Raw genomic sequence first — 144,179 nt, 5'->3', positions numbered from 1 at the left:
GATGACATTCTGATCTTCTCGAAGGAACCTTCCGACCACGTCCAGCATGTCCGGCAGGTTCTGCAGCGATTGTTGGAGAATCGCCTGTTCGTGAAGGCCGAGAAGTGCGAGTTTCACGCCCACACGACATCCTTTCTCGGGTACATCATCTCCAGGGAGAGATTAGGATGGACCAGGAGAAGGTTAAAGCGGTTCTGGAATGGGCCCAGCCCGATGCAGATTGCAGCTCCAGAGAGTTTTTGGGGGTTTGCGAATTTCTACCGCAGATTCATCCGGGATTACAGCCGTGTGGCCGCTCCGTTAACTGCCTTGACTTCCAGTATCAGGACCTTCAAGTGGAATCCGGAGGCGGATCGAGCGTTTCTGGATTTGAAGAGGCGATTCACCAACGCACCGATTCTCTCTCAACCGGACACGGCCCGTCAGTTCGTCGTTGAAGTGGAACGCGTCTGATGTGGGAGTTGGCGCCATCCTGTCGCAGCGATGCTCCACGGACAGTAAACTCCATCCCTGCGCCTACTACTCTCGTCGCCTTTCGCCTGCGGAGAGGAATTACGATGTGGGTAACCGGGAGCTTCTCGCGGTGAAACTTGCCTTGGAGGAGTGGCGCCACTGGTTGGAGGGCGGAGCAACCGTTTATTGTCTGGACTGACCACAAGAATCTTGCTTACGTGCAATCGGCTAGACGTCTCAACTCCCGTCAGGCCAGGTGGGCGTTGTTTTTCGGACGATTCAATTTTTCCCTGGCGTTCCGACCTGGATCTAAGAACGGCAAGGCGGACGCCTTGTCCCGGATGTTCTCCAAGACGGAAGAGAGTGGGTCCAAGACCGAGACAATTCTCCCCCGGAACTGCGTCGTGGGAGCAGTTATGTGGAAGATTGAGGAGGAGGTGATGGCGGCCCTTCGGACGCAGCCCGGTCCCGGTAACGGTCCACCCGGTCGGTTGTTTGTGCCTGAGTCGGTTCGTCCTGCTGTCCTCAAATGGTCCCACGCCAGCAAGATGGCTTGTCACCCTGGCGTGGCTCGGACGATGGCGTTTCTTCGCAGACGTTTTTGGTGGCCTGCCATGGCCGAGGATACTCGGGGTTTTGTTGCTGCCTGTCCAGTGTGTGCGCAGAATAAGAGTACCAATCGGCCCAGCTCTGGACTACTTCACCCCCCTTCCTATTCCCCGCGACCATGGTCGCATCTGGCCCCTGGACTTTGTCACTGGGTTGCCCGCTTCTGAGGGGAACACGGTCGTTCTGACTATCGTGGACAGATTCAGCAAGTTCGCCCACTTTGTGCCAATTGCCAAGCTTCCCTCTGCCTCGGAGACGTCCGAGATCCTGGTTAGGGAGGTTTTCAGGGTCCACGGTTTGCCCAGTGATATCGTTTCCGACCGTGGCCCTCAGTTTACCTCTGCTGTCTGGAAGTCCTTCTGTTTGGCCATTGGAGCTACAGTCAGTCTCACATCTGGTTTTCACCCCCCAATCTAATGGTCAGGCGGAGAGAGCCAACCAGAAGATGGAATCCACGCTACGCTGCCTTGTCTCTTCCAACCCCACCTCCTGGGTCTCTCAGTTGCCTTGGGTTGAGTATGCCCACAATACTCTCCCCTACATCTGCCACTGGGATGTCTCCCTTCCAGTGCCTGTATGGCTACCAACCTCCCTTGTTCCCTTCTCAGGAGAAGGAGCTCTCAGTGCCCTCTGTTCAGGCCCATGATTCGTCGTTGCCACCGGACCTGGCATCGGGCCAGAAAGGCACTCCTTAGAGTTTCGGACCGGTATCAGCTCCAGGCGAATCGTCGCCGGATCCCGCTCCCACCTATACCATCGGAGATAGGGTCTGGTTGGCCACACGGGATCTTCCTTCTACGGACTGAGTCTAGGAAGTTGTTACCGAAGTTCATTGGTCCGTTTGTGGTGGAGAAGGTGATCAATCCGGTGGCAGTTCGACTCAAACTACCGAGGACGCTCAGAGTCCATCCCACCTTTCATGTCTCCTGCCTCAAGCCTGTTTTCCTCAGTCCTCTGTTGCCTCCTCCGCCTCCTCCTCCTCCTCCTCGGATGATCGGAGGTGGTCCTGCCTACACGGTGCGACGCATCATGGATTCCAGACGGCGGGGCCGGGGTTTCCAGTATCTCGTGGACTGGGAGGGGGTATGGTCCTGAAGAGAGGAGTTGGATTCCGCGGCGACAGATCCTAGATGCTGACCTCATTCGTGACTTCTACCGCCTCCATCCTGGCGCTCCGGGGAGTCCGCCCGGTGGCGTTCGTCGGAGGGGGTACTGTAACGATTCCGGCAGTCTGAGTCGGTTCCTGTCTGTGTATTAGTTTTTCTGCTCGGGATCTCCAGTTTCCCGAGGGTTCTGGAACGCTCCCTGCCTGGTTGCCGGGCTCGTTGCTAGGCGGGAGCTCTCCTGATTTCCACACCTGCATTCCATCAGCAATCTGCACACCTGGCCCTGATCATCACCTTCATAAGCTCTGACCTGACATCCATTCCCTGCCGGATGCGTTAGCCATGAACAGTATGTTTATCAGTGGATCAGCCTTAGAGCATGTAGCGTTAGTTTTGTTGTTTTGCACCTTGTTTGCTTGTTTTGTACTTACCTCCGTTTTGTTCCATCTGCAGTCACTCATCCGGAACCTTCACCCAACCTCTGCCTGATGGTCGGCGGCTGCCGAGCCATTACTGGACCTACCACTGCACCCTCAACAACCCATCCACGCCACCCGCTCTGTTCCCTGGATTATTCAGCCTCACTCGTGGATCTATTAAATAAACACTCACCTTTGTTTCAACCTACCTTGTCCTGGTCTGCTTCTGGGTTCTGGCTTAGTAAACCGTGACAAAGACTGCATAATAACTTTGCAGAAACTAACTCTGTTGCACTGACTATGCACAAACACTGGACTCTACCCACACACTCACACATACTCACACTGACACCCCAACACAAACACACACACACACACACACACACACACACACACACACACACTCATCACGTACGCTGCTGCAACTATTATCTAGCCTGTTGCCTAGTCACTTTACCCCTACCTATATGTACAGTACATAGCTACCTCAATGACCTCATACCCCTGCACATCGACTCGGTACTGGTACTCCCTGTATATAGCCATGTGATTTTCTACTCCCTATATACAGTGCATTCTGAAAATATTGAGACCACTTCCCCTTTTCCACATTTTGTTACCTTACAGCCTTATTCTAATAAATGTTTTTCCTCATCAATCTACACACAATACCCCATAATGACAAAGTGAAAACAGGTTTTTAGAAATGTTTGCAAATGTATTAAAAATAAAAAACAGCAATATCTTATTTACATAAGTATTCAGACCCTTTGCTTTGAGACTCGAAATTTAGCTCAGGTGCATCCTGTTTCCATTGATCATCCTAGAGATGTTTCTACAACTTGATTGGAGTCCACCTGTGGTAAATTCAATTGATTGGACATGATTTGGAAAGGCACACACCTGTCTATATAAGGTCCCACAGTTGACAGTGCATGTCAGAGCAAAAACCAAGCCATGAGGTCGAAGGAATTGTCCGTAGAGCTCAGAGACAGGATTGTGTCGAGGCACAGATCTGAGGAAGGGTACCAAAAAATGTCTGCAGTGTTGAAGTACCCCAAGAACACAGTGGCCTCCATCATTCTAAAATGGAAGAAGTTTGGAACCACCAAGACACTTCCTAGAGTTGGCTGCCCGGCCAAACTGAGCAATCGGGGGAGAAGGGCCTTGGTCAGGGAGGTGACCAAGAACCCGATGGTCACTCTGACAGAGCTCCAGAGTTCCTCTGTGGAGATGGGAGAACCTTCCAGAAGGAGAACCATCTCTGCAGCACTCCACCAATCAGGCCTTTATGGTAGAGTGGCCAGACGGATGCCACTCCTCAGTAAAAGGCACGACAGCCCGCTTGGAATTTGCCAAAAGGCACCTAAAGGACTCTCAGACCATGAGAAACAAGATTCTCTGGTCTGATGAAACCAACATTGAACTCTTTGGCCTGAATGCCAAGCGTCACGTCTGGAGGAAACCTGGCACCATCCCTAAGGTGAAGCATGGTGGTGGCAGCATCATGCTGTGGGGATGTTTTTCAGCGGCAAGGACTGGGAGACTAGTCAGGATCAAGGGAAAGATGAATGGAGCAAAGTACAGAGAGATATTTGATGAAAACCTGCTCCAGAGCGCTCAGGACCTCAGACTGGGGCGAAGGTTCACCTTCCAACAGGACAACAACCCTAATCACACAGCCAAAACAACGCAGGAGTGGCTTCGGGACAAGTCTGTGAATGTCCTTAAGTGGCCCAGCCAGTGCCCAGACTTGAACCCCATCGAACATCTCTGGACAGAGCTGAAAATTGCAATGCATCAACGCTCCCCATCCAACCTGGCAGAGCTTGCGAGGATCTGCAGAGAAGAATGGGAGAAACTCCCCAAATACAGGTGTGCCAAGCTTGTAGCGTCATACCCAAGAAGACTCAAGTCTGTAATCGCTGCCAAAGGTGCTTCAACAAAGTACTGAGTAAAGGGTCTGAATACTTATGTAGGCTCAATGTGGCACCATTGACTGGACCTACCACCAGGGCATCACGTACTCCTACACCTGCGAGCTGAGGGACTCCGGTCGCTATGGTTTCATCCTACCAGCCAATCAGATCCTCCCTACCGCCAAGGAGACTTGGCTGGCTCTGATGATCAAAATACTGTATACTATATATAGTGTCCACAGATTTAACATTTTAATATTTTATATACAGTCCGGTCCATAATTATTGGCACCCTTGATAAACATGAGCAAAAAATACTGTATAAAATAAATATATTGTATGCTCCACAAAAAAAAGGGAAATTATGTTATTTTATACTACAGTTTTTTCTGAATGCTTAAGCGCTAATCGTGATTCTTGTAGCACAATTTCTAAAACTATTAATACGTATAGCAAAACCACTCACTGAGTTTGCAAAACTAAAAGCACAAACACTGCTTTGCACTCAGTTTACAATTTTGTAACACACACTTTGCAAAACTGTAGGCACAATTCACTGCACAACACTCTTTTGGCAGAACTTTAAACACAACTCACTGCTTACACTCAATTACCAAATTTCCAACACACTCCTAGCAAAATTATACACATGTATGGCTATCATTAACACTATTTTGCCAACTGTCTGGCACACTTGCACATGTGAAAACTGTTGTAGATAATTAGTTCACTTTGCAATCAGCCTAAGCACTATAAATAAGCCACAGGTAAGCTGTCTGTGTGGAGTACAATGGAAGGAGCAGTAAGAGGGAGAAGAGTGAGAATCAGGGGAGGCCGAGGAGGCCGAGGACGTGGAGTTGAAGAAGTTGGAGGAAGAGGACGTGGAGTTGAAGAAGCGAGAGGGTTAGAGGAAGTTAGAGGAAGAGGACAAGGAGGAGCAAGAAGAGGACAAGGAGGGGAACGAGGAAGGGTAAGAAGAGTAAGAAATAGAATAACTGATGACATCAGAGCTACAATAGTGGACCATGTCATCAACCATGGGATGACCCTGAGGGAAGCTGGCCAACGGGTTCAGCCTAATTTGAGCCGCTACACTGTGGCAAGCATCATTAGGACATTTCGAAATGAGAATCGGTAACTACTTTGTAGCACTGCCATACTCTAATGAGAAACACAACAGTACCATACATGCAAAAATACTGAAATTGTTACTTTACAGAATTGCTAGACGTCCAGATGTTGGGGGCAGAGGAAGAATGTTCACTCCAGAGCAAGAGACCCATATAGTGAACATGGTGATTGCCAATAATGCAATAAGACTGCACGAAATACAGCAGCGCATAATTGATAATGACACCATCTTTCAAAATATACACAGTGTAAGTATTTCTGCACTAAGTCGTGTACTTGCGCGCCACAGAATAAGAATGAAGCAAATTTACAGAGTTCCTTTTGAGAGAAACACAGAACGTGTAAAGCAACTGCGATATGACTATGTGCTGGTAAGCTATAGTGTCATTGGTTCTGAATTTGGAAGTGCATACTGTAGTGCTGTGCATGGGCCTGATGTGTTGCATTTGTTTTGTCTTGTCCAGAGAGTGATGGAACTAGAAGCAGATGCCATGGGACATGAGCTACTTTTTTGTAGATGAGGCCGGTTTTAACCTCAGTAAAACCAGGAGACGTGGCAGGAACATTATTGGACACCGTGCCATCATCAATGTCCCAGGACAACGTGGTGGTAACATAACCATGTGTGCAGCTATAAGCCAAAATGGTGTTGTTCACCATCATGCAACCTTAGGCCCATACAACACTTCACACATTATTGCATTCCTGGACACCTTACATGACATGCTCACTGTTCAGAGACCAGAGCATACCCGATATGTCATCATATGGGACAATGTTAATTTCCATAGGGCTGCTTTGGTCCGCAACTGGTTTACAGACCACCCATTCTTCATGGCACTCAACCTCCCTCCATACTCTCCATTCTTAAATCCCATCGAGGAGTTCTTCTCTGCCTGGCGCTGGAAAGTGTACGACCATCATCCTCATCAACAGGTAGCCCTTTTACAGGCAATGGAGGAGGCATGTGGAGATATTGACCAGGCATCATGTCAGGCCTGGATACGGCATTCAAGGAGATATTTTCCCGGTGCCTTGGACTGGAGGATATCGCATGCGATGTGGACGAAATTTTGTGGCCGGACCCAGAAAGACGACATGATGTAGGCTGATTGTTTTTCTTTTTTTTGTGAAACTACTATTTTGTGTTCTGACTTTGTCTTGGTTTTGATGAGTGTGAATAAACACCAATACTTGAAGTTTGGATCCTTGCATGTTTACATGACACTATGACAAAAGTATGACCTCAAATTGACATCTGTACACAGAGAAAGCAAAAGCCAGATGTGTTTTGTATTCATACCATCAGTGTGTAGTTGGCACATTGTGTGCTTAGTAGATGATGGCTTGTGTTTACTGTTTGATACGAAAACACCATTTTTAAGAAGGTGTGAAGAGTTAATCTAGCTGTGTTCGCTTTTGCAAGAGAACTACAATGTTTTGATAATTGGGTGAAAGGTTTTCTTATTTGTGTGTAGAGTTTTGCAAAAATAGCCAATAGTTACAAAAAATGTGCTTAACCAATCCGAAAAAACTGTAATACAATTGCTCAGAGAAGGAGATAGTAATTTAGAAAATCTCAAAAAGATAGGGGTCAAAATGTCAATACTCTAGCACCCTCCCCTTGCAAAGATAAAGACGCTGAGCCTTTCTCTAAAATGTTTTATGAGATTGGAGAACACATTGGGAGGGATCTTAGACCATTCCTTTATACAGAATTGTTCCAGATTGTTGATATCCTTCATCTGCACTTCTGGACTGCCTTCTTCAATTCAAACCACAGGTTTTCAATGGGGTTCAAGTCCGGAGATTTAGATGGCCATTGCAAAATGTTGATTTTGTGGTCAATTAATAATTTATTTGTGGCATTTGATTAGGGTTATTATCCTGCTAGAAGATTCACTTGCGGCCAAGTGTCAGCCTCCTGGCAGAGGCAACCAGGTTTTTAGCAAAAATGTCCTGGTACTTGGTCAAGTTCACATGAAATCTTTTTCAACCGGTGATTGTCAAGCAAATAACTGCAGGTCTCACGGTAATTTACCGTTAATTTACATAAACACATTTAGCATCTCCTGGCTTCCAGGCATAGCCTACAAGCCACTGATGCAGACCTTTGGAACATCTACATTTTAAAAAGTCTAATAAATCCATGTAATATAGTCTACACCATCACAATACATCCATTATTTATTTTAGACAGGTCTAAAGAAACATGATATGAAGAAAATGTAGTCTATTTCAGAAGAACAGAATAACATACTCTGAGTTTTCCTTATGTTAGGCCCTGATCTGGCTATGCCATATGGCTGTGTGCTACACTAGTTCATTTAGTAGACAAGATTTGCTTAGAATTCCATGGCATTATTTTATATTATACAACGGGTGGGTCTAATCCTGAATTCCAGCCGGTGTCTATTCCACAAGTTATCAAACTAGCTGCACTAAATGTTAGTCTAAAAGAGATGTGAAATAATGTCTGAATGCTTTTTATAGTGGAGATGAAGTTTATAAATTGCCTGGTTGGGCTGATGAGACAGTGGATTGTGCAGTCAGATGGAACAGAGTAAATAGTCATTTTAATGTCATAGATTTAGCCAGTGGTAACTTGTGGAATAGACACCGGGTGGAATGTGGTTTTAACCAATCAGCATTCAGGATTAGACCCACCTGTTTTATAATAGTAGGAAAACACCATTCTCAAAAGTGACCGCAAATGTGATTATGCATGTAATGCTTTTATTATAAAGGTGCATTTTATGAAAATGATCTTCCCAAACTTGAAACTCACGTGCTGCATATGTATGCCAGTTAGGCTCTACACCCATTGTAAAGTGGATTAATGTGCTTCATTTTAAGAAGTTATTTGGCCACTTTAGTGTTTTGACACAAACCTTATGAAAACATATAGGCCTATGGGCTAGGCTACATGAGGTGTGCGACTATGATTGGAAAAGGTGCACAAAAAAAGGCATGCCCTGTTTCTTGCCTTAAACTGGGCATCATTCACAAGTGAAATATATCATTCACAAGTGATAGGCTAATATTGTCACCCATCAGACTATTCTTGAATTTAATCTTGTCTTTACATGTACTAAATAATATATGTGCGAACTTTGTTTTGATTTAGAATGGACCACTATCATGCACCTGTCTCGAAATAGGGGCAGGGGAAAAAAATACATGTCATCTATGCACTTAAACACTTTTCCCGAGGTTAATTGTCATGCCAGGCAGGTAGGCTATACTCATGTTGTAAAGAGAAGCAATGTGCTTAATATTAGGAAAGTTGAGAAATTAATATAGTAGGCCTAGCCTATATATTAATTAATAATAGTAAGCTGATGGGATCCTCCTATTTTTAATAGAGGCCATCACTCTGTTTTCTCATGCAATTGCATAGCCTATAGAAATGTTGTGCAATATGAGCTCATGGGCTCTAATTAAGTGTTTGATTAGATTTTCGATTACATTTGCATTGATATCAGAGTGATTTGAGGGACAATAGAGTGCTAAGTACTAGGCAGTTAGCAAGTTTGGTAGGCTACTAATGGCCATCAGCAGAATCAGAGCTTGGAGAAGCCTAGTTACCGTGACTTAACGGTCACATGGAATTTGACTGCCGGTATTGCAGTAATATGGTAACCAAAACAGCCCTATTCATGATGCCATTGTCCTTAACAAGGGCCCCTGGGCCAGTGGAAACAAAATAGCCCCATAACATCAAAGATCCACCACCATATTTTACCGTAGGTATGAGTTACTTTTTTGCATATGCTTCCGTTTTTCAACGCCAAACCCACCACTGGTGTACGTGGCTAAAGAGCTCTATTTTCATGTCATGTGACCATAGCACCGGATCCAATCCAAGTGCAAATGCCGTTTATCAAACTCCAGGCGGTGCTATACTGCCCCACCAAGCAAAAAAGCAGTAACTGCTCATAGCGTGGAACTGAGAAAAATTGCTTTTATTTACCTTGGTTTCACAGTAACCTTGTGCAGTTACTACTAACATGACACCCATTTTCTCCAAAACACAATACAATAGAAGCAGGATACTTGTCCACATGATTAAGCATGTATTTAATGTAGCAGAAATGACATGAACTCATTTTCGACCAAATGAGCAGTTACTGCCTTTTTGCTTGGTAGGGCAGTATGGTCAGATGACATGCAAATAGAGCTCTTTGGCCGTAAGATGCTGTATGGAGGAAAGGTCTAAGATCCCTCCCAATGTGTTCTCCAATCTCATACAACATTTTAGAAAAAGGCTCAGTGTCGTTATCCTTGCAAAGGGTAGTGTGCTGGAGTACTGAAAACAGGGGTATCAATATTTTTGACCCGTATCTTTTTTTATTACTTGTTAAACAAAATCTCTTTATCTGAGAAACTATTTTGAGCATGCAATATAGCTCAGTATTTGTATTATTTATTATATACAGTATTTTTTGCTCATCTTCATCAAGGGTGCCAATAATTATGGACCTGACTGTATCTCTATGACACTGGCATGTGAACATCTGTTAAACAAAGTTGTACTGTATGTCTGTCTGTCTGTTAAAGATATACAGTATCTAGCTCAAGCAAGTGATGATACCTATGTACGAGTCCACAAGAGTTCACAAAAATCCCCTCTGTAAAACTGACTAATGAATGAATGAGACCTTATTTGGTCATCTGTTGTGTAGTTCAATTAACTTTTTCAAGCCTTTCACTGGCCCAAAGGCAATGGACAAGGGTGAACAACTCCGGTCCTGGAGGGCCGAATTAGACCTGGGAGACTAGGTATGTGCACTGGGGTACTAAGGACATTGTGATGATGATCAATCAATCAATCAATGAGCAGGATGAGGGCCCTTGAGGACAGGAGTTGGGTATCCCTGGCATTAGGGGGTAGGTGGGTCCCCCTTTCACAAAGCGGCACAGGGGCCGTGGTAGTGAAATAAGTAGACTTTATTGGAGTTGGGGGGGTGAGTTATTTCCACGGTCGGCTGTTCTGGGATCTGGCACTTTCAGAGCCGGCCAGGGAGGATGCCTGTTGACTCATCCGAGCACTGGACGCTTTGGAGTGGGCACTGCTGGTAGACATGCGGCTGCTGAACCGGCCTGGGAAAGAGAAAAACACACACAATCTCACATCAATGATAAGTAACTTGTTATTGCCATCTACTGGTAGGTTGTTAGTTACTACACAATGCAACAGAAGGGCTCATTCACCAAAGTTTTATCAACTTTTCTATATCCATCTACTCAGAGCTTGCCAATCTACTATTTGCTGTTAGCCTGTTAGCATAGCCTTACTGTTGGAGTCTAAATGGTATGTGCTGTTAGCCTGTTAGTTGTTAGCCTGTTAAATGTGCCTTACCGTTGGTGTCTGAGGGAACGAGCACCTCCTCCAGGTGTGTCTGGATGTTGGCCAGGTCGTCTGAGGTGAACCTCCACCTCCTGTCGGCTGGCAGGAACAACTGTCTGGGGGTGGAGCGCTTCCTGCCTGCTGTCGGGAGGCATGACGCCGGGATGGAGCCTGTTGTCATCCCCTCAGGAAACGTCTGAGCTATCACCTTCAGGCCTATGGGAGGGAGGGAGGGTGAGAAAGAGGTAGGAGGGATAGTCAGCGAGTTTAACATAACATTCAATGTGAGTGTGACAGTGCAGTGATTCCAAAGCTTCCACTTGAGCACAGTACATCCTGAACTGACCTCCAGATAGCATGAACAGGTTCTTGAAGCCCCGCTCACACATGGTGGTGGCTGCCTGCCATCCTCTCTTCCTCATCATAGACGATGATGATCTTACCCGAGACATTTTTCTGCACACGATTAGGGTTAAGGGGATCCCATTCATTACATTACAGTGAGGCAAACAAATGGATGATCAAACATGTCTGTGGATATTTTACTAGTGTATAGAATTCTGATTTAATGTGAGTTAGGCAATAATAATATGGTGTTAGTTGTTTCAGTGGAAGGATACATAATCCAGCACTTCCTTGGTGTAGGGATTCATTGTTTGTGACAGGGTTGTGATTGGGTAATTGTATGCTGAGGAGAAAATAGAGATATTAGAAAATTACATAGAAAAAAAAACAAACAAAATACCATCAGGGGCAAACAGGTCCTATACACTGAGTATACCAAACATTAGGAACACCTTCCTGATATTGAATTGCACCCCCCCTTTTGCCCTCAGAACAACCTCAATTTCATCGGTGCATGGACTCTACAGGGTGTCGAAAGTGTTCCACAGGGATGCTGGCCCATGTTGACCCCAAGTGACATCGATAAGGGATCATAGCATTAACCTGGATTGACCTGGTCAGTCTATGTCATGGAAAGAGCATCTGTTCCTAATGTTTTGTACACTCTGTTTAGTACACTCCATAACTACCGCTATAATTTGCTGGTCTGGTCACGTAGTCCTGGTCCAATATTATTTCAATTCTAAAGATGACATTACGAAATCACAATAATTTGCAATTCTGATGATTGGATACCATTTCCATGTGATCAAGTATAAACTGCATCGACAAAGCCCTTCGTGGGGTCAAAATCAGAATTAATTATATTTCTAGGGTCATAATTCCATTTTATGTCTAGAATTCTATTTCTATGGTCATAATTATATTTATTGTACTTCTATGGTCCCCCTACCGCTGATGATGTGACACTGGTCGTACTGCTCCCTGTCCCTGATGTCCAGCAGCAGGTCGGGGCAGTCTGGGTAGGGTCTCCCTGGAAGCCGAGGGCTGGACACAGGCATCAGGGTCACTGTCTTCTGACCGTTCTTATCCAAGTCTAGCTCTCCTACCCCCTTTATTACACTGTGGAGGGGTCAAAGGTTAGTCAAGGACACCTTTTCTGTTACCAGTTATTACTCAAAATATTGTTAGCGAGAACTCAGTAAACATTGCAAAAATGCATCGCATGTGTTATAAACGTCAGTTACAGTATTTCAAATGGAACTGAGCTCAACACTGTGGTATCACAACTCTGTCACTTTCCCCCTGTGGAGGTTTAGCCTAGCGCATTGTACTGCCCTACCCCATCTGTCCCCCAGTGAAGGTGATCTAATGCCTGACCATTATAGAGGCCCTGGCTTTGGCCCCGACTGAGGTGATAGAGTTACAGTCTTCAGTCCTAGTGAGGGGTAAAGGGAGCTTGGGCCCCAGGGGAAAGGCTGCTATCGAATGGAGGGGTTATAGTGCGTACACAATGGGGGGAACTCTGCTGGGATGTTCAGATAGATATGTGGAATGAATGCTGAGAGGGATAGGGTTACAGCTGTGCCTGGGGATATGGGTTGCGGTTATGGATGTGGTTTTATAGTTGTGCAGGTGTGAGAGAGAGTATGTATCAGTGGAGGTCATATTGAGAACAGGTCTGTGTGTCGTTGTTAGTGAGGGTGTGTGTGAAAGAAAGACACCGTTCAAAGTGGGGCACTGAGTGTTACCTTTGAAGCAGGGACCTGGGCAACATCGTTGTTGTTGTTGACGAACTGAACCAATGTGGGGATGAGCAGTGGGGAACCATTGGTCTGCTCAGACAGACGTGCCCCGTCTGCTTCAGACAACTGACTTATTATCTGCGGTGGAAATAGAGCATAGAGATGCTGTTGTTCAGTTAGAGTACTGCCTCAATGTTAATTAAAACTAACGTTAGTTGACTGACAGTACAGGTTTGGTTGACTCAGTGCAGATGGGCATTCTCAGTTAATTTAAATGTAAACTGGGGCTGCAGATCAAATTGATAATGGTGCAAAACATAAATAGTGCCTTATTTGTCAAAAAACTAATATTTTTCTTACCTTCCAGCCTTGGTGTTTCATCATAACTCACACTTTTGTTCAGGTCCGATACCGATGTTACCTGAATTACCTGATGAAAAAAGAATAAGAAAAACTAGTGATTGAATATAACATGTAGGCTACTTCCACGCAAACAAAAATAGCAGATGCAACTCTGAGAATAAAGAACATACAAGTATGTCTTTGCCATCACTGAACTAATAATACGTTTAACTCACCAACTGTGCAAATGTTGTCAATTTAAGCCATTTTCAGTTTCTCTCAAAATAGTTAGAGAACAGTCAAGAGTACAAATTGGAAAATGTTCAACAAAGACATGGAGAAACCCTAAGGATTTTCTCTTATAACTATCCCAAAAGTCAATCTCTACAGACACTAGTCAATCTCAAGCCCCTCACCAGTAAATCTAAGACCCCCTCACTACAGTGTTTCCCCTATATTCACAGACACTGCTATGGCACAGCCACCGCTTGCTATTCATCATCTCACTTACAGTGGAACGTCCTTTTAAAATGTCACCATAAGTGACCTTCTCACAGTCATTCTACAAACAGGGTTTTTTCTGCATAGAAAAGTAATGGGGGGGTCGCCTAAATCCAAACATAAAAAAACACACATTGTAAACTTAAACGACTAAAACCAGATATAAAGTATTCTCTCAGCTCCATGGCAAAATGTGTAGAATTGCAGGAAAATGTGCTTTAAAACAGCAAAATTGTGCCTGTGGCCAAGAGGGCCTGTAAAAATAAAAGTGTCGGGCGGCGAGTGCACTAGACCATAACTGTTCTTCATGACAGAAAATGCTTAGTTGGCCCATCACAACTCAAGTAGCCCAAGACTGTCCACTGCTCCTTGTTTTAGTAATAGGGACAAAATGCAGGTAGTTGTGTCACAATGACAACAACCCTACCAATCGTTATTGACAACAACAACCCTACCAATCATTGTCGGTTGAACAACTACACATTTGTAGATTGAGGGCAAACATATCCCCTTATCTTTTTACAACACCTGTTTGGATATGTTGAACTGGAGTTATAGATTTCAGGCTAATGAGCCTCCCTAGGCCCTGACCCAATTTCAGAAGTCTGTAATTAAATCTATCTTACTTTTCTTAATCTCCTCCAGCCTCTCCACATACTTCGTCAGGCTGCATCCTATCAAATGACAACAGGTTTCACAACACTGACGATAACAAGCAAAGATTTGATTAATCAATATGATCTACTGATTTTCTCAATAAATACGAATGCATCGGAGTTAGGGCCCAGTCGATACCAGTATCGCAATATTTTTTTATTGCCAAAAATGAAAACACGAAGCAGACCAAATTTAAAAACCTGCTGTATGTAAAATATTGTGTGCTATAGCTTGGAAAATAAATAAATGTGACTCTGGATGAAAACATAATGATGTTTGTGTCCAACATTAGGGCTGTTTTCCTAAATAAGTTAAATCCACTTTGTGTTTTGTTTCCTTGCCACGATACTGACGAGTATCGCGATACTGGTATCGTCCCGGCCATAATTGGAGTCCTTTGGCACTGGTAACCAAGCCTATAACACTTGAATAACACGAGTTGTGGAATATGTTGATATTTGGGGTTCTGGGGAATTCTCTTTTTCATGTACTGTGAGATTTGCTCTGTTGTCATGGCACCCTTTACCAAGCTGTACAAAATATTATGCATTGTGGAGAAAGAAGAACTGCTGGATATGTACGGCAGAGTTCCCCTCCAAAACTACACATATTTGGTTAGTAGAGACCCTATAGAGTATTTTCCACTCCACTTTAGCTGAGACAGGTAGAAAAGATCTCTCTACAGCCCAACATTCTCAACATACCAGTGTCAACATAGTATTTTTTCATTATTGGTCTTCAATGTTTTTAAAACCAGATATATATATATTTTTAAATCATTAATTCCATATTGCCTTTTCTTGTTGGCACAATAAAAATGGGAATTGATTAAAATTCCAGATCTTTTGAATGAGTAATCCACATTGGAATGTTTTGAAATGCAGGCTTTTATTTAGAAGGGTTCCTCATTACCATACAAACTTCACATCATCATTTGTGCCGCTAGCAGAATACTAGTAGGCATATTACATTTTACATTTTAGCAGATGCTCTTATCCAGAGCGACTTACAGTTAGTGAGTGCATACATTTTCATACTGGCCGCCCGTGGGAATCAAACCCACAACCCTGGCGTTGCAAATGCCATGCTCTACCAACTGAGCTACACAGGACCTATTTGAGAGTCTTCAAATAGCCACCTTTATTACCCATGAAGGTCATGATAGGCCACAGAGTCCCTAAACCCAGAGGCGCAACATTGTGAGATTCCCGGGAACACTTGCAAAACAGACCAAACAGGCCAGGCTGGGGTTTGAGAAGTCAATGAGAGAAGAGAAACATTCTTCCTTAGTTGTTAATTTTCTCAAAATCTAAAGGGACAACCTAGATTCAAGCCAATGTCTTAAGTAGACGAACATGTTATTGCTCCAACCTCGGGAAAGTGACAAATGTACATGTTTTCATTTGTCAAAAACAACTTTATATCAAAAGAAAGGCTTTGATTTGATGGCCTGCACATGCACAGATCGGTGCGAGACGACAGTTAGACCCGATAACGTATTTCTACGCATGAGCTTAGCTAGCCAACGTCACCCTGACATTGCCTACAAGTGTGATCTGGGTTTTCTATTGGAGAAGCAGTTTAAGCCTATCTTCATACTGTACTGTCTTTTTGGTTAAGCTCACTGGAAAAATCCTGTATTTAACATTAGGCCTAACTCTAGCTAGCAATGTCTGACCCTGGACAAAGCAGTCATGCACTACAGAAGCTGAATTGTTTGTTAATAGTCATACCCTTCCATTACATGTTTATGAAATGTTTCAGTGCCTGTCAAGTCAACCCAGCAAACTTGCTAACGTTAAGCTAGCTAGCTAATTAAAATGTGTTTTGGCAGGCTAACATGCTAGCCTGCTAGCTACATTTAATTTGATGATTGAAGATCTAGCTAGCTAGCTAGCTAGCTATGATAGCAAAACTAGCTACTTTTCCACATCAACTAGCTAGCCAGCCCTTGATCATGACTCGTAGTTCCATTACATCACACATAAGAGTCATTAGAAGAAGGCGTCTTCTGTACTGGGGAGTTATGTTAAGAGCCCTGACGCTTGGTCTGAACATTAACACGCATCGCTTGCGGTACGGTTTTGGAAGTATAAGGACCTTATCTTTCATATTGTTGGGTTCTATTTTTCTCATAATTGGATCTGTATGTGATGAATAACTTAGAAGGAATGCATTAATGAGGAGCATAGGTTTGTACTATACTGATATAAATTGTTTCACATAACAGGCTGTGATTCATGTAAGGAACGTTAGGGGGAAGGATAGATAAGACTTGTATTTCTCACAGATACGAACACTGCTTCTTTGTGATCTGTGAACCTTCCAAGGACATGGGTACTGCAAAAAAAGTGCTAACTCCACAGGTTGTTATGATAAACTTATGCCTGGCAACAGTGTGCAACAAATGGAGCGCCGAGGGGTTGGGACCAACCCGTGCGCCAACGGATTGGCTGAGTAAAGTCTAAACCACACTCAGTCCTTTACTCTGATTGGCCAACAGAAGAGGTGGGAACTCTCTGTTAGAGTATTTGAGAAAGAACCTGTAAACAATGGTTTAGTTCTCCGTCTGCCCTGCGTGGTATTTCAGTGAACCCGTATACGAACCTTCATACTTATCATACATACATTTTGCATATAATAAATTTAGCTTGGATTGAATATCTCTTGATTATGTTTTCTCTTATTCCAATACCAGATTTGAATTACGCAATTTCTAACAATATCAGCAAAAAAACAACAACAAAAAACGAAAGGTTAAATTGATACACACCCTTAGGGTTCCCACACTGCCATATCTCCATGTTACAGCGCGTGTTTACTAAAGACAGACGGAAGACAGAGGGACCACCTATGCTAATTAAACTGAACAAAAATATAAAACGTAACATGCAACAATTTCTAAGATTTTACTTAGTTACAGTTCATATAAGGAAATCAGTAAATTGAAATAAATTCATTAGGCCCTAATCTATGGATTTCACATGATTGGGAATACAGATATGCATCTGTTGGTCACAGATACCACACAAAAAATGGTAGGGGTGTGGATTAGAAAATCAGTCAGTATCTGGTGTGACCACCATTTGCCTCATGCAGCGCGACATCTCCTTCGCATAGAGTTGATCAGGCTGTTGATTGTGGCCTATGGAATGTTGTCCCACTCCTCTTCAATGGCTGTGCGAAGTTGCTGGATATTGGCGGGAACTGGAACACGCTGTCATACATGTTGATCCAGAGCATCCCAAACATGCTCAATGGGTGACATGTCTGGTGAGTATGCAGGCCATGGAAGAACTGTGACAGTTTCAGCTTCCAGGAAGTGTGTACAGATCCTTGCGACATGGGGCCGTACATTATCATGCTGAAACATGAGGTGATGGTGGCGGATGAATGGCACAACAATGGGCCTCAGGATCTCGTCACGGTATCTCTGTGCATTCAAATTGCCAATGATAAAATGCAATTTTGTTCGTTGTCCGTAGCTTATGCCTGCACATAACAAAACCCCACCGCCACCATGGGGCACTCTGTTCACAACGTTGACATCAGCAAACCGCTCGCTCACACGGCACCATACACGCCATCTGTCCGGTACAGTTGAAACCATGATTCATCCACGAAGAGCACTTCTCCAGCGTGCCAGTGGCCATCGAAGGTGAGCATTTGCCCACTCAAGTCGGTTACGACGCTGACCTGAAGTCAGGTCAAGACCCTGGTGAAGACGACGAGCACACAGATGAGCTTCCCTGACACGGTTTCTGAAAGTTTGTGCAGAAATGCTTTGGCTGTGCAAACCCAGAGTTTCATCAGCTGTCCGGGTGGCCGGTCTCATACGATCCCGCAGGTGAAGAATACGGATGTGGAGGTCCTGTGATGGCGTGGTTGCACGTGGTCTGCGGTTGTGAGGCCGGTTGGACGTATTGCCAAATTCTTTAAAACGACATTGGAGGTGGCTTATGAAATTAACATTCAATTATCTGGCAACAGCTCTGGTAGACATTCCTGCAGTCAGTATGCCAATTGCACGCTCCCTCAAAATTTGAGACATCTGTGGCATTGTGTTGTGTGACAAAACTGCACATTTTAGAGTGGCCTTTTATTGTTCCCAGCACAAGATGCACCTGTGTAAAGATCATGATGTTTATTCAGCTTCTTTATATGCCACACCTGTCAGGTGGATGGACTTTCTTGGCAATGTAGAAATGCTCAATAACAGGGATGTCAACAAATGTGTACACAACATTTTTGAGAAATAAGCTTTTTGTGGGTATGGCAAATTTCGGGGATGCTTTATTTCAGCTTATGAAGCATGGGACCAACACTTTACATGTTGCATTTATATTTTTGTTTATGCTTCGAACACACCGACTGTGTCTTTTGCGTTTTGGTACACCAGAAGTACAGTCGTGGTCAAAAGTTTTGAGAATGACACAAATACTAATTTTCACAAAGTCTGCTGCTTCAGTTTTGATGATGGCAATTTGCATATACTCCAGAATGTCATGAAGAGTGATCAGATGAATTGCAATTAATTGCAAAGTCCCTCTTTGCCATGAAAATAAACTTAATCCCCAAAAAACATTTCCACTGCATTTCAGCCCTGCCACAAAAGGACCAGCTGCCATCATGTCAGTGATTCTCTCGTTAACACAGGTGAGAGTGTTGACGAGGACAAGGCTGGAGATCACTCTGTCATGCTGATTGAGTTAGAATAAAAGAATGGAAGCTTTAAAAGGAGGGTGGTGCTTGAAATCATTGTTCTTCCTCTGTTAACCATGGTTACCTGCAAGGAAACACGTGCCGTCATCATTGCTTTGCACAAAAAGGGCTTCACAGACAAGGATATTGCTGCTAGTAAGATTGCACCTAAATCAACCATTTACCGGATCATCAAGAACTTCAAGGAGAGAGGTTCAATTGTTGTGAAGAAGGCGTCAGGGCGCCCAAGAAAGTCCAGCAAGCGCCAGGACCGTCTCCTAAAGTTGATTCAGCTGCGGGATCGGGGAACCCCCAGTTCAGAGCTTGCTCAGGAATGGCAGCAGGCAGGTGTGAGTGCATCTGCATGCACAGTGAGGCAAAGACTTTTGGAGGATGGCCTGGTGTCAAGAAGGGCAGCAAAGAAGCCACTTCTCTCCAGGAAAAACATCAGGGACTGACTGATATTCTGCAAAAGGTACAGGGATTGGACTGCTGAGAACTGGGGTAAAGTCATTTTCTCTGATGAATCCCCTTTCCAATTGTTTGGGGCATCCGGAAAACACCTTGTCCGGAAAAGACAAGGTGAGCGCTACCATCAGTCCTGTGTCATGCCAACAGTAAAGCATCCTGAGACCATTCATGTGTGGGGTTGCTTCTCAGCCAAGGGAGTGGGCCTAAGAACACAGCCATGAATAAAGAATGGTACCAACACATTCTCCGAGAGCAACTTCTCCCAACCTTCCAGCATGATGGAGCACCTTGCCATAAGGCAAAAGTGATAACTAAGTAGCTCGGAGAACAAAACATTGAAATGTTGGGTCCATGGCCAGGAAACTCCCCAGACCTTAATCCCATTGAGAACTTGTGGTTGATCCTCAAGAGGCGGGTGGACAAACAAAAACCCACAAATTCTGACAAACTCCAAGCATTGATTATGCAGGAATGGGCTGCCATCAGTCTGGATGTGGCCCAGAAGTTAATTGACAGCCTGCCAGGGCGGATTGCAGAGGTCTTGAAAAAGAAGGGTCAACACTGCAAATATTGACTCTTTGCATAAACTTAATGGAATTGTCAATAAAAGCCTTTGACACTTATGGAATGCTTGTAATTATGCTTCAGTATACCATAGTAACATCTGACAAAAATATCTCATAACACTGAAGCAGCGAACTTTGTGAAGACCAATACTTGTGTCATTCTCAAAACTTTTGACCACGTTCCATTTCCAATGGAATGCTTTGTTTGCCTTGCAGCATTGCTTGCAGAGGCAGTTGCAGTGCCTTCTGTGTTGTGCATATGTTGGATTTATCGAACCTATGCATCAAACTGTATGTGTCAACGGGTTGACAGAAATGTTAGCAGAAGGTGAATGTTGAACTTTTGTTGCACACATATCTAGATAATGCTGCATACTATGTTGCGCAAAAACACAGTAGGTGTGTTCAAATCGTTAGTGTTGCTATGTAGCATGCTCCGAACACCTGTGTGTAATGGAAGAAGGCCGCCAGAAACACAAAAATATTTTCCGCTGCAACTGTGATAAAGCCGGTGTGTGTACAAGTGTATATTTTGCATTTGTCAAATTATTTTGATACGATATGAAAGTAAAGGGCTTTATGTTTCTAGAACCGTATCGCAATTGAGAATCGATTCATGTTTAGATGGAGTATTTGGCTGTTTTGGCTGCCAGAGCCAATTTACCTCTGAAAATAACATAAGGTCCTTGGACCGGCTTAAGGAGTAACAGTAGGCTTCTTAAGAGTACATCTTGGGCTAGCCAGCTAAATACAATATCTTATTTAGATAGATAGCTAGCTAGCATAGCTAACTGGTGCAACATCTGCAGCCAGCACAGCAAGAACGAAATCCCAGGCATGGTTAACGTTATACTCTCAGCAGAGGGGTTTTTACTCGTTAACGTTAGTGCTCAACAGAAACACGACTGACTTGGCAATGTGATACCTAGTTTTAATGGGCTGTTAGGTAATTATATGTGTGATACCTGGGCTGTTAGCTTGCTACATTTAAAACTCGATACATTGAAGTAGCTAATCGTGTTATATTTACCTCCGTGTTGCCGATACTCCTCTTGGTCCACATCTTTTCAAACGGAATACAGAACCAGAAGTATAACAAACTTGGCGCTATTGATCCGAGAGCGATCATTGCAAAATCAATGAAGCTGTTTTAACAATGTCGGATTCTACCGTTCCACAGTTTGATGAAGTTGCTTAGCAGCAGAAAACGCTTCACGCTTATCTCCTCCCTGGTTCTTTCTTTTTCTTGCCACTGTTGTGTTGTTCTTGCAGCTGTGCGGCATTTCTCTTCTAGAGTTGCTGGTAGCAATTCAATAACAACAACGACCACTTCTGTCTTATTTAACCCAGGTATCTGTGGTATGAGCTAAACTAGTATCCATATTTTAATACAAGTTAGCGGATCAGCGGATCGGCGCTCTACTAGCAAAATCTGAAGAAGTGGTCGCTTATGGAACGCCGTTTGGGTCTTTGCGTGTTAAAAAAGATACACGTCAAATAACACTATTTGACGTATAAAATAAGCTTTTAATTTGACACGTCAAATAACACAATTATATTATAGAATGTTGTGTGTGCTGAATTTGCATGTGCAAGCCAAGTGCCACCATTACCATCACTGTCAAAACTGTACAATACCCGGTTGGTAATAAGCCATTATTTGTTAGACCGAATGGGAAAACGTCTGTGTGAGCATTTGAAATAAGATCAGGATCAAAAATGTTTGCAAATATCTTTGATACAGATGTTATTAGCAATTTCTGGGGTAGCTAGCTTTAGCTTGGTACCTAGCTAGTACCCAGTGGTGGAAAAAGTACCCAATTTTCATACTTGAGTAAAAGTAAAGATACCTTAATAGAAAATGACTCAAGTAAAACAGAAAGTCATACATTAAAATACTACTTGAGTAAAAGTCTAAAAGTATTTCTTTTTAAATATACTTAAGTATCAAAAGTAAAAGTATAAATAATTTTAAATTCCTTATATTAAGCAAACCAGATGGCATCATTTAATTAAATTTTTTATTGAGGGGATAACCAGGGGCACACTCCCAACACTCAGACATAATTTACTAATGAAGCAGATTAGAGGCAGTAGAGATGACCAGAGATGTTCTCTTGATAAGTGTATGAAATTGACAATTTTCCTGTCCTGCTAAGCATAAAAAATGTAACGAGTACTTTTGGGTGTCAGGAAAAATGTATGGAGTAAAAAGTACATTATTTAAGTAGAGGTAAAAGTTGTCAAGTACACATACCCCCAAAAACTACTTAAGTAGTACTTTAAAGTATTTTTACTTAAGTACTTTATACCACTGCTAGCGCCAATGCAACCAGCCTGAAGACTATGACCAGGCAGTAGAAATTGCAGTCATGTTCAATATTCTTAGCAATGATTTAGGAATCCATGTGAGTAAATATTAGCTAGGTAGCCACTTGTTGTTCTTTTGTTGAAATAACTAGCTAGCCAGCTACTTAACCCTGTTGCCCAAAACTAACGTTATAAGCAGCCAGCTAGTTTCATCTGTTTAGTATGGCTTGACCGGACCGGGTTATGTGTTGTGAAGCTAGCCACAATAAGGATTAGCCACAATAATGAATTTGCATTTGGACTTCAAAATACAAGTCCCTCTTTGAAAGTGACGCAGAAGGTTACAATTGGTGGAATCATGCCACATTTAGACTAGATAATGTTAAACAAGATTGGAGTGTTGGAATGTGGAATGCAATTGGGTATCAGTCTACTCGGTGACACCCACAGTACACAACTGTGAAGAGTTTACACAAATATTAGCGTCGTAGCTCTTATTGCGGGACGTTTACTGTGGGAAATTACCTCCCCTGTCAGCCTATTGTGCTTATTGACATTCATATTCCACATTCATACAAGTGATAGTGTAATCAATGTGTAATAACTACGTAAAAAATTAATGAACATGTTTAATTATTATGTCAAGTGAGGTCATATTCAGGTCCTGATTGGTCAACAAGTTTATTTGACGTGTCAAATAGTGTTATTTGATGTGTATCTATTTTGACAAGCAAAGACCCAAAAGGTGTTATATAGGGCGCGCTCTCTGTTTTGTATTTGAAAGACAGATGGAAGTCTTGAGTTGGGGACCCCAACTTTCTCCGCTAATCTTTCAAAAAAGCTAATGCATTGCAAATGTAAGGATTATCGAAGTCAACACATTAAATTAATTTGTTATGGTAAGTGTGCTGTTTACTTAGGGATTATATCGGTGACGTGAACTAGCTAAAGCTTGACTGCCCTCCCATAAGCATGCTTGCTAACGTTAGCTAGCTAGATAAATTAGCTGAACTCTAGCTAACTTAATAGTATTTAACTAACCAGCTAGCTAGCTTTTATATTAGATAGCCAATATTGTCATGTCATCAACGGACAGCCTAGCTCATCCAAAGCTTTACTATATTTCAAGAAAGTTACTTGGAATAGTTAAGTAATTTGGCAAACAGTTAGTAACAGAACAACACTGATTGATTCGCTGTAGTGTGCCACATTCAAAAGTAGTTTCCCAACAGCATGCAAAACAGGACCCTAAAAAACGAATGGCTAACACAACTTAGTGGTATGGCATGCAATGTTTTCGCACACTTGGCAACTTTGGCATAACAGCCATACCTGACCCTTTGGTGAACTGTTATTGTAGGAGGACCCCACACTTGAGCAATACTTCAAGGGCCACAAAGATGCTGTCACCTGTGCAGACTTCAATCCCAACCACAAACAGCTGGGTATAGATCTACAACACACCACACATTCAAATTGCATCATGTCTTCACTTAGCCCAGTCTGTTTCTGCTCCCTTGCCCATATCCAATTGTCATGTTCGGCTTGACAATGAAAGCAATGAGTTGGCAAGAGCACAAACAGATCTGTGATCAGGCTAGTCTTTACTATCTGGAAATGTATAATTCCCATCTCATTATGTTTATTGTGTGTCCGTCCATGTTTCTGTCAGCCTCAGGGTCTGCAGATAAGACCCTGATTATCTGGAATCTGAACCCCAAAGCCAGGGCATTCTGGTTTGTTGGACACAAAGATGTCAGACCCTTACACCCCTAACCCAGACCCTTACACCCCTATCCCAGACCCTTACACCCCTAACCCGGACCCTTACACCCCTAACCCAGACCATTGCAACCCAGACCACACCTCGAATCCAAACCCAGACCACAATGCCTCCTACACCTCAGCCCCTCATGCCCTCACCTTGGACTCCCACACTCTAGACCCCAATCACTCTACCACAGACCCCCACTCCCTCCTACTCCCCTACCCAGACCTAGACCTCCTCCTGTCCCCAGTGGTCCCTCCAGGAGGTCCCTTCACCCCCAGTGACCCGGGCTGTCTGGATCCCCTGGAGCCCTCAGCTGGAGCCCTGCTCCTGGACAACATCATGGCCTGGATCCAACACACACACCCCCAGGACCATCCCCAGAACATTACCCTCATCCCCTCCGCTAGCTCCGAGACTGACTCACCCCCAGATAAATACTCACCCCCAGATGCAGAGACAGACTCACTCACTGTTTCACCCCAAGACGGTGGGGACCCAAAGAGTCATTCCCCTCCTGACTCCCATGTCAGTTCCAGCGTGGAGGCCACAGATGAACTACGGCCGGCCCAGGAGGGAGAGGGCGAGGCGGGGAGGGGACAGGCTGGCTCCCCCTGCCCTGTGGGCAGCCTAGAGGTTAAAAGACCCAGCACTCTGGATCTGGAGTGTTGTGAGGGCGAGGAGTGTGTGAACACGGGGTGTGTGTCGGACCTGTCGCAGGACGCAGTGGACACACTCACACACTCACACTGTGGAGATGACAACCTCACTCCCACTGAGATGGACTCAAGCCTCACCCCCCAGCTAGTGGACGACCAATCACCCGCAGAGTGGGAGGAGCAAGTTCACCTGGTGTGACAACAGACGGACAGATGACAGAGACAGGGAGGAAGAGAGGAGGAGAGAGGGAGGTAATGATAATCAACAGTGACAGAGATGGAGAGAGAGAAAAGAGAGAGAAGAGAATATAATAAAAAGAGAGAGAATGACTAACAGCATTATCAGAGAGAGTAGAGAAGATTAAGGGATGAAAAGCATTTGGAGGAAAGAGTAGGAGAAACGTCTGACATTAAACATGGAGTGTCCACTTGATTTAGCTTGCTGGGCACAGAGCGCAAATACAGTATATGTGACCCAGGTCTGATCAGGTCATGTGACCCGAGTTGATCAGAGCAGCTGAGAGGTGTGTGTTTAAATACAATCATGTATGAGTGGTTTTAGTGATTGTATCTTTCATATCCATTCCACTACTGATGGACTGACTGTATGTGGAATGCCTCAGACTAAGACTAGGGCGAATTGTTTAAGTTTGTATTCAACCTTTATTTATCCTGATCAAAACTATGTGACACGGCTACTCTTTAGAAACAAAGTCCATGGCTGAGTTGATCAGTGTGCCTTTATTTTCAATCATTTTTATTGACTAACCCCCTTTTCCAAGCAACGTGCAAAGAGTGTTGTTTGGGTGTTTTTCACCTTTCATTGCTTCACAATGCTGGTCCAGGATCAGAGCCCCCCTGTCTATTTAATCGTATTCATTATGACCTAAAAGGCTCAACTGATCCTAGTTCAGCACTCCTACTCTGAGACACTGGGTACAGGACAGGAGGCTGTTCTTTGCATTTGCATTGCGTTGGTGTAGTGAAGATGTTAGTACTGGTAGACAATGAAGCTAAGATGATTATAATGTAGTCTACTTTATAGAGATGAATCTGCTGCATACAAGATTATAATATGAATTCTGAAATCATATTTCTCCCATTATTTAATTCTAATAAGCCATGTTGTTCTACTTAAAACAAGTAGTAATTTGATTTAGAATACAATCATGGTTTAACTTCACTGTTGGGTGTAGGGCACTTTTCTAAAGTTTAGTGTGTAACCAGTCTAGTGGTTAAGAGCATTGGGCCAGTAACCATGCTCTACCAACTGAGCTACATCCCTGCCGGCCCTTCCCTCCCCTACCCTGGACCAACTGAGCTACATCCCTGCCGGCCCTTCCCTCCCCTACCCTGGACCAATTGTGCACCGCCCCATGGGTCTCCCGGTCGTGGCCGGCTACGACAGAGCCTGGATTTGAACCAGGATTTCTAGTGGCACAGCTAGCACTGCGATGCAGTGCCTTAGACCACTGCGCCACTCGGGAGAGTTTTCCCTCACCCATCTACACACAATACCCCATAATGACAAAGTCAAAACATGTTTTTAGACATTTTTTGCAAATGTATTGAAAATGAAATACAGAAATATCTTATTTACATAAGTATTCACACCCCAGAGTCAATACATGTTATTATCACCTTTGGCAGCTTTCTGGGTAAGTCTCTAAGAGCTTTGCACACCTGGATTGTACAATATGCACATTATTATTTAAAAAATCCTTCCAGCTCTGTCAACTTGGTTGTTGATCATTGCTAGACAACCATTTTCAAGTCTCACCATAGATTTTCAAGCTGATTTAAGTCGAAACTGTAACTAGGCCATTCAGGAACATTCATTGTCGTCTTGGTAAGCAACTCCAGAATATATTTGGCCATGTGTTTTAGGTTATTGTCCTGCTGAAAGATGAATTTGTCTCCCAGTGTCAGTTCGAAAGTCGACTGAACCAGGTTTTCCTGTTTGATTTTGCCTGACTCAGTAATTGTTTAAAGTCACCATTGGCCTCATGGTGAAATCCCTGAGCTCTTTCCTTCCTCTCCTGCAACTGAGTTAGGAAGGACACCTGTATCTTTGTAGTGACTGGGTGTATTGACACACCATCCAAAGTGTAATTAATAACTTCACCATGATGAAAGGGATTTTCAATATCTGCTTTCTTTGCCTTTTCTTTTTTACCCATCTACCAATAGGTGCCCTTTGTGAGGCATTGGAAAACCTACCTGGACTTTGTGGTTGAATCTATGTTTGGACTTCACTGCTCAACTGAGGTACAGATAATTGTATGTGTGGGGTACAGAGATGTAGTCATTCAAAACTAATGTTAAACACTATTATTGCACACAGAATTAGTCCATGCAACTTATTATGGGACTTGTTACGCACATTTTTACTCCTGAACTTATTTAGACTTGCCATAACAAAGGGGTTGAATACTTATTGACTGAATACATTTCAGCTTTTCATTTTTTATTAATTTGTAAAAATGTCTAAACACATAATTCCACTTTGAAATTATGGAGTATTGTGTGTAGGCCAGTGACACAAAATCTCAATTTAACCTATTTTAAATTCAGGCTGTAACACAACAACATTTGTAAAAAGTCAGGGGGTGTGAATACTTTCTGAAGGCACTGTACCTAATCAGTGGCTCCAGTGACAACACGATGAAGATACTGGACCTGCTGGAGAGGCTCCTCATCTACACCCTCCACGGCCACAAGGTCACGCTTAGACCACATTTAGGACCACACTCTTTATGCTACAGAATGTGGACATACCCATCTGAACCATAGAAATATAATTGCTAGGTTATTATTAGTAATTCAAATTCTATGATCTGAACATTTGCGGGAACTGGAAGCAATGAGCTATCATCATACGAGTAGTGATGGTCTGTTCTAGTGATTTTAAGTGGTGTTGTTTCTCTCTGACTTGGTTGTTTTGAATCTGCTCAAGGTCCTGTCCGGACTGTGGCCTTCTCCAGGGGAGAAGACCTCTTCGCCTCAGTGGGTTGTGTTGTTCAGGTGGGTGGCCTGTGCTTATCTGTGGGTACATGATAGGATGGGAAGCAGATACCTGTAACCTGGGTCAGTAGGGCACACCGTAGCAAAACGATTAGCAACAGAAAACGTAATCAGTGTTCTTTTTGGACAAATTCAGGTAGTACCTCATCTTCCCCGTTTCAAAACATGTTGGGTGGCCAATTTAATTATGAGAAACCGAAGTTCCTTTAATCAGCCTGGTTAAGTCAGTTATTTGCGCTGATGATTTGATGACCTGCTCTGTCCTAATGGCTCCTATCTGCCCCTCCTATCTGGTTCTGAAGACCAACTTTGATGCGTTTGACTACCGTTTGACTACCGGGAGGTCCAGCAGGCCACTCAAAGACATTCAGAGACTTGTCCCGAAGACACTCCTGCGTTGTCTTGGCTGTGTGCTTAGGGTCGTTGTCCTCTTGGAAGGTGAACTTTCGCCACAGTCTGAGGTCATGAAGTGCTCTGGAGCAGGTTTTCATCAAGGATCTCTCTGTACTTTGCTCCGTTCATCTTCTCCTCGATCCTGACTAGTCTCCCAGTCCCTGCCGCTGAAAAACATCCCCACAGCATGATGCTGCCACCACCATGCTTCACCGTAGGGATGGTATTGGCCAGGTGATGAGTGTTGCCTGATTTCCTCCAGACGTGAGGCTTGGCATTCAGGCCAAAGAGTTCAATCTTGGTTTCATTAGACCAGAGAATCGTGTTTCTCACGGTCTGAGAGTCCTTTAAGTGCCTTTTGACAAACTACAAGCGGGCTGTCATGTGCCTTTTACTGATGAGTGGCTTCCGTCTGACCACTCTACCATAAAAGCCTGCTTGGTAGAGTGCTGCAGAGATGGTTGTTCTTCTAGAAGGTTCTCCCATCTCCACAGAGGAACTCTGTCAGAGTGACCATCTGGTTCTTGGTCACCTCCCTGACCAAGGCCCTTCTTCGCCGATTGCTCAGTTTGGTCGGGCGGCCAGCTCTAGGAAGAGTCTTAATGGTTCCAAACTGATTCCATTTAAGAATGATGGAGGCCACTGTGTTCTTGGGGACATTCTATGCTGCAGAAATGTTTTGGTACCCCTCCCCAAATCCGTGCCTCGATAAAATCCTGTCTCGGAGCTCTACGGACAATTCCTCCGACCTCATGGCATGGTTTTTGCTCTGACATGCACTGTCAACTGTGGGACCTTATATAGACAAGTGTGTGCCTTTCCAAATGATGTCCAATCAATTGAATTTACAACAGGTGGATCAATGGAAGGATGATCAATGGAAACAGGATGCACCTGAGCTAAATTTCGAGTCTCATAGCAAAGGGTCTGAATACTTATGTAATTAATTTCTGTTTTATATTTTTGCCCCAAAAATTAAAAACCTTTTTTCGCTTTGTCATTATGGGGTATTGTGTGTAGATTGATGAGGGGAAAAAAATAATGTAATCAATTTTAGAATAAGGCTGTAAAGTAACAAAATGTGGAAAAAGTGAAGGGGTCTGAATACTTTCCGAATGCACTGTAAATAAGCATAATCATCTGGTCACTTCGGTCATTTACATTTGATATTAGTCGTTTAGCAGTTGCTCTTATCCAGAGTGACTTAGTGCATTGAACTAGTCGCTAAGTTTCTGCACAATCCTTCCTATTCAAGGTGTCCAAGCTGAAAATGTTTATGTATTATGAATACATATAAGACTTGCAATAAGCAACAAAATCATGGCTCCTATAGTCAAGGTAAAATGCGTTTGCAAATAAATGCATCCATATTGCATTACACTCAGTTGGCTATTGTATTCATAATGCTTTATACCTTTGTGTGACCCTTGCTCTTCTCCTCCCTCCCAACAGAGCAAGGCCCTCTACACAGCCAGGGTAAGACCACCTCTACCCACCAGCACTCACTCACAACCAATCAACATAGTCATATGTCCGTTTCATCTGGCTATTACTGAGCTGGGTCGTGTTCAGTAGGCATAAAACGAAAGAAAACAGTCAGAAACTGGGAGGTGCTACATTTTTTGCTACATTTTGCTACGGTGTGCTCTAATGAATATGTCCCTGGATTTACCACCGAAGCCCATTGACCACAGTATAGTCCATGTAATGGTGTGCTATTTGAGATTCACTGGTAGACTTCATGATAGGCAACAGGGTAAACATTCACATGTAACATGTAAAGTCCACCAGGTGGCGATACAGGCCAGTGATTGAGTTTTTTCCATCCGCCACAAAGTCATGTGGGAAGAAGACAACACAACGCTCACCAAGAAGGCACACCAGCGGATGTACTACTTGCGGCAGATGAAAAAAACTCAATCTCCCTGTCAAACATCATCTGGTTTTACGCATCAATAGTTGAGTCCATCCTCACCTCCTCCATCACCATCTGGTTTGGGCAGAGAGAGAGTGAATGAAAGAGAGGGATAGGACATGTCGAGTGCCTGTCCCAGGGCTCCAGGCCCAACCTGTCCGGAGACCAGCGATGCTAATAATAGACCACTGCTTTACACACACACACACACACACACATACTCTGTTAGCTAACTGAGGCCTAGAATAAATGAGTCAACTAGGATGGTTCAGCCCAGTCCAGGGTGCCCCTGGTCCTGCCCTGTCAGCTCCCATCACCGGGGAGGACCACAAGATATCCCAGAGGTTTGCTCATCCCTTTATCCCCAACCCCACACAGTACTTCCCGTCCTGCCCTGGGTTAGTGCTTCCTCATGGTGCTTCCTTACCACGCGTAGGAAGGATGGAGGGAGGGAGGGAGGGACAGAGGGGGCAGAATTTTGCCTGGAGGGGGTATTTTTCCACTGACAGTTGCTGACATCATCTCCTCTGATTGTGTCATTATTTCAGGGTGATTCCCTGAAAGGGTTGTGTAAGTGTATGCTTATGTGATAGGCTGTTTGTGCGTATACATGTGTTAGTGTATGTTGGAGACTTTTGTGTAGGAGTGTGTGTGCATGCGTGTGTGCATATGTATGCTTTTATAAATATGTGTGATGGGGTACAGTACAGCAATGAGGCTACATGCCAATATCATGTATGTTTGCATGCGTCAATTTGTGCGCTAACGGATTGTGTGCAAGCATGCATGTAGTTGTTTTCCTGTGTACATCAATCGTAACACATCCAAGCCTTTTGACATGTTGTCATTGAGTGATTATACAGTGTGATGCACTTTGTCAGTGTTTTCCACAAGTACATAGAGTAGCCAGCCAAATAGGAAAAGTAGCTAGCCAGCCCCCCCCGGCCGCCCTCTGGGTTATTATTCTTTGGTCGAAGGAGCTCTATTTTGGTGGCCTCTGGTACATTCTAATGCCTTGAATCCATCTGAAATACACAGCGAAATGAATGAATACATCGAGTTTACCTCCCAGATTGGACAAATTAGTTGTGGTATTGTGTAGAAAGACAACGTTACAATTTAAATTACAGAACATTTATGAATTGAGTGTATTGTTAGTTGTTTTGGATATTGTCTAGGCCTATATCATTGTAAATAAGAATTTGTTATTAACTGACTGCCTAGTTAAATAAAGGTTAAATAAAAAAATTAAAAAATAAAAATATGATCAGGATCAGGATGTTTTTCTAAGAGAAAAGTATTATTTACAGTTTTACCTCAAGTTATGAATTGCCACAATGATGGTTGTTCTTCAAATTATGTATTTTATTAAAACAGAAAAATTAAGTAAATAGTTCACATTATCTTAAAAAATAAATGAAATGTTTTGTTTTTCCAGGTTTCTGTTTTCTCCAGTGTTTTCCTGGTTTTCGCATATATTCATAACTTATCTGCAGATAATCGCCAAAAAGCCTAAGCCTACCAGTAGCCTATGCAAATTAGGGAGCCAAATGAACAGCTCTGGCACCGATGCGATTCGGCAGGCTAACCTCAGTAGGCAAAAAATTATTGCGACATGTGTAATGGAAACGGCAGGAATGCAAGTTTCACCATGGCATGGACCGTGGCGATACGTTGGCACATCAGAATTATTAGAATATTGCAAATATTCGTAAATTATCGCATTCTATCCATGCTGGCTTTTGCGGGCTACCTGAGACATGAAACAGATAATGCGCAATTTGCCTAAATGGGTAATGGAAACACTTCAACCACTACATTTTTTTTCGACACTAGGTTTTAGTGTATTCTTTATTTTTAGGTGTGACGTCATTATGACCAGCTGTTTTTATCGACACAAGATAGTTAAATGGAAACGCACCATATCAGGCAATTGTCGCATCTATTTTCTATGCAAACGTTAATGTCGACAAAAAAATCACTGTACAAGTTAATGGAAATATATCTAGTGACTGACGAGATGAGAGTCACTCACTTTAGCGTCACTGTCTGGCAAGCCCAGACATCCTAGGAAAGGAAAACTAGGAAACCCTGGCTTTGGTTTACTTGTCCCGATGCGATACCATGGACATATAACCATGCTGCATGATTTATGAATGGCAAAGGGATGTAGTAGATTGACTTTATTCAGTCAGCTGGACACCTTTTATAAACTAGTCAACACTTGCTGTTCAGTTGTCAATCAACGCACAGTAACTAGCCTACTTGGCGCCACGACTCCAGTTAGCTGCATATGTGAAACACAAATAAAAAAATATAAAAAAATGAATGTCAGAAAACCATAATTAGGCTATTGGATTTTGACTCATCGTTACCACTTACATTACATGGGGCGTGCAAATTCACAAGCATCATGCTCTCTCTCTGCCTCTTCCATGTAAAGAAATTCAACTGCAACCAGAGATCTGTATATAATGATGAGATGCTGATGTCTTGCCTTAACAATGGGACTTGTTGTCCCAAAGGTTGGAAGGCAGGCGACAAGCTTAGGTCCAAAATAAGCCCATAGAAACACATTGGGCAGATTTTGGAAAGATTTTGGTGAGAGGGAAACCTCTTCCTCTTCCTCTCTGCTGCGTTTGCCTGTCATCGCTCGCTTTGTGACTGATAGGTGCCAATCCTATCAATAGATCGCTAGAATAAATGTTGTTCATTCTAGCAGGAGAGGGCTTGACGGACTAACGAATTGTTGTTGAAAATGTAGCCGGTTGAAAATGTGTGTAACCGGCTGATTAGCCGACAGCCGGAGCTAATGGAAAACATTGCTTTGTGACATGACTCAATTGGTGTACATCCTCACTGCTTTCTCCTTACTTGCCCATCCTCTCTATCTCATTCATTCACTCTCTCTCTCTCTCTCTCTCTCTCTCTCTCTCTCTCTCTCTCTCTCTCTCTCTCTCTCTCTCTCTCTCTCTCTCTCTCTCTCTCTCTCTCTCTCTCTCTCTCTCTCTCTCTCTCTCTCTCTCATCCACCACCAGCCTTTTTCTCTATCTCATTCACTCTCTCTCTCCCCCCCTCTCTCGCTCTCTCTCTTGCGCTCTCTCGCATTATCCATTAAGTGTGCTAGCAGCATTAGCAGGACTCAGTGGTTCTGAATGGGGAGTTAGCAGCGGCGGCTATGTCATCTCTCCACTGGAGTCTGCCTGCCAGGGCTGGAGGGAGGGGGAATGCCCACACTCTTCATTCACACACACAGCCTGGCTCCCAATAGCCTTGAATGGACTCCCTTACTTGCTTTCTCTCCTTTAATTCAAGTTAATATAGCCTATGTCAATTAAAACTTTACTGTCCCCACAGGGAAATGTTATTGTGCAGTCAGGAGTACATAAGGCACAATATTCCTAATATGAAGTTGCACCCTCCCCTTTTGCACTCAGAACAGCCTCAATTCGTTGGGGCATGGCCTCTACAAAGTGTGGAAAGCGTTCCACAGGGATGCTGGCCCATGTTGACTCCTATGCTTCCCACAGTGGTGTCAAGTTGGCTGGATGTCCTTTGGGTGGTGGACGATTCTTGATACACACAGGAAACTGTTGAGCGTGAAAAACCCAGCAGCGTTGCAGTTCTTGACACACTCAAACCGGTGCGCCTGGCACCTACTACCATACCCCGTTCAAAGGCACTTAAATCTTTTGTCTTACCCATTCACCCTCTGAATGGCACACACACAATCCATGTCTCAATTGTCTCAAGGCCTAAAAATCATTCTTTAACCTGTCTCCTCCCCTTCATCTACACTGATTGACAAGTGACATCAATAAGGGATCATACCTTTCACCTGGATAGTCTGTCATGTTCCTAATGTTTTGTACACTCAGTGTATACAGATGAACAGAAACACACAATGGTTTGAACACTTGTCCAAAGTGTACACTAGATAGGGAGGAGAACTTTAGCCTACATACTAACTAGGGTAGGAGTGCATTATACTCCCACTTTTCACCTCTATAGATTTGTGCTGACAGGGAAAACCTAGTCAGTTGCACAACTGAATGCATTCAACCGAAATGTGTCTTCCACAGTTAATCAGAGAGGTGCAGGGGGCTGCCTTAATCAACATCCACAGGGCCCAGGTGTTGTTGAGGGTAACTGCCTTGCTCAAGGGTAGAACGGCATATTTTTCCACCTTGCCTGCTCGGGGATTTGAACCAGTGACCTTTCGGTTACTGGACCGGGGAGCAGTTGTTGGGGGTTAACTGCCTTGCTCAAGGGTAGAACCGCATATTGTTCCACCTTTTCCACAGGGATTCGAACCAGTGACCTTTTGGTTACTGGCCCAATGCTCTTAAATGCTAGGCTACCTGCCGCCAGGCTACTCGTAGCGACTGAGACGGCGACAGTAGCTACAGCAGCGACAGCAACGGAGACAGCATGCAGGCAGAATGCCAAGGCTGTGTGTCTATATATAGCTGCTGTGACGGGTCTATTACAGGTATTGGGGACAGCTCAAAGGCAAACGGTGCATTCATATTTTCCCACTGCTCTGGCTGTCTGTCATCTCACTCTGCCTGCCCCCCCTCTCTCTGGTGTAGTGGCTGAGAGACATGAAAGGTAATGGACATCATTGAGTGTCAAACCAATTGCACTGAATTGAAATCACATCAAATGAAAACGACATTAAGTAGGCTGAAATTAGTCCAGAGCAAATAGCAAAATGGTGTGTTGACCAGACCAGATCAGTTCAATCCTTCTATCCACATGCTCTCTGTCTCATCCTACACTGTGTGTGTAAGTGCATGAGTGTTTGTGCGTGTGTGTGTGTGTGTGCGCGTGTGTGTAGAAGAACCCGCCAGTGCCAGAGCTTCCTTCCTTTGCAGTAGGAAAAAGGAAAGTACAGGATATTGGATGGCCCGGAGGTGTGGATACCAGATTTAAGTGCTGTGGAAAGAAGAACACGAGTGACAAGACATGACAGAACTGGCTAAAGATAGACGGGGGAACAAGGTTCACTTTCCAGCAGGAGAGAGGAGAGCTCTTAGAGATGTCCTCCTAACTGTGCAAGAGTGAACCCTACGCACAAAGAAATACACTGAGGGTAGGTCCCAAATGGCACCCTATTCCCTATATAGTGCACTACAATGGGCCCTGGTCAAAAGAATAGTGCACTAAATAGGGAATAGGGTGATTTGGGACACACAGAGCTCTCAGAGATTTCCTCCTAACTGCTTGGGAGTGAACACAACGCTTAAAAAAAAAAGTATAATGTATTTTCTATGCACTTTGAAAGCTTATATTCTACCATGACTGCCTTGAAAAAGTATTTATCTCAATTGATTATCTACCTTTTTTTTTAGGTCATGTGAAGATATTAATTGATTGAACATATCTCCTTTTGAGTACATAAAGGCCTGCAAATCGACAACAACAATGTTGTCCTTTATGCTATTATGTGATGAACCGTTTGTGGAGGTGGTGTTCCTGTAACTGAGATGCTTACGCAACATCTCCCAACTAGTCGATCATCTGGCAACAGAGGAGACGAAACGGAAAACGTCGCAAGACACTGTATACATCCCGTTATCCTCTCTTTATCGGCCCTCTTTCTCCCAGCAGCCCTCACTGTAGTCGCCACAGCGTTGGCATCATGTGGGTGACCAAACATGATCTCACTCATCAAAGATATATACGAGGGGCAAGCCTTATCACTAATTCAGTAGGGTTCTCTCAGTCTCTCTTCCCCATCCCTCGCTCCACCTCTTCCTCTCTCTCATCTCCCCCTTATGCAATGAGCACCCAGACTCGGAGGAAGCAGGCAGGCTTGAGGGTACCTTGGACTATGTAACCTTTCTTTGAAGAAGGCTTTTCTTCCCCCCTCCGAAGCCAAGTGGTTACAGCCAAACATGCTTTTGCTTTAAGGTTGAAGTAAAGCTATTTCAAGCCTATAGTATAGGCATAGTATGCTGTGTCCTCTCTCTTGTGTACTGGCTCACTATTCTGAATTTGCTTCCTCACCTTCCTGGTGACCTTTGCCTGGTGACCTCTGATCATGGAAGGGTCTCTACAGATTGTGCCTTGACTGTACAGTACAAGTATATAGAAAAAAAGACCTGAAAATGTCTGTCACAGAACTGTCAGCACAAAATGTTAGCACGTTTGTATAGCATCAGCGCTCACCTCAGCTACACAAGGCTCTTTCCCCATATATCCCTGTATCCTCCTTTCTGTGCTCCATCTCTTTTTGACCTCAAATCAAAATCTAATCAAAGTTTATTGGTCACATACACAGTTCTGCTGATGTTAACGCAGGTGCAGTGAAATGCTTGTGTTTCTAGTTCCAACAGTGCAGTAATACCTAGCAATAAAAAAATATATAACAAAATGCATAATCCAGAAAAATACATTATATAGAATGAGCCATGACTAAAATACAGTTTATATACTGAACAAATATATAAACGTAACATGCAACAATTTCAATGATTTTACTGAGCTACAGTTCATATAAGGAAATCAGTCAATTGAAATAAATTCATTAGGCCCTAATCTAAGGATTTCACATGACTGGGCAGGGGCGCAGACATGGGAGGGCATAGGCCCACTCACCTAGGAGCCAGGCCCACCCACTGGGGAGCCAGGCCCGGCCAATCAGAATTAGTTTTTCCCCACAAAAGGGATTTATTACAGACAGAAATACTCCTCAGTTTCATCAGCTGTCCAGTTGGCTGGTCTCAGATGATCCCGCAGGTGAAGAACCCGGATGTGGAGGTCCTGGGCTGGTTACACGTGGTCTGCGGTTGTGAAGCCGGTTGGACGTACTGCCAAATTCTCTAAAACGACATTGGAGGCAGCTTATGGTAGAGAAATTAACATTAAATTCTCTCGCAACAGCTCTGGTGGACATTCCTGCAGTCAGCATGTCAATTGCACGCTCTCTCAAAACTTGAGACATCTGTGGCATTGTGTTGTGTGACAAAACTGCACATTTTAGTGTGGCCTTTTATGGTCCCCAGCACAAGGTGCACTTGTTTAATGATCATGCTGTTTAATCAGCGTCTTGATATGCCACACCTGTCAGGTGGATGGATTATCTTGGCAAAGGAGAAATGCTCACTAACAGGGATGTAAACAAATTTGTGCACATATTTTGAGAGAAATAAGCTTTTTGTGCGTATGGAACATTTCTGGGATCTTTTATTTCAGCTCATGAAACACGGGACCAACACTTTACATGTTGCATTTGTATTTTTGTTCAGTATACATATAAAGAGGGTGAAACAGTATGTAAACATTATTAAAGTGACCAGTGTTCAATGACTGTATGTACATAGGGCAGCAGTCTCTAAGGTGCAGGGTAGAGTACCGGTTGGTAGCCTGCTAGAACAGTGACTAAGGTTCAGGGTAGGGTACTGGGCGGAGGCCGGCTAATGGTAACTGTTTAACAGTCTGTTGGCCAGGAGATAGAAGATGATTCCTCCTCGCTCTCTCTCTCTGCTTCTCTCTCAAGGATACAGGCTGTGTCCCTAGGGGCCTCTGCTGAAATGCGCTGACAGTAAGTCGACACAGGAGGGCTAAATATAGCCCCAAAGGGCTATTACATGTATCCTATCGGCTGGGGACACCTCAAAGGCAATTGATGCACTCTTTGTTTTTCCACTCCCTCTCTCGGTTGATTTTTATCTCTCGCTACTTGGGTTAGATGATGAGAAAAGAACTGGCGCCCGGACAGGAGTTGTAATAATTGATATATTTGAATGATGATACAGATTATATTGATTCTAATGCTTCCCATGTAATGGAACCTGCTCACTGACGTAGCATAGCTATTTCCTGTCGTTACTCTCTGAAGAACTGGCTGAAACCTCTTCTTTTCATTCCTTTTCCATCTTTTCTTTTTGTAATAATGTCTATAGGAGGATAAGAGAGCCAGCGTGACTCACTGCTTTCAAGTCAGCTTAGCAGTAGTAGTTGACTTCATGACCTTCATGACTTTACGAATAAAGTGCATCGTAAAGTGCCGCTACCACAATTTGTATAGTCTGTGTGTTATGTGACTGTGTGTTTCTGACACCTTGTCAGTCTATTTGTGCGTCACATTTATGGACAGTAGCTGTGTGAGTGTCCATGTATGCATCCAGCCACCTCTTTATAGCTGGCATCCGTAAGTAACACCAGGGCCAGGTCACATCTCCTCAAAATGGAAACACACAAAAACCTCAGGTTAGGTTACCCATTTATTCCAACACTGCAGTTCACCGGTGGTTGCGATTTTCTTTTGTAACGTATTTGTCTATTTCGTTTGGTAAATGTTTTAATGCCGTTCTACAGTGCTGAACATCATAGGATAAAAGCCACCAATGCGCTGATTTCACATCCATCCAGTTTATTCCTCTGTGAAAGCAGACTAGCTACCTCTGTGCTATTTGTAAACAGCCAGTGTGGAGGTAGAGAAGCAGAAAGAGGATGTGGCCTGGTGAACTACGTGGGTAGATCAAACATAGCAGCACTCTGCCATCGGCTCAAAGTGGGCTTATTCCTGCATGGGGGGGAAACAGACTAATTCATCTATAAAGAAGTGTTTCTACCTGCAGACTGGAGTGACTGCAGGCCAAGGTCAATGGGAATTGGGTTGCAGCAGTGGTTTTAGTGCTTTTGGTTATAGGGAAATTGTTTTTTATTTTATTTTGTGGGTTTTGGGAAATTGGTTGTCTGTATTGTTGTTTTGAAACGTGTGTGTATGCGTGTGTGTGTTTGTGTGCGCGACTGTGTGTGTTGTGTGTGATTGTGTGTGTGCGGTTGAGGTGATTTATCTGAGTTCTAAATCCATTTCATGCAGAAACAGGAAGAGAGCGGAATGTCAAATCTTTAAATCTACACCAAGTGTACAAAACATCAAGAACACCTTCCTAATATTGAGTTGCCCTCAGAACAGCCTCAATTCGTCGGGGCATGGGCTCTACAAGGTGTCGAAAGCGTTCCACAAGCTGGACCATGTTGACTCCAATGCTTCCCACAGTTGTGTCTAGTTGTCTGGATGTCCTTTGGGTGGTGGACCATTCTTGATACACACGGGAAACTGTTGAGTGTGGAAAAACCCTGCAGCGTTGCGGTTCTTGACACAAACCGGTGCGCCTGGCACCTACTACCATACCCCGTTCAAAGGCATTTAAATATTTTGTCTTGCCCATTCACCCTCATAATAGCACACACACAATCCATATCTCAATTGTTTTAAGGCTTAAAATTCCTTCTTTAACCTGTCTCCTCCCCTTCATCTACACTGACTGAAGTGGAGTTCACAAGTGACATCAATCAGGGATCATAGCTTTCGCCTGGATTCACCTGGTCAGTCTATTTAATGTTTTTGTAATGTTTTGTACACTCAATGTATATCTAAATCTACTTTCCTCACTACTTTGTGTGTCTGTCATGTAGACCTACAGGTAACTACCAAAATAAAGGAAACACTTGAGTAAATGAGGGACACAAAGTACATGTATATGTGCAACTGTGTGTGTGTGCTTTAGAGAGAGGAGAGGATTTCTGGTAAAGTGATAGGAAAACAAATGTGCTTCCTGTGAGGGGAGATGGCCAGGGGGTCACAGGCTCCATCCGCTCCGTCCGGAGGTATGGCCGACACCTGACACTGATGCGGGTCCCAGGTTAAGCCCCTATAAGAGGGGTGAGGGTCGAGGGGTGGCCAGCCTATGGCCCACCTGTTAGGAAGTCATTAATCTCTCTGTTCCACATTCACCCGCCCACTTACTAGCCCCCTCAACACTGTTTGGCGTGTTTCGTTGTTTGATGTGCTACCTCTCTCTCCATTTTCTCTTGTTCTTTTTCTGCTTTTCGCAATCTTGTTGGCCTCACTTTCTCTCGCTTCTTTACTCACTGTCTCTTGCTCATCTCCTTCTCTCCCTGCTTTGTCCTGTAGTGTCCTTGTCTTCCCCCACCGTAAGGTCTGAAAACATCTACTGTTTCTATTGGTGACTGCTTTCTTGACTCTACTGCTGTATGCCAGGTTGCTGTATGATGCTCAGAAGCTCAGACTAGGTCCTATCCAGACTAAATAAGCAGTGTCTGACAGAGGATCCTCTAAGCTGAATTCCATGCCTTATACATTACACCCCATTCACTGTCTATATAAACCTGACCTCAAACCCTACAGGCTGTGTGCTTACTTATCACCCTCTTAGGATATGAACTTTAACCCTATTCCAATTAACTAATCTATCACCTCAATCATAGGATACCTTTCCTAACCTCACATGCTAAACTTCATCCCATTATTCTTAGGGTATGACCTTTAACCTCTAACCCGACTGGTTGAACTCTGAACTCTTACCTTTATAATGGAAAGATCACTTCACCTTCAAATGCATGATAAAACCTCCAATGTTTTCCAATGGTATTCTTATTCCTTTTTCTGAACTCTTGGAGTGGTCTGAGGTGAGCAATCGTGACAAGTAGTCTCAGTCTGCATGGGGAAACGACAGGAGAGGAAGCAAGGGGCCAAGTAATGAATGATTGAGTGAAAGAGCACTTCACCAGCCAGGCTCCACATTCCTCATTCCTCCCAGGCCCCACCTGTTTGATTCTGTTTGATCCTGATCTCCTGGTGGCTAACGCTTACATGCTACCCCTGTGACGTCCCTCTCAGAGACCCTCCAAACCCCTCAGCACTCAGCGGATCTAGGTCAGATCATCCATCATCATCCTATTTCCAGTAAGACATGGAGAATTTGGTTCTGGGTGTAAGATCGTGATGAAGAGTGGTTGTTGTTGTGGTATTTCTTCTGGACTATTGACCCTTTTCTTTGCTTTATCTTCAAAAGAGTCATGTCTGAGACTTTATGGCTGGAAAGATATTTCTGGCCAAAAAGTATTTGTTTTGCCCAGAGAAGAAAGGTATTTTTCATCATGCATTTTTATTCGTTCTTTGTTCTGCTCAAGTATCGGCATTAAAATTTTCCCGGAATAAAGATGCTTAGACCCATAAGTGTTGGTTGCTGCGGGGTGGCATTGAGCCCAGAATGTGTGGGAACCTAGGAAAGGTTAGCTTGCTTGGACTGGAGCATGGTCTGAGAGGGTTATTAGCTGGACTAGCCTAGCTTAGCACTCCCATTGTTTTTCAGTGGGGCAATTAGTAATTAGTGCTTGGCTTACAAAACGAGTAGTGGGTTCCCACAGGTGCTTTACAGTCTGTTTGCTATTAGCTCAAGCGCTAAAGCAGATTATGAGGCATTTGGAAGGCAATTTAGCTTGCCTCAAGTCAAATCCTGCATAGTGACCGCTTGGCAACTTCCTGTGTATTGATGCTTTTCTAAGTATTTAGTCAATGGTCTTAGCAGAATTATTATACTCTTTTTTTATATATACAGTACCAGTCTAAAGTTTGGACACACCTAGTCATCCAAGGGTTTTTCTTTATTTTTACTATTTTCTACATTGTAGAATCATAGTGAAGACATCAAAACTGGCCCTGTGTAGCTCAGTTGGTAGAGCATGGCGCTTGCAACGCCAGGGTTGTGGGTTCGATTCCCACGGGGGGCCAGTATGAAAATGTATGCACTCAATAACTGTAAGTCGCTCTGGATAAGAGCGTCTGCTAAATGACTAAATTGAAATAACACATATGGAATCATGTAGTAACCAAAAAAGTGTTAAACAAATCAAAATGTATTTTAGATTCTTCAAAGTAGCCACCTTGATGACAGCTTTGCAAACACTTGGCATTCTCTCAACCAGCTTCATGAAGAATGCTTTTCCAACAGTCTTGAAGGAGTTCCCACATATGCTGAGCACTTGTTGGCTGCTTTTCCTTCACTCTACGGTCCAACTCATCCCAGACCATCTCAATTGGGTTGAGGTCGGGTGATTGTGATCTGATGCACACTCCATCACTCTCTTTGGACAAATAGCCTTTACACAGCCTGGAGGTGTGTTTTGGGTCATTGTCCTGTTGAAAAACAAATGATAGTCCCACTAAGTGCAAACCAGATGGGATTGCGTATCGCTGCAGAATGCTGTGGTAGCCATGCTGGTTAAGTGTGCCTTGATTTCTAAATAAATCACAGACAGTGTCACCAGAAAAGCACCCCCACACCATCACACCTCCTCCTCCATGCTTCACGGTGGGAACCACACATGCGGATATCATCCGTTCACCTACTCTGTGTCTCACAAAGACACGGCGGTTGGAGCCAAAAATCTCACATTTGGACTCATCAGACCAAAGGACAGATTTCCACCAGTCTAATGTCCATTGCTTGTGTTTCTTGGCCCAAGGAAGTCTCTTCTTATTATTGGTGTCCTTTAGTATTGGTTTCTTTGCAGCAATTCGACCATGAAGGCCTGATTCACGTAGTCTCCTCTGAACAGTTGATGTTCAGATGTGTCTGTTTCTTGAACTCTGTGAAGCATTTATTTGGGCAGCAATCTGAGGTGCAGTTAACTCTAATTAACTTATCCTCTGCAGCAGAGGTAGCTCTGGGTCTTCCTTTCCTGTGGCGGTCCTCATGAGAGACAGTTTCATCATAGCGCTTGATGGTTTTTGCGACTGCACTTGAAGAAACATGAAAAGTTCTTGAAATTTTCCGCATTGACTGACCTTCATGTCTTAAAGGAATGATGGACTGTCGTTTCTCTTTGCTTATTTGAGCTATTCATGCTATAATATGGACTTGGTATTTTACCAAATAGGGCTATCTTCTGTATACCACCCCTACCTTGTAACAACACAACTGATTGGCTCAAACGCATTAAAAAGGAACTAATTCCACAAATTAACTTTTAACAAAGACACCTGTTAATTGAAATGCATTCCAGGTGACTACCTCATGAAGCTGGTTGAGAGAATGCCAAAAGTGTGAAAAGCTGTCATCAAGGCAAAGGGTGGCTACTTTGAAGAATCTATAAAGTCCTATAAAATATATTTTGATTTGTTTAACACTTTTTTGGTTACTAAATTATTCCAAATGTGTTATTTCATAGTTTTGATGTCTTCACTATTATTCTACAATGTAGAAAATAGTAAAAAAGGACTTTGAACGGCCCCACAAACCATGGGATCAGCTTCCAGCAGGGCAGGCGGAGGGGCAGGTCCTTCGTAGAAAGCCAGACCCTGTCACAGGGGTGAAAGACCAGGGCCACACTGCGGTGACGATCGGCCTGCGCCTTCTGCCGGAGGACGATGCGCTGGAGACAGGTGTGCGCTGTGTTCCATAACTCCTCAGCGCGCCGGAACCAATCGTCCACCGCAGGAGCCTCGATCTGACTCCGGTACCAGGGTGCCAGGGCCGGCTGATAGCCTGGAACACACTGAAAGGGTGTGAGGTTAGTGGAGGAGTAACGGAAGGAGTTTTGTGAATAATCTGCCCAAGGCAGAAACGCAGCCCACTCCCCCGGCCGGTCCTGACTGTAACTACGAAGATACCTACCCAGTTCCTGATTTACCCTTTCAGGTGGAAAGGGTAAATCAGGAACTGGGTAGGTATCTTCGTAGCCCATTAGATTGGGGACCGTACCCGGAGGTGAGGCTGACCGTGACCCCCAGTCGTTCCATGAAGGCCTTCCAGACACGGGAGGTGAACTGAGGACCACGGTCAGAAACGATGTCCTCCGGGATCCCGTAGTGCCGGAAGACGTGAGAGAAGAGAGCCTCCGCGGTCTGCAGGGCCATAGGGAGACCAGGCAGAGGAATCAAACGACAGGCTTTGGAAAACTGGTCCACAACAACCAGGATGGTGGTGTGCTCCTCCGAGGGGAGAAGGTCTGTGACAAAGTCCACGGAGAGATGGGACCAGAGTCGTTGTGGAACTGGCAGTGGGTGGAGTTTGCCATAGGGGAGGTGTCTAGGTGTCTTGCTCTGTGCTCAAGTGGAGCAGGAAGAGACTTAGCCCGGATGTCCTGTGCCAAGGTGTCCTTAAATCGGCCTTAAAGCTATTTGATCCCAGCAGGTAAAGTCAAACCTGGCGAAGAATAGGGCCCACCTGGCCTGACATGGGTTCAGCCTCTTCGCTGCTCAAATGTACTCCAAGTTCCGGTGGTCCGTCCAGACAAGGAATGGGTGTTTAGCGCACTCCAGCCAGTGCCTCCATGCTTTCATCACCTTCTTGATGGCCAACAACTCACGATCCCCCACGTCGTAATTCCGATCCGCGGGAGACAGCTTCCGTGAGTAGAAGGTGGATGGATGGAGTTTAGGCGGCGATCCAGTGCGTTTGGAAAGAACAGCCCCTAAGCCAACCTCGGAGGTGTCCACCTCCACGATGAAGGGCAGAGACGGGTCAGGGTGAGCCAGAACAGGTGCGTTAGTAAAACGTTCCTTGAGTGCACAGAAGGCTTTGTTTGCGCCCGGCCGTAGGGCATTACCCTGTATTCGTAGTGCCCGGTGCTGGTGCTGAAGGCGCTCTTCCAATCATCCCCCTCTCTGATGCGCACCAGGTTGTAGGCACTGCGTAAATCCAATTTAGTAAAGTATTTAGCACCGTGCATCTGTTCGATCACAGTTGGTATGAGAGGCAGGGGATAACTGAATTTTACAGTAGCCTTATTCAGTGTCAGGAAATCAATACAGGGGCGGAGACCTTCGTCCTTCGAAAAAATAAGCTGGAGGAGGCCGGAGAGGTGGATGGACGTAGGCCTCCATGGCTTCGGTCTCTGCATGCGAGAGAGGGTAGATGTTCCCCCACGGGAGGGTAGAACCAGGCAGTAGGTTGATAGTGCAGTCCCATGGGCGATGAGGGGGCAGGCACGTGGCACGAGTCTTTGAAAAGGCCACCTGTAGGTCCCGGTATTCCTGGGATAGGGGGTTGTAAAGGGAGTAGAGGAATGCGTAATGATAAGGCCACTGACCGGTCTAGGAAATTGCCTGCAGCACCTGAGTCCACTAGGGCAGGACTCAGTGGGGGACCAGGATAGTCAGGGAAGGTGACAGGGAGGAGGACGGGCAGGGTGCACAGAGAGGAGCAAGGCACGTCCACGCCTACCTGGGAAGGTTCTGGAGCGCTCCTCGGCCTGTTGCTTCCTAGCCTGGTTCTCCTTCTGAGACAGGTGTTCCAGGGGTGGTCCGACTCCCCGCAGTAGAAGCAGAGACTCTGTTGACGGCGGCGTTGACATTCCGCAGGGGGAAGGTGCGTCGTGCCCACCTCCATTTGCTCAGTCTCACTGGAGGTTCCTGGGAGAGACTCAAACCCCTGGGATGGGCGTCGATGGGCACGCAGGAGATCATCCAGGCGGATGGCCATGGCCATGAGCTGGTCCAGCGTGAGGTCCTCATCGCAACAGGCCATCTCGTTCTGGAAGTCCGCCTGTAGCCCGCTGTGTAAAACCGTCAACAGAGCCTGGTCGTTCCAACCAGTGGACGCAGCCATCGTCCGGAAATCCAGAGCGTACTCTGACGCTGTCCTGGACCCTGGCGTAGACGGAGGAGACGCTCACCTCCCTCTCGGCCCTCAGTTGGGTGGTCGAAGATGGCAAGGAAGAGTTGGGTGAAGTGCTCATAGGACTGCACTTCTGGACTGTCCCTCTCCCAGATGGTGTGCGCCCACTCCAGAGCCCGGCCTGTCAGCACCGAGATCAGTAAGGCCACCTTGTCCCTCTCAGAGGCTGTCCCGGCATGACAGGCAAGGTGGAGGTCACACTGCAGGAGAAACCCCCTACAGCCGTCAAACCGCTCCGAGAGGGGCTGGTGGATGTTGCTGATCGAACCGGGTGATGTAGGGTGGCTGGAATGACCACAGGGAGCTGGGAAGGTGGTAATGTAGCCTGCATTTGGCGTACGGCCCGGAGTACTTCGTCCATGGCAGTCCCGAGGCACTCCAGGCACTAGTCGTGGTGGCGGAACTTCGCTCCTACAGCGCAGAGGTCGGGATGGCCTGCTGCTTCCTGTTCTCTTGGGTCAGTCATTCTGGGACTGGTGTAGAGAGGAGTAGGCAGGAGGCAGTCGCAGGTTTAGAACTACTGAATTTTTTTAAGCACCATAGTTCAAAGCGGGATGAAACCCAAATGCTGTTGTGCTCAAAATATATCTTCATAAACAAAAAGGCACAGGGCGAACCCAAAGTTCAAAATATAAAGTAATCAGGAAATAGTAGGAGAGATTCCTCTCAGGAAAAAAAGTAACATTTACAATGACCGACAAAGACAAATGGCAGAGGGAGTATATATCCAGTGATAAAGTGGGGATTGGAACCAGGTGTGTGTAATGATGACGAGACAAGTCCGGGGTTGATGAGTGAAGGGCGTTTGCCCTCATTCCCTCCCTCCTATCCTATTTACTCTAGCACAGGTTGGCTGTCGTACTATGTGATGATGTAAAACCTTTCAAACCTGCGCTTAGCTGGCTGTCCAGATTACCTGGGAAGATTAACCTCCCTCTGTCCTACACACACACGCACACACACACATACTTAAGCCTCCATATGGCCACCTACCCTACATTCCGTCCCTGTCCTCCCTCTCCTTCTGTCTATCCTTGTAACTGTCTAGTTGTGTCTCCATCTTGACAGTTGAGTGTGAGAGAGGGTATTAACCTACCGCTGTCTAGTGTTGTTATACACTCCCCTACGTATGTGGACAAAATTGTAAATTTGTCTCGATACTCCAGCATTTATGGTCATATGACACAAAAATAGAGGTCTTTAGCCACACATACAGTGGGGGAAAAAAGTATTTAGTCAGCCACCAATTGTGCAAGTTCTCCCACTTAAAAAGATGAGAGAGGCCTATAATTTTCATCATAGGTACACGTCAACTATGACAGACAAAATGAGATTTTTTTTCTCCAGAAAATCACATTGTGGGATTTTTAATGAATTTATTTGCAAATTATGGTGGAAAATAAGTATTTGGTCAATAACAAAAGTTTCTCAATACTTTGTTATATACCCTTTGTTGGCAATGACACAGGTCAAACGTTTTCTGTAAGTCTTCACAAGGTTGTCACACACTGTTGCTGGTATTTTGGCCCATTCCTCCATGCAGATCTCCTCTAGAGCAGTGATGTTTTGGGGCTGTCGCTGGGCAACACGGACTTTCAACTCCCTCCAAAGATTTTCTATGCGGTTGAGATCTGGAGACTGGCTAGGCCACTCCAGGACCTTGAAATGCTTCTTACGAAGCCACTCCTTCGTTGCCCGGGCGGTGTGTTTGGGATCATTGTCATGCTGAAAGACCCAGCCACGTTTCATCTTCAATGCCCTTGCTGATGGAAGGAGGTTTTCACTCAAAATCTCACGATACATGGCCCCATTCATTCTTTCCTTTACATGGATCAGTCGTCCTGGTCCCTTTGCAGCAAAACAGCCCCAAAGCATGATGTTTCCACCCCCATGCTTCACAGTAGGTATGGTGTTCTTTGGATGCAACTCAGCATTCTTTGTCCTCCAAACACGACGAGTTGAGTTTTTACCAAAAAGTTCTATTTTGGTTTCATCTGACCATATGACATTCTCCCAATCCTCTTCTGGATCATCCAAATGCACTCTAGCAAACTTCAGACGGGCCTGGACATGTACTGGCTTAAGCAGGGGGACACGCCTGGCACTGCAGGATTTGAGTCCCTGGCGGCGTAGTGTGTTACTGATGGTAGGCTTTGTTACTTTGGTCCCAGCTCTCTGTAGGTCATTCACTAGGTCCCCCCGTGTGGTTCTGGGATTTTTGCTCACCGTTCTTGTGATCATTTTGACCCCACGGTGTGAGATCTTGCGTGGAGCCCCAGATCGAGGGAGATTATCAGTGGTCTTGTATGTCTTCCATTTCCTAATAATTGCTCCCACAGTTGATTTCTTCAAACCAATCTGCTTACCTATTGCAGATTCAGTCTTCCCAGCCTGGTGCAGGTCTACAATTTTGTTTCTGGTGTCCTTTGACAGCTCTTTGGTCTTGGCCATAGTGGAGTTTGGAGTGTGACTGTTTGAGGTTGTGGACAGGTGTCTTTTATACTGATAACAAGTTCAAACAGGTGCCATTAATACAGGTAACGAGTGGAGGACAGAGGAGCCTCTTAAATAAGAAGTTACAGGTCTGTGAGAGCCAGAAATCTTGCATGTTTGTAGATGACCAAATACTTATTTTCCACCATAATTTGCAAATAAATTCATTAAAAATCCTACAATGTGATTTTCTGGAGAAAAAATTTCTCATTTTGTCTGTCATAGTTGACGTGTACCTATGATGAAAATTACAGGCCTCTCTCATCTTTTTAAGTGGGAGAACTTGCACAATTGGTGGCTGACTATATACTTTTTCCCCACTGTACCAGCGGTGGGTTTGGCCTTTGAAAGTACAATGTGTATGCAGAAAATACCTTATGTATAGTGTAAAATATGTTGGTGGATCTTTGATGTTATGGGGCTACTTTGCTTCCTCTGGTCCTGGGGCCCTTGTTAAGGTCAGTGGCATCATGAACTTTACCAAGTACCAGGACATTTTAGCTAAAACCTGGTTGCCTCTGCCAGACAGGAGGATGTGACTTGGACGCAAGCGGATCTTCCAGCAAGAGAATAACTCCAAGCACACACCAAAGAAATGGTTAAAGGCCAAATGCAGACGTTTTTATCTCAATATCAAACAATTTCTGGGTAACAATGAAGTACCTTACTGTGATTGTTTTCAATAAAATTGTCAAAAAGAAACAAAAATTGCTTCTTAGCAAAGAGCATTTTTTCTCAAGCAAGAATTTTGATAGGACTGTCTGGATGGTCTGACTGGTGAGAGGAAAACTGAAAACGACCTGTTATTGGCAGGGAGATTTGGAGCTCTCTTTCTTAGTGGTCTATTAACTAATTTACCGCCAGGTGAGGTCACCCGGCACGCCAAAACACCAACACGAAATTCCAGGCGTTCTTTTCAGACAGCTCTTACAGTAAAAAGGCATTATCATCATTTTCACAGTATTATTCCAACCCCATAGTGTGGAAATATACAGGTAACTGCCAAAATAAAATAAACACTTGAGTAAATGAGGGATACAACTTATATTGAAAGCAGCGGCTTCCACACAGGTGTGGTTCCTTAGCTATTCCTAAGCAACATCACATCATGCTTAGGGTCATGTATAAAAATGCTGGGAAGGCCCATTTGCCCACTATTTTCACTACCATGGCTATGTCCCCATTGGATGACAATGACCCCATCCACAGGGCATGAGTGGTCACTGAATGGTTCGATGAGCATGAAAACGATGTAAACCTTATGCCATGGCCATCTCAGTCACCAGATCTCAACACTATTGAACACTTATGGGAGATTCTGGAGCGGGGCCTGAGATAGCGTTTTCCACCACCATCAACAAAACACCAATGATGGAATTTCTCGTGGAAGGATGGTGTCGCGTCCCTCCACAGAGTTCCAGACACACTTAGAATCTATGCCAAGTGCATTGAAGCTGTTCTGGTGGCTCATTGCGGCCCAACGCCCTATTAAAGACCCAGCGCAGCCAAAATTGTGATTTTCCTGTATTGTATATATTTCCACAATAAGGTTGGAATAATAGAGTTAAATTGTGAAAATGATGATAATGCCCTTTTAGTGTAAGAGCTGTTTGAAAAAAACACCTGAAATGTCAGACTGTTTCGGTGGGATGGAGTTTTGGGTAAATTAGTTAATAGACCAATAAGAAAGAGTTCCAACCCTCTCTGCCAATAACAGATCGTTTTCAGTTTTCCCCTCCCCACTCAGACCACTCCTAGACAGTCCTAGCAAAATTATTGCTTGAGAAATTGCTCTTTGCTAAGAAGCTATTTTAATTTTTAATAGAAAATAATCACAGTAACGTACTTAATTGTCAGCAAGAAATGATTTTATATTGAGACAAACAGCTGCATTGGACCTTTATAGCACTTTATGTTGGTGTTGCCTTTATTATGGCAGTTACCTGGAGCTCAGTATTTGTATTATTTATTTTATACAGTATTTTTTGCTCATCTTTATCAAGGGATCCAATAATTCCAAACCCTGCTGTATCTATTCCCCCCATTTGAAGATATACGTACTCAGACAAATCTCACTTATAATTTATTAAAGTAATCAAAAGTTGAGTATTTGGATCGATATTCCTTGCACACAATGACTACATAATCTTGTGAGTCTACAAACTTGTTGGATGCATTTACAGCTTGTTGTGGTTGTGTTCCGGATTATGTTTTGTCCGATGGGAAGTGAATGGTTAATAATGTATTGTGTCATTTTGGAGTGACTTGTATTGTAAGTAAGAATAGAATATGTTTGTGAACACTTCTACATGAATGTGGATGCTACCATGATTATGGATAATCATGAATGAACCTGAGAATAAACTTTTGTAAGTACAATTTGTCTAAATACTTATGTCATCTTCAAATGGGGGCAACCAGAACAATAAAGTGCTTTAATTTCTAAACCTCATATGAAACATTTGATCTCAAATCCAAAATGCTGGAGTATAGAGACACATTTAAATGTTTGCATCACTGTCCAAACACATACTGTACATATGGGGAGTGTATTAGTGGTGCACGAGTCAGCTGTTTGTTCACCCGCACCCTCCCTCAATTGCTAATAATCCATCCGCAACCGCCCGACTATGTGATGAAGTGAAAATCTGAGGCCCACACCCGACCCTAACCCGCTAATATAGAAAATGCGCTGTACACTACAGTCAGAGACGGCGGAATTATTAATTTTTTGTATATTTTTGCCTGATTTTAAATATGTTTCTCCGTATAATTTCCGACGTTTTGGTTGGCTATTTGTCAGTCAACTTGTCTATAATTAGATACATGCAGCTTCTCGTTTGTCATTATGTTTCCCTAGAAGACTAAATAAACCCTTGCTCAGCAGAATTTCATAAATCGATAGAATTAATACTTCAATCTAGTTGACATCTGTAAAGTTTTCTCTGTCATCTCTGCTTTGTTCACGGCGTAAAGACGTTTAGGGTCCGGTGAGAAAATGCAATTCCAAAAAACGGGAAAGATTTTCTGTGTAAAATTTCCAAATGAAATCAGTTTGACCGGAGGTAAGGAAATAGAAATCTGTGAAAACGACCCAAAATGTTTCTGATAAGATTTCAGTTCGGCTTGGATGCATATTTTATGTGGTTAAAATACTATCAGCTTTTATGATGCTGATAAAGACACCACCTCTACAGATGGTATCTAACTGCGCATTCACATTCTCTCAAGATGCTGAAATAAATAAATCATATTTCCCCGCTCCTGAATGGCCATATAGTTTGTGTGATTTCAACTGGATTTTACCAAACCTTTGTTTACTGGTCCAGTCTGGTATGTTTTTGGGTATAGCCTAACTCTGACCCACTACATCTCTCTTTCCTCTCTCTGGCTTTGTCCCCCTACTACCTTTGTGACCTGGGCCTCTTGTGACGCCCGACCCTATTTAAACACTTTAAGTTAGCTTAATGAAAGGAAGTTACCCATTTAGGTCTATTTCTACCCTTTTATATTTAGAAACTCCACTTTGCCTCTGTGGAGAATTGGTGGTAAAGGCCTACTTCAAAGGCCTGAAGTCTGAATAGACAGCGTGACCTTTGTCAGAGTTCCCCACTCTGTGGTCCTTGTGTTGCTTTTCCAGGGTTATTTATGGAGTGGTGTATGTGAGGGCAATCAGTTAGGAAGGTCTGGACAACAAGACACTGTGATGTGATATCCCGATATTCTGCCGTATAGCAATCGGATTAAGCTCCCCAAATCAAATTACCTTCAGTTTTCCCTGGAATTCAGCTGGACACATAGCTGACAGTGTCATATGGTTTGGATTGGTTTTTTCGACTGCAGCCAAAAAAATTACAGGATCAAACTCCTGACACAGGCGACTATCCTACAGGGTTTAATAGTCCCAAAGAAGCCTTTCTCTGACGTTGGAAAGAATGCACTTCCTCCTTTTCGCCCCTCACTGTACAATACAATGAGACGTGTGTGTGCATGCACATGTTGTTCCACCTGGTCAGGGTCGGAGTGGAGGGACTGAAGGCGGCTGGAGGTGAGCTCTGTTTTAGGTTGACCCCTGACCTTGTGGAGGTGGCTGATTGGCTGGGTGGACAGGAGTCAGGTCACTGAAGGCTCTGGTTGTCCTGTTTTACTAGCCACTCTTTGACTGGGCTTCCTCCAACTCTCTGGATTATTCCTCTCCCTCTGCTGTTTTTGTTCAGTGCTTTTTCACTTCTTTCATTTCCCCCTGCTCCTTTCATCTCCTACCTTCGGCTCCCAGTCCTCTTGTCTTTATCATTCCCTATCTTCTCTTAGCTCTCTCTGTTTCCTTGACCATCCCTTTCTCTCTCGCTCATCACTTCCCTCTTCTGTCTCCCAATCCTCTCCTCTGCCCCCTTTCCTCTCAACATCCTCTCCTCTCTTTTTCCTTTCAACCTTCTCTTGTCTCCTCTTCCTTGTTGACCTTACTTGACCCCTATGTCGGTGACTGGGTGTAGACAGCACGTGAGTGCTTGTGCTCGTGCACATGTGCATGTAGTTAGGTCTGCCCTTTCACATCTGTGTTTGTGTGTATGTGTGTGTTGTGTGTGCACGCTCATGCCGGTGTGTGTGCTGGCATGTGGTGCCCCTGTTACATACGGTGCATTCGGAATGTATTCAGACCCCTTGACTTTTTCCACATTTTGTTACGTTACAACCTTATTCTAAAATTGATTAAATTGTTTATTTTCCTCATCAGTCTACACACAATACCCCATAATTACAAAACAAAAATAGGTTTTTAGAACATTTAGTAAATGTATTACAAATAAAACACTGAAATATCACATTTTTATAAGTATTCAGACCCTTTACTCAGTACTTTGTTGAAGCACCTTTGGCAGCAATTACAGCATCTAGTCTTCTTAGGTATGACGTTACAAGCTTGGCACACCTATATTTGTGGAGTTTCTCCCATTCTTCTCTGCAGATCCTCTCAAGCTCTGTCAGGTTGGATGGGGAGCGTTGCTGCACAGCTATTTTCAGGTCATCGAGAGATGTTTGATCGGGTTCAAGTCTGGGCTCTGGCTGGGCTACTCAAGGACATTCAGAGACTTGTCCCGAAGCCACTCCTGCGTTGTCTTGGCTGTGTGCTTAGGGTCGTTGTCCTGTTGGAAAGTGAACCTTCGCCCCAGTCTGAGGTCCTGAGCGCTCTGGAGCAGGTTTTCATCAAGGATCTCTCTGTACTTTGCTCCGTTCATCTAACCCTCGATCCTGACTAGTCTCCCAGGCCCTGTCGCTGAAAAACATCCCCTCAGCATGATGCTGCCACAACCATGATTCACCGTAGGGATGGTGCCAGGTTTCCTCCAGACGTGACGCTTGGCATTCAGGCCAAATAGTTCAATCATGGTTTCATCAGACCAGAGAATCTTGTTTCTCATGGTCTGAGTCTTTAGGAACCTTTTGGCAAACTCCAAGCGGGCTGTCACGTGCCTTTTACAGAGAAGTGGCTTCCGTCTGGCCACTCTACCATAAAGGCCTGATTGGTGGAGTGCTGCAGAGATGGTTGTCCTTCTGGAAGTTTCTCCCATCTCCACAGAGGAACTCTAGAGCTCTGTCAGAGTGACCATCAGGTTCTTGGTCACCTCCCTGACCAAGGTCCTTCTCCCCCAATTGTTCAGTTTGGCCGGGCGGCCAGCTCCATGAAGAGCCGTGGTGGTTCCAAACTTCTTCCATTTAAGAATGATGTAGGCCAATGTGTTCTTGGGGACCTTCATTGCTGCAGAAATGTTTTGGTACCCTTCCCCAGATCTGTGCCACGGAACAATCCTGTCTCGGAGCTCTATGGACAATTCCTTCGACCTCATGGCTTAGTTTTTACTCTGACATGCACTGTCAACCGTGGGACCTTATATAGGGACCTTATATAGACAGGTGTGTGCCTTTCCAAATCATGTCCAATCAATTGAATTTAGACTCCAATCAAGTTGTAGAAACATCTCAAGGATTATCAATGGAAACAGGATGCATCTGAGCTCAATTTTGAGTCTCATTGCAAAGGGTCTGAATACTTATGTAAATAAGGTATTTCTGTTTTATATTTTTAATAAATTTGCTAACATTTCTAAAAACCTGTTTTCACTTTGTCATTATGGGGTGTTGTGTGGAAAAAGTAAATGGGTCTGAATACTTTCCTAAGGCACTGTATATTTGTGTGTGAGTCAGACTTTCCTGCTGAAGTTTTCCCCACATTCCTGGGATGCCTCCAGCACAGCCCCCTCTCTTCATGTTTCTTTCCGGTGGGCCGCTGACTCTCACAGTTATTTACGAGGGTCTCTGTATGCCCCCCTCCAACTGCCTCACCCCAGATGGGTGCTACACGTTAAGTTCCCTCATTACAAATGTGAAGGACATTGAAACTTAACGAAAAGTGTTGTACAAATGCAATCCATAGCTTCTCCTCTGTAGTTATTGATGCCTCCTCTCCAGAGAAGGGTTACAAAGAGGGGAGATACAGCATATTCTCCCCTAAGTTTGCTGCCCTGCTCAGCTTGGGGAACGTGATGTAAAAGTTGTGAATGGAGAAATGGGCTGATCAGGGATTTGGGATATTTTGATTAATCCGCTTTGGTCACAATGAGGAAGAACTGTAGTTTCCTTTGTTTACTGCAACACATGTGTTGAACCACAGTGCGTCAGTTTAGTAATATGCAGGCGGGGCCTTGATTAAGACAGATTGAGAATTAAACTGAATAATTAAACATTACAATGCATTAATTACTGGAATTTTACAACGCATTACTTACTGGAATTTAGAAAGGTATTTAAAGTATTTTATTAACAAAAGGTAAACATATGTTTTCTTTACAGTATTTTTGGGGGAGGTTTACAGCTAATTTCCTGCAATACTACACATTTAGCCTTGGGGTGGAGAGGTTGATTAGTTTTAAAAGCTAATTTCCTGCAATTGTACACATTTTTCAATGACTTATGCCATCTTAATATGATATCTGAGTGAGAGTGACTAACAAAACCAATGGGGCCTACGTGCCCGGTCAGTAATTCAGCCATGATTCCTACAAGTTTAGATAGCTGGCTAGATCAACTAGACTAATTTACCAATCGAAAATGTTTTTTTATTTTTTATTTTCCAGCCCTCGTGTCCTCATATGTAGCTACGGCCCTGCACAGTGGCTTTTGTACCCGACTCCCACACACACACACTCGCACTATTCTTCCCATGTTCCACTGACACAGCCCTTCCTCACTATTTCTCCTGCACGCACACAGTACGTGTGTGCACGTGACACACAAAACCCCAAACACATAATTACATATAGAACACTTATAATAGAACTATAGTATCTCTATGACCCCAAAATCTTCCCACCTGAATACAGACTGTTTGTCTCCTGTATGCCAGTATGATAAATAGACTGTAGAGCTGGTGTCTGCACTGTGGGGTCTCTAATGGCGGAGGACAAAGGCCACCTGTGGCTGCCGGAGCCTCCTCTCTCCCGGGTCCCCCACCCCCCAGCCGACACTCTAAAGAGCAGGGGCACAGCATGACCCCTCAACCCCAACTGCTCCACCTGTCAATCACTGAAGCCCAAACTGGAGCTGCTTCCAGTCAAACTCCCAGTGTTGCAGCTGCCTGTGGTACACACACACACACACACACACACACACACACACACACACACACACATACACACGCACACACACACACATCCATGGCACTTCTATCAGTAAGTCAGTCACTTACACATTTCATGTCAGGCTGTCAAGGCTGTCCATTTCCAGGAACCGTAAAAGTTATCCTCACCCCATGTATGCTCTGCCTTCTGCTCCTACCCCTACATTATACAGGCCTATTGCGTACCTATTGTGTAAGTGCAACGTCACACCAACAAGTGACCCATGACCAGAGTGTTATGACTGATAACAGTCTAGATCTGACTTAGATCGTAGAACAAACTTGTGGACTGACTGGTTGAACTCAAGTGGTCAATGCTGTTGTTGGCCACTCTGATGACAATATGAATTGATATTTAAACAAGTTCATTTTGTTCCTAGTACTGTATTTAGCTCAAATGACTAATTGTGTGCACTAAAAGGAGTTCAAAAACCTAATGTTACAAATTATTATTTTTGTTCATTTGCAGCAGATTGTGATTTAAGTGTGTATACGGCAACTGTGCGTGTGTGCGTGGGAGGGAATGTGCATCAACGTGGGAATAATGCAGGTAAATCTTTGTAAGGGGCTTTAAAATGGGCTAATCTCATACAAAGCCACAATGATGCTCATTCACTTCCTAACCGTGAGAGGATTGCATGGCAATGGCCCCCACTTCACTTCAGCCTTGGGTAGAAAAGTTGCTGGAAATCCTTCAGTGCTAATATGAGAGTGATTAGCTAGACCTCTCATTGCAAGGTAGCCTTTCTCTATCTGGAAAGGAGGCCAACTCAAGGGACCGTGTCGGTTACCGGTAATCAATTTTAACCTAACGTGCTACAGCACGCTACATGCTAGCTAGCTACAGATGTATAAATGCATGCAGTTCTACAAATGGAATTCATATAATTATTTGCTTCATATAATTCCATACTATACTGAACAAAAATATAAACGCAACGTGCAACAATTTCAAAGATTTTACTGAGATACAATTCATATGAGGAAATCAGTCAATTGAAATGAATGAATTAGGCCCTAATCTATGGATTTCACGACTGGGAATACAGATATGCATCTGTTGGTCACAGACACCTTTTAAAAAAAACTGGGCCTCACAATGGGCCTCAGGATCTCATCACGGTATTTCTGTGCATTCAAATAGCCATCGATAAAATGCAATTGTTTTCGTTGTCCGTAGCATATGCCTGCCCATACCATAACCCCACGCCACCATGTGGCACTCTGTTCACAACGTTGACATCATCAAACCGCTCGTCCACACGACGCCATGCACATGTTCTGCGGTTGTGAGGCCGGTTGGACGTACTACCAAATGTATTGTACCCAGCACAAGGGGCACCTGTGTAATGATCATGCCGTTTACATTTACATTACATTTACGTCATTCAGCAGACGCTCTTATCCAGAGCGACTTACAAATTGGTGCATTCACCTTATAGCCAGAGGGATAACCACTTTTCAATATTATAATTTTTTTTTTTTTGGGGGGGTAAGGGGGGTAGAAGGATTACTTTATCCTATCCCAGGTATTCCTTAAAGAGGTGGGGTTTCAAGTGTCTCCGGATGGTGTTGAGTGACTCCGCTGTCCTGGCGTCGTGAGGGAGCTTGTTCCACCATTGGGGTGCCAGAGCAGCGAACAGTTTTGACTGGGCTGAGCGGGAACTGTGCTTCCGCAGAGGTAGGGGGGCCAGCAGGCCAGAGGTGGATGAACGCAATGCCCTCGTTTGGGTGTAGGGACTGATCAGAGCCTGAAGGTACGGAGGTGCCGTTCCCCTCACAGCTCCGTAGGCAAGCACCATGGTCTTGTAGCAGATGCAAGCTTCAACTGGAAGCGGAGGAGCGGGGTGACGTGAGAGAACTTGGGAAGGTTGAACACCAGACGGGCTGCGGCATTCTGGATGAGTTGTAGGGGTGTAATGGCACAGGCAGGGAGCCTAGCCAACAGCGAGTTGCAGTAATCCAGACGGGAGATGACAAGTGCCTGGATTAGGACCTGTGCCGCTTCCTGTGTAAGGCAGGTTCGTACTCTCCGAATGTTGTAGAGCATGAACCTACAGGATCGGGTCACCGCCTTGATGTTAGCGGAGAACGACAGGGTGTTGTCCAGGGTCACGCCAAGGCTCTTCGCACTCTGGGAGGAGGACACAACGGAGTTGTCAACCGTGATGGTGAGATCATGGAACGGGCAGTCCTTCCCCGGGAGGAAGAGCAGCTCCGTCTTGCCGAGGTTCAGCTTGAGGTGGTGATCCGTCATCCACACTGATATGTCTGCCAGACATGCAGAGATGCGATTTGCCACCTGGTTATCAGAAGGGGGAAAGGAGAAGATTAGTTGTGTGTCGTCTGCGTAGCAATGATAGGAGAGGCCATGTGAGGATATGACAGAGCCAAGTGACTTGGTGTATAGCGAGAATAGGAGAGGGCCTTGAACTGAGCCCTGGGGGACACCAGTGGTGAGAGCACGTGGTGCGGAGACAGATTCTCGCCACACCACTTGGTAGGAGCGACCGGTCAGGTAGGACGCAATCCAAGAGTGAGCCGCGCCGGAGATGCCCAGCTCGGAGAGGGTGGAGAGGAGGATCTGATGGTTCACAGTATCAAAGGCAGCAGACAGGTCTAGAAGGACAAGAGCAGAGGAGAGAGAGTTAGCTTTAGCAGTGCGGAGAGCCTCCGTGACACAGAGAAGAGCAGTCTCAGTTGAATGACCAGTCTTGAAACCTGACTGGTTTGGATCAAGAAGGTCATTCTGAGAGAGATAGCAAGAGAGTTGGCTAAAGATGGCACGCTCAAGAGTTTTGGAGAGAAAAGAAAGAAGGGATACTGGTCTGTAGTTGTTGACATCAGAGGGATCGAGTGTTGTTTTTTTTTAGAAGGGGTGCAACTCTCGCTCTCTTGAAGACGGAAGGGACATAGCCAGCGGTAGAGGATGAGTTGATGAGCGAGGTGAGGTAAGGGTGAAGGTCACCGGAGATGGTCTGGAGAAGAGAGGAGGGGATAGGGTCAAGCGGGCAGGTTGTTGGGCGGCCGGCCTTCACAAGTCGCAAGATTTTATCTGGAGAGGGAGGGGAGAAAGAAGTCAAAGCATAGGGTAGGGCAGTGTGAGCAGGACCAGCAGTGTCATTTGACTTAACAAACGAGGATCGGATGTCGTCAACCTTCTTTTCAAAATGGTTGACGAAGTCATCCACAGAGAGGGAGGGGGGGGTGGGGGGGAGGAGGATTCAGCAGGGAGGAGAAGGAGAAGCTTCCTAGGGTTAGAGGCAGATGCTTGGAATTTAGAGTGGTAGAAAGTGGCTTTAGCAGCAGAAACAGATGAAGAAAATGTAGAGAGGAGGGAGTGAAAAGATGCCAGGTCCGCAGGGAGTCTAGTTTTCCTCAATTTCCGCTCGGCTGCCCGGAGCCCTGTTCTGTGAGCTCGCAATGAGTCGTCAAGCCACGGAGCAGGAGGGGAGGACCGAGCCGGCCGGGAGGATAGGGGACATAGAGAGTCAAAGGATGCAGAAAGGGAGGAGAGGAGGGTTGTGGAGGCAGAATCAGGAGATTGGAGGGAGAAGGATTGAGCAGAGGGAAGAGATGATAGGATGGAAGAGGAGAGAGTAGCGGGAGAGAGAGAGCGAAGGTTGCGACGGCGCATTACCATCTGAGTAGGGGCAGAGTGAGTAGTGTTGGAGGAGAGCGAGAGAGAAAAAGGATACAAAGTAGTGGTCGGAGACATGGAGGGGAGTTGCAATGAGATTAGTAGAAGAACAGCATCTAGTAAAGATGAGGTCAAGCGTATTGCCTGCCTTGTGAGTAGGGGGATGGTGAGAGGGTGAGGTCAAAAGAGGAGAGGAGTGGAAAGAAGGAGGCAGAGAGAAATGAGTCAAAGGTAGACGTAGGGAGGTTGAAGTCACCCAGAACTGTGAGGGGTGAGCCATCCTCAGGAAAGGAACTTATCAAGGCGTCAAGCTCATTGATGAACTCTCCAAGGGAACCTGGAGGGCGATAAATGACAAGGATGTTAAGCTTGAATGGGCTAGTGACTGTGACAGCATGGAATTCAAATGAGGAGATAGACAGATGGGTCAGGGGAAAAAGAGAGAATGTCCACTTGGGAGAGATGAGGATTCCTGTGCCACCACCCCACTGACCAGATGCTCTCGGGGTATGCGAGAACACATGGTCAGACGAGGAGAGAGCAGTAGGAGTAGCAGTGTTTTCAGTGGTAATCCATGTTTCCGTCAGCGCCAAGAAGTCGAGGGACTGGAGGGTAGCATAGGCTGAGATGAATTCTGCCTTGTTGGCAGCAGAACGGCAGTTCCAGAGGCTGCCTGAGACCTGGAACTCCACGTGGGTGGTGCGTGCAGGGACCACCAGGTTAGAGAGGCAGCAGCCACGCGGTGTGAGGCGTTTGTATGGCCTGTGCAGAGAGGAGAGAACAGGGATAGACAGAGGCATAGTGGACAGGCTACAGAAAATGGCTACAATAATGCAAAGGAGATCGGAATGAAATGAACTAAACATCTGGGAAAGGAGAGAGCGGTGCCTCCCTCACTTACGTTTCACTGAAACACCCAAATATAACTCTCCCAACTTCCACCTCAGAAACTATAATTGTTGTAAACTACAGCGGTTCAATGTTTTCTAGGAATAGACTAACTTAGTTTATTCAGCTAGCTAACTTGGTACAGTATTCTTCCGTGAAAATCGTCCAGGGCACCTAGTCATATGACGCCATAGCCAACTAGCATGCCGGACTCCAACAACACGGTTTAGCACCAATACTCGGCCACAACAAACCACCAGTGTGTCAACACGCCAAGCAGATAATTTGTGTCCGTGTCTAACGTTGTGGGTTAGTCCCGACAGCTTGAGCGAGTCCGTCGTCAACTTATTCAGCCAGTTAGTTAGCTAGAATAGTTAGCATACTAGCTAGCCATTGCTTTCAGACAAAGAAGAAACCCGTCCTCCCACGGCACGAACACACAGAGAGAGCCAAGCTAATATTAACTAGTCACCCATGTCCCGAATTCCCTTGAACGACTCTGGCTACCAGTATGTAAAAACAAAACACAAATGTAGGTTATAACTTACCCCTAGCAGCTACTGTTAGCTAGCCAAGTGCAAAGCTAGTCACTGAATTGACTCAGCCAGTTTGCGTCTGTTTGCTAGGTCGTTCCAGCTATTGTTTACTAGTAGCTATCCAGGTAGCAACAAGCTAGCTAAATTTCAAGCACAGTAGCCACTTACTACCTAACGTTAACGCTTCAGACAATGAGGTTAGAAAAACAGCTGAATGGTAGGCATTATTGTATGTAATTATTGTAGGCAGCTAGCTGGCGTAATTACAGGTACTCTCAGGTGTGAAACAACTATCCACAGTTGCTAATAGTTACCAGTAGCTACCTGCCAGCTAGTCCAGGTAGTGGGTTAGCTAGCTTCGTGCTTCACCGGGCTCAGACGAATACAATACTAACCTACAATAATGACATACAACAACCCATGATAACTACCTACAATACCTAACTACAATCTAAATACATAGTTTAAGCTTTACTCGACAAAGCCCAAACTATGTATTTAAGCCATATAAGCCAAGCTTACCTCCCTCCAGAGAGAGACACAACCTCACCCGACGACGACGACCACGTCAGCTTCTTGATATGCCAAACCTGACAGGTGGATGGATTATCTTGGCAAAGGAGAAATGCTCACTAACAGGGATGTAAACAAATGTGTGCATAACATTTGAGAGAAATAAGCTTTTTGTGCGTATGGAAAATGTCTGGGATCTTTTATTTCAGCTCAAGAAACATGGGACCAACACGTTACATGTTGCATTCATATTTTTGTTCAGTGTAGATTAGATCCATGTCAATTTTGCTTGAATGCTTTTTTTAAATCCACAGTTATCACATTGTGATGAAAACAGGGCAGTTTGTTTCTGTCCCTGGTTTCTATGAGAAAAGAGTAGGCCATTTTATGAAACCAACACAAGCTCAATAACTTCCCTATTTTCCCTCAGTGACATTTAGTCACAGTTAGCCTTCTATGTGGTTCAAGTTCCTCTGACTATCTGGACCTGCCAGACAGGCAGTGAGAAGTTGATATACAGTGCCTTCGGAAAGTATTCAGATCCCTTACATTACAGCCTTCTTATAAAATTGATTAAATTAATGTTTTTCCTCATAAATCTACACACAATACCCCATAATGACAAAGCAAACATTTCTAAAAACCGTTTTTGCTTTGTCATTATGGGGTACTGTGTGTAGATTGATGAGGAAAAAAAACAATTTAATACATTTTAGAATAAGGCATTAACGTAACAAATGTGGAAAAAGTCATGGGGTCTGAATACTTTCCGAATGCACTGTACAGGATGTTACTAAGAGACAAACTGATAACAACAATTTGAACATCCTCTGCACGGAAGGTTAAGGTGGAAAAACAGAAGTAGAAAAGGGAAGGAGAGTAGCAGAGAGAGAGAGAGAGAGCGTGTGTGCGTGCGCAAACAGAGGAAGCATAAGTGCTGACGGCAGCACAATATGTGGAAGAGCTGAAGAAAGAGAAGGCGGAACAGAAAGTTGCAGAAATTAACCAAAAAAAGAGAAGAATGACTGAAAGCATCCAAATAGAGTAGTGTGATGAGTATCATGCCAAGTATAGAAAAGATCAAGGCGTGTGTGTATGGGGAAGGAAAGGGCGAAAGCACACAGGACATTGTGCAGCCCAAGGGGACAGGTGGGGGGTGGGGGGTGGGGGGGGGGCTGCAAATAGACAGGTGGAAAGAGTTAAACAAAGATGAATGGATAAACAATGGTGACTTACTGTACTGCAAAACGTAGGTTAGGCCTGCCTTAAAGGTGTCATCTAAAATAAATAGACTTGTGTGTACATGTGTGTCCTGTGTGTATTTGCGGTACATTTGTGCATCTGTGTGCTTATCAGCATCTGTTAGATAGAGTTGTGCGTGTGTGTGTGCGTGTTTATGCCTGCGTGGGTGTGTGTGTGCCTGCGTGTGTCTGTGTGTGTTTGTGTGTACGTGTTTGGGTGTGCTTGCGTGACTGTGTATGCCTGTGTCGATCCAGGGTGTTTGTTCTCTAGGTGTTTGCAGAGTGGAATATGGCTCTGTCCAGGACACAATGTTCTCCTATTCCATCAGCCCTTAACCTTATAATGACAGCCTTCCTCTCTCTCTCTCTCTCTCTCTCTCTCTCTCTCTCTCTCTCTCTCTCTCTCTCTCCTCTTTTGCTCTCTCTCTCTGTCTCCTGCTCCTCTGCTCTCTCTATCTCTCACACACACTCTCTCTGTCTCTCTCTTTCTCTCTCTCACTCTCTCTGCTGATAATGACCCCTGGTTGTTCAGATGGAGTGGGCTGAACCATCACGTAGGCTAAATGTCAGGCAAACAATGGCGCTGTAAAGAGGTTTGAATTGCATGTTGTAAGAAATGATTGTATTGTTTGACATTGACTTAATGGGCATAATTGGGTCATGTTACTTATCACACACATTTGGTAGTGCTTCATGTACTACCTTCTTATATGCATATCAAAATACAGTACCATAATACCTGTTTTTTCACGTGATACATTGTAGTGTGTGCCCTTGTCGGTTTCATGCTAGGTTATAATAATTCATGGCAGTCTGTTATCTCACCTCCTTCCCCTCTTATCAGTGTGGAAGGAAGGCTGGGACGGTGAAGTGACTGTAGTGTTATTAGTGTTAATGATTGACCATTGGCCAAGCAACAGGTCAGGGAATGTTAAATGTAGTTTACAAAAGTTAAATCAGGAAGGCTGGTCTGAATGCTCGCTTTAACTTAATCCAGTAAGCATAACATAATTCTCATTGTTTCCTATTCTACGGGCATATTGGGAATGTATACAAACGTATCATCATCAGCATAGCGTCATATTTGTTCTCCTCTTTTGTCACGAGGGTCTATGTCGTCCAAGTATGACCAAGGCGCAGCGTGTCCAAGAAACATGACTTTATTAAATAAACGTTATCGGACTACAAACAAAAGACGACTCAATGAAGTCCACGGTACACTGACCAAAAGGAACAAAAACCCACAAAACCAAAGAGAAACCACACAGTTTAAATATGGCTCCCAATCAGAGATAACGAGCCGACAGCTGACACTCGTTACCTCCGATTGGGAGTCATATGACTAATCACCAAACATAGAAATGAACAACTAGAATACCCAACATAGAAATACACCCAAACAATGAAAATGAACAACCCTGGCTCAATAATCAAAGTCCATGGAGCCAGAGTGTCACAGTACCCCCCTAAAGGTGCGAACTCCGGGCGCACCAGCATACAGTCTAGGGAGGGTCTGGGTGGGCGTCTGTCCATGGTGGCGGCTCTGGCCCAGGTCGTGGTCCCCACCCCACCTTAGTCACTATCCGCTTCCGTAGCCCCCCTCCACATGACCACCCCCAACTAAACCCCACTGGATTAAGGGGCGGCACCGGACTAAGGGGCAGCACCGGACTAAGGGGCAGCACCGGACTAAGGGACAGTACCTGACTAAGGGGCAGCACCGGCCTGAGGGGCAGCACCGGACTGAATGGCGGATCCTGGCTGGCTGGCTCTGGCGGATCCTGGCTGGACGGCTCTGGCGGATCCTGGCTGGCGGAAGGCTCTGGCTGATCCTGTCTGGCAGAAGGCTCTGGCTGATCCTGTCTGGCGGAAAGCTCTGGCTGATCCTGTCTGGCGGAAGGCTCTGGCTGATCCTGTCTGGCGGAAGGCTCTGGCTGATCCTGTCCGGCGGAAGGCTCTGGCTGATCCTGTCTGGCGGAAGGCTCTGGCTGATCCTGTCTGGCGGAAGGCTCTGGCTGATCCTGTCTGGCGGAAGGCTCTGGCTGATCCTGTCTGGCGGAAGGCTCTGGCTGATCCTGTCTGGCGGAAGGCTCTGGCTGCTCCTGTCTGGCGGAGAGCTCTAGCGGCTCCCGGTCTGGCGGACGGCTCTGAAGGCTCATGGCAGACGGGGCGGCTTTGCAGGCTCAGTACAGACGGGCAGTTCCTGCGGCGCTTGGCAGACGGACAGTTCAGACGGCGTTGGGCAGACGGGCAGTTCAGACGGCGTTGGGCAGACGGACAGTTCAGGCCCCGTTGGGCAGACGGCAGACTCTGGCCGTCTGAGGCGCATCGTAGGCCTGGTGCGTGGTGCCGGAACAGGAGGTACCGGGCTGAGGACACGCATCTCAGGGCTAGTGCGGGGAGAAGCAACAGGGCATGCTGGACCCTGGGGACGCACCGTAGGCCTGATGCGTGGTGCCGGAACTGGAGGTACCGGGCTGAGGACACGCATCTCAGGGCTAGTGCGGAGAGAAGCAACAGGGCATGCTGGACCCTGGGGACGCACCGTAGGCCTGATGCGTGGTGCCGGAACTGGAGGTACCGGGCTGAGGACACGCATCTCAGGGCTAGTGCGGAGAGCAACAACAGGACGCACAGGACTCTGGGGACACACAGGAGGCTTGGTGCGTGGTGTATGCACTGGTGGTAAAGGGCTGGAGACACGCACCATAGAGCCAGTGCGTGGAGGAGACACAGGGCTCTGAAGACGCACTGGAAACCTGGTGCGTGGTGTAGGTACTGGTGGTACTGGGCTGGAGCGAGGAGGTGGTACCGGAAATACCGGACCGTGCAGGCGTACTGGCTCCCTTGAGCACTGAGCCTGCCCAACCTTCCCTGGGTTGATGCTCCCCGTCGCCCGACCAGTACGGGGAGGTGTAATAACCCGCACCGGCCTATGTGGGCGAACCGGGAACACCATGCGCAAGGCTGGTGCCATGTACGCCGGCCCGAGGAGACGCACTGGTGACCAGCTGCGTGGGACCGGCTTCATGACATCCGGCTCAACACTCAATCTAGCCCGGCCGATACGTGGAGCTGGACTGTACCGAACCGGGCTATGCCTGCGTACAGGAGACACCATGCGCTCAACTGCGTAACACGGTGTCTGCCCGTACTCTCGCTCTCCACGGTCAGTCCAGGGAGTAGGCGCAGGTCTCCTACCTGACTTCGCCACACTCCCTCTTAGCCCCCCAAGAAATTCTTGGGTAGTACCCACAGGCTTCCAGTCTTGCCTCCGTGCTGCCTCCTCATATCGCCGCCTCTCGGCTTTAGCTGCCTCCAGCTCTTCACGAGGACGGCGATATTCTCCCGGTTGTGCCCAAGGCCCCTTACCATCCAGAATCTCCTCCCATGTCCATGAATCCTTTATGGGTGGATATAAATCCTGTGTAGGTGGATCCTGTTGCCGCTTGACACGCCGCTTGGTCCTTTTATGGTGGGTTTTTCAGTCACGAGGGTCTATGTCGTCCAAGTATGACCAAGGCGCAGCGTGTCCAAGAAACATGACTTTATTAAATAAACGTTATCGGACTACAAACAAAAGACGACTCAATGAAGTCCACGGTACACTGACCAAAAAGGAACAAAAACCCACAAAACCAAAGAGAAACCACACAGTTTAAATATGGCTCCCAATCAGAGATAACGAGCCGACAGCTGACACTCGTTACCTCCGATTGGGAGTCATATGACTAATCACCAAACATAGAAATGAACAACTAGAATACCCAACATAGAAATACACCCAAACAATGAAAATGAACAACCCTGGCTCAATAATCAAAGTCCATGGAGCCAGAGTGTCACATCTTTCCTGTTAGCCATGTGTGGAATGTCATTCACCTATTTACCTTATAGCCTATTAGCACAGCACAATTATGCACATTCCTCACACTTGCTTTTTAACCTATGGGCACACTTTTGCAATTATAACGTTCCTCCTTCTCAACCAATGGGTATAAATCTTGGGATGCATTTATATGTCAACTTACCCTAGTTCTCTCACTTGCTGTTTTTCAGCAACAGTTTTTGACAACCATCCACCTCCCCACCACCACCAGGGTGCTTCGATGCCAGCAGCCCGCAAAGGGCTACCTGCCATCACATCATCTGGTTTTGAAGATCTTCCCTCGGAGTTGAGGCCCTTCACCAGACTATTTAATAAAATGTCATGTTGCATTCTGTCTTTGTTGTTCATTCAGTTAAGCCTGTACTCGATTGAGCTACAGATAACAGGAAGTACTATAAAAGGCTGTAGGAGCTGTGTTACATGTCAAGTAATTTATAGTGGCTGTTCATCACTAGTAGCCTAAAACACTCAGACTCCAACACCATCTCACAACAAACGCTCACATTTTTAAAAAGTTAAAACCACAAAGGAAATAGGCAAGAGGCCAGGTTTCAAACTCAGACTGAGTTCAGATTAAGGTTGTCTTCATGTATTGCCTGTTTATAATGCTAAAATCTAGCAGCTAGATGCATGAGTTATGGCAGGCTTATGAGTAGCTATAAGCGCTTATGTAGAGGGTCATAGGAAGTGTTGCCGGATTAACACTATCAATTTACTTGGAAGCTCCTTGATATTGAATGCAGCATTATGCAAACTAACAGCAGATAGTTCACTGGCTAGCCATCTAGTGACACTAATATTTTTGACTACAACACTTCTAAATCTTTTATGTCAGATTCACAGCAGAGGGTATCCTCAAATGTGGGTTTAGTCATCTAGCTGTGTGTGTATGTGTACTGTACTACTAAAGTATGCCTGCTGTCTCCACCACATGTAACCCCCCCCCCCCCCCACTACCCATCATCTATTTTTCTTCTTCTTCCGCAGGTATGCAGTATTGTTAGTGAAAAGCATCACAAGATAGGTGATTCACCAAAACCTTTAGATAATTTGTTCCCGTATGCTTTGTGAATTTTAGATAAAGTATCATTGTTAAATTCGACTATTATATATGGAGTAGTGTCCACCCTTAACCAATATTTTTTTGGGTATGCAGAACATGCATCCTACTGTCAAAATCTAGATTGGTACGTTAGCATTGAGGCATATGACAAAATCTTGATTTACAATGAATGCAATACAATCTGCACAGAAATCATTTTCTTTGCTGTCAGGATACCCCAACACCAACACATCACAGGCTTGGGTCAGGCTCAGCACAGGAGCTGTCATGATGTGGATGTTGTTGGATATGAAATACACTCCACGGTATAATTAAGAGAGCAGCCACTGACAAGGAGTATGAGTCATACCGCTCTCTCTCTCCCCCTCCCTCCCTCTGTCACTTTCTTTTTCTCTCTCTCTACATTATTACCCCGTTTGAGCCCATCTAAGCAATAGATAGATAGATACACTCACAGAACGAGACACGTCTTTGTTAGTGTGTGTGTGTGTGTGTGAGAGAGAGAGAAACACCTCAGGCTTGACGATATTCCTGGTGTGCTTGGATGCGAGCGGTGGCAGCAGCCTGCAGGAAGCTTAACCTCCATTTCCCTTTACAATGACTCATCATTGGCGTGGTTATGTAAGAAAGACCAGGAGGCTGGGTTAGTATCCTCTAGCTATGGGACACAGTCACACCGAAACACCTAGGATGCAATTTAAATGGCACCCAAGTCCCTGGTCAAAAGTACAGCACTAGGGAATAGGGTGGCATTTGAGACACAACCCCATTTAACCTCAGTCGACTCACCAGCAGAATATCAACAACAATATCAACAAACAAGCGTCTACTGAATGAATTAATCGTCAACAGAGCTGAAACAAGCTGATTTATTGTCACAACTGCTGCTGCTTATGCGGCAAAGAGGTCTGTCTCTTTAACCCCCTGACCTCTGTTGTCAACAGCACATAAACAAAAACAACAACAATAACAGAAACAAAACAATCAGCTACCCATATGTTGAGGGCTGTTTGTCAAAGTTTGTCATATGGCACTCCATATCCTGACTTTTTAATTGTATTTAACCTGGGCCTTTGTTGCCAACTATGTAAACAACAACATACATGTCAACAATAGATAGCAGCATCAATAATATACAATACATTTTACAATTTAGTAATTTAGCAGAAACTCTTATCCAGAGTGACTTACAGTTAGCGAGTGCATACATTTTTCATACTATAGTTACAATTGAACCCAAACAAGTAGCGGAGCTATTATGTAAGCCCTCATACAGAATTATTAGTCCCAGTTGCAGCAAGCCCTTTCCTCTTGAAGTCTGCCCAGACCAATGGTTGCCAACGAAATATAATCATCAACAATAACAATAACAACGGTTACAGTTGAACACAAATGACTTGCTCTGTAGTGAAGAGCTGTGAAGAGCTCTGGGTTGCCATAGTTACTAAGCAGCGATCAAGTACACATCACGACTTGTCCACTAGCCTGACTCATGCATACCTCTTCGAGCTCTTAGAGAGTGAATTAGTGGAGGGGTTGGTTCTGATGGTGGAAAGTGTAGAGCAGCGGCATAATAGTTGCCATCTTCCCCTGGTGGCAGTAACTGTTACTGCACTCTCCTACCGACTAAAGTTCTATTATCACACCAACAACGCTTCAAATGCTAAACAACATAACGGCCTGTATCGGTTCCTCTCAGAACAGATAAATATCATGATAATACACAATATAAATGACAACAGCTGTACAATTAGCATATATCACAATGTTATAGCAATCTCCATTATGTCCGTGCAATCTTTCTACATAAATGTTACATTAACATTGATATTTGGTTGTGTTTATGTTATATGTCACTGTCTGCAGTACTGTTCATTGCTTCAGTAGCACATACATGCCAGCCAAACATAATGATTCACATTTTGAGTAGGCTATGCCAGCCTCTCATTTCAGTCAGTTAACATGTTACTGGCTGGTCCATAGCTTTGGCAGCACAGAAACACACTGAACTTGCTTATACCAGTACCAGTGAAGCGTATAGAGTCACATTCTGAGTGTAGCAGCTTCTCCTCGCTCCATGCCTCAACTGTGTTTCTCAGCTCTTAGTTTGGGCTGTAGTGTCTGTTCTCTGCTGGTGATGAGTCATCAATGTTCTCTCAGTAGGACTGAGTGACAGACGCTGTCTCATTCCACATCCCTCCGTCCTCCAGAACTGGGTCAGAATGCCTGGGTTGTCACCTCTCCTCCTCGCCTCTCCCCCTCTGTGTTTGTCTGTCTGTCTGAATCTCTTCTGTCAGGATTCCCCATATCGCTCTCCTTCTTTCCTTCTCTCCTTCCTTACCTATTCACGTCGCCGCTCCTTTTCAGGAATACTTTATCTCTCTTTCTTCACTGTTGGCCGCTTTTCCTTGGGCTCAGAGTTCCCTGCACATATAATCACAGTAGCAGCATTTTGACCTGTCAGATTCTTAGGTAGCCTATAGGGCTACTTTTTTTTTTACATTAATTGCATTAAGAAATAATGACATTAAAATGATTAGAGCTTTTTAATGGACATTCCAAAGCCCAAAATAGTGAACATTCAATTGCCAAATCATTGGAAATATTCCATTGTCTCTGTCAGGTCCACATAGAAAAATAGGAAATTACTATTTAATAATAAAATATTTCTTAGTTTTATTTGATTACTTTATAATTGTTCATTCCTTAAAGTCATCAACTGATCTCTGCTCAGGCAGTATCAGCCAGCCAGCCAGCCAGCCAGACAACCATCTAACATTATATCTGTTCTCCCCAAACTGTACTGTCTTTAGTCACCCTATTTAGCTAGGATAGCCTGCCTAAGTATGCTGCAGAGCTGTCTGACTAGTTCTTCAAAGTAGATAAGGTATACTTTAACAAACTCTCTATCCCTTTCTCTCGTAGTTGTGTTGTGTAGGCTACATTCCTCTCTGTGTATCGTCTGTGTGTATCTAACCTAACGTAGCAGGCGTAATAGTGTATCCATCTGTGTCTGAGACAGAAAAGAACAGGAACATTGGGTTATGGTCATTGTAGTTAATTACCACGTTTCTGTGCTGAATTAGGTTGAATATTTGCTTAATGGAAACTACAACTCCCTTCAGCCTAGCGTCCCATATAGTTATTGACTTCATTTCTCTCATGAATGATTTGATTTCTCTCCAGAGAAACGGTGCATTGGGCTCACAAAAAACCCCGAACTAAATGGAATTCAAGTAATTGAACCAACATCAGTCAATTCGTTGTTTAATAACAGGAAAAAAATGAAAATGTGATTAATCACTCAGCATTAATAGGAGAGAGAGTCTGTGTTTGTGTATGTGTGTGTGTGTGCTCTAGCGTGCCTGTGTGTGTGTGTGCTCCAGTGTGCCTTTGAGTGTGTATGTGTGTGTGTGTGTGTGGGTGTGTGTGTGTGCGGGTGCGTGTGTGCTTGCATGAGTCCGTGAGATGGAGTTACCAGTCCACCTGTCATTGAACCTTTACGGCTCAGAGTCAGTGCTGTTCCCATTCTCCATCAGCCCGGTCACAATCACAACATGACATAACCACTTAGTTACGCAGCACAGCACAGCAGAGTTGCTTATAAAATATAGTACTGTCCTTTACTTTATGGCATCTGTGGAACAGGATATTTAAGCCCGTGTGTGGGTGGAGACGTTGCAGAAGTATGAGATGAGAGGGAGGGAATGAGGGAGGGAGTGAGAGACAGAGAGAGAGATAAATAGGAATAAAGAGGAAGTGGCCACTTCCTCACAGCCACATGACCCACCTCCTCTTTCATAACAAGCTTTTCAACAGAATAATAAACTCCACAGAGCAGCATAAAGGCACTATCCAGTTAGATCAGATCTGCTGGAGATGTTTTATGTTGGGTGGCGGGGTGGTGGGGCGGCGACTTGTGTCTGTGTGTGTGGTTTTGCATGAGAGAGGGGGATTGAGATAGGAAGAGAGAGATAGGAAGAGAGAGATACATATACAGTATAAAGTGTATGTGAGAAATGAAAGCGTTTGCACATGCACGTGCGGCTCTGTTTGTGTGTGCACACTTGAATGTGTGTGGCAGAGGATGAGTGCAATGGGTAGCCTAGCTGTACTGTAAATCAATCCCTTTATACACTCCGCTGCCCAGTCTGCTATTATGTAGAGCCCAACAGTAAATAGAGCTCTAGAGCTCGTGACTCCTCACCTGTCACCTAACTTCCAGTGAAAGGTCAAAGGTGACAGGACAGCTGTGGCTTGTCCCACACAGGAATTACTTTTGATCAGAGCCCTATGGGCCCAGGTCAAAAGTAGTGTACTACATAGGGAATATGGTGCCATTTGGGACGCAACCTTGGGTGATCACATCCTTGTTATGCTGTCTAAATAACAATCCACTAACAGTAGGACCAGAGAAACTGAGGGGGCATTGTAAATAACAAGTCTGTTGTGGTGTTAGCTAACATTTGACATTTGTACTGGATCACATATATTATATATACATGGTCCTGTATGGCTCAGTTGGTAGAGCACAGGGATTTCAGTGCCAGGGCAGTGGGTTCGATTCCCGAGGCCACCCATACATACAATGTATGCACGCATGACTGTGAATTGCTTTGGATAAAAGCGTCTGCTAAATGGCATGTATTAGGCCTATTATTATATTATACAGCAAGTTCAGTTAGTTAATGAAGGATATGTTAGGCATTAATATCAACGAAGCAAACTAAGCAACCTAGTTGTACTGTGGAGTAGAGACCTGCATTTTTCATGCTGCGGGCATGAACGGGCAGACAGACAGGCAATTTTGGAATGAAAATATTTTTTATCCTGCTGATTATTTCGAAGGGTTGTCTTTCTGTTTTGTTTGTGTTATCTATTGTATTAAAAACACCTCTTTGTCACAATATTCACAAACTCTAATAGGATAATTCATTAAATTAACTTCCTATACAGTACCAGTCAAAAGTTTGGACACACCTACTCCAGGGTTTTTCTTTATTTTTTTTACTATTTTCTACATTGTAGAAAGAAGTGAAGACATCAAAACGATGAAATAACACATATGGAATCATGTAGTAACCAAAAAAGTGTTAAACAAATCAAAATATATTTTATATTTGAGATTCTTCAAAGTAGCCACCATTTGCCTTGATGACAGTTTTACACGCTCTTGGCATTCTCTCAACCAGCTTCATGAGGTGGTCACCTGGAATGCATTTCAATTAAACAGGTGTGCCTTGTTAAAGGTTAATTTGTGGAATTTATTTCCTTCTTAATGTGTTTGAGCCAATCAGTTGTGATGTGACAAGGTAGGGGGGTATACAGAAGATAGCCCTATTTGGTAAAAGACCAAGTCCATATTATGGCAAGAACAGCTCAAATAAGCAAAGAGAAACGACAGTCCATCTTTACTTTAAGACATGAAGGTCAGTCAATACGTAATAATAATAAGTGCATTCACAAAAACCATCAAGTGCTATGATGAATCTGGCTCTCATGAGGACCGCCACAGGAATGGAAGACCCAGAGTTACCTCTGCTGCAGAGGATAAGTTCATTAGAGTTACCAGGCTCAGAAATTGCAGCCCAAATAAATGCTTCACAGAGTTCAAGTAAATGACACATCTCAACATTGACTGTTCAGAGGAGACTGCGTGAATCATGGTTGAATTGCTGCAAAGAAACCACTACTATATGACACCTATAAAAATAAGAGACTTGCTTGGGCCAAGAAACACGAGCAATGGACCTTAGACCGGTGGAAATCTGTAAATTGGAGATTTTTGGATCCAACCGCCATGTCTTTGTGAGACGCAGAGTAGGTGAACGGATGATCTCTGCATGTGTGGTTCCCATCGTGAAGCATGGAGGAGGAGGTGTGATGGTGTTGGGGTGCTTTGCTGGTGACACTGTCTGTGATTTATTTAGAATTGAAGGCACACTTAACCAGCATGGCTACCACAGCATTCTGCAGCGATACACCATCCCATCTGGTGCGCTTAGTGGGACTATCATTTGTTTTTCAACAGGACAATGAACCAACACACCTCCAGGCTGTGTAAGGGCTATTTGACCAAGAAGGAGAGTGATGGAGTGCTGCATCAGATGAGCTGGCCTCCACAATCACCCAACCTCAACCCTAATGAGATGGTTTGGGATGAGTTGGACCGCAGAGTGAAGGAAAAGCAGCCAAGTGCTCAGCATATGTGGGAACTCCTTCAAGATTGTTGGAAGAGCATTCCAGGTGAAGCTGGTTGAGAGAATGCCAAGAGTGTGCAAAGCTGTCATCAATGCAAAGGGTGGGTACTTTGAAGAATCTAAGATATCAAATGTATTTTGATTTGTTTAAAAAAAAATTGGTTACTACATGATTCCATATGTGTTATTTCATAGTTGTCTTCACTATTATTCTACAATGTAGAAAATATTAAAAATAAAGAATAACCCTTGAATGAGTAGGTGTGTCCAAACGTTTGACTGAGACTGTATATGATAGGCTATAGTTTGGATCCGACATTGACTGGAAATAATATTTGTCTGTCTGCAAATTGTCCCGCTCTTATAAAAGTAATGCAAGATTATTTCGAATGGTTGTCTTTCGGTTTTGTAGGCTATTTGTTTGTATTAAAAGCACCTCTGTCGCAATTTTCACAAACTCTAATAGCTTAATTCGTGCTGATTTACTTTCAGTAGCCTACCTTTCTGCTCTTTAGTTGGGTGTGCGCAATTGTTTTTAACATCCTAAATATGAAAGGCTATAGTTTAAACATTTACTCTGCTTGCAAATCATCCCACTCCTTAAAGTTATGCAAAATGTAGCTCAACTCAAGTGTCCACTCTCTTACATTTCGAGCTAACTCTACTCTCTTTCAAACTACATCTACCCTATTGGCTGATATAGCCCAATAATACTGATATAATATAATGGGCCACGTGAGAATCTCTGGTATTTTAACCTACTATATTTCTCATCCTAATTTAGCGCATTTTGATCTTGACTAAGGTGGCAAAATTGCTGATGTACCTAAAATAACATTGTCAATGGGAGCATGTGGGCGCAGTATGAAAAGCAGCAAGAGCGGGCGGGCAGGAGCGGGATGAAGAAATCAGTCCTGCACAGACTTCTACTGTGGAGTTTGGTTCTACTTCCTTGGCCATTCTCTCCTGTTAGTAGCTGAAAACACCATAAAGTTAAGGCCTTTGCACACTGTACATCAGAGTCTTTTACGATTATCATGTCACACTGTGCGATGTTACCTAATTAAAATCATGATCAACCTGGCCAAATTGTACGATTTGCTTCAGTTCTGTTGTCACATTATGCGATTGGCTTGTGAGGCTATGTCAGCCGACGTAGGCTACGTCAACTGCAGCGGTGTGTTTGATCTGCTCATGTGCCAGCACCTGCAGTGCAAGCCTCACTCTTTGCTTATGTGTGAGTGAAGTGAGTTCGGAAAAACTGAAAGTATGCATCTTAGAAATAGTTTTCACATACAAACTTTATATGTCCGAACTCAGAAACGAATAGGCTTCCTGAAAATATCATGGTCGCTGTGGTAGAACGTTTATTTTTATTGGTGATTTTGTGCATTCATCAAAATCCCATCAGGTAGCCTGATTTCAGATGTGTCATGTAAACAAGATTATTAGGGAAATTGTTCTTCTATTAATCTGACTATTCACAATAATTGTATTTTTGTGTGCATACTCAGTGTCGGCCATGTTCCTATTGTTCAGTCACAACACCAGCTACACTACATGATAAAGGCAAACAAATTCTGACATCTGACAATCGTTTAGGACCTATGAATTGGTCCACGACCTGGACATTTGGTCCGGGACGGCAAAATCGTGGCATAAGACAGCTAAAACCGTACAGTCTGCATTGGCCTTTAAAGTGTGTGGGAGAGAAGAAGGATCAGCCTCAGCTTCAGCTCCAGATTGGTGCGGTTTGGTTTTGTTACCTTTCTTTCTTCCTCCTGTAGGCTGTTGGAATGAATGATCCCTCTTTAATGTGCAGAAAGCCAGAGAGCACGTGCTACTAATATGAACCATAATCTTGGGCTGACACACACACACACAGACACACTCTGGCTGAACTCTATCTTAATTCTATTAGCCTGGCTCTGCAGCCTCCCTCCAGCTGGTAACTACCAGACCTGTCTTGAAATATTACATATTTTAGCTGGGCTTGATTGAGCTTGCCTGTTGCAATGGAACCAATAGAAAAGTCCCACAATTGCTAACCCTGCCCACCTGACACTACAGGTAGGCTAAAGCAAACGCTCAAGTATTTTAAATATATCAAAGAGTATTTGAACCCAGGTGCTCAGTGCTACGAACTCCCCCTCCAACCCCCTCTGCTTTGATCTCCATAAGACAAATAAAAGGAAGATGCTCCAAATGACTTTGTAGTTTGTGTGTGCGTCTGTGTGTCTGAGACAGAAACTGGGTGGGGGTCAGGGGAGCTAATGCCTCCTTTGATTCCAATAAGGATTTCCTTGTACTCTTAGGCTGACTAATGGCGTTACATTACATGGCATCCTGTGACAAGGATAGGTTCTCGTATAGAGCGTTTAACCCTCTGGGGGTTGAGTGAGAACAGCTACATTGAAGTCACCATTGAGTTTGCAGCTGAAGTGGTGGGTGTCCAGAAGCCTTTATACACAACTGCCATAGTGTGCCCGGAGCCCCCAACACATGATGACTCTTGCATGCTCTTGGGAACACACTCCAACATTTTCTCTGTGCTAGGGAAGCTGTGTGAGAAGCTGGACTGCGCAACGCAAGAGGGTGTACCCCATCAGAGCTCCAACCATCTAAAGGCCTAGCACCAGAGGGAAAGAGAGAACACTGAGGGAGGAGGGACCCATAGGGTTCATTAAACTCACCTCTGTGAGGCCCTTGATTTTGCCTCCTCTGGATGAAGCAGAGACCGAAGTTTGTATGGAGTTTACCAAGGCAGCAAGACCTCACACTGTCCAGCAAGACCACACACTTTGAGAAGCGTGCAATGGCTAGTCAAGTGATGGTGACCAGTGGCATCCATACTGTGCCTTCCCAGAGAAGCAGGTGCTTCACTCTCAAAATAAAAAAATGAGGTTATTCAGCCTGTAACTCTGCTGAAGATGGGGGAACTGCATTCTATTGAAAGCGTGCACGACATTTACAAAGTCACAGACCCTCCTACTCCCTTCAGCATGACCTGTTTGACTTTGGTGACTCTCCTATACCATCTACATTTATACATTTTAGTTGTTTAGCAGACGTTCTTATCCAGAGCGACTTACATGAGCAATTAAGGTTAAGTGCCTTGCTCAAGGGCACATCAACAGATTTTTCACCTAGTCAGCACAGGGATTCAAACAAGCAACCTTTCGGTTTCTGGCCCAACACTCTCAACCTCTAGGCTACCTGCTGCCCCATCTGACTGTAAAGAGCACCTGAGAAGATGACTCAGTCTCGCAGAATCACTCCTGCAGATGTAGAGGATGGGAGATCTGCTGGAGGCTGGAATTATCTATGACTCTCGGAGCCCCTATGCATCCCCCATAGTCGTGGTGAGGAAGAAGAGTGGCCAAGTTAGGTTATCCAGATCATCCCCGACCAGTACACTGTCCCCAGAATAGACGATGTGTTGGACTGCTTATCTGGAAGCAAATGGTTTTCAGTGCTTGACCTCCGAAGTGGCTAGTATCAAATCCCCATGAGCGAGGCGGACAAAGAAAAAACAGCATTCATCAGTTTAATAAGATGCTACAAGGAGTCCCTGGAGCCCCGGAAAAATTCCATTGCTTGATGGAGAAGGCAGTGGGCGACATGAATCTTCACGAGGGGCTTGTGTACCTCGATGACCTGATAGTCTTTGGGAAGACCCTTGAAGAGCACGAGAAGAGGCTCATGAAGGTGTTGGGCTCGCTGAAGTCCTGTAGGTTGAAGCTCTCGGTGGACAAGTGCCAGTTCTGCCAGACATCTGTGAAATACCTTGGCACATCGTGTCTGACAAAGGCATTGCAACTGACCCCTCCAAGATTGAAGCCCTGACCACATGGCCTTGTCTAACCAACCTCAATACCCTTCAATTTTTCCTGGGGTTCTGTGGCTATTACAGACGGTTCGTCGAAGGCTACTCCTCCATGTGCGTTCTCTTCATGAGCTAACAAAAGGCTACACTCCAAAGAGAAAGCAGAGTCGACCAGTCAAACGCCCTCCAGGAGTTACCACCTACTTAAAAGACTATGAGCTGTTTGAAGATCGCTGGACCCCACAGTGTGAAGAGGCCTTCTGTAACATCCTGAACCAACTCACAGCCTCTCCTGTGTTGGCCTTTGAAGACCCAAACAAGCCTTACCTGCTGCAGATTGACGGCAGCTTAATTGGCCTGAGAGCAGTGCTCTATCAAGAATATGAAGCAGTGGAGACCTGTAGCCTTTCCCAGCAGGAGTTTGTCACACAGTGAGAAGAACTACCCTGCACACAAGCTGGAGTTCCTCGCATTAAAGTGGGCTTTGGCAGACAAATTACATGACTATCTGTACGGGGTGCAGTTCATTGTCCGCACCGACAACAACCCTCGGACTTACATCCAGACCACTGCCAAGATGGATGCTACTGGACAGAGATGGCTAGCGGCTTTGGCCAACTATGACGTCAAGCTCCAGTACCGTCCTGGTTGTGTCAACATTGATGCAGATGCATTGTCCAGATGACCTCACCCCTGCAGAAATCAAGAAGACAACTGGATTGAAGGTAAAAGGGATACCTAGTCAGTTGCACAACTGAATGCATTCAACCGAAATGTGCTTTCCGCGTGTAACCCAGAGGTGTGTAGGGCTGCCTTAATCAACGTCCACATTATCGGTGCCCGGGGGGCAGTTGTAGCTCTGTGGAACAAGGTGTGCTCTACAGACTGCTTAGAGGCCCCAGTCAGGTCAAGAGAAAGCAGCCAGTTCTCCCCAAAGAATTCAGAGCCGTTGTCATGAAGACTCTTCACAATGACATGGGACATTTAGGTTATGAGAGGACTCTTGATCTAGCCCATGCTCGGTTCTACTGGCCCTTCATGTCCAGAGACATGAGTTTCACTGCAAGTCATGTGCAAGGTGTGTGCAGCGGAAGACACTAACCACTAGATCAGCAGCTTTAGTGAACATCACCACTGTGGCCCCCCTAGATTTGGTATTTATAGACGTACTTTCTCTGGAGAATGAGACAAGGAACATTAGTAGCATCCTCGTAGTGACAGATCACTTCACTCGCTACGCCCAAGCTTACACCACCAAAGTCCGGAAAGCCAGCACTATGGCCAGGGTGCTTTGGGAGAAGTTCTTAATCCATTATGGCATGCCTTCCTGCGTTAACTCTGATCAGGGCAGAGACTTTGAAAGTAGACACATCCGGGAGGTCCTTCAGCTGGCTGGCGTGAAGAAGTATTCATGTACATCGCCATACCATCCTCAAGGGAACCCACAGCCGGAGAGAATCAATCCCACATTGCTCAATGATTTTGGAACATTTGGATCCAAACAAAAGTCCACATGGAGTCAACAGTAGGGGTACCTCATCCATGCCTACAACTGCACCCGAAACGACTCTACTGGATTCTCCCCTTACTATCTGATGTTCAGGAGGGAGGCTACACTGCCCGTTGATCTGTGCTTCAGTGTCGCCCCGGATGGCAGCGCCGACCAAGACTGCCTGAAGTACAACTCTTAGTTGAGGGAACAGCTAAAGGAAGCCTATCAACTAGCTTCGACAGCAGCTTCGAACGTGTCCTTGTACAGAACTTGGGAGTCCCAGGAAAGCAAAAATTGCCAACAGGTGGTAGCCTGAACCCCATGTGATAGTGCAGAGGCTACCTGGTCTGCCCACGTATCAAGTACAGCCAGAGAGAGGAGGACATATAAGGACGCTCCACCGAGACCACCTGCTTCCCATTGGCCAGCTGACTGGTGAAGATGACAGTGAGACCATAGAACCTAAAAGAGGATGGAGGCACGTCATCAAAAGCATCAACAACCCGTCTCAGTTTCTGCACCGGCATCTGATGAAGATGAGAAGACAGTTTTGGACCTCGCTATAGGAGAGGACAAAGGGAGCGAACGGTGGAGGAAATGGATTCTCTGAACCTTCAGTGTTGGATTTTGTGGACACAGTTGTCCCTGGAGCAAGTGCCAGTACACAAGCTCCACTCTTGGAGGAAGTTGAACTGAAGTACCCCTCTGAAGAGGAAAGTGAAGAAGTTCCTGAACTGGCAGCATAAGCTGAAGTGACCTCTGAAGGACAATTAAATGGCTTTAGTGTGCAACAGTCTCCTGTCAAGCCCTGATTCAAAGCAGTCACTAGCCCTAGGCCCTAGCTCTGAAGAGTCAATAGTCCCTAGCCCCAGTTCAGAAATCCCGCTAGCCCTTGGCCCTAGTTCAGATTACTTTTTAGTCACTGTTCCCTCAGAGAAGAGACAGACTAAGCCAGTGGTTAGACTCACTTATGACCAGCTAGGAATACTTCAATACACTCAGCTGTCAGTCATACACAGAGGAGTCTCAGTCTTTTGCAACATATTTCACCTCATTACAAAGTGTTTTCTTGCACCACACACATCTCATACTTCTGAGAGTTTTTTGGTTTGAGGGTGTTGTTTTTATTTGCCTGTTCTTTACTGTTGCATAGTGTTAAGAGAGCTTATAGCTCAAGGTGTGTTGTAGGCCCTCCTGTAGCTCAGTTGGTAGAGCATCGCGCTTGCAACGCAGGGTTGTGGGTTCGATTCCCACCGGGGGGGGGCAGTAAGAAAAATGTATGCACTCACTAACTGTAAGTCGCTCTCGATAAGAGCGTCTGCTAAAATGTAAACTGTGTTTTGTCTAATTCATTGTGATGCCTAATATTATGTTTTATGTATAACTTGCCTGGACGTCAAGTATTCCTATTGAGGGGTGAATGTAACCCTCTGTAAAGACTGGGTTTAGTTTATTATGTGTGGCAATGCTCATGTCCGTGTTCTGGAGCTGCCCTCGTCCCTGTACAGAACTGTCCGCGTCTACGTACGCCAAGAACAGTACCTTCAGAAAGTATTCATTCCCCTTGATTTATTCCACATTTTGTTACAGCCTGAATTCAAAATGGATTAAAAATAATAATAATCACCCATCTACACACAATACGCCATAATGACAAAGTGAAAACTAATTTGCATACAGTAAGTCTTCACACCCCTGAGTCAATACATGTTAGAATCACCTTGGCAGCGATTACAGCTGTGAGTCTTTCTGCGAAGTCTCTAAGAGACTTGCACACCTGGACTTGCACAATGCTATTTCTTAAATTCTTCTAGCTCTGTGAAGTTGGTTGTTGATCATTGCTAGACAGCGATTTTCAAGTCTTGCCATAGATTTTCAAGCCGATTTACGTCAAAACTGTAACTAGGCCACTCAGGAGCATTCAATGTCATCTTGGTAAGCAACTCCAGTGTATATTTGGCCTTGTGTTTTAGGTTATTGTCCTGATGAAAGGTGAATTTGTCTCCCAGTGTCTGTTGGAAAGCAGACTGAACCAGGTTTTACTCTAGGATTGTGCCTGTGCTTAGCTCTATTCCGTAAATGTTTATCCTAAAAACTCCCTAGTTCTTGCCGATGACAAGCATACATACCCATAACATGATGCAGCCACAACCATGCTTGAAAATATGAAGAGTGGTACTCAGTGACATAAAGTTCAATTTCTTTGCCACATTTTTTTGCAGTTTTACTTTTGTGCCTTAAGATGCATGTTTTGGAATATTTTTATTCTGTACAGGCTTGCTTCTTTTCACTCTGTCATTTAGGTTAGTATTGTGGATTAACTACAATATTGTTGATCCATCCTCAGTGTTCTCCTATCACAGCCATTAAACTCTGTAACTGTTTTAAAGTCACCATTGGCCTCATGGTGAAATCCCTGAGCGCTTTCATTCCTCTTCGGCAACTGAGTTAGGAAGGACGCCTGGGTGTATTGATACGCCATCCAAAGTGTAATTAATAACTTCACCATGCTCAAAGGGATATTCAGTGTCTGCTTTTTACATGTTCAACCCATCTAACAATACGTGCCCTACTTTGAGAGGCATTGGAAAACCTCCCTTGTCTTTGTGGTTGAATCTGTGCTTGAAATTCACAGATGGACTGAGCGACCTTACAGATAATTGTATGTGTGGGGTACATAGATGAGGTAGTCATTCAAAAATTATGTTAAACACTATTATTGCACACAGATTGAGTCCATGTAACTTATTATGTGACTTGTTAAGCACATTTTCATTCCAAAATGTATTTATTCTTGCCATAACAAAGGGGTTGAATACTTATTGACTCAAGACATTTCAGCTTTTCATTTTTAAAGCTGCGACCTGTAACTTTTTGTGAGACCCAACCAAATTCACATAGAAATATGAGTTATAGATATGTCGTTGTCATTGAAAGCACATCTAGGAAGCGGTAGATCTGTTCTATGTGCACTACTTATATGCTTCCTGTCCTTAAGTTTAGTTTTTGCGTCATTTACTTTTGGTTTTGCACAGAAGCTTCAAACAGCTGAAAATACAATATTTTTGGTTATGAAAATATATTACACAGCAGTTTAGATGGTACTATGATTCTCTATTAGAATTATTATTAACTATTATATATATATATACACTACCGTTCAAAAGTTTGAGGTCACTTCATAATGTCCTTGTTTTCAAAAGAAAAGCATTATTTTGTCCATTAAAAGAACATCAAATTGATTGGAAATTCAGTGTAGACATTGTTAATGTTGTAGATGGCTATTGTAGCTTGAAACGGCTGATTTTTAATGGAATATCTACATAGACGTACAGAGGCCCATTATCCAATGGCACGTTGTGTTTGCTAATCATTTTAAAAGGCTAATTGATCATTAGAAAACCCTTTTGCAATTATGTTAGCACAGCTGAAAACTGTTGTGCTGAATAAAGAAGCAATAAAACTGGCCTTCTTGAGACTAGTTGAGTATCTGGAGCATCAGCAATTGTGGGTTCGACTACAGGCTCAAAATGGCCAGAAACAAATAACTTTCTTCTGAAACTCGTCAGTCTATTCTTGTTCTGAGAAATGAAGGCTATTCCATGCGAGAAATTGCCAAGAAACTGAAGATCTAGTACAACGCTGTGTACTACTCTCTTCACAGAACAGCGCAAACTGGCTCTAACCAGAATAGAAAGAGGAGTGGCAGGCCCATTAGAGTGTCTAGTTTGAGAAACAGGCGCCTCACAGGTCCTCAACTGGCAGCTTCATTAAATAGTACCCGCAAAACACCAGTCTCAACATCAACAGTGAAGAGGCGACTCCGGGTTGCTGACCTTCGGGATGCTGACCTTCTAGGCAGAGTTGCAAATAAAAAGCCATATCTCAGACTGCCCATCTAAATCTTTTATTTTTATTGGCCAGTCTGAGATATGGCTTTTTCTTTGCAAGGAATAGCCTTCATTTCTCAGAACAAGAATAGACTGACGAGTTTCAGAAGAAAGTTATTTGTTTCTGGCCATTTTGAGCCTATAATCAAATCCACAATTGCTGATGCTCCAGACACTCAACTAGTCTCAAGAAGGCCAGTTTTATTGCTTCTTTAATCAGCACAACAGCTTTCAGCTATGCTATCATAATTGCAAAAGGGTTTTCTAATGATCAATTAGCCTTTTAAAATGATCAACTTGGAATAGCAAACACAATGTGCCATTGGAACACAGGACTGATGGTTTCTGATAATGGGCCTCTGTACGCCTATGTAGATATTCCATTAAAAATCTGCCGTTTCCAGCTACAATAGCCATTTACAACATGAACAATGTCTATACTTTATTTCTGATCAATTTTATGTTATTTTAATGGACAAATAAATAGCTTTTTCTTCGAAAACAAGGACATTTCTAAGTGACCCCAAGCTTTTGAACAGTAGTGTATATGTGTGTGTTTGTGTTTGTGTGTGTGTGTGTGTGTGTGTGTGTGTATGTTTGTGTGTATATACAGTACCAGTCAAAAGTTTGGACACCTACTAATTCCAGGGTTTTTCTTTATTTTGTATATTTTATACATTGTAGAAAAATAGTGAAGATATCAAATTTGTGAAATTACACATTTGGAATCATGTAGTAACCAAAAAAGTGTTTCACGGTGGGAACCACACATGCAGAGATCATCCGTTTAACTACTCTGTGTCTCACAAAGACAATGTGGTTGGAAACAAAAATCTTAAATTTGGACTCATCAGAACAAAGGACAGATTTCCACTGGTCTTATGTCCACTGCTCGTGTTTCCTGGCCCAAGCAATTCTCTTCTTCTTGTTGGTGTCCTTTAGTAGTGGTTTCTTTGCAGCAATTTGACCATGAAGGCCTGATTCACGCAGTCTCCTCTGAACAGTTGATGTTGAGATGTGTCTGTTACTTGAACTCTATGAAGCATTTATTTGGGCTGCAATCTGATGTGCAGTTAACTCTAATTAACTTATCCTCTGCAGCAGAGGTAACTCTGGGTCTTCCTTTAGTGTGGCGGTCCTCATAGCGCTTGATGATTTTTGCGACTGCACTTGAAATTTTCCAGATTGACTGACCTTCATGTCTTAAAGTAATATTGGACTGTCGTTTCTCTTTGCTTATTTGAGCTGTTCTTGCCATAATATGGACTTGGTCTTTTACCAAATAGGGCTATCTTCTGTATACCACCCCTACCTTGTCACAACACAACTTATTGGCTCAAATGCATTAAGAAGGAAAGAAATTCCACAAATTAACTTTTTACAAGGCACACCTGTTAATTGAAATGCATTCCATGTGCCTACCTCATGAAGCTGGTTGAGAGAATGCCAAGATTGTGCAAAGCTGTCATCAAGACAAAGGGTGGCTACTTTGAAGAATTTCAATTATAAAATATATTTTGATTTGTTTAACACTTTTTTGGTTACTACATGATTCCATATGTGTTATTTCATCGTGTTGATGTCTTCACTATTATTCTACAATGTAGAAAATAGACAAAATAAAGAAAAACCCTTGAATGAGTAGGTGTGTCCAAACTTTTGACTGGTACTATATATATACATGTACATACACACTGAACAAAAATATAAACGCAACTTGTAAAGTGTTGGCTCTATGTTTCATGAGCTGAAATAAAAGATCCCAGAAATGTTTCTCTACCATAAGCCACCTCTAATGTTGTTTTAGAGAATTACGTCCAACCAGCCTCACAACCGCAGACTACGTGTAACCATGCCAGCCGAAGACCTCCACATCCAGCTTCTTCACCTGCGGGATCATCTGAGACCAGCCACCCAGACAGCTGATGAAACTGTGGGTTTGCACAACCAAATAATTTCTGCACAAACTGTCAGAAACCGTCTCAGGGAAGCTCATCTGTGTGCTCGTCGTCCTCACAAGTGTCTTGACCTGACTGCATTTTGGCGTCGTTACCGACTTCAGTGGGCAAATGCTCACCTTCGATGGCCACTGGCATGCTTGAGAAGTGTGCTCTTCATGGATGAATCCCGGTTTCAACTGTACCGGGCAGATGGCAGACCGCATGTATGGCGTCCTGTGGGCGAGCGGTTTGCTGATGTCAACGTTGTGAACAGAGTGCCCAATGGTGGCGGTGGGGTTATGGTATGGGCAGACATTAGCTACGGACAACGAACACAATTGCATTTTATTGATGGCAATTTGCATGAGCAGAGATACCGTGACGAGATCCTGAGGCCCGCTGTCGTGCCAATCATTCGCTGCAATTACCTCATGTTTCAGCATGATAATGCATGTCTCCATTTCGCTGGGATCTGTACACAATTCCTGGAAGCTGAAAATGTCCCAGTTCTTCCATGGCCTGCATGCTCACCAGATATGTAACCCATTGAGCACGTTTGGGATTCTTTGGAGCGACGTGTACAACAGCGTGTTCCAGTTCCCGCCAATATCCAGCAACTTCGCACAGCCATTGAAGAGGAGTGGGAAAACATTCCACAGTCCACAATCAACAGCCTGATCATTTCTATGAGAAACAGATGTGTCGCGCTACGTGAGGCGAATGGTGGTCACACCAGATACTGACAGGTTTTCTGATCCACCTTTTTTTTAAAGGTATCTGTGACCAAAAGACGCATACCTGTGTTCCCAGTCATGTGAAATCCATAGATTTAGGCCTAATTTATTTATTTTAATTTATTTATTTCCTTATTTGAACTGTAACTCAGTCAAATCTTTGAAATTGTTGCATGTTGCGTTAATATTTTTGTTCAGTGTATATATAGCCCCCACCTGATATAACCCAGGTCTTTTCTCTCTATCAGTACTAGCCTAGTTAAAGTCATAATAAAGCTGCCTGAAGAAAGAGGGGTCACATGTGTATTACGTTTTGTCTGTTTGTCCCTTTAATTTATGTAACAACACTATAAATCCAAAACACAATCAAACTATTTTGGTAACATGGCCTATTAGCTGTCTATATCTACGAGGGGAACTAAGTAATCAACGTGTAATTGTTCCTAGCATACCCCCCTAACAACAGCACTATAATATAATATTTAATGTGTATCCTGCAACAACAGAGACAACCTATAACAATCCCTTTGATTGACCCATTGTTTCTCCTCTCTCAGACTACTCCACTGGAGTAGCTCATAAATATGGGTAATCGTCTGGGTGAGATGGCGATAGAGAGACTGGCTAGTGGCTGGCGAGGACAGAGAGATGAATAAATTGGTCGTTTGCATTATTTGGTTATGCTGCGGGCGATGGGTGCCCACCTGTGCCTACTTCAGAGTCTGGTACAGAGTGTTCACTGTAGACAAAGAGTGACATGACTGTATTTGGCCTGAAGAAGATCCTAATGGAAAAGATCATAAGCCTTTCAAATAATAACATGCGATAATAAGCATCTAATATTGGTATACATGGATGTCAGTTTCTGAGAATAGACTCAGACAATGACAATTGCTAATGGAACTGATATTAAAACAGTACTCTTGGCCTTTAGTGGGTATGTTGCATAATATTACGGCAGCCCTTGTCTTCAGTAATAGTAACAGATAACGGTCTTCAGTTGCCAACTTCAGGTTTGAAGTTTTCATAATGTTACATAGTGCTACTGTGCTATTAGAGCAAGTGTTACAGTGGTATCTGATGGAGTACCAGCAGACTGTTATGTTGTTATATATCTGGGAAAGGTTATGTAGTGTGATTAAAGTCTCGGCTCACCCACTCTTCTCCCACCGACTGAACGGACCAGGGTTTCCGTTAGCCGGTAATTTCTGGCTTTTGACAAACCCCAAAAATATGAAAAGCTGAAATATGTAATTGTTGCCGGCCCAGTTGACCTTGGAGAAAAATCAATTCCATTGCAAAATAATGCTTTTTATTAATTGATGGAAATACCGGTCGATGGAAAAATATTTGACCGTCATGCTAATCGGTCTATAGCAGGGCTCACCAACTCTGTTCCTGGAGAGTTACCATCCCATAGGTTTTCACTCCAACTCTAATCTAGCACACCTGATTCTAATAATTAGCTAGTCGATAAACTGAACCAGGTTATTTACAGCTGGGGTTGGAGGGAAATCCTACAGGAGGATAGCTCTCCAGGAACAGGGTTGGAGACCCCTGGTCTATAGCTTAATTTTAAAAAATGTTAGTCGTCGTGTATCATATTTATCACACAGCATACAGAGCCTATTTTGAGCGGAATATCACCTCAGCTGCTAGAGCTGCTGCAGCTCCTCAGCTTGTTGGTGCTGGAGTGAAACTTGCCTTTATAAGCCCAGTCATTGCGCAACAATTCTAAATGCAATCGCTTGTTAAAAACAGTTTTGATGGCCACGATTAAAAAGAGCTACTATTTTTATTTATTTAATGGTAATTGAAGCATGCCTCCCATTCCCCATTCAAGTGCATAGGCAATGGTAGGCAGGCTATCAGCGCTTCACCCACCACTTTGCAATATGAGCTGGGGGCAGTATGCATTTTGAAAACTCATACTTAATTGCTTGAAACCTGAACATTTTAATTCATATTATGAGGCATGTCTTACCTTGCTTCAAAGTAGCCTAAGCAAAATACGACCATTGAAATGTGGAGGCAATTATTTTATAAAGACTTCCTCATATGCTATTGAAACCAGCATTTCTCTCTTGTTCTATTGGTTTTCATATCAACTTTAATTTGTTGTGACAAAGGCACAATCCTAGTCATATTAGCAAACCATGGTAGTTGGTCCATCTTTAGATTAATCCTCTTTCTAAGTTTCTAACAGAGATTTTCATCTCTGGAACCGCTCGCATCACGTGCGCTGTTTAGATTGGTGTTTGGCAAATTTTTGAAAATGACGTTTTATTGGCTGCTTCATTACAGGAGTTGCATGTTCTGTTAAAATGAATTACCATAATCTAAATGTGATTTATGTCATTCTGAGGGGTGGACGCCCTAATGGGTGTCCGGTAAAGTTCTCAAATGGCCGGCAAATTAAAATCTTCCCGGTCACCTTGTCCTGCGCCACATTTTCCTAACGGAAACCCTGGAACGGCCAGACCACGGAGGTGGCAGAACGCCTCCCGCCACCAATGGCCTTGGTTGCCGTGGCAATGAGCCATGTCTCACCATTCCACATGACATGGCAAATGAGCACAATGTTTGTGTGTGTGTGTGTAGTACAGTGATTGACACATGGACCCGTCTTAAGTATCCTGCCTCTTAAAGATGCACTGTGCAGAAATCGCTCTGCCATTTCCTGGTTGCTAAAATTCTAATAGTTAATAATCATTCCAATAGAGAATAATTGTAATAATAATAATAATTGTACCATCTAAACTGTTGTGAAATATATTTTCCATAACAAAAAACATTGTATTTTCAGCTGTTTGAAGCTGGTGTACAAAACCAAAAGTAAAATATGCAAAAACTTAACTTAAGAACTGGAAGCATAGAAATAGTGCACAAAGAACAGATCTACCACTTCTTAGACTTGCTTTCAAAGAGAATGACAAATCTATAACACACATTTCTATGTGAATTTGGTCAGGTTGCCCAAAAAGTTACAGTGAGGGAAAAAAGTATTTGATCCCCTGCTGATTTTGTACGTTTGCCCACTGACAAAGAAATGATCAGTCTATAATTTTAATGGTAGGTTTATTTGAACATTGAGAGACAGAATAACAACAAAAGAATCCAGAAAAACGCATGTCAAAAATGTTATAAATTGATTTGCATTTTAATGAGGGAAATAAGTATTTGACCCCCTCTCAATCAGAAAGATTTCTTGCTCCCAGGTGTCTTTTATACAGGTAACGAGCTGAGATTAGGAGCACACTCTTAAAGGGAGTGCTCCTAATCTCAGTTTGTCCACAGAAGCAATCAATCAATCAGATTCCAAACTCTCCACCATGGCCAAGACCAAAGAGCTCTCCAAGGATGTCAGGGACAAGATTGTAGACCTACACAAGGCTGGAATGGGCTACAAGACCATCGCCAAGCAGCTTGGTGAGAAGGTGACAACAGTTGGTGCGATTATTCACAAATGGAAGAAACACAAAAGAACTGTCAATCTCCCTCGGCCTGAGGCTCCATGCAAGATCTCACCTCGTGGAGTTGCAATGATCATGAGAACGGTGAGGAATCAGCCCAGAACTACACGGGAGGATCTTGTCAATGATCTCATGGCAGCTGGGACCATAGTCGCCAAGAAACAATTGATAACACACTACGCCGTGAAGGACTGAAATCCTGCAGTGCCCGCAAGGTCCCCCTGCTCAAGAAAGCACATATACAGGGCCGTCTGAAGTTTGCCAATGAACATCTGAATGACTCAGAGGAGAACTGGGTGAAAATGTTGTGGTCAGTTGAGACCAAAATCCAGCTCTTTGGCATCAACTCAACTCGCCGTGTTTGGAGGAGGAGGAATGCTGCCTATAACCCCAAGAACACCATCCCCACCGTCAAACATGGAGGTGGAAACATTATACTTTAGGGGTGTTTTTCTGCTAAGGGGACAGGACAACTTCACCGCTTCAAAGGGACGATGGATGGGGCCATGTACCGTCAAATCTTGGGTGAGAACCTCCTTCCCTCAGCCAGGGCATTGAAAATGGTTGTGGATGGGTATTTCAGCATGACAATGACCCAAAACACATGGCCAAGGCAACAAAGGAGTGTCTCAAGAAGAAGCACATTAAGGTCCTGGAGTGGCCTAGCCAGCCTCCAGACCTTAATCCCATAGAAAATCTGTGGAGGGAGCTGAAGGTTCGAGTTGCCAAACGTCAGCCTCGAAACCTTAATGACTTGGAGAAGATCTGCAAAGAGGAGTGGAACAAAATCCCTCCTGAGATGTGTGCAAACCTGGTGGCCAACTACAACAAACGTCTGACCTCTGTGATTGCCAACAAGGGTTTTGCCACCAAGTACGAAGTCATGTTTTGCAGAGGGGTCAAATACTTATTTCCCTCATTAAAATGCAAATCAATTTATAGCATTTTTTACATGCGTTTCTCTGGATTTTTTTGTTGTTATTCTGTCTCTCACTGTTCAAATAAACCTACCATTAAAATTATAGACTGATCATGTCTTTGTCAGTGGGCAAACGTACAAAATCAGCAGGGGATCAAATACTTTTTTCCCTCACTGTACATATTGCAGCTTTAATGTCTGATTGCGCTCCAACTTGCTGCATGACAAGGGAAAGAAGGGGGGGGTGGATGGATGGAAGGAGTCAGGTCTGGGTCTTCTGAGCGTAAATGAGCAGAACAGATGTGGCCCAGATGTGGCCCAGAGGGCCGAGAGAGAAATGGAGAAAGAGGGAGAGAGAAAAAGAAAGAGAGAGGGAGGGCAAGAGGGAGAGAAACAGAGAGAGGGGAAGAGAGGAGAGGGTGAAAAAGAGAGAAACAGAGAGGAGCCCAGTCAGATCCCCCATTCACACACTGACAGCTTTGTTCCCCACCAGTCAGGACCAACTCCTCTTTCCTCTCTCTTCCCCTCCACCCCACCCCTCCCCCCAATCTCTTTGATCTAAGGACAGTGCACAGGAAACAAGGCTGGAATTGAATCCTCCATGCATTAAGCCAGGAATGTGTGACCCCCCCACACACACACACTCACCTCCTCCTTCCTCTTCTCTTGTCTACTTGCCTCTTGCTTTTTTCTCTCAATTTCTCCTCTCCCAGCCCCATGTGCACCCGGTGCCCCCCTCACCCCTTGGCTTGGCAGGAAGCTGTGTCCATGTGTCTGTGTATGGGGTTTACCTTTGTACATTACCTAGTTGGAGCACAAGGACACATCTTGTCTGTACGTTTGTTTGTGTAGTACTGATCTGAAATCAGTGTGTTGGAGTTGGTCCAACTAAGTCAAGGCCACCGTATGGGTGAGCATAATATACAAGGAAATTCTCAAAGGTGCTAAGAGAACCTTGACGACCACAGTACCTAGCCGGTGGGAATTCCGGTGGAGTACCACCACCCAGGTAGTGGCAGTGTTGGCAACACTGGTTGCAGTAACCCATACGGGGAGGGTCGCACTCTGAAAATCAGAGAAGGGGCAGAATACCATGGCCCTGGCAGCACAACATAATCATAATGGTCTCACTGCAGAGAGGTGGTGGAGAAGAAGGGTCTCCACGAGGGACCAGCATGTGTGTTGTAGGGAAGGGGGGTATCTGAGCTCCAAAAGCCAGTATTAGACATTGGGTAATCAAATCTTCTCATTCCTGCTCAATTTAGCGCTCATATTGAACAGCTGCAATTGTATATGCATTCACACAGCTAGTCTACTCTTGAGCTGGGCTCTGGGATGGAACAACTGATGAACAACTGAGCTCGTGGTCGGATGCTTGAGGATGTGTGTTTGTGTGTATGCGTGCGTGCGTGGGTGTATTGGTGGAAGGGGAGCGGTGTAGATGTGTTTGTGTGGGTGGGGCGTGTGGCTTTATCCATCCCACAGTCGATGCTATGAGGCAATGATGTAATATAAAATAAATAATATCTGCTTACCTAAATGTTGATTTTCTACTGCCGGTACTTGTTAAAGGTAACAATCCTTCATAGGAGGTGTCTACATTATTTACATTTTAGTCATTTAGCAGACGCTCTTATCCAGAGCAACTTACAGTTAGTGCATACATCACTTTTTTTCATACTGGCCCCCCGTGGGAATCGAACCCACAACCCTGGCGTTCCATGCTCTTTGTCCTGTAAGTAGCACTTTGTGCTCTTTTCAAGGGATGGGTCCCAACTTCTTAAGGGCCATAGGATCAATTCTTTCTAATTTGTTGCCTTACAAACTGGAATTAAAATGGATTTTTGGGGGGTTTGTATCATTTGATTTACACAACATGCCTACCACTTTGAAGATGCAAAATACTTTTTATCGTGAAACAAACAACAAATAAGACCAAAAAAAAAGAAAACTTGAGCATGCATAACTATTCACCCCCCCCAAAGTCAATACTTTGTAGAGCCACCTTTTGCAGCAATTACAGCTGCAAGTCTCTTGGGGTATGTCTCTATAAGCTTGGCACATCTAGCCACTGGGATTTTTGCCCATTCTTCAAGGCAAAACTGCTCCAGCTCCTTCAAGTTGGATGGGTTCCGCTGGTGTACAGCAATCTTAAGTCATACCACAGATTCTCAATTGGATTGAGGTCTGGGCTTTGACTAGGCCATTCCAAGACATTTAAATGTTTCCCCTTAAACTTTAGCAGTATGCTTAGGGTCATTGTCCTGCTGGAAGGTGAACCTCCGTTCCAGTCTCAAATCTCTGGAAGACTGAAACAGGTTTCTCTCAAGAATTTCCCTGTATTTAGCGCCATCCATCATTGCTTCAATTCTGACCAGTTCCCCAGTCCCTGCCAATGAAAAACATCCCCACAGCATGATGCTGCCACCACCATGCTTCACTGTGGGGATGATGTTCTCGGGTGATGAGAGCTGTTGGGTTTGCGCCAGACATAGCGTTTTCTGAGCAGAGTACCTTCTTCCATATGTTTGGAGAGTCTCCCACATGCCTTTTGGTGAACACCAAATGTGTTTGCTTATTTATTTCTTTAAGCAATGGATTTTTTCTGGCCACTCTTCCGTAAAGCCCAGCTCTGTGGAGTGTATGGCTTAAAGTGGTCCTATGGACAGATACTCCAATCTCCGCTGTGGAGCTTTGCAGCTCCTTCAGGGTTATCTTTGGTGTCTTTGTTGCCTCTCTGATTAATGCCCTCCTTACCTGGTCCGGGAGTTTTGGCTCCGTGGGATGTTCAAAGTTTCTGATTTTTTTTTTTACCAACCCTGATCTGTACTTCTCCACAACTTTGTCCCTGACCTGTTTGGAGAGCTCCTTGGTCTTCATGGTGCCGCTTTCTTGGTGGTGCCCCTTGCGTAGTGGTGTTGCAGACTCTGGGGCCTTTCAGAACAGGTGTATATATACTAAGATCATGTGACAGATCATGTGACACTTAGATTGCACACAGGTGGACTTTATTTAACTAATTATGTTACTTCTGAAGGTATTTGGTTGCACCAGATCTTATTTAGGGGCTTCAAAGCAAAGGGGGTGAATACATATGCACGCACCACTTTTCCGTTATTTATTTTGTAAAATTTCTTTAAACAAGTTATTTTTTTCATTTCACTTCACCAATTTGGACTATTTTGTGTATGTCCATTACATGAAATCCAAATAAAAATCCATTTATATTACAGATTGGATGAATACTTTTGCAAGACACTGTATTCTGACGAAGTGGCTGTTAAAATCTATTTCTGTCATGGATTAAGGAATTCAAAATGTGTTATGATCCTATTCAAAAACAATCTAGATCTTGAGGTAGGGTTGGGCGTCTGGAAGGACACATAGTCCCATCGTCGTGGCCAAACATCATTGATATCTATATCGCGTTGTCACGCCCTGGCTCTGGGGACTCTTAAAAGTTGAGCCAGGGTGTGTAGTGTCTGTGTTGTGTTTTCTATGTTCATGTTCTAGTTCGTGTATTTCTATGTTGGCCGGGGTGGTTCCCAATCAGAGGCAGCTGTGGCTCGTTGTCTCTGATTGGGAACCAGACTTAGGCAGCCTGTTTTGCACAGTTCATTGTGGGATCTTGTTCCGTAAGGTTTGTTTTGGTGTTTAACCTAGGACTTCACGAATCGTTTTGTTGTTTTGTCATTTGTATAAAGTACTCATTAAAAGATGTACGCATATCACGCTGCGCCTTGGTCCGCTTCTTACAACGAACGTGACACGCGTTGAGCACAGAGGGGTCAATTGTCGGGAAGATCGCAATATAAAGGACACATTGGTTATACCATAACTGTGATTGGGTGCATAATGTCATTCTTCTTATTTAAATTGTTACAAAAGGCACACACAATCTCATTAAGCCATTGTTCAAAACAAAACAGTGTTAGGCCTAGTTAATATTTTATCTAGTCTAGGCTGTATAATGACTTTCAACTTGGTAGGGCTATTAGTTCCAAGATGGCTTAGCAGTGCGGTTTTGTATTCTGTTGTGTAAATAGCCTGTTTTTTTGTCTTTTTTTCGTATACATTTCTCTATCTCACTTTTACATCCTTTAACTCAATATACTTTCCTGCAACCCGCCTCACCCAATGTGGAACGGATTCTATTATTTCTTTATACCTTTTATCAAGAACCTCTGACTGAAACTAGCCAGCTAGCCAGTTAGCTAGCTAACTAGCTACTTGCTATTAGCCACTGTTTGTGGTCTTCACCACTGTCCGTGGCCTGCACTACCTACCAGCCAGCTCTAGCCTGGACAATTATTGGCCAGTCTGCACAGCGTGCTATCGACCCAGAGCATATCGGATTTTCTGCCGGAATCACTGAATCACTGGACCTTAACACCGGATCATCGCAACTAGCTAGCTGCAACCGAATGGCTGTTGTTGTTGATGGCTAATCACCATTGTCCGAAGCACGCACCAGTTAGCCTTGAGCTAGCCTTGAGCCAGGCCCATCTCCCGGCTATCTACCTCTCTGTCAACCGGATGGGACATCCTAGTGTTGACACGGAGCCCGCCGATCCATCACGACTGGTCTGCCGACGTAATCGTCTGATGTGGTTTCAACAGGCTTCCCATTGCGACGACCACGAAGATCCATCTGCTAGCCCCGGTGCGCTAGCACACGCAATCAACAGCCGTGCCTCCTGCTCGCCTGTGCTGTAGCAGCCTATGAACTGCTCCCGGACTCACCTATTGCTGTTCACGGGACCTTATGATCACTCAGCTACACAGCTGATGCCTGCTGGACTGTTCCTTTACACGGTACCCCATCCTGTTTATCTGTTTAGCCTCAGCCCAAACTTTCGTTGCCATTACCAGTTGTTGTCTTAGCTCTCTCGAATAACACCTGTGATTGCGTTATGCCTCTCTCCCATGTCAATATGCCTTGCCTATTGCTGTTTGGGTTAGTTCTTATTGTACTATTTCACCGCAGCCTTGTGAATGTTGACCTGTTTAAAGGTCTTGCTCACATCGGCTACGGAGAGCATGATCACACAGTCGTCCGGAAGAGCTGGTGCTCTCATGCATACTTCAGTGTTGCTTGCCTCAAAGCGAGCATAAAAGGCATTTAGCTCATCTGGTAGGCTCGCATCACTGGGCAGCTCGCGGCTGGGTTTCCCTTCGTAGTCCGTAATAGTTTGCAAGCCCTGCCACATCCGGCGAGCATCAGAGCCGGTGTAGTAGGATTCAATCTTAGTCCTGTATTGACGCTTTGCCTGTTTGATGGTTCGTCTGAGGGCATAGCGGGATTTCTTATAAGCATCCGGATTAGTGTTCTACTCCTTGAAAGCGGCAGCTCTAGCCTTTAGCTCGGTGTGGATGTTGCCTGTAATCCATGGCTTCTGGTTGGGATATGTACGCACAGTCACTGTGGGGACGACGTCGTCAATGCACTTATTGATGAAGCCGGTGACTGAGGTGGTATACTCCTCAATGCCATTGGATGAATCCCGGAACATATTCCAGTCTGTGCTAGCAAAACAGTCCTGTAGCGTAGCATCCCCGTCATCTGACCACTTCTGTATTGAGCGAGTCACTGGTACTTCCTGCTTTAGTTTTTGCTTGTAAGCAGGAATCAGAAGGATAGAATTATGGTCAGATTTGCCTAATGGAGTGCGAGGGAGAGATTTGTATGCATCTCTGTGTGTGGAGTAAAGGTGGTCTAGAGTTTTTTTTCATCTGGTTGCATATGTGACATGCTGGTAGAAATGAGGTAAACTTGATTAAATTTGCTTGCATTAAAGTCTCCGGCCACTAGGAGCGCCGCTTCTGGAGGAGCATTTTCTTGTTTGCTTATGGCCTTATACAGCTACTTTAGTGCGGTCTTAGTGCCAGCATCGGTTTGTGGTGGTAAATAGATAGCTACGAATAATATAGATGAAAACTCTCTTGGTAGATAGTGTGGTCTACAGCTTATCATGAGGTACTCTACCTCAGGCGAGCAATACCTCGAGACTTCTTTAATTTTAGACATCACGCACCAGCTGTTATTGACAAATAGACACACACACCCACCCCTCATCTTACCAGACATATCTGTTCTGTCCTGCCGATGCACGGAAAACCAAAGGGGGGGGGATCCACAACAACAACAACAACAATCCATAAGGCGCAAAAAGATAAATGAGAGAGCAGCAGTGTGATTCACATCATTCTATGTAGATATCAATAATAGCCTAAGTGATAACCGTATCACCCGTACGCTGCTGTCGTCCTTTCCTCCAACCGTTTATTGAAGTTGGATCATCTTTGGATGCCGACAGTAGTTGCACCACTGGAAGACATAGCTTGGACTGTAGCCTACAGAAGCCTATACCTGCTATTTTCCCGCGATCCATCAAACACATTTGTGACTCGTTTCAGGAAACTAGGCATTTGTCGCGGATCACTACTTCACAGGAGAGTCAAATGAACATTTTTTAAAATCAAAATGCGTTTTTGGCAGAAATGCCTTCTGGAACATGTGACCTTTCTTGTGCCTTAATAACAAACTTGTATGACGTCTGTAAAATTGTTAAATTATGAGCCTTGTTGGTTAAGCCACAGAAAAAGACAGCAACCTTCCCACTAGCCATGATTGGCTGAGATAATGAGTGGGCTGGACCTGCCGAGAGAGGAGTTCGGATTGGTCTAGCATATAGAAAGCTTCTGTCTAATTGAGCTGGTCAATATGTTTAGGTAATCCTGTCTAACGCGGCTTTTTAAAGAATGTATCATGTAGTGGAGCTGCATACAGTGACTTGCAAAAGTATTCATCCCACTTGGCGTTTTTTCAATTTTTTTTGCATTACAACCTGTAATTTAAATTGATTTCTATTTGGATTTCATGTAATGGACAAAAAATTCAAAAAAAGTAATAATGGAAAGTTGGTGCATGCATATGTATTCAACCCCTTTGTTTTGAAGCCCCTAAATCAAATCTGGTGCAACCAAATACCTTCAGAAGTCACATAATTAGTTAAATAAAGTCAACCTGTGTGCAATCTAAGTGTCACATGATCTGTCACATGATCTCAGTATATATACACCTGTTCTGAAAGGCCCCAGAGTCTGCAACACCACTAAACAAGGGGTACCACCAAGCAAGCGGCACCATGAAGACCAAGGAACTCTCCAAACAGGTCAGGGACAAAATTGTGGAGAAGTACAGATCAGGGTTGGGTTATAAAAAAATATCGAAACTTTGAACATACCACAGAGCACCATTAAATCCATGATAAAAAATTTGAAAGAATATGGCACCACAACAAACCTGCCAAGAGAGGGCCGCCAACCAAAACTCACAGACCAGGCAAGGAGGGCATTAATCAGAGAGGCAACAAAGAGACCAAAGATAACCCTGAAGGAGCTGCAAAGCTCCACAGCTGAGATTGGAGTATCTGTACATAGGACCACTTCACGCCGTACACTCCACAGAGCTGGGCTTTATGGAAGAGTGGCCAGAAAAAAGCAATTGCGTGAAGAAAAAAATTAGCAAACACGTTTGGTGTTCACCAAAAGGCATGTGGGAGACTCTCCAAATATATGGAAGAAGGTACTCTGGTCAAATGAGACTAAAATTGAGCTTTTTTCCCATCAAGGAAAACGCTGTGTCTGGTGCAAACCCAACACCACTCATCTCCCGAGAACACCATGTTTTTCATCGGCAGGGACTGGGAAACTGGTCAGAATCGAAGGAATGATGGATGGCGCTAAATACAGGGAAATTCTTGAGGGAAACCTGTTTCAGTCTTCCAGAGATTTGAGAGTGGGACGGAGGTTCACCTTCCAGCAGGACAATGACCCTAAGCATACTGCTAAAGCAACACTCGAGTGGTTTAAGGGGAAACATTTTAATGTCTTGGAATGGCCTGGTCAAAGCCCAGACCTCAATCCAATTGAGAATCTGTGGTATGACTTAAAGATTGCTGTACACTAGTGGAACCTATCCAACTTGAAGGAGCTAGAGCAGTTTTGCCTTGAAGAATGGGTAAAAATCCCAGTGGCTAGATGTGCCAAGCTTATAGAGACATACCCCAAGAGACTTGCATCTGTAATTGCTGCAAAAGGTGGCTCTACAAAGTATTGACTTTGGGGGGGATGAATAGTTATGCACGCTCAAGTTTTGTTTTTTTGTCTTGTTTCTTGTTTGTTTCACAATAAAAAATATTGTGTATCTTCAAAGTGGTAGGCATGTTGTGTAAATCAAATGATACAAAAATCAATTTTAATTCCAGGTTGTAAGACAACAAAATAGGAAAAATGCCAGGGGTGGTGAATACTTTTGCAAGCCACTGTATTATTGGCTGTTTGGTTTGCAAAGAGGTATTTTCCGACGGCATTGTGTACCTGTGTAATGATCATGCTTTTTAATCAGTACTTAATATGCCACACCTGTCAGATGGATGCGTTATCTTGTCAAAGGAGAAATGCTTACTAACAGGGATGTAAACAAATTTGAGAGAATTAAGCTTTTTCTTCGCATGGAAAATTTATATTGCATTTATTTTGTTCTTCAGTGAACAAAAATATAAATGCAACATGTAAAGTGCTGGTCACACGTTTCATGAGCTGAAAAAAAATATCCCCGAAATTTTCCATATGCACAAAAGCTTATTTCTCTCACATTTTGTGCACAAATTTGTTTACATCCCTGTTAGTGAGCATTTCTCCTTTGCCAAGATAATTCATCCACCTGACAGGTGTGGCATATCAAGAATCTGATTAATCAGCATGATCATTACGCAGGCACTTTGTGCTGGGGACAATAAAAGGCCACTCTAAAATGTGCAGTTTTGTCACACAACACAATGCCACAGATGTCTCATGTTTTGAGAGAGCGTGCAATTGGCATGCTGACTGCAGGAATGTCCACCAGAGCAGATGCCAGAGAATGTAATTTTAATTTCTCTACCATTAGCCGCCTCCAGCGTTGTGTTAGAGAATTTGTCCAACCGGATCTAACCACACCAGTCCAGGACTTCCACATCTGACTTCTTCACCTGCGGGATCGTATGAGACCAGCCACCCGGACAGCTGATAAAACTGTGGGTTTGCACAACCAAAGAGTTTCTGCACAAACTGTCAGAAACTTTCTCAGGGAATCTCATTTGTTTGCTCATCGTCCTCACCAGGGTGTTGACCTGACTGAAGTGTACCTATGATAAAAAGTACAGACCTCTACATGCTTTGTAAGTAGGAAAACCTGCAAAATTGGCAGTGTATCAAATACTTGTTCTCCCCACTGTATATATTGAGGTGAGTGCGGTTGACCTGCTTCTGTTTTGTGGGTGGCACTGTGTGCTGTTTTCGATGGATGGGTCCTGGCCTCTTGGGGCCCTAGGGATCCGGAGGGACGGGGGTGGTATGCCGATCACTGGGATGACGGCCCAACTCAGGATGGGGAGGGAATTTAGTGGGGGAATTAGTAGAGAACAATTGGAGGGTTACTTAGTAGCAATTGCAAATATCATGGTACAGCTATATGGACACTCAATCACTATGGTATTTTTTATTGGTAAATTTACAAACATATATAATGATAAATAAATCTCTTATAAAATGGGTTAAAATCATGTATAGTAACCCTAGGTGTAAAATAGTAAATAATGGCTATTTCTCAGAAAGTTTTAAACTTGAATCCCTCCACAGCCTCATAGAGGATCAAGATACATTTTCTAACCTCTCCGAATTACAACCAAATTATAAATAAATGTACTATATTACGTTTTGGATCACACATTTTTTTTTTTTTACATTACCATGTAGTTTGGGAATACATATCCCAAATGAAATAAATGCTCTCACTCTAATACATTTTAATAGAAAGGAAGCAAAAATAGATAAGATCTTGCTACCATGGAAAGGTAAATACCTGTCCATTTGTGGAAAAATCACCCTGATTAACTCTTTAGTATTATCCCAGTTTACCTATTTGCTTATGGTCTTGCCTACACCTAGCGAACAGTTTTTTAAATTATATGAGAAAAAAATATTCAATTTTATTTGGAACGGCAAGCCAGACTAAATTAAACGGGCCTATTTCTATAATGAATATTAATTCTGAGGACAGAAATGATTAAATATTAAAGCATTAGACCTATCACTAAAAGCTTCAGTCATACAAAAGTTATATTTAAATCCGAACTGGTTCTCTAGCAAATTAGTAAGATTGTCTCACCCAATATTCAAGAATGGCCTTTTTCCCTTTATTCAGATTACAACCTCTCACTTTCAGTTATTTGAATTTTAACATGACTATTTTTTTACACACAAAAAACATTTGATTAACCTCTTAAGGATCTGACCCCTTTTTAAAATTTTCGCCTAAAATGACATACCCAAATCTAACTGCCTGTATCTCAGGACCTGAAGCAAGGATATGCATATTCTTGATACCATTTGAAAGGAAACACTTTGAAGTTTGTGGAAATGTGAAATGAATGTAGGAGAATATAACACATTAGATATGGTAAAATATTATTTAAAAAAACAATAAAAAAAATTGTATTATTCTTTTTCCATCGTCTTTGAAATGCCAGAGAAACGCCACAATATAATATTGCAGTTTAGTTGCAATTTAGATTTTGGTCACTACATGGCAGGAGTGTGTGTGCAAAGTTTCAGATTGATCCAGTGAAGCATTGCAATACTGGACTATTTTGTATCAAGTCTGCCCAAATGTGCCGAATTTGTCAATTGATACATTTTCAAGTACATAACTATGGAAAACATACAAAAATGATATGGTAATACAAAATGTAAGTGTACACACTCCCAGGAATGTCATATATGATGGATCATTAGCTTATACAATAACTTTCACACATCTAGATGGCCGGGCGGGGTGGGTGTGGAGCCAGAGACAGCAGGGGTTTAATCTGTAGAACCCAGTTCCTACATTTGAATATAAAAATGCTATGCAAAACTATGCTACATTTTATCTCTGGGACCCTTCGGATGACAAATCAGAGCAAGATTACTGAATGTAAGTACATTATTTACCTTCAGAGGTGAATGTATCAAACCAGTTGCCGTGATACGCTTTTTGTTGTTGTGTACTCTCCTCAAACAATAGCATGGTATTTTTTCACTGTAATAGCTACTGTAAATTGGACAGTGCAGTTAGATTAACAAGAATGTAAGCTTTCTGCCCACATAAGACATGTCTATGTCCTGGAAAGTTTTCTGTTACTTACAACAGTCATGCTCATCACATTAGCGCACGTTAGCTCAACCGTCCCATATATGGGACACCGATCTCGTAGAGGTTAATAAAATCTATAATCAGTCATCTTCTTCAAATTAAGCGTATGATGACGCAATCTTTGCAATCTTTGGAATCTGTGTCATTGGTCCTCAACTCGTGGCTCAGTCATTTCATTCAGGGTAAGTGGAGTTAGCCGTGAGTCAGCCTGCCCAGGAGCTGGTTAGTTCTGAAGGATTTGATGCCATAGAAATGTACTGGTTATCCCAAGTTGAACTCATAGTTGACCAAAGTTACCTAACTCCTCAAACCTGCTTCATAGGATACTCCTCTGGTCCATAGACTTCTTACAGGGTAAGAAAACCAATATGTAATTTTGTAATTTTAGTGAACTATCCCCTTAACAATGGGAATAGTGATTCTTTAAAAAAGTACCACCTAATAGCAGGAACAGCACCCTCTAGTGATCAGAACCTGGTAATATCAGGATGTAAATTGGGACATAAACCCAACAACTTCAATGACACATTTCTCTGAACAGGAGGAAAAAAACATCACCAAATTCACTGAGAATACATTACATAGGATGAAAAACAATACTCCGAGCTGCAGCTCCATACTACTTGTCAAATATAGAGAACTAATACTATATACTCATGGTTGGGGTCGGATTGGCGTGGGGTGTGTCTAACTCATTGTTCTAAAAAAGTTTGGTCCAAATCGGAAATTGGGTACTATATTTATTCAATGTTATATGAATCCTATAAATTAAAATGGCCAATTTGGGTACAATCAATTAGGTTAATGTCTCAGAGATTAAATGGTCTTTCAACAAAATAATGTTGTAGGAATGATAATCTTATCTGTTTCTAACAACAAAAATTATTTCAGAACAATCTGAGATGGTGGGTGTCGAAATCCACTTTCTTGTGCTTTTTGAGGTGGAACGACCTACAGATGCTATTGTTGACAATTAGAATGTATGTTACAAGGCTCAGCAACAGAGTAACAGCGGCATGCAGGTACAGTTTACTGCTCAGGATGTGTGTGTGTGTGTGTGTGTGTGTGTGTGAGCGTGCGCGTGAGTCGGTGGCACAAGCCAGGCAGAAGGGATCACTTGAGCAGTGCTTCTGCCTTGAGGGCACACATGATAAAGCCGTTCCCTCTCAGACAAAAAGGGTACACTGTGTGTGGGTACACCAGTCCACCCATTATGCCATCATTGACTTGAATGGAGACGCCCGTTCTATTAATTATTTTTCTATGGCAGCACATGTTGTCAGGAGCGGAGGAAAGGAAAAAATGTGTGTAAAAAAAAGTGTTTCTATTGGAAAGGTTATTATGGAGAATGCTGTAATTTGTCATCCAAAATTTCCATGATCATCACAGCCCTACGACACACACACACACACACACACACACACACACACACACACACACACACACACACACACACACACACACACACACACACACACACACACAGTTACAACTGTTCAAATAGGCAGAAGGGACAGGTTAACTGCGACATACAGTTGAAGTCGGAAGTTTACATACACTTAGGTTGGAGTCATTAAAACTCGTTTTTTAACCACTCCACAAATTTCTCGTTAACAAACTATATTTTTGGCAAGTCAGTTAGGACATCTACTTTGTGCATGACACAAGTAATTTTTCAAACAATTGTTTACAGACAGATTATTTCACTTATAATTCACTGCATCACAATTCCAGTGGGACAGAAGTTTATATACACTAAGTTGACTGTGCCTTTAAACAGCTTGGAAAATTCCAGAAAATTATGTCATGGATTTAGAAGCTTCCGTTAGGCTAATTGACATAATTCGAGTTAATTGGAGGTGTACCTGTGGATGTATTTCAAGGCCTACGTTCAAACTAAGTGCCTCCACAGTAAAACGAGTCCTATATCGACATAACCTAAAAGGCCACTCAGCAAGGAAGAAGCCACTGCTCCAAAACCGCCATAAAAAAGCCAGACTACGGATTGCAACTGCACATGGAGACAAAGATCGTACTTTTTGGAGAAATGTCCTCTGGTCTGATGAAACAAAAATAGAACTGTTTGGCCATAATGACCATCGTTATGCTTGGAGGAAAAATGGGAACGCTTGCAAGCCGAAGAACACCATCCCAACCGTGACGCACGGGGGTGGCAGCATCATGCTGTGGGGGTGCTGTGCTGCAGGAGGGACTGGTGCACTTCACAAAATAGATGGCATCATGAGGAAGGAAAATTATGTAGATATACTGAAGCAACATCTCAAGACATCAGTCAGGAAGATAAAGCTTGGTCGCAAATGGGTCTTCCAAATGGACAATGACCCCAAGCATACATCCAAAGTTGTGGCAAAATGCTTAAGGACAACAAAGTCAAGGTATTGGAGTGGCCTTCACAAAGCCCTGACCTCAATCCAATTGAACATTTGTGGGCAGAACTGAAAAAGCATGTGCGAGCAAGGAGGCCTACAAACCTGACTAAGTTACACCAGCTCTGTCAGGAAGAAGGGGCCAACATTGACCCAACTTATTGTGGGAAGCTTGTGGAAGACTACCCGAAACATTTGACCCAAGTTAAACAATTTAAAGGCAATGTTACCAAATACTAATTGAGTGTATGTAAACTTCTGACCCACTGGGGATGTGATGAAAGAAATAAAAGCTGAAATAAATCATTCTCTCTACTATTATTCTGACATTTCACATTCTTAAAATAAAGTAGTGATCCTAACTGACCTAAAACAGGGAATTTGTATTAGGATTAAATGTCAGGAATTGTGAAAAAAATTAGTTTAAATGTATTTGGCTAAGAAGTATGTAAACTTCCGACTTCAACTGTACCTGCATACTGTTAGCTTACTGTTTGTTCCAGTTAGTTGTACATTCTCTTTTTATAGCTCGACCCTCTGTCCTGCACGGAAACATATAGTATAGTAGACAGAAGTTGTATCCTAAATATGCCCGTTCTCTTATCCTTTCCCCTATGTCCACCACTACTATAGAAGTTGAGATGTGTAGCTACTACCTAAGTAAACAAAATGTTGTTTATCTATCCAGTATCTCAGTCGTTTAGGGAAGAAAATAAGGGCAGGAAGAAAGGTTGTTGGATGCAGAGTTTGTTGGCCGCAGCCCAATGACCACAAGCTGCATAAAGATGTTAACAGATCTGACACACACCAGTTTTTTCTCTAATAAAGGAGGATCATTTACTTTGCTATTTAACTTTCCCAGATATTCACAACTTCTCTAATGAGAAGCTTGAAATAGTTTAACTGACTATATACTCTCAGTAACTTACATTACATTTGAGCTTTCTGTTAATGAGAAATTCACTTGAGTTTTGATGTGAGGGCATGATCAATGATTAAAGTTTGCTGGCTAATCTTATTGATACAACCCTGTTAGTACAGAGACCTGGGATAGGCTCAGAGAGACAGTGACTGCCTGGTGTAGACAGGACCCACAAAGTGTTGTGACACCTCTGCTCCACAGACAAGGCCAGGGCTCAGGCACTCATGGCCTGTTTTTCCATGGCTTTGTGTGTTGAAAGCCCATCTCCGGTGTAGGGAGGGAGGGAAGGGGGGGTAAGAGAGAGAGAGGGGAAAAAAACGGACTTCCGCAGAGAGAGGTTCAAAGGGAGGTCTGCTCCGGCATGATTGGTTTGTTGTCATTTGATCCCTGTTTTTCTTGTTCCTTTTCTCCACTTTGAGGGGATAGAGAGAGAGAGAGAGAGAGAGAGAGAGAGAGAGAGAGAGAGAGAGAGAGAGAGAGAGAGAGAGAGAGAGAGAGAGACTGATTGAAGTGGATTTCACAATCTAGCCTTTTTCCTTGCTCTTACTGGTACTGTAGATGATCCAGGTGAATGCTATGATCCCTTACTGATGTAACTTGTTACATCCACTTCAATCAGTGTAGATGAAGGGCAGGAGACAGGATAAAAAAAGAAGGATTTTTAAGCCTTGAGACAATTGAGACATGGGGTGTTTCTCAATATGCATACCGCCTTGCTCCACACGCTCATGTTCCGAGTGCATTCTCCAACCATGTTCTCTTGAGTACATTACCTAAAGCTAATGTTATGCAAGGTAGATGTACATTTTTGTGGGTAGCAACCAATTCTTCGTGGTTAGCTAGCCAGCCAGTTAGCCCTATTGACTTATTATGGAGTTCCCATTCACTGAAGGGTCTTCCCGCCAGGACAACAATGGCAATAGAGACGAAACAAGATATACACAAAGCAACTATTTTACTTCATAACTATCCGCTAGCTATATGTGAATCGTAATAATGTAGCTAACCAGATAGCTTAACATGAAAGAATGACCTTAAACCAATATTATGCAATATAGATGTAAATTCTTCATGGGTAGCTAGCTAACAATTCTTTGTGGCTATCTGGCTAGCGAACAGTACTAGTAGCTAGCCCTATTGACTTATTATGGACTTGTGATCCATGGTACGTAGGCAGCTAAACACTGCATGTATTTATTAACGTATCAAGATATAATATTGTAGTCAGACAACATATGAGTGTATTTTCTCTTGCTTCAGCTCAAATAATGGCTGCCATTGATTTCAATAAATATTTTGTAATTTTTCTTTGCATACTTTCTGTTGAAGCTTGCATCGATGCATGCTTCAAAATATGTACGAAAAAGTAGGCATTCGAGAAATGCCCTCCGTGGTCTATTTCGCAAACTTTGATTTGGACTCACACTCATGAGGAGTGGGGAAGCCCTATGCACAATAAACATGTCTACTCCTGGAGTAACTCCCTGTCAAAGAGACTCATTAGAGGGTTTGGCAGGAGGCCCTAGGCCAATGGAAGGTCAAGGGTGAAGAGCTGAGAGCGAAGTTACAGACATGAAGATACAACTTGAACCACAGAGTAAGGCTGCTTTCAAACCAAAATGCATGAAACAAATATCCAACACAGCTGCTTGGTCGGGAAAAATGCTTTTTTATGTTTTTAATTCATTGAAGGATAGTCTTTGCAATTTTTCTAATGACAGCACAACACAAGTTTCTCCCCCAACACACTCCAACATTTGAAAGCCATTGGGGTGCTGTGTCTTTTCAACATCCATTTGTCTGATTGGAAGGCAGCCTTATAGTCCTCAATAATCAACTATGTAAATGTTAACTCTCTTACGCTCTCTTTCAATTGCATTCAGTAACTCTAGCCATCTCTCTACAGGTGCTACAGAGAGAATATTCCAAGAACCTCTAGAGCCTTCTGAACAACTACCTGCGATCACTCCAGAGCACAGAGAAGTAAGCTCTGCTGGTGGTAATATAATGTATGCACTATGTAAACCTTCTTCACTCTGGCTGTCTGTCTGTGTGATGATCAGTGGCGACATGTTATTCAGGGCAGCCCCACCTGTTATGAGCCCAACATTTTTGCAATGTTATTATGGCATTAATACGTGTCACATATCAGTTTGCAAACAATGTTAATAAAATCAATAAAATCATTGCGTTAATAAAGCCGCAATCAAACATGGTCTCTTTTTTGCTATATGTAGCAGAAAAGCTGCAAAAAATAGCTACAAAGACATGAGTCCTCCGAAGAGGATTGGTTAATAAAAAATAAAGAATAATACAAAAAAATACAAAAAACATGACAACAGTGACAGAACTCCGAGTGTACGCATATTAAAAATCTGCAAGTGTATTTTTTATTCACAGCAGAATATTCATAGTCATAAATTGATTTATGAAATTATGCTTGCAAATCTTATTGAATGTATTCAAATGCCAAGTTACACGTTTGTGAATGTTGTTACATTTTTCCCACATGAAATGAAATTACACATTTGTGAATCGTACTTGTAACCACAAATCTCAATGTGAGATCACGAAATTCAAAATACAAACTCACAGGGTTCTGTCATCATTATTATCCCATACCAGATGGGATAGGGCAATGTGCAGTGCAATGGCAATTGCGTCATCCGTGGATCTGTTGGGGCGGTGTGCAAATAGTAGTGGGTCTAGGGTGTCGGGTAAGGTGGAGGTGATATGATCCTTAACTAGTCTCTCAAAGCACTTCATGATGACAGAAGTGAGTGCTACGGGGCGATAGTCATTTAGTTCAGTTTCCTTCGCTTTCTTGGGTACAGGAACAATGGTGGACATCTTGAAGCAAGTGGGGACAACAGACTGGGATAGGGAGAGATCGAATAGCCGTAAACACACCAGCCAGCTGGTCTGCACATGCTCTGAGGACGCGGCTAGGGATGCCATCTGGGCCGGCAGCATTGCGAGGGTTAACATGCTTAAAATGTCTTATTCAAATCGGCCACGGAGAACGAGAGCTCACAGTCCTCATGAGCAGCTGTGGCTCCCATCAGCGGCACTGTGTTTTCCTCGAAGCGGGCGAGGAAAGGGTTTAGCTTGTCTGGGAGTAAGGCGTATTTGTCCACGACGTGGGTTACCGATGGAACTTCCTGTTTAAGTTTCTGCCTATAGGAAGGGAGGAGCAGAATGGAGGCATGTCTGATTTGCCTAAGGGAGGGCGGGGGAGGGCCTTGTAGCCATCCCAGAAGGGGGAGTAGCAATGGTCAACAGTTATCAATGAACGAGTAGCACTAAAGCGATAAAACTTTGGTAGTGTTTTCCTCAGAAGTGCTTTATTAAAGGCCCCAGCTACAATAAATGTGGCCTCAGGATATGTGGTTTCCAGTTTGCACAAAGTCCAGTGTCGTTCCTTGAGAGCCATCGCGTTGTCGGCTTGAGGGGGAATGTACACGGATACATGGCCGTGACGATGACCGAAGAGAATTCTCTCGGGAGGTAATGCGGTCAGCATTTGATAGTGAGGTATTCCAAATCGGGAGAACAAAAGGACTTCTATGACCTACAGTTAGTCAGTGTTTTCTTGGAAAACCGAATTAACAATGGTAAATATTACATAAATGCCTGTATGCCTGGCTGGAATAATTTCCATGTAATGTTAAGTCAAGTGTTCACTGTTGAGGTTTCTGTAACAGTCAAGCCTTTGCCTTTGGGCCCTGGTCAAAAATAGAACACTGTAGTTAATAGGGTGTCATTTTGGACACAGCCATTCTAAAGGTTGCCTTCCTGTCTTACAGGGAAAGTAAGGTCATATCCTTCGTTTTTGAATTGTTGAATTACCTTGAACAGTACGAGAAAGAGAAAATAACTATTTAGGCCCACTGAAACTATAGGGGTTGTTTGAGTAGTAGGAAGAAGCCAATGTACAGTAGGTTCAGAAAAGCATTACTTATCTTGTAGTTACAGTCATGGAAGAGGAAATGGGAGGAAGATATGCTTTAGGCACATCTATGTCAGGTATTTTAAACAGTGTCATAGTGCCAAGGAACATTAAAACCAATGGAAGCAGTTTCGTAGCATATGCAGAAGGAAAATATTGAATTCGGTCCGAATTATCTTCAATGTTTTTGTTTGCTTTGACAGTTGGATCACACATTTCTTATGACTTGGATAGCATAGTATGTTTAAAAGTGTATTGTTTTGCAATAATGTAGCATATTATTACTGACTTATTATTCAACCCTGCAACCTTGTTTTTGTCCTAGTGACCATCATAACAACTCTTACTATGGTCAACCTCAGCACTTTTCCCCAGTTCCCAGAACCCCCCCCACCTGCCATAACAAACCCTTTTCTCTTCCGTCCTCATGGCTAGCATGGCTATCTGTGTTTTTTCCGGTTTCCGTTTGGTGGAAGAGGGAAAACTTGGGAACACTTCATCCCCGACCACATGATAAGGAAGCGGTGGACTTCCCACCTTCCTGGCGTGTGATTGGTCCAGGGCCGTGTCCACGCTCCATAGGTAAACTCTGCTGGATCACACATCCGTTCTGTCTTTCTAATACACTACATTATCTGTTTAGGAGATCTGTTCTCTCTGTCTTTTTCTCACTCCCTACCCCTTATCACTCTGTTTGTTTACTCTCTGTTTACATTTTACATTACTCTCATTTAGCAGACACTCTTATCCAGAGCGACTTACAGGAGCAATTAAGGTTAAGTATCACGGCTCAGGAAAAGATCCAGATGCAGACAGTTCGAATAACGGACATTTATTATATAACAGGGGGCAGGCAAAGGACAGGTCAAGGGCAGGCAGAGGTCGGTAGTCCAGGGCAGGGTCCATAAGGTACAGAGCGGCAGGCAGGCTCAGGGTCAGGGCAGGCAGAGGTCAGTAATCCAGGGCAGTGTCAAACGGTAAAGAACGGCAGGCAGGCTCAGGGTCAGGGCAGGCAGAATGGTCAAAAAACTGGAAAAATAGAAAACCGGGCTCAAGAAAACACGCTGGTAGGCTTGATGAAACAAGACGAACTGGCAACAGACAACCACCGGTATATATGCACAGGGGATAATGGGCGACAAGCACAAAGATTGGTGAAACAGATCAGGGTGTGACAGTTAAGTGCCTTGCTCAAGGGCACATTGAACGATTTTTCATCTAGTCGGCTCGGGGAAGCAAACCAGTAACCTGTTGGTTACTGGCCCAATGCTCCGAACCACTAGGCTACCTGCCGCCCACAATTATTTCTGAAGCCTGGAGTTTTACCTGGTTGCTTGTTTTACCTGGTTGCTTGATCAGTGGAAAAACTGGAAAAACTCCATGCCCTGATTGTGTCCAGTATACCTTACAGTGGACAGGGTCTGCTGGGCTGGACATGAGGATACCAAATCAATGATCCAAGCGGGAGAAAGAGAGAGGGAGGAGAGGAGGGTATTGCTCTGCCTTTCACTCAATTTTGTCAGTGAAGTGAAAGAGAAAGGGATAAACTACTACAGTGGGGAAAAAAGTATTTAGTCAGCCACCAATTGTGCAAGTTCTCCCACTTAAAAAGATGAGAGAGGCCTGTAATTTTCATCATAGGTACACGTCAACTATGACAGACAAATTGAGGGAAAAAATCCAGAAAATCACATTGTAGGATTTTTAATGAATTTATTTGCAAATTATGGTGGAAAATAAGTATTTGATCACCTACAAACAAGCAAGATTTCTGGCTCTCACAGACCTGTAACTTCTTCTTTAAGAGGCTCCTCTGTCTTCCACTCGTTACCTGTATTAATGGCACGTGTTTGAACTTGTTATCAGTATAAAAGACACCTGTCCACAACCTCAAACAGTCACACTCCAAACTCCACTATGGCCAAGACCAAAGAGCTGTCAAAGGACACCAGAAACAAAATTGTAGACCTGCACCAGGCTGGGAAGACTGAATCTGGAATAGGTAAGCAGCTTGGTTTGAAGAAATCAACTGTGGGAGCAATTATTAGGAAATGGAAGACATACAAGACCACTGATAATCTCCCTCGATCTGATGCTCCATGCAAGATCTCACCCCGTGGGGTCAAAATGATCACAAGAACGGTGAGCAAAAATCCCAGAACCACACGGGGGGACCTAGTGAATGACCTGCAGAGAGCTGGGACCAAAGTAACAAAGCCTACCATCAGTAACACACTACGCCGCCAGGGACTCAAATCCTGCAGTGCCAGACGTGTCCCCCTGCTTAAGCCAGTACATGTCCAGGCCCGTCTGAAGTTTGCTAGAGTGCATTTGGATGATCCAGAAGAGGATTGGGGGAATGTCATATGGTCAGATGAAACCAAAATATAACTTTTTGGTAAAAACTCAACTCGTTGTGTTTGGAGGACAAAGAATGCTGAGTTGCATCCAAAGAACACCATACCTACTGTGAAGCATGGGGGTGGAAACATCATGCTTTGGGGCTGTTTTTCTGCAAAGGGACCAGGACGACTGATCCGTGTAAAGGAAAGAATGAATGGGGCCATGTATCGTGAGATTTTGAGTGAAAACCTCCTTCCATCAGCAAGGGCATTGAAGATGAAACGTGGCTGGGTCTTTCAGCATGACAATGATCCCAAACACACCGCCCAGGCAACGAAGGAGTGGCTTCGTAAGAAGCATTTCAAGGTCCTGGAGTGGCCTAGCCAGTCTCCAGATCTCAACCCCATAGAAAATCTTTGGATGGAGTTGAAAGTCCGTGTTGCCCAGCGACAGCCCCAAAACATCACTGCTCTAGAGGAGATCTGCATGGAGGAATGGGCCAAAATACCAGCAACAGTGTGTGAAAACCTTGTGAAGACTTACAGAAAACGTTTGACCTGTGTCATTGCCAACAAAGGGTATATAACAAAGTATTGAGAAACTTTTGTTATTGACCAAATACTTATTTTCCACCATAATATGCAAATAAATTCATTAAAAATCCTACAATGTGATTTTCTGGATAAAAATATTCTCATTTTGTCTGTCATAGTTGACGTGTACCCATGTTGAAAATTACAGGCCTCTCTCATCTTTTTAAGTGGGAGAACTTGCACAATTGGTGGCTGACTAAATACTTTTTTTCCCCACTGTAACTGCCAAACTGAATGGCTGCATAGAGCTTGAACAAGTCTTGTTTTTGAAAGTATAATGACAGTGTGTGTGTGTGTGTATGTTTGGGTGTGTCTGCTATCGTGTGTGTGGGTGTGTCTACGTGTGTGCGTACTTGTGTGTGTGTGCAGGCTCGTCTGTGTGTGTTAGCCCCTGCTGAACCCTTGAAGCCTGTGGGTGGCAGCTGTGGACTCAGACTTCCGGGAAGAGCCAGCTGGGTGGTGGGTGGCAGGCAGCTCCAGCTGGCACCTCCCGTTCTGCCCCCGTTAACCCTCCTCCCCAACCCAAACCATCTCATTCAGCTCTCCACAACTCTCCACCGTGTCCCCAAATCACAGATGTAGACCATGCAACTAATTTTTGGCCATCTTTGACATATTGTAAGATCCTTTTAGTTTGTGGTGTTTCTAACAGTTAAAATCACTTGTAGCCTATTGAGCATACTGATAAAATAATATTAGAGATAGAGGTACTGGTACCCTGGTTAAGGTTCACACAGTTCCTGATGTTAACAGTCATCGGATTATTCGCTGGTCCTGGTGTGTGTGGACTCAAGCAGAATGAGCAGTGACAGCTTGGGAACCTGAATGGCCTTCACATGACTTGGTGACTGTGTCAGTCAACTCTCCCTCAATCATTCACTCCCTCTCCCTCTCTCTCCCTCTCTCTTACTCATTCTCTCAATCTCCTCATAGCCATGTGTCTCATCTGTCATGTCTAGCTCCAGACTTCTTGGCTAATGGTTTTTCCCTAAGCCCCACTCTCAACCCACTCTTCTCTCAGTCTGTCCTCCTGTCCCCGACTGGCCCTTACTGCTCTGAGTGGGGCCAGGCAGGCTCATCATGAGACCAGATGGAATACCACAGATAGTTCTAACAGACCAGGTAGACAGTTATATGGTTCTCAGTTATGCTATTTCTGTCTTAGACCTGGCAATATTATGTGTCAATTTTAGATGGAAAATACAGGTGGATAGGAATCATACATATGCCACAACAAAATATTATAAACACAAATTTTTACATTTAGCAGACACTCTTCTACAGAGCAACTTACAGTTCGTGAGTGCATACATTATTTATTTTTTCATACTGGTCCCCCATGGGAATCGAACCCACAACCCTGGCCTTGCAAGCACCATGCTCTACCAACTGAGCTACACGGGACCGTGCACTAATACCTCATCATTACAAATCACCACACTATTGGTATAATCGTTGAATTGGAGTGTTTACTATACTATGTCTGTTCCTATGCCAGAGAGACACTCATTTTATTTACTAATTTAATTCATCACCCCCACCACCACCGCCAACCATTATCCTCTCCAGGTCAGCTCAAATCAAATTGAATGTATTTATAAAGCCCTTTTTACATCAGCAGAAACCCAGCCTAAAACCCCAAACGGCAAGCAATGCAGATGTAGAAGCACGGTGGCTTGGAAAAACTCCCTAGAAAGGCAGGAACCTAGGAAGAAACCTACAGAGGAACCAGGCTCTGAGGCGTGGCCAGTCCTCTTCTGGATGTGCCAGGTGGAGATTATAAGAGTACATGGCCATTAAGCCAACTAGTTTTTCAAAATGTTCAAATGTTCATAGATGACCAGTAGGGTCAAATAATAATCACAGTGGTTGTAGAGGGTGCAACATGTCAGCAGTGTCAGTTGGCTTTTCATAGCTGAGCATTCAGAGGTCAAGACAGCAGGTGCGGTAGAGTGAGAGGAGGGGGGAGGGAGGGAGGGAGGGAGGGAGGGAGGGAGGGAGGGAGGGAGGGAGGGAGGGAGAGAGGGTCGAAAACAGCAGGTCCGGGACAAGGTAGCACATCCGGTGAACAGGTCAGCCGCAGGCAGAACAGTTGAAACAAGAGCAGCAGCACGACAAGGTAGCACGTCTGGTTAACAGGTAAGGGTTCCTTAGCCACAGGCAAAACAGTAGAAACTGGATCAGCAGCACAACCAGGTGGACTAGGGACAGCCATGAGTCATCAGGCAAGGTAGTCCTGAGAAATGGTCCTAGGGCTCAGGTCCTCCAAGAGAGTGAGTGAGAGAAAGTGAGAGTGAGTGAGAGTGAGTGAAATACACTACGGAAAAAGAAGGAACAGCATGTCAGAAATCAGCTCAATGTAATTGAAGAATCCATAGGTTCTAACTACTTCTGGGAAAATTGGAAAACACTAAACAAACAACAACACAAAGAACTATCTATCCAAAACGGAGACGTATGGGTAAACCACTTCTCCAATCTTTTTGGCCCTATAACAAAGAACAAACAGCAAAAAAATATACATGATCAAATGCAAATCTTAGAATCAAGTATTAAAGACTACCAGAACCCACTGGATTCTCCAATTACATTGAATGAACTACAGGAAAAAATACAAACCCTCCAACCCAAAAAAGCCTGTGGTGTTAATGGTATCCTCAATGAAATTATAAAATATACAGACCACAAATTCCAATTGGGTATACTTAAACGCTTTAACATCATCCTTAGCTCTGGCATCTTCCCCAATATTTGGAACCAAGGACTGATCACCCCAATCCACAAAAGTGGAGACAAATTTGACCCCAATAACTACCGTGGGATATGCGTCAACAGCAACCTTGGGAAAATCCTCTGCATTGTCATTAACAGCAGACTAGTTCATTTCCTCAATGAAAACAATGTACTGAGCAAATGTCAAATTGGCTTTTTACCAAATTACCGTACGACAGACCACGTATTCACCCTGCACACCCTAATTGACAAACAAACAAACCAAAACAAAGTGAAAGTCTTCTCATGCTTTGTTGATTTCAAAAAGCTTTAGACTCAATTTGGCATGAGGGTCTGCTATACAAATTGATGGAAAGTGGGGTTGGGGGGAAAACATACGACATTATAAAATCCATGTACACAAACAACAAGTGTGCGGTTAAAATTGACAAACACAATCATTTCTTTCCACAGGGCCATGGGGTGAGACAGGGATGCAGTTTAAGCCCCACCCTCTTCAACATATATCAACGAATTGGTGAGGGCACTAGAACATTCTGCAGCACCCGGCCTCACCCTACTAGAATCTGAAGTCAAATGTCTACTGTTTGCTGATGATCTGGTGCTTCTGTCACCAACCAAGGAGGGCCTACAGCAGCACCTATATCTTCTGCACTGATTCTGTCATACCTGGGTCCTGACAGTAAATCTCAGTAAGACAAAAATAATGGTGTTCTAAAAAAAGGTCCAGTTGCCAGGACAACAAATACATATTCCATCTAGACACTGTTGCCTTAGAGGATACAAAAAATGATACATACCTCAGCTTAAACATCAGCGCCATAGGTAACTTCCACAAAGCTGTGAACGATCTGAGAGACAAGGCAAGAAGGGCCTTTATACCATCAAAATAAATATAAAATTCGACATACCAATTAGGATCTGGCTAGAAATACTTGAATCAGTTATAGAACCCATTGCCCTTTATGGATGTGAGGTCTGGGGTCCGCTCACCAACCAAGATTTCACAAAATGGGACAAACACCGAATTGAGACTTTGCCTGCAGAATTCTGCACAAATATCTTCAGTGTACAACGGAATACACCAAATAATGCATGCAGAGCAGAATTAGGCCGATACCCGCTAATGATCAAAATCCAGAAAAGAGACGTTAAATTCTATAACCACTTAAAAGGATTCCCAAACCTTCCATAACAAAGCCATCACCTACAGAGAGATGAACTTGGAGAAGAGTCCCCTAAGTAAGCTGGTCCTGGGGCTCTGTTCACAAACTAACAGACCCCACAGAGCCCCAGGACAACAACACAATTAGACCCAACCAAATTATGAGAAAACAAAAGGGAATTACTTGACACATTGGAAAGAATTAACAAAAAAACAGAGCAAACTAGAATGCTATTTGGCCCTAAACAGAGAGTACACAGTGGCTGAATACCTGACCACTGTGACTGACCCAAACTTAAGGAAAACTTTGACTATGTACAGACTCAGGGAGCATAGCCTTGCTATTGAGAAAGGCCGCCGTAGGCAGACTTGGCTCTCAAGAGAAGACAGGCTATGTTCACACTGCCCACAAAATTAGGTGTAAACTAAGCTGCACTTCCTTACCTCCTGCCAAATGTATAACCATATTAGAGGCACATATTTCCCTCAGATTACAGAGATCCACAAAGAATTAGAAAACAAACCCAATTTTTATAAACTCCCTTATCTACTGGGTGAAATACCACAGTGTGCCATCACAGCAGCAATATTTGTGACCTGTTGCCACAAGAAAAGGGCAACCAGTGAAGAACAAACACCATTGTAAATACAACCCATAACTATTTGCACATTGTTACAACACTGTATATATACATAATATGACATTTGAAATGTCTTTATTCTTTTGGAACTTCTGAGTGTAATGTTTACTGTTAATATTTATTGTTTATGAAAAATGTATGCACTCACTAACTGTAAGTCGCTCTGGATAAGAGCGTCTGCTAAATTACTAAAATGTAAATGTAAAATGTTTATTTTACTTTTGTTTACTATCTACTTCACTTGCTTTGGCAATGTTAACATACGTTAGAGAGAGAGAGAGCACACCAGATAGGACACACTGACGCTAGCCCCGCGGCACATAGACTTTTGCAGCATAGATACTGGAGGCTGAGATATGGAGGGTCGGGGGACACTGTGGACCTGTCTGACGATACTCCTGGACAGGGCCAACCAGGCAGGATGTAACCCCACCCACTTTGCCAAAGCACAGCCCCCACACCACTAGAGGGATATCAACAGAACACCAACTTACTACCCTGAGACAAGGCTGAGTATAGCTCCCATCATGCACCACTCTACTGTCCTCTTCCCTGCTCGTGAAAGCAAGTCTGTTGTCACCAGTCACCGCTGATCCTTTACTCCATCCCTCCACCTCTCATTCTTCCACCTCTCATCCCTCTATCCAGTGGCAGCCGCTGAATGGCTGAATACCCGGGGCGGCAAGATCGTGGTCCTCTGTAGCTCAGCTGGTAGAGCACGGCGCTTGTAACGCCAAGGTAGTGGGTTCGATCCCCGGGACCACCCATACACAAAAATGTATGCACGCATGACTGTAAGTTGGTTAAAAAAAAGCTTTGGATAAAAGCGTCTGCTAAATGGCATATTATTATCATGCAAAGCTGTCATCAAGGCAAAGGATGGCTATTTGAAGAATCTCAAATATATTTTGATTTGTTTAACACTTTTTTGGTTACTACATATGTGTTATTTCATAGTTTTGATGTTTTCACTATTAATCTACAATGTAAAATAAAATATAAAAAAATAAAAACTCTTGAATGAGTAGGTGTGTCCAAACTTTGGACTGGGTAGTGTATATTGTAACTTTTGTTTTGACCAATCACAAGTGTTTTGTTTTTTTCAACCACAAGTAGGGTGCTGCCACTAACACCCTACTGGGCGGGCCACCGCTGCATCCATCCTCTTCTCATACACTGATTGGATTGGCCACCTCTGCCTTTCACTCAACTGTCCTTTGTTTACTGCTCTCTCCATTCTCATCCTCCATCTGTTTGGGTCTGAGACGCCTTCTCTAGCTTTTCTATTACCCTTGATTTCTTTATTTCTCCCTCTTTCTCTCTTTCCTGTCTGGTTAATACAGAAGTTGTGTGTATGTGTCACACTTAGACCTGTCTGTTTGATGAAGCACAGACAAACTCCTCCATCCCTGGCCTCTCTAATAGCTTTGGTAGTTAGCATCTTTCCCACTCATTTCATACAATTTACCAGCCAATAGGAAATCACCTGTGGTCGACCAAAGTGATGCTTTTAAAGTGACATTTATTGTCTGTCACAATTGTTAAAATACTTCTTTTTTTTCTTCAACCAAGGAGAGAACACTTTGTAATAGGCATCTGTAAAATGGTAAGCTTAGGTAAATGTACTTTTTGGGAAAGGGCAAACTTTTGTGTGTGTGTGTGTGTATGTCTGTGTGTGTGCATACGTGTGTGCTTGTTTTACTATACTTGTGAGTACCAGATGTCCTCACAAGAATAGTAAACCAAAAGGGGTTAGGTTTAGGGTTAGGGGTTAGGGAAAATATGATTTTGAATGGGAATCAATTGTTGGTCCCCAAAAAGTCCTCACAAGTATAGTAAATATATTATAGTGTGTGTGTGTGTGTGTGTGTGTGTGTGTGTGTCTAATCCACAGAAGTGCAAAGCACTGGGCTAGAGAACACAACAAGAGCTCTGGGTTTACCCGCCTCTCTCCATCCCTCCCTCCTCCCTACACCCCTCTTTAATCCTCACCAGATGCTCTCCCGTCCAAACCCCAAACTGCCCCCCCTCCCCTCTCCTCTACCCACCTCCTCTCTCTTCCCCGCCGCCCATCCTTTCCCGCCACCCTTCACGCCTCTCCTTCCCTGTCCACCCCTCTGTTATCCCGCAATCCCTCCATCTCTGTAATCAGACAGATCCTTAGCCTGTAAGGAGGATTTTGTACCTGGCATCTAGCAATGTTGTTTTAGCTAGGCCCATATGTAGGCCCATTATATGCCCATCTGTCAGCTAGTCTATCCCAAACTGGAGAGAGGGAGGGAGGAGGGAGAAAGGGAAAGATGACAGATGAATGAAAGGGAGGATGAGAGCTTTTAGCCGTGCATAGATGTGTCACTTGCTTCCTGAACTGATAGTGTTATTATCAGTGTCTATTCATAGGTTGCACCTCCGTCACTCGGTCGCATCATGCCATTGTTATGAATGTTCTCAAGCCACGCTCTATCGGTGGCGCCATTGAGGTGCTCTAAAGTGGTGATAAGCCCAGTCTTTCTGGATGGAGGCTAACTACTGCTTAGTCTAAATTACACTAGTACCTGGAAATGCGATGACATTGCTAAAATAGTCACATTTTAGTAAGAGACAACTTTGCCAGCGTTATCATGTCGTCAATGTTAATTTTGACAGATGGCAATGTTGTCTTTAGCTAGCAAAGTTAGTCAAAAATAGCTAGCAATGCTAACGTTAGCTAGCAAAAATTTGGTGGCCTCCCCTCAATGTTAGCTAGCTAGCTAACAAAATACTGCATCTAAAGTCAATCTGGTGACATCAAAATCATGACAAAATGTTTTCCTACTAATTATTTGCCTCCTTTTTTTGTATTTTTTTGTATTTTATTTGTATAAATTATTCAACAACAGAACAAACAATACAGCTGTCACGCCCTGACTCTGAGGACTGTGTTGTGTTTGCTATGTTGTTTTCTATGTTTTAGATGTTTTGTCGCGTGTTCGTTTGTTTAAATAAACATGTATGCTTATCATGCTGCGCCTTGGTCCTTCTCGTCTGTAACCGATCGTGACAGAAGATCCCACCAAACGAGGACCAAGCGGTGTGTTCAGGAGCAAACGCCGGGAATTCAACGGGAGGTTACATTAGTTGATGTCCTCCTCGGTTGGGGGAGAATTACGGAGGAAGAGGCCGTCCGTTACCGGAGGGCGATGAATGAGGATGCCCAGGTAGGAGGGGAGAAACGGCGCCAACAGTGCCGATGACGGAGACCCGAGAGGCAACCCCAAGAAAATGTTGGGGGGGGGCACACGGTGTGGACGACGAGGCAGCAGGAGGCAGCGACAGGGCGGATCTGCAGGTTAGGAGAGGAGGCCACCAGGTTAAGGGGGCTATTGGTTCAGAGGGAGCAGGAGTTATTTGATCAGAGGGAGGAGCTACAGGAGGCTATAAGGGAGAAGGAGAGTGTAGAGAAACGGCGAGAGGAGCTGGTTAGGCAGCAGAAGGAGCGGGGGTTTATAAAGGAACCCAGTCCCGCTCCTCGCACCAAGCAAGTGGTGCGTGTCGCCAGTCCGGTCCGGCCCGTTCCTGATCCCCGCACTAAGCCAGTGGTGCGTGTTCCCAGTACGGCCCGACCCATTCCTGCTCCCCGCACAAAGCCAGTGGTGTGTGTTCCCAGTATGGTCCGGCCCGTTCCTGCTCCTCGCATCAAGCCAGTGGGGCGCGTCGCCAGCCCGGCCCAGCCTGTTCCTGCCCCTCGCACCAAGCCAGTGGTGCGCGTCGCCAGCCCGGTCCGGCCTGTTCCTGTCCCTCGCACCAAGCCAGTGGTGCGCGTCGCAAGCCCGGTCCGGCCTGTTCCTGTCCCTCGCACCAAGCCAGTGGTGCGAGTCGCCAGCCCGGTCCGGCCGGTTCCTGTCAATCGCACCAAGGCAGTGGTGCGTGTCGCCTGCCCGGTCCGGCCTGTTCCTGTCCCTCGCACCAAGCCAGTGGTGCGTGTCGCCAGCCCGGTCCGGCCTGTTCCTGTCCCTCGCACCAAGCCAGTGGTGCGCGTCGCTAGCCCGGCCCGGCCTGTTCCTGCCCCTCGCACCAAGCCAGTGGTGCGCGTCGCCAGCCCGGCCTGTTCCTGCTCCCCGCACCAGGCGAGTGGTGCGCGTCGCCAGTCCAGTACGGCCCGTTCCTGCTCCCCGCACCAAGCCAGTGGTGCGCGTCGTCAGCCCGGTCCGGCCCGTTCCTGCTCCCCGCACCAAGCCAGTGGTGCGTGTGTCCAGTCTGGCACGGCCCGTGCCTGTTCCACCGGTGCCTGGTCCGGCACCGGTCAGCTGCTCCACTCCGGAGCCAGAGCAATCCGCTCCACCGGGGTCTGGTCCAACTCCGGTCAGCGGATCCACTCCGGAGCCAGAGCAATCCGCTCCACCGGGGTCCAGTCCAGCTCCGGTCAGCGGCTCCACTCCGGAGCCAGAGCAGTCCGCTCCACCGGTGCCTGATCCAGCTCCGGTCAGCGGCTCCACTCCGGAGCCAGAGCAGTTCGCTCCACCGTCGTCGGGTCCAGCTCCTTTCAGCAGTTCCAGTCCAGACCCAGACGTCAGCCTCTCTCCAGGTTCGGGGTCTCCCACACCAGGGTCCAGACAGGGCTTGGTACTTCGTGGGAGGAAGGAGAGGGGAATCAGCGCGCCGAGGTCCAGACCTGACCAGGGGCGCAACAGGGAGGTGGAGAGTAAGTGGTGGTCACGCCCGGAGCCGGATCCGCCTCCGAGGCGGAATGCCCAACCGGCCCCTACCCTGTTATGTTTATGTGGCGCGGTCGGAGTCCGCACCTTTGGGGGGGGGGTACTTTCACGCCCTGACTCTGAGGACTTGTATTTGTTGAGTCAGGGTGTGTATTTTCTTTGTTGTGTTTGCTATGTTGTTTTCTATGTTTTAGATCTAGAATGTGTAGATCTATGTTGGCCGGGGTGATTCCCAATCAGAGGCAGCTGTAGCTCGTTGTCTCTGATTGGGGACCATACTTTGGCAGCCTTTTGGCACCTGTTAGTTGTGGGATCTTGTTCCAGTTAGGGTATGTTTGTGTGTTACCTTGGACTTCACGTTTCGTTTGTTGTTTTGTCGCGTGTTCATTCGTTTAAAGAAACATGTATGCTTATCACGCTGCGCCTTGGTCCTTCTCGTCTGTAAACGATCGTGACAACAGCAAGAGTAAGTACCACAACAAAAGGTCATTCAACCCTCCCCACCCCTTCCCACAAAAATACTAAATAAAATGTAAACAATATATATTTTAAAACATTTATTTAACCTTTATTTAACCAGGAAGGGCTCATTGAGATTTGAAATCTCTTTTTCAAGAGCGTCCTGGCCAAGATAGGCAGCACCAAGTCATTACACAATTACAGACAGACAACATGAAAAACTACAAGTAATTTAGTAAATATCCATAGAAATCACAGGAGTATATTATAATTACAAAATAAAAATAATATAAATAAATAAAACAATTACAATAATAATGATAATAATAATAATAATAATAATAATGACAATATAAGACAAAAGAGACCAACACATACAGTACACAAAGCAATACAAACAGTACATTACAAAGAGACAACATCTACATCGATCTACAAGCCCACATCCACCAACCCCAATGGATGTTTCCATATAGTCCAGGAAGGGTAGCCATATTTTCACAAAGTAGTTGAATTTATTTCTAAGAGCATAGGTCATCTTCTCCATAGGAATAAACATATTCATTTCAGAGAGCCATCTTGTAATTGGGAGAGGGGAGCCAGATTTCCATGTCAATGCAACACATTTTCTTGCAGTGGCAAGGGCAATTTCTGTACATTTTATATTGAAGTTATTCCTCAAATTCACGTTTGTAAAGTTACCTAGAATTCATATTTCTGGGTCAAGTGGGAAAGGACCTCCATAATTAAGGCCAGGGTATCACAAAGAAGGCTTGTAATTTAGTACACTGCCAAGTAGAATGCAAAAAGTGCCTTCTGTTGTTCTACATCTAAAAGACATTTCTGATAATTCAGGGTTATACCTATGTAGCCTCTGAGGTGTCAGATAGAGTTGGTGGAGGAAGTTGTAATGTATAAGTCTGTATCTAGAGTTTTTTTTTTTTGGGGGGGGGGGGGTTGATCAGCTTAATATTGCAGATAGATTGTAACTTCCATCAATGTAATTGTCTGCATCACTTCCAATCCCCCATGTTTTTTTTATATATACATACATATATAAATACATATATATATACATATATACACACATACTGTCACGGTTTCGGCCGAGGCTGCCTCTCTTCCTTGCTCGGGCAGGCTTCGGCGTTCGTCGTCTCCGGAATACTAGCTGCCACCGTTGTATGTTTCTATGTTCGTTTGGTCTGGTCTGGTATTTGTACACCTGTTATCGTTTAGTGTCATTAGTGTCCTATAAGTTCTCGTTGTGTTTGTCAAGTGTTGTGTGTGATTGTTTTCACTGTCGTGCGTTTGGCTAGTACGTATACTGTTTGCTCGGTTGAGCTGTTCTCCATTGTGTTGGAGTGTTTTGTCGCACCTGTTTAGTGCGCCCGTTTTGTTTTCGCCTGCGTGCGGAGTTCTCGCCTCAGGGCATTTATTCGTGCTTGTGTTTGTGCATCCACTAAAGTCTTTTGGACTTACTTTCTGCGTCCTGCGCCTGATTCCACCACCACACCCACCTACAGCAACACTGACAGAATCACACACCTGCTCGAATGGAATCAGCAGGAGCCGCAGCAGCACAGGAGACGTTGGAGGACAGGGTCCGGGAACAGAATGACCAGATCCTGCGGATGGGGTCCGCCCTGCAGGAGGTGATCACCACCCTCCAACGCTGGGAGACCCGAGGGACACCCCCAACGCCATCTTCCCTGCCCTCACCATCGGCAAGTCAGCCCATTCCCGCTCCGGAACCCAGAGGAGTTCGACTCTCGCTTCCGAGGGCCTACGATGGGACCGCTGCCGGGTGTCAGGGCTTCCTTCTCCAGGTGGAGCTTTACCTGGCCACCGTGCACCCGGCGCCCTCGGGACACGAGAGCGTGTCCGCCCTGATCTCCTGCCTTTCCGGCAAAGCGTTAGAATGGGCCAACGCCGAGTGGAGGAGAATAGACGCTACCACCATCACGTACGCCGAGTTCTCCCGCCGCTTCAGGGCGGTGTTTGACCATCCCCCGGAGGGGAAAGCGGCGGGGGAGCGTCTGTTCTGCCTCCGGCAGGGGAAGAGGAGTGCCCAGGAGTTCGCGTTGGAATTCCGGACTCTAGCGGCGGATGCAGGGTGGAATGAGCCGGCCCTCATTGATCACTACCGCTGTAGTCTACGTGAGGACATCCGTAGGGAGCTGGCCTGTCGGGACACCAGCCTCTCGTTCGACCAGTTAGTCGACATGTCCATCAGGCTGGATACCCTGCTAGCTACCCGCGGACGTCCCGAGGGGGGTCCGTCCATTTCACCCTCCAGCGCCTCCGAGCCGTGCCCCATGGAGCTCGGGGGCGCTGGCGCTAGAGAGAGGAGGGGTCGGAGTACGAGGGGGTCCATCTCCTGCACCAACTGTGGTCGGGGAGGACACACCGCGGCTAGGTGCTGGGGATGGCCTCCTAGGGGAGAAGACGACAGGCCCCGTACTGGGGAGCCCTTCCAGGTGAGTAGGCGCCCCACTCACCCAGAGCTCTCTGTTGCGCACTTTTGTATACCTGTGCGTTTTCCACAGGTCGCACCTCATTCCCAGCATAAGGCGCTGGTAGATTCAGGCGCGGCTGGGAATTTTGTTGATAAGAGATTTTGTTTAGCCTTAGGGATTCCCCTTCTCCCTGTTGACGTCCCCTTCCCCGTTCATGCCCTAGATAGCCGTCCGTTGGGTGCGGGCTTGATCAGGGAGGTCACGGCGCCACTTAGGATGTGTGCGCAGGGGGGTCATCAGGAGATGATCCAGCTATTTCTGATCGACTCGCCTGCGTATCCGGTGGTGCTGGGCATGCCCTGGTTGAGTACCCATAACCCGTCTATTTCGTGGCAGGAGAGGGCTCTGATGGAGTGGTCTGCTCAGTGTGTGGGTCGATGTTTAGGCGTTTCCGTAGGGGCTACCTCGGTGGAGAGTCCAAACCAGGTGCCCGCATTGCACGTTCCCCCCTGAGTATGGGGATTTGGTTATTGTGTTCAGTAAGTCGAGGGCGACGCAGTTGCCTCCCCCATAGGCAGGGAGATTGTGCGATAGACCTCCAGGCAGGAGCTGCGCTCCCACGGAGCCATGTGTATCCTCTGTCTCAGGAGGAGAAGAGAGCTATGGAGACTTACATAGACGAATCTCTGAGACAAGGATACATACGGCCCTCCACTTCCCTGCGTCCTCGAGTTTCTTTTTGTGAAGAAAAAGGATGGTGGGTTACGCCCGTGCATTGATTACCGTGGTCTCAATCAGATCACGGTGAAGTACAGTTATCCACTCCCGCTGATTGCGACCATGACGGAGTCATTGCACGGGGCGCGTTTCTTCACTAAATTAGATCTCAGGAGTGCGTACAACTTGGTGCACATTAGGGGGGCGATGAATGGAAGACAGCCTTTAGTACCACCTCGGGCCATTACGAGTATCTTGTCATGCCATACGGGTTGATGAACGCTCCTTCAGTTTTCCAATCATTCGTGGATGAGATCTTCAGGGACATGCAGGGGCAGGGGGTGGTCGTGTACATAGATGACATTCTCGTGTACTCATCTACCCGAGTCGAGCATGTGGCCCTGGTGCGCCGAGTGTTGCGGAGGCTGTTGGAGCACGACCTGTATGTCAAGGCAGAGAAGTGTCTGTTTTTCCAGGAGTCGGTCTCCTTTTTGGGTTATCAGTTGTCTGCGTCAGGGGTGAAGATGGAGGTAGACCGGGTGTCAGCCGTGCGTAATTGGCAAACGCCAACCACTGTGAAGGAGGTGCAGCAGTTTTTGGGGGTTTGCGAATTACTACCGGAGGTTTATCCGGGGTTTTGGACAGGTGGCAGCTCCCATAACGTCTCTTTTGAAGGGGGTCCGGTGCGTCTGCAGTGGTCAGCCGAGGCGGACAGGGCGTTTGGGAGGCTGAAGGACCTGTTTACCTCGGCCCCGGTGCTGGCGCATCCGGATCCCTCTTTACCATTTCAGGTAGAGGTGGACGCGTCAGAGGCCGGTATAGGAGCCGTGCTTTCGCAACGGTCCGGCGCGCCACCTAAACTCCGCCCCTGTGCTTTTTATTCCAAGAAGCTCAGTCCGGCGGAGCGAAATTATGACGTAGGGGACAGGGAGCTGATAGCCGTGGTACAGGCCCTAAAGGTGTGGAGGCACTGGCTTGAGGGGGCTCAACACCCTTTCCTCATTTTGACGGACCACCGTAACCTGGAGTACATCCGGGCAGCGAGGAGACTGAACCCTCGCCAGGCGCGGTGGAATATGTTTTTGACCCGGTTCATATTTAAGATCACGTACATCCCTGGGTCACAGAACGGTAAGGCAGACGCACTGTCTCGGCGGTATGACACGGAGGAGAGGTCCGTGGAGCCCACTCCCATACTGCCGGAGTCTTGTCTGGTGGCACTGGTAGTGTGGGAGGTCGATGCTGAACTCGAGCGGGCGTTACGCACCGACCCTAGTCCACCTCAATGCCCGGAGGGTCGGAAGTACGTTCCGCTCGAGGTTCGGGATCGATTGATCTATTGGGCTCACACGTCACCCTCCTCTGGACACCCTGGTATCGGCCGGACAGTGCACTGTCTTAGTGCTAAGTACTGGTGGCCCATGTTGGCGAGGGATGTGAGGGTTTATGTTTCCTCCTGCTCGGTGTGCGCCCAGTGTAAGGCGCCTAGACATCTGCCTAGGGGTAAGTTACTACCCCTGCCCGTTCCACAACGACCATGGCCTCACCTCTCGGTGGATTTCATCACTGACCTTCCTCCTTCACAGGGGAATACCACTATACTGGTCGTTGTGGACCGGTTCTCTAAGGCGTGTCGTTTGCTCCCTATGCCGGGCCTTCCTACTGCCCTGCAGACCGCCGAAGCGCTATTCACCCATGTGTTCCGGCACTACGGGGTACCCGAGGATATTGTGTCTGATCGAGGTCCCCAATTTACCTCCAGAGTCTGGAGAGCTTTTATGGAGCGGTTGGGGGTCTCGGTGAGCCTCACCTCGGGTTACCACCCGGAGAGTAATGGGCAGGTGGAACGTGTGAACCAGGATGTGGGTAGGTTTCTTAGAACATACTGCCAGGACCGGCCGGAGGAGTGGGCAAGGTACGTTCCCTGGGCCGAAATGGCCCAGAATTCCCTACGCCATTCCTCCACTAACCTAACCCCTTTCCAATGTGTGTTAGGTTACCAGCCGGTTCTGGCACCTTGGCAGCAGAGCCAGATCGAGGCTCCTGCGGTGGATGAGTGGGTGCGGCGCTCGGAGGAGACATGGAACGCTGCACACGTCCACCTGCAGCGGGCCCTCCGTCGTCAAAAGGCGAGCGCCGATCTCCACCGCAGTGAGGGACCGGTGTACGCACCTGGTGATCGAGTCTGGCTCTCTACCAGAAACCTGCCCCTCCGCCTGCCCTGTCGGAAACTGGGTCGGCGGTTTGTAGGGCCATTTAAAGTCCTGAGAAGATTGAACGAGGTGTGTTACAGATTACAACTACCTGTTGAGTATAAAAGTATTAACCCCTCGTTCCATGTGTCTCTTCTCAGGCCGGTGGTAGCTGGCCCACTCCAAGAAAATGAGATCAGGGAGACTCCTCCGCCCCCATTGGACATCGAGGGGCACCGGCGTACTCGTGCGGTCCATCTTGGATTCGAGACGTCGGATGGGGGGTCTCCAATATCTAGTGGAGTGGGAGGGTACGGCCCGGAGGAACGGTGCTGGGTGCCGAGGAGAGACATTTGGACCCGTCTCTCCTGACGGAATTCCATCATGGTCACCCGACGCACCCTGCTCCGCGTCCTCCTGGTCGTCCCCCGAGGCCGAGTCGGCGCACGTCTGGAGCCGTGCGTCAAGGGGGGGGTACTGTCACGGTTTTGGCCGAGGCTGCCTCTCTTCCTTGCTCAGGCAGGCTTCGGCGTTCGTCGTCTCCGGAATACTAGCTGCCACCGTTGTATGTTTCTATGTTCGTTTGGTCTGGTCTGGTATTTGTACACCTGTTATCGTTTAGTGTCATTAGTGTCCTATAAGTTCTCGTTGTGTTTGTCAAGTGTTGTGTGTGATTGTTTTCACTGTCGTGCGTTTGGCTAGTACGTATACTGTTTGCTCGGTTGAGCTGTTCTCCATTGTGTTGGAGTGTTTTGTTGCACCTGTTTAGTGCGCCCGTTTTGTTTTCGCCTGCGTGCGGAGTTCTCGCCTCAGGGCATTTATTCGTGCTTGTGTTTGTGCATCCACTAAAGTCTTTTGGACTTACTTTCTGCGTCCTGCGCCTGATTCCACCACCACACCCACCTACAGCAACACTGACACATACATATACACACATACACACACACATACACACCCACATACATACATACATACATACATACATACATACATACGTATCCTTTAAAAATATATATACAGGATATTCCCCTTTATTACTTTCCAACCCCGCCACCCTTTCCCCACTTGGAGTAAACTAGTGAACAACAACGTGTCACGGTTCAGACAGACGACAAGAGGACCACAATTGCGTCACACCAGAAAGTTTATTAAAACTTAAGGGAAAAGGGAAGTAGGGAGTGAGTGAAGGCTCCAGGGGTATCCCGTCCAATGTGCTGGGTCTGTGCCCCCCCCCAGTGGCAGCGGTGCGTCCGATGACGCCGGTGGTTGGTGGTCCAGAAGTCCTGGGGGGAGGAAACACAGACACAACGGGGCGGATGAAACAAGGCAGAAGTACAGTTCAAGGGAAATCCAAATACGTTGTAGCAAGGCAGAAGGCTGGTCAGAGTTACCGGGGTCGAAGAGTAGTCAGGAGTCGTAATGGCAGAAAGCAGGTCTGGTTTTCCTGGGGCAGAAGAGTATCCAAGAATCAGGCAGGTCCGGGGTCACAAAACAAGGGTGAGCCAGAAGCGCGAGCACACAGGATCCGGGGTGTGAGCTTTGCAGACGATCTGACAAAGGAGAGCTGAGAGACGGGACTTTAAATACTGGGAGAGGTTAGTGGGTAATGCAGCGCAGCTGGCAGAGTAATTAGAGCCGAGCAGAGCAGGGACAGGTGGAGCTCGTTAGGCTGAGTAGAGAGAGAGAGATGAGCAGAGTGGAAGATAGTGGAAACACATTAAGGTGGTAACCCGGTGGAGTGAGAGGGCTCATGACAGAACCCCCCAAGGGACGGCCCCAGAAGTCCCAAGAGCAACACCACGCCGGGCGGGAGGAGGGAGCCGGAGGAGGGCTAGAACTCCTCCGAACGGTCCCGAGCGAACGCCCTCATCCTCGGAGGAAGCCGGAGGGCCGTGGTCGGGAGATGGGACAGGTCCCGAGACAGGATCAGGCACAGGACAGGAAGCCGAGCGGGCAGGACGGTTAGGGATCCCTCTGGGGCGGCCCCTACGGATTGCAGGTTGATCAGGATGCCGTTGGTGGAAGGCGGTGATGAGAGTCCTATCCACAATCCGACTAGCTGGCACCCAGGTCCTTTCCTCAGGTCCATAGCCCTCCCAGTCAATGAGGTACTGGAGACCCCTACCCCTCCGTCTGGACCGAAGCAGGCGGCGGACGGTGTAAACCAGACCACCATCGACGAGCCGTGGAGGAGGAGGACAAGGCGCAGCAGGGACCAGCGGACTCTCATGAATGGGCTTAATCTTAGACACATGGAAAGTGGGGTGCACCCTCATGGAATTAGGCAGTTGGAGCCGGACAGCAGTTGGGCTAATCACTCTTATGATAGGGAATGGGCCAATGAACCGAGGTGCCAACTTCTGCGACTCCACCCTGAGTGGCAGGTTCCTTGACGACAACCACACCCTTTGACCAACATGGTAGGTGGGAGCAGGGATTCTCCGACGGTTGGCCCCGGTAGTGTAGCTGGCAACGGATCTGAGAAGTGTGGCTCGGGCCTGTGACCAGGTGCGGCGACATCGACGGGCAAACGCAAGTGCAGATGGGCAAGTAACCTCCCCTTCCTGACTGGCAAATAGAGGAGGCTGGTATCCATAAACACATTGGAAAGGGGACATACCGATGGCAGAGCAGGTCAGAGAATTGTGTGCGTACTCCACCCATGTCAATTGCTGCGACCAGGAGTGGGGGTTGCGTGAAGTCATGCATCGCAGTGCCTTCTCGAGCTCCTGATTTGCCCGCTCTGACTGCCCATTGGATTGGGGATGGAATCCGGAAGTCAGACTGACTGTGGCTCCCAGCAGGTGACAGAACTCCTTCCAAAAAGCGGAGTAGAATTGTGGACCACGGTCAGAAACTACATCCTTTGGCAGTCCGTGGATCCGGAAGACGTGTTCCAGGACCACCTGGGCGGTCTCCTTGGCGGTTGGGAGCTTGGGGAGGGGAATGAAGTGTGCCATCTTGCTGAATCGGTCAACTATGGTGAGAATGACGGTCTTGCCCCTTGAAGGGGGCAGCCCCGTGACAAAGTCAAGGGCGATGTGAGACCAGGGACGTCTGGGCACAGGCAGGGGCTGCAGCAATCCGGCTGGGGGGCTGGCAGGACGACTTGTGTTGGTTGCAGATGGGGCAGGCTTGGACGAATTCCCGTACATCCTTTCTCAGAGCGGGCCACCAGAACCTCTGGGCGAGCAGGTTGTAAGTGCGGGTGGAGCCAGGGTGACAAGCTAGGCGGGAGTCATGTCCCCACTGAACGACCTGGGACCTTAGGTTTTCGGGGACAAAAAGGCGGTCAGCTGGGCAAGTGCTGGGACCGGGCTGGTTACGGAGAGCTTCCAGCACCTGTTCCTCAACAGCCCAGGTCAGAGCTGCTACGATGCAGGGACTTGGCAGAATCGACACAGGATCCTTGGAGGGGTTGTCATCCTTCTGGAATTGACGGGAGAGGGCGTCTGGCTTGGTGTTGCGTGATCCAGGCCGGTATGACAGAGTGAAATTAAACCTGGTGAAGAACAGGGCCCAGCGGGACTGCCTGGAGTTCAACCGTTTGGCCGTGCGGATGTACTCCAAGTTCTTATGATCGGTCCAAACGAGAAATGGAATGGTGGACCCCTCCAGCCAGTGACGCCACTCCTCCAAGGCAAGCTTCACAGCCAGCAGCTCTCGGTTCCCTATGTCGTAATTGCACTCAGAGGGGGACAACCGACGTGAGAAAAAGGCACAGGGATGGAGCTTCCTATCCTCCGCAGCCCACTGAGAAATCACAGCACCAACTCCCACATCCGAGGCGTCCACCTCCACAATGAATTGCCGGTCCACGTCAGGCATCTGGAGGATGGGAGCGGAGGTGAACCTTACCTTGAGGGTACTGAAGGCCTTGTCGGCTGCTGGGGTCCAGGTGAAGGGTTGCTTGGTGCTGGTTAGAGCAGTGAGAGGGGCAGCAACGGTACTGTAGTTCCGGATAAACTTTCTATAGAAGTTAGCAAACCCCAGAAACTGTTGCAGCTTCTTTCTGTTCTCCGGAACTGGCCATGACGTGACTGCTGATACTTTGGCAGGATCCATTTGGATACTTCCCTCTGCCACTATGTACCCCAGGAAGGCCACTGTCTTGACGTGAAACTCACACTTCTCTGAGACCATGGTAGCATTCTGGGACATGGGAGAGGTCAGGGGCGGAGTTAGTAGGTACTGGCCGAGGGGGTAGTGCGGCAGCAAGCAGGCAGGTTCGGTGGCAGTCCTCTCCCCACTCCCTGATCACCCCGGGTCACCCAGTCGAGCTGAGGGTTGTGCCGGCGGAGCCATGGGTAACCCAGGATGAGGGGTTGGCCTGGAGAGGGGAGCAGGTGAAACTGGATAGTTTCTTGATGGTTTCCGGACAGACCCATCAAGACCGGGGCCGTGACATGAGTGACCGATCCGAGTAAGTGTCCGTCCAGTGCCCGGGCAGGAATAGGAGGTGTCAAACGGAGGTTCTCCAGTCCCAGTTGGCGTGCCAGCTTGATGTCCATTATGTTGGCTTCGGCGCCAGAATCCACCAGAGCAGCCAGGGTGTGAGTAGAGTCAGAGAGGCGGAGGTGAACTTGCAGCAAGGGTTTGCGGTCGGAGGACTGGATGGTCATTGAGCTCAACCGGACTCCCCCTATGCCCGGTGAGCTTCGGCTTTTAAAGGGCAGGTTACCACACGATGTCCATCACCTCCACAATAGAGGCAGAGGTTTGAGGTGAAGCGGCGCTGGCGCCTCTGCAGGAGTGAGAGAGGCTCGCCCAATCTCCATAGGCTCAGACTGATCAAGCTGACTTGGGTGAGTGGCAGTAGCTGACAGGAGCCCAGTCGGATCTCTCCGAATGCCGGTAGTTGGTGGACCTTGGCGCCCCCTCTCACGACGACGGGTCTGTATCCTTCTGTCGATCCGGACAGTCAGTGCGATGGCTTCATCAAGAGTGGAAGGCAGTTCATGGGAGACCAACTCGTCCTTGATATAGTCAGCCAAGCTATGGAAGAACGCGTCCACCAACGATGGTGTGTTCCAAGAACTTCGTCTTGCCAGGGTTCGGAAGTCGATGGAATGGTCTGCGACTGTACGTCTGCCTTGTCGAATACTGAACAGTTCACGAGACGCCTCTGCGGTTGGTGAATCCAGGTCAAACACCTTCAGCATCTCCTCAGCAAACAGGTCGAAGGTTGCACATGCGGGGGTTTGACGTTCGAACTCTGCTGTTCCCCAGAGCCGAGCTCGGCCCGTCAGGTGAGTGATGGCATACCCGACCCTAGCCCCCTCCGTGGCGAAGGTCCTTGGCTGCAAGGAGAACTGAAGTCGGCAGCTAGTCAGGAATGGCCGGACCTGGGTAGAATCGCCGTTGAACCGCTCGGGGTTTCCAATCTTGGGTTCCGGGGCAGCGGCTGAAATGACCGGGGCAGGTAACTCGGAGGCAGGGCTGGTGGGCAGACTGGCTGGGGTAAGGTTGGTGAGGAGTTGGATGATCCTGGCGAGTTGTTGTTGCTGCTGCTGGGACTGCTGCTGGTGCTGCTGGAACTGCTGATGCTGTTGGTGGCCGACCTGAAGCAGAGAGGTGATGTCGCCGCTCATGCGGCCTAGCTCTCTCTCAGTGTGTTCCAGGCGTAGCATGGCGGTGGGTTGCTCAGGTTCTTCGGTTTCCATGTCGGGGGAAGTGTGCGCTGAGTCCATGATGATCAGATCGTACTGTCACGGTTCAGACAGACGACAAGAGGACCACAATTGCGTCACACCAGAAAGTTTATTAAAACTTAAGGGAAAAGGGAAGTAGGGAGTGAGTGAAGGCTCCAGGGGTATCCCGTCCAATGTGCTGGGTCTGTGCCCCCCCCCCAGTGGCAGCGGTGCGTCCGATGACGCCGGTGGTTGGTGGTCCAGAAGTCCTGGGGGGGGGGAGGAAACACAGACACAACGGGGCGGATGAAACAAGGCAGAAGTACAGTTCAAGGGAAATCCAAATACGTTGTAGCAAGGCAGAAGGCTGGTCAGAGTTACCGGGGTCGAAGAGTAGTCAGGAGTCGTAATGGCAGAAAGCAGGTCTGGTTTTCCTGGGGCAGAAGAGTATCCAAGAATCAGGCAGGTCCGGGGTCACAAAACAAGGGTGAGCCAGAAGCGCGAGCACACAGGATCCGGGTGTGAGCTTTGCAGACGATCTGACAAAGGAGAGCTGAGAGACGGGACTTTAAATACTGGGAGAGGTTAGTGGGTAATGCAGCGCAGCTGGCAGAGTAATTAGAGCCGAGCAGAGCAGGGACAGGTGGAGCTCGTTAGGCTGAGTAGAGAGAGAGAGATGAGCAGAGTGGAAGATAGTGGAAACACATTAAGGTGGTAACCCGGTGGAGTGAGAGGGCTCATGACACAACGCCTAGGCCTCTAATAGAGTTGAAGGTCGCTGATACACTGTCTTGGCATTGGTCCAACCATAGCTCCTCATCAATTGTAATATTCAAATCAGATTCCCATCACTCTCTTGACTGTACAACTGGTTTTGGGCATTGTTGCATTAACAATGAGTACACTCTGGATATAAATCTAAATGAGCCATGGTAATCATGGAGTAGTTGTTCAATACTTGATAGATTTGGTAAATTCATATCTCCAATAGTGCTTCTGAGAAAGTTTCTTAATTGTAAACAACAAAATAAATTATTATTGGATAACTGCCATTTCTCTTTTAGTTGCTGAAATGACATAAGCACCCCATCTACATAATAATGTTCTTAATTTGATATTACCTTCTCATGCCAATGTTGAACATTTTGGCTATCCAAGATCCTTGGCAGGAGTCTGTTTTGCCACAGGGGTGTTTTAGGTGACAAGTCTTGATTCATGCCAAGATCTTACTATATTGATGTCCAGGCTCACCATTGGAGATTTACAGTTCCATACAAATTGTCTTATGGTCTTGTTAAGGGACTTAACGAAACTATTGGGTAGGAATATGGGTAAAGATTGAAATAGATACATAATCTTAGAACGTTCATCTTAAAACAGTTAATTCTCCCAAATAATGTAAGAGGCAGATCTATCCATCTATTCAAGTCATCCACCACCTTGTGAACCAAGACAGAGTACTTAAACTTGTACAATTTCTTAAGTCATTATCCACTGTGATTTATAGACATTTGAACCCCTGTGGCGACCATCTGAAGGGACCTGTCTGTTCGCAGATGCTATAGTCAAAGCGAGTCAGTGGAAGTATTTCACTTTTGTCCATGTTGACTTTGTAACCTGATATAGAGCTGTTTGTACCCAAAAGTGTCTCTAGTTTTGAGAGGGATCCGGTCATGTCAGAACAAAATAATTTTGTCTACGAACAATGAGATATTGTGCATTATCTGGCCCACCTGAAAGCCCTTTATGCCAGGATCTGTTCTTATGGCCTCCGCCAGGGGTTTTATGGCTAGCACCAAAAGGAGTGGGGAGGGCCTCCCAAGTGGCACAGCTGTCTCAGGCACTGCATCGCAGTGTTTGAGGCGTCACTACAGACCTGGGTTCAGGCTGTGGCAGTTAAATGAACTTTTGTTTTGGGCCTCCCGAGTGGCGCAGCAGTCTCAGGCACTGCATCGCAGTGCTAGAGGCGTTACTACAGACCTGGGTTCGATCCCAGGCTGTATCACAGCTGACTGCTGCCGGGAGACCCATGAGGCGGCGCACAATTGGCCCGTGTTAGAGGAGGGTTTGGCCATCCGGAATGTCCTTGTCCCATCGCACTCTTGTGCAGTGTTTCCTCTGACTTGTTGATGTGGCTGGCTTCTGGATTAAGCGAGCAGTGTGTCAAGAAGCGGTGCGGCTTGGCAGGGTTGTGTTTCGGAGGATGCATGGCTCTTGACCTTTGCCTCTCCCGAGTCTGTATGGGAGTTGCAGCGATGGGACAAGACTGTAACTACCAATTGGATTTCACAACATTGGGGAGAAAAAAAAGGAGCGAGGAAAGTGAACAGCCTTGTCTAGTACCTCCAAAGAGTGAGAAAGTTGCTGACATCATGCCATAGACCCCTTTCTGTGTTTGCAAACATTGCTGCACAAGAGCGATGCACACAAGTTGGTGGCAGAACAAGGGGGAGTTCTTATAAAACTCCAGCAAAAAAAAGCCTCTATTTACATGTTGCTTATGATTGCGTTTCACACTACTTTTGGATTATAATAGGATTTTAAGGCTTGTAAGAATGTCCTGCTTAATATAATGTTTGTGTCATCGCAAATCAACTGCATTATACTTTAAAAAACCTTCAACTTCAACCGTTAAAATGGCTCTTTGGCTGGCTTTTTTTTACAGCCTATATCAATTAGCGTTAGCATTCTAGCTAACAACTGCTGCATCCAAAATATTTATTTTGCAAAGATCACAACCAAATATAATCTTAGCGACTGTTCAAGCAAGAATCAAAACATAATTGTAAGTCTGTGAGAACCCCAAAAAGTTATTTTGTTACTGCAGTCAAGAGTCGCGCGCATCTGTACGTGACGTCAGTGTGTCATGTACTGAAAAAGGATCTATTAGTGGGGACCTTGGCTTGTGGTTCATGGTATAAAGTCTTAACCCTGTTGACAAACGAAGGGCCAGAGTTAAACTTGGCAAGGACCTTGAATAGGTATTGCCACTCCAGCCTATCATAGGCTTTTTCAGCGTCTAGAGATACTACTATACTAGGATCACTCCTCACACTGGCCATGTGAATTACGTTGAATAACCTGCGCAAATTATTGGTGGTGGATCTTTTCTGTATAAAGTTTGCTCGGTGTTGAATAGGTTTGGCAAATATTGTCCTAATCTATTAGCCATCGCCTTAGAAATCGATTTATAGTCGGCATTGAGGAGCGAGATTGGCCTATAGGAAGAGCATTGTAGAGTATATTTTGTAAATACTTAGGGTATTATATTTAAGTTTTTTATTCACCAATGAGTGGTATGTTTCTTTAGAGATTCTTTGTGTTCCTTTTGTAGTAACAGAATGTCGTTCTCTAATTTATTCAATTCAGCAGTATATTTATTTTTGAGACCATTGGTATAGGAAATGATTTGACTCCTAAGAAAGGCCTTTAATGTATCCCAGAGTACAAAACTATTGGGAGAGGACGGACAGTTTGTTTCACAAAAAACTTAATTTGGTCTCTGACAATTTGACAAAATTCTGCCTGTTTCAAAAAAGTTGGGTTTAGTCGCCGTCTATAGATCCCTTGAACTCCATCTGGCATCCAAGCAAAGTGTGAGGGGAGAATGATATGAGATAGTTCTGTGTACATACTTAGTTTCCACAAATCTATGGGTTAACTGTGCTGATATGACAAAATAATCAATCCGGGTATGAGAGTTATGAGGGCAGCAATAGAATGAGTAATCCTTATCTTGGTGGTGGAGCTGTCCCCATGTGTCTCTCAAATTTAAATATTTCATAAATGATAAAGGTTGCTTTAGTTGAGCATCCAGAATCGGATCCAGACAAATTGAAGTCGCCCCCAACTAAGAGTGAAATTCTGCTATCTTGAGGAATATATCTTGAATAAAGATATGATCATCATAATTAGGTGCATATACATTTAGCAAGGTCCAAGATTAAAAATATATTCTGCCATGGACCACTACATAATATCCCAGTGGATCAATTATTGTTTTCGTTACGCAGAAGGGTAAATTCCTATTAATCAACATAGCTACTCCCTGTGTCTTTGTGTTAAATGAAGAGGCAAAGACCTGTTCCACCATTCCCTCTAACTTTTTATGTTCTTCCCCTGTTAGATGTGTCTCTTGTTTAAACGCAATGTCAGTCTTTAGCGTTTTCAAGTACATAAGCACTCATTTTCGTTTAACAGATCCATTCAGTCCATTAACGTTCAATGATGTATGATTTACTATCTTAGCCATATTGTTCACTCAATACGTGAATGTAATTGTCAGGAATATGTCGAATAAGCAATAAAGGTCTCTCACAAAACAATACTGTAACATAAAGTAAACAAAACAAACAGTTCCCCCCCAGTGCTGTTCTTGAACGCGCCCAGCCAAATCCCACCTGTAGTGGATCTACACTCCCAGTGTTGCTATTCCTAAACTCAATTTCTGACATGAAGGTAAACGTGAACCTGGAGCTCGAACCCAATAAATTAACAAAAATAGAAAATTCTTCACCCATCCTTATTTGATGCAAGTTAAAAACAAAACCAATAAAGGTTGGCCTGATCCCAACACACATACCATGACAGGGAGCAAAAAATATATACTGTATAAGACGTCATGGCTTAGCCATACAAAAATGTCTATCAAATCACGTTGACACCTCTGAAGACCATGCCTGTCCCAAATAACAATGTAAAAACAAAGTGTCACTCTCTGGTGAAAACAAATAGTTTGTTTACATGGACATTGGGATCTTACCTCATTGATCTGTCCTTAACAATTAAGCTATAGTATAACCAGCAAAGCAGTCCTACTGGTTATACAAGTAATAAGGCAGGCTAGTGGGACACAGCCCAGCTAGCAGTGAAATTAGACTGGTCCGCTAGCCAATCAACCATGTCCTGAGCCGGTTGCCTGCAGTCCGCGGAGAAAAGTTGCGACTTCTTTGGGCGTTTTGAAGAATATTCTCTGTACGCCATGAATGATTCTCATCGTTGCAGGTTGAAGCAGCGCAAAGGGAATGTTCTTCAACTGGTCGAATTCCTTCCTGCGTTTGACCATCCCGGGACTTATGTCTGGAAAGAATCTATGCACCTCCCCGTTGTGTAGGATCACTACCTTCTCCTTGAAATGTTTGGGCGCGGTTCTGAGAACTTAGGTACCTTAGGAACTGGACTAGGAAGGGTCGTGGGTTCTGATCAGGGGATGGGTGAGGGGCGATTGACCTGTGTGCCCGTTTGATAACCAGGGGCTCAGCAAAATGTTCTTTGCCCAGTAGGGAGGGGATAATGTCAGCAGAGAAATCAATGGGGTCCATCCCCTCACAGCCCTCGTGGAGGCCGATAATTCTAATGTTGTTTCCCCTACTGTAGTTTTCCAAATGGTTCACCTTATTCATCAGGTATTTATTGTTTTTGCGCAGTTTCTGTAATTCCGTCCCCATGCCCTCTAGCTTGTCCTCAGCAGTGCTGATGCTCTCTTCAGCTTCTTCCATTTGTGATCCTAGCGTGTTTATAGATGTTGTCAAACCTGAGATGGAGTTGTTGATTTCAGCCAGCTGTGCTGAGATGGAGCAGCTGATCTCAGCCATTTCAAGTTAAATAGTGTTGTACAGGAGTCATTGCCTTCTTTGATCACTTTGAGGATGTGAGCTAGCCTAGCTTCTTCCTGAGGTGTCATGGTGCCTTCTTGGGTTTCCGAGGAGGCCATAGTCAGATGTTCTTTCTCTGTCGTTTCTTAGTCTGTTGTGGTGCTCTTGGCTACAGTGTAGTGATCAGCATGGGTGAAGTTATAAAGTTTTAGGATACCTTTGTTAAAGATTTATCGGGCGCTCTCGGTCATGCTTCTTCCTAGCTTCGCGACCCCTTATTTGCCTCCTTTTGAATGTCATTGTATTTCCAAGCCACTGTAATGCACTTTTGATGAAATCTTCATCAGGGCTCATTGACGACGTATTGAGTAGAATGCTCAGTCGGGCATCAGTCCAAAATGAACGTTCGAAACAATATTGTGACGAAACATGCAATAATGTCAAACCTCCTGGCATTGACAACTTAGATGGAAAGCTAATGAGGATGGTAGCTGAATCTATCGCCACTCCTATCTGTCATAACTGAGTCTAGAGGAAGATGTTTTATCACAACTCATTTTGTGTGTATTACATTACACAAATTCTATTTTGTTTAGCTAACGTTAGCTAGGCTAGCTAGGTGGCTCACGTTAGCTAGGCTAGGTGTTAAGGTTAGGGTTAGGGGTTAAGGTTAGAGCTAGTTAACATGCTAGCTAAGTAGTTAAATTGTTAGTTTTAGGAGTTAGGTTAAAGAGTTAAGGTTAGGGTTAGCTAACTTGCTAAGTAGTTGCAAAGTAGCTAATTTGCAAAAGTTATCCGTGATGAGATTCGAACACACAACCTTTGGATTGCTAGACGTTCGCGTTATACGCCAACTCATCCTCCCTGACCAACCTCCCTGACCAACCTCCCTCCTATCGTTTCTGTCTTAAGTAACCTGCTGTCTTTATCTGTGATTAAAATGCACCGTAATCAAAATTGTGTACTGCACACAAAAAAATATACTTTTTCATGTGCCTGTCACAAATGTCCAATAAGAAATTCATGTCTATTTCACAATAATCTGTGATACCGAGTTGCTAGTATACTCATGATAAATACTGTACAATATGCCCTTATTGGCTTTCTGATTATGTATATTTTTCATGCTACTGGTAGTCTTAGGTTGTCGCTCATTTCTGCCCTTAAACTGCATCTATGTAAATTATTTAAATGCCCTGTTGGAGTAAAATGTAAATGTCAGTCAACTGTGTAGATCCCTACTGTAGTCACTTTGTTTTGTTTAATCTAGCTGCGCTCTCTTTGCCTTTTGAACTGTTAATCATGGAGACATTGAGTTGATGTCGCCTGAGGACCTGTCAGCCTGTCATACAAAGAATCTGTTGTCTCATTGAGTGCCCTACTCAACCAAACAATCAGTGACCTCATGCCCTCTCAGCCTCTCTTCTTGACTGTTGCTTGGGACTGCAGCATTCTGTAGTGACTATGTCATAATCAGGTGCCAGGAAGTCAGGAAGCAGATTTTCACATACACACAATGTTTCATTACACTTTTCTGTTTTATATAACTTGGATTATTAAGCAAATTCATGCTCTGTTTCTTACACAGTGCACAAACAAAACACAAATACACACAGTAACCACACAAATATCTTTGGCGAAACATTTTATCGAAGAACGACGAAGCACAGTGGAGGTTACCTCACACCTACACAGACATGACTGCATCCACTCTAGGATATGCCTTATTTATCTTGGTGTGTGCATGTGTGCATGCACATATGTCTGTGTATTAGAAAGGCATGGTACACAGCCACAATATTTGATATAGATAGACAGATCAATAGACAGCGTCATTGCAAAGCTTTAAAATGACACCCTCCCTAGTCTCTGTCTCCTAACCTCTCTGGACAAGACTAGGCCACATACAGATACAGTAATACAGTCATTCCTACCAGGCTGTGTGGAGAGAGCTTAGCTATAGTTAGAGTGGACCAGTGACTTAGATGCAGTCGGGTGAGGACTGTGACGTTTGATCTAAGGCAGGCTGAGCCCCTCTGCTCTCTCTGAAGCGCTTAAGTGGCTTTAGGGCCAGGGAGATCCTTTAAGATGCTGCTGCCGTGCACGAGACCCACTGGCAGCTGGCCCTACTGGCAGCCGTCGCAGATGGTATGGATGAAAGGAGGGATGAAGGGAGGGAGGACGGTATGCCAGGGCACTGCGGGGGCAAGCTGGCACGCCTGTCTCACTCCACCAAAGCCCTGACATCACTCATCCCGGTGGTACAGAAGAACACAGAGCAGCATAGAGGATTAGGGATGTTTGGCTGAGAATGGAAATAAGGGTGTGTGGGCTTGGGGTGGCAGGTTGGTGTGTGTGTGTGTGTGTGGGGGGGGGGTATTTCAACCTTTCTTTTACAGAAACAACCTGGTCAAATGTGTGTGTGCAGTGCGCGTATGTTCTGTCTTTGTGTGTGTGTGTGCGTTCGTGCTTGTCATCTTGACAGAAAGTCCATGTCAGTTGGCCCATAGTTGGTGCATGTGAAGACTGGGTTAACAGGTTAAAGAGTAGCGTCATTGTCATCAAGCTGACGGTCAAAAAGTAACCTCTTTTACCATATGGTTGTTTTCACGTCTCCCACAAATTCACGACAGACGTTGTGATGGCTGGTGGTAATGTGCGGTAGGCCTACATTTATCCAACTGGGCAGTTTCCTGTCATACTCCAGTTTCCTGTCAAAATTACCACATACAATGCCATATACTTTTAAACAGCGATCAGTGAGCAACATGTGGTAGACTTGCTGCTTGTGAGTGGAGTGTGTTTGTAAACTAGTGCTGCTACATCAGAATCACAGTCAGTGCTTTTCTGTCCAACACTTATAGGACCTCTTACTAGACAGTAATAAGAATCTTTAAACTGTAGCTTGAATTCAGTAAGATATTAATTTATAGTCAATAGACCACACTTTATGAAATAGAAATGAAAATGCCTTTATTTGGGAGTCCTTGGTGCAAGTAACCCATTGATTTTCAATCAATGCATCTCTGTACCACAAGCCTTTATCAGTTCTGAATAGGAACGGCACGATGTTGCCTTTGTGCAATCCAGACAAAGACTTGTACTATATGACAAAAACAATGAGCCATACAATAACAAAGTGAAGTCATACAGTCACACAAAGGTGTCATGAACAAAATAAAGCCACGTATAACAGCCACACCCCTTCTTTGGAGCTGTCAATAGTAGCCTACTATATGGAAAAAACACTTCACCAATAACACTTTACAGAGTCATATAAGGAAGTTAGAAACAAAGAAAACAACATATATTTGTTACCACACCTCAGACGAAGGTCACTACTGACCGAAAGCTTAACAAATTGGCTTAGCATCTGTAGAGACATTCTATGTTACCACAACTACCCCATCTTTTAGACTGCAGTCTGTTGATTTCCCTCCCATGGCCTCTGAGGGGTCAAAGGTTATTCTCATAGTAATTGTTTCAAGAGGACGTAATGACGGTAGAACTGCTGATCCTGGACCTCTTCCAAGGAGCCGGAGAGGAGAACAATGACAACCGTGGGTGGTGGTCTGTGCTGGGGTCTGGGTTGGCCCATATCTCTGCCTGGGTGGTCTGGGTGTCTCTGGTCTGCTGTGTGTGGGTCAAGGGGGTCCGCTGTAAACCCAACCACCCCTCCTGGCTGATATGGTCTGTGACCTTCATGTAGGTCTATAAACAATCCCCTCTGGAGCTTCAGTGGAAAGAACTCCAGTAGTCAAATGGACTTCATATGAGTGTCCTGTAATGACACAGTACAAATATATGAATTACTTGTTTGTTTCTTTGAGGTTCATAATACCTGGTCATTTCTCCACCGTAAAAAGTGCTACAGGTATCAAATGTGAGGCCAGTTATGAGAAATGTGTTTTTCCAATATGTGGGATGTGACGTAAATGTGATGATAATAATGTGTGAATTCTGTGAAAGGAAGGAGGGTAGGAGGTGCTGTTAGATATTTGTATCTGAAGCTAGCATTTTTGCCCTACTGAACAATACATGTTTTATTTTTTGTAGTATTTTATTGTACTTTTTGTGTGTTTTTTAGACAACAAACAAAAAACTAGCAAAGACACAAACTTAACGTTTACATACATACATTTCCACAAACATGAATGACATCACACTTGCTCAGACTCACATGTTACCACCATATCCACACCCAATGTTGTTTCTAAAAAGTCCAAAAGTTATGGGCAGAGTTAGAAGGCTGGCTGGCAGAAGTTTTACAATGTAAGTTCTACTTTTAATCCGTCTATCTGCATATTTCAAGACAAGTCAAATTATACTCCAACGTTAAGAGACTGGAAGAATTTGAAGTCATATGGGGTAGAGTCTTACAAGTACTGTATTAGAAATGAGCAATACATGTTTTGGACATATTAAAGGTGCATTCCAGAGTTATTTTTTATTTTTATTAAATGTTTTTGCCATTTCTGAAAGTAGCACTCACGAGCAAAAATGGGTCCCTGAAAATTGTGCACAATTGTGTACAACGTCATCTATTTCGTTTGATATGTTTTGTCTTTCAAAAATTGTGAATTACAATTTGTACAATATGTTACAAATTTGTAAGCAATTAAGATCCCATTCTATCTCTTTAAGTGAGTGGGTGGGTGTTCTTGTAAAACATTGGCTTTGTCCGAATACCCATAGTTACATGCTAAATAGTATGCCGTTTGAGTATGCAAAAAAATAAAGTTTAATAGTATGCGACATTTCAAAAATTGAGTATACTTTTAATGCCCGAATGTCATACTAATTTTGGCTTTGACAACAGCTGATATATTAGATATGGGGATGCGCTACCGAAATTAACGAATAGCAGGAAACAACATAATCACGCATGATGCATTCTCAGTATGTTAAAATAGAATGTTCAATAGTATGCGACATTTCGAAAATCGAGTATGGTTTAAATGCCAGGATGTTATACTCATTTCGGCTCTTAATCTAGTAGAATTCGATGCTCACTTTTCCACAATGCAGGGGTGAAGCGATGCGGTGAGGTTGTGTTTCTCTAAGCGGGAGGTAAGCTTGGCTTCTTCTTCTTCGAAGAAGCTTAAACCATGTATTTAGATTGTAGGTAGGTATTGTACTTAGGTACTGTATTGTAGGTAGTTTATCTAGGTAGTTATTGTAGGTAATTATTGTAGGTAAGTATTGTATTCGACTGAGCCCGGTGAAGCACGAGGCTAGCTAACCCACTACCTGGACCAATAAAGCTAGCTAGCGGGTAGCTACTGGTAACTATTACCAGTTGAGGCTCGCATCTACTACAAGATCATGGTGCACCCCCCACTGGCTATCATAAGTTGAATGCATCAATTTGTAAGTCGCTCTGGATAAGAGCGTCTGCTAAATGACGTAAATGTAAATGTAAATGTAACTGTAAGAGGTGAGCTGCGAGAGAACAACTTTAGCATTTTTAGTAATTTGCAACTTTGCAACTACTTACTACTTTTTTGCTATTTTGCAACTACTTAGCATGTTAGCTAACCCTAATCTTAACCCTTTAACCTAACTCCTAACCTTAACCCCTAACCTAACCCCTAACCCCTAGCCTAATATTAGCGTTAGCCACCTAGCTAATGTTAGCCACAACAAATTGGAATTCGTAACATATCATACATTTTGCAAATTCGTAACATATTGTACGAATTGCAATTCATAACATATTGTACGAATTGCAATTTGAAACATATCATACAAATTGTAATTCATAACATACAGTATCATATGAAATGGATGTTGGACAAATTAATACATACCATACAAAACGGAACATATCCAGGATTTACTTTTACTTATGGTCCTTTGTAGCTCAGTTGGTAGAGCATGGTGCTTGTAATGACAGCGTAGTGGTTTCGATTCCTGGGACCACCCATACGTAAATTGTATGCACATATGATTGTAAGTCACTTTGGATAAAAGCGTCTGCTAAATGGCATTCACTACGTCATGTCTACCCCTGAGTCCAGGTTGATCAAGCAGGTTTTGATGTGATATATGCTGCTGAAATTAACCACCCATGTCCCTATACATACGCATGCACTCGCGCATACAAACACACACATTCTCTCTCTCTTTCCTCAATGTTCGGGAAAGCCGTAGGGGAGGATGTGGCGAAGCGGAGGCCTCAGCAGCGCGGTGTTTGGGTCTGCCGATTTGTCCAGACTCTCATAATAAC

General features: G+C 44.8%; 1 long non-coding RNA gene and 1 pseudogene across 1 annotated transcript; one reads left to right on the top strand and one right to left on the bottom strand.

Moving 5' to 3' along the window:
- Window positions 1–9,882: 9,882 nt before the first annotated feature.
- Window positions 9,883–21,726, bottom strand: LOC121531530 (annotated as a pseudogene).
- Window positions 21,727–28,006: 6,280 nt separating this feature from the next.
- LOC121531253 lies at window positions 28,007–106,880 on the top strand. The gene is made up of 3 exons (XR_005994103.1): window positions 28,007–28,076; window positions 29,922–29,945; window positions 106,691–106,880. It is a non-coding gene; the product is annotated as an uncharacterized LOC121531253 (long non-coding RNA).
- The last annotated feature ends 37,299 nt before the right edge of the window (window positions 106,881–144,179 follow it).

This window comes from Coregonus clupeaformis, unplaced genomic scaffold (genome assembly GCF_020615455.1).
Source record: "Coregonus clupeaformis isolate EN_2021a unplaced genomic scaffold, ASM2061545v1 scaf0135, whole genome shotgun sequence".
Taxonomy (NCBI): Eukaryota; Metazoa; Chordata; class Actinopteri; order Salmoniformes; family Salmonidae; genus Coregonus; species Coregonus clupeaformis.
This window is presented reverse-complemented; position numbering and strand designations above follow the sequence as displayed.